This window comes from Pseudophryne corroboree, chromosome 1, assembly GCF_028390025.1.
Source record: "Pseudophryne corroboree isolate aPseCor3 chromosome 1, aPseCor3.hap2, whole genome shotgun sequence".
In the NCBI taxonomy this organism is placed as follows: Eukaryota; Metazoa; Chordata; class Amphibia; order Anura; family Myobatrachidae; genus Pseudophryne; species Pseudophryne corroboree.
The window spans coordinates 648,644,054-648,788,232 of record NC_086444.1 but is presented as its reverse complement, the minus strand read 5'-3'; the positions used below and the strand labels follow the sequence as shown (position 1 = coordinate 648,788,232).

The 144,179-nt window shown below is 46.8% G+C and overlaps 1 protein-coding gene across 1 annotated transcript; it reads left to right on the top strand.

The window, feature by feature from the left end:
* The first annotated feature begins 47,222 nt into the window (after nucleotides 1-47,222).
* On the top strand, nucleotides 47,223-138,186 carry TRIM14 (tripartite motif containing 14). Its single transcript, XM_063914633.1, has 6 exons — nucleotides 47,223-48,006; nucleotides 80,629-80,724; nucleotides 91,534-91,767; nucleotides 107,467-107,629; nucleotides 111,190-111,282; nucleotides 136,814-138,186. Exons 1-6 carry the CDS (start codon nucleotides 47,470-47,472, stop codon nucleotides 137,347-137,349), a joined length of 1,659 nt encoding a protein of 552 aa, XP_063770703.1. The 5' UTR covers nucleotides 47,223-47,469; the 3' UTR covers nucleotides 137,350-138,186.
* Nucleotides 138,187-144,179: the final 5,993 nt, after the last annotated feature.

Sequence of the window (144,179 nt, the reverse complement as noted above, 5' to 3'; positions counted from 1 at the left end):
ATACAGACCCCCGCCAGTGTTTAAAAAAAAGTAGCGGGACATAAGGCGCCATGAAGGGGGCGGGGCTTGGTCCTTCCAGCTCTACTCAGCGCCATTTTCTCTACACTGTGAGCTGCAGAGACGCTGGTCCTGGCCTCCTACACTTCTGTAACAAGTAACAGGGTGTTAAATGGGGGGGGGGGGGGGCAGGCTAAATTTGGTGTTGATTATTATTATTAATTTAAAACAGCGCTGACAGGCCTGGGGCATTATTACTTCAGACCGGGCTGGGCGCTGGGTGTGAGCTGGCAAACTCCCTCTGTGTTCTCTCTGATAGGCCTTATTGTGGGTCTGTCCCCTATAGCCGGTGTGATAGTGGTGTCTGTACGAGTGTCGACATGTCTGAGGCTGAAGGCTCTTCCCAGGAGGAGGCTGGTGTGGGGACAGAACAGTGTGGGTGAGTGAATCTGTCGGCACCGCCGACTGCTGATTGGGTAAATATGTTGAGTGCCTTGAATACAAATGTGGCTTTATTAAATAAGAGATTGGATAAATCTGAGGCTCAGAACCAAACATGGAGACAATCCATGGAAGATGCTTTATCCCAAACGCAGTCTTGCTCAGGGTCACAGAAACGTCCGTTTACCCAGATAGCAGACACAGATACTGACACGGATTTGGATTCCAGTGTCGACTATGGTGATGCCAGGTTGAATCCTAAACTGGCTAAGAGCATTCAGTACATGATTGTGGCAATAAAAAAAGTGTTACATATCACGGAAGACCCTGCTGTTCCTGAGACAAGGGTCTGTATGTTTAAAGGAAAGAAACCTCCGGTAACGTTTCCTCCCTCTCATGAACTGTACACTCTTTTTGAAAGGGCTTGGGAAAATCCTGACAAAAAGTTGCTGATTCCCATGAGAATAATTATGGCACACCCGTTCCCCTCTGTGGATAGGAATAAGTGGGAGTCAACCCCCAATGTGGACAAGGCTCTATCAAGGCTGTCCAAGAAGGTGGCGCTTCCATCCCCTGACACAGCTGCCCTAAAGGATCCTGCGGATCGTAAGCAGGAAACTACTTTGAAATCTGTTTACGCCACTATGGGTACGCTGCTCAGACCTGCAGTAGCATCGACATGGGTGAGTAGTGCAATTGAAAAGTGGGCAGATAACTTGTCATCTGACTTGGACACCCTGGATAGGGATAGCATTCTTTTGACACTGGGTCATATCAGGGACGCTGCAGTCTATCTAAGGGAGGCTGCGAGAGATATTGGTCTCTTGGGATCAAGGGCCAATGCCATGGCAATCTCGGCTAGGAGAGCATTATGGACTCATCAATGGAATGGTGATGCGGACTCTAAGAGGGCTATGGAGGCTCTGCCGTATAAAGGTGGTGTTTTGTTTGGTGAGGGCCTCGCGGACCTGGTATCTACAGCTACCTTGGGTAAGTCATCTTTTCTACCGTATGTCCCTGCACAACAAAAGAAAGCACCTCTTTATCAGATGCAGTCCTTTCGGTCTAATAAATTTAAAAAAGGACGAGGGACCTCCTTCCTTGCTGCTAGAGGTAGGGGAAGAGGAAAAAAGTCGCCGGCTGTGGCAAGCTCCCAAGAGCAGAAGTCCTCCTCGGCTGCTGCCAAATCTACAGCATGACGCTGGGGCTCCACTGCTGGAGTCCGCACCGGTGGGGGCACGTCTTCAATTCTTCAGTCAGGTCTGGGCTCGTTCGGCCCTGGATCCTTGGGTGCTAGAAAAAGTGGTCCAAGGATACAAACTGGAGTTTCAAAACGTGCCCCCTTAACAATTTTTCAAATCGGACTTACCAGCTTCTCTTCCGGAAAGGGAGGTAGTATGCGCTGCGATACAAAAGCTGTGTCTACAGCAAGTTATTGTCATGGTCCCCCCGTCACAACGGGGAGAAGGTTTTTATTCAAGCCTGTTCGTGGTCCCGAAGCCGGATGGCTCGGTCAGACCGATTCTGAACTTAAAATCCCTCAATTTCTTTCTAAAAAAAAAAAAAATTCAAGATGGAATCTCTCCGAGCAGTGATCTCCAGTCTGGAAGCGGGGGATTTTATGGCGTCAGTCGACATCAAAGATGCCTACTTACATGTCCCAATATATCCTCCACATCAAGCTTACCTGAGGTTTGCGGTTCAGGATTGTCATTACCAATTTCAGACGTTGCCGTTTGGTCTTTCCACGGCTCCGAGGATTTTCACCAAGGTAATGGCGGAAATGATGGTGCTCCAGCGCAAGCAGGGTGTCACAATTATCCCGTACTTGGACGATCTCCTGATAAAGGCGAGATCAAAGGAGCAGTTACTAAGAAACGTTGCACTCTCCCTGACACTCCTGCAACAACATGGTTGGCTCCTAAATTTGCCAAAGTCACAGCTGGTTCCGACAACACGGCTGTCATTCTTAGGCATGATCCTGGACACGGAACTGCAGAGAGTTTTTCTCCCAGTAGAAAAAGCTCTGGAAATCCAGAACATGGTCAAGGGGATTCTGAAACCGGCAAGAGTGTCGATTCACCAATGCACTCCGGTGCTGGGGAAGATGGTGGCGGCCTACGAAGCCATTCCATTTGGCAGGTTCCATGCCAGGGTGTTTCAGTGGGACCTGTTGGACAAGTGGTCCGGGTCTCACCTACACATGCACCGGAAAATAAGCCTATCTTCCAGGACCAGAGTATCTCTCCTGTGGTGGCTCTAAAGTTCTCACCTCCTAGAGGGACACAGGTTTGGGATCCAGGATTGGGTCCTGGTGACCACGGATGCAAGTCTCCGAGGCTGGGGAGCAGTCACACAGGGGGAAAATTTCCAGGGAAAATGGTCAAGCCAGGAAGCTTGTCTGCACATAAACATTCTGGAATTAAGAGCCATCTACAACGGCCTTCTGCAAGCGGAACATCTTCTTCGCGGTCTACCCATCCTGATTCAGTCGGACAACATAACAGCAGTGGCATACATAAACCGCCAGGATGGAACAAAAGGCAGAGCGGTGATGGCGGAGGCTACAAAAGTTCTCTGCTGGGCGGAAAAACATGTAAGCGCTCTGTCAGCGGTCTTCATTCCGGGTGTGGACAACTGGGAAGCAGACTTCCTCAGGAGACACGATCTCCATCCAGGTGAGTGGGGTCTTCATCAAGAGGTCTTTGCAGAAGTGACAAGTCATTGGGGAATTCCTCAAATAGACATGATGGTGTCTCGCCTCAACAAGAAGCTTCAGAGATATTGTTCCAGGTCGAGTGACCCTCAAGCCAGTGCAGTGGACGCCCTGGTGACACCGTGGGTGTTTCAGTCGGTATATGTGTTCCCTCCACTCATTCCAAAGGTGATAAGGATTGTAAGAAGAACAAGGGTTCAGGCGATACTCATTGTTCCAGATTGGCCACGGAGGGCCTGGCATCCGGATCTTCAGGAATTACTCATAGGAGATCCCTGGCCTCTTCCTCTAAGAGAGGACCTGTTACAGCAAGGGCCGTGCGTGTTCCAAGACTTACCGCGGTTGCGTTTGATGGCGTGGCAGTTGAACGCCAAATCCTAGCTCGGAAGGGTATTCCCGGTGAAGTCATCCCCACTCTGCTTGAAGCTAGGAAGGAAGTAACAGCAAAGCACTATCACCGTATTTGGAGAAAATATGTGTCTTGGTGTGAATCCAAGAAGGCTCCTACGGAAGAATTTCAGCTGGGTCGTTTTCTCCATATTTGCAAGCAGGATTGGATGCTGGCCTAAAGTTAGGCTCCATTAAAGTGCAGATTTCGGCCTTATCAATCTTCTTTCAAAAAGAATTGGCCTCCCTTCCAGAAGTTCAGACTTTCGTGAAAGGTGTGCTGCACATCCAACCTCCATTTGTGCCCCCGGTGGCACCGTGGGACCTTAACGTGGTGTTGCAGTTCCTTCAGTCATATTGGTTTGAACCTTTACAGATGGTTGAGTTGAAATTTCTCACTTAGAAAGTGGTCATGCTTTTGGCCTTGGCGTCCGCAAGGCGGGTGTCGGAATTAGCGGCTTTGTCTCACAAGAGCCCCTATTTGATCTTCCATGTGGATAGAGCGGAATTGGAAAACTCATCAGCAATTTCTGCCAAAGGTGGTTTCTTCGTCCCACATGAACCAACCTACTGTGGTGCCTGTGGCTGCTGAAGCCTTGGGTGTTCAAAGTCTCTCGATGTAGTCAGAGCAAATTTATGTAGCCAGAACGGCTCGTATTAGGAAAACGGAGGCTCTGTTTATCCTGTATGCTTCCAAGAAACTTGGGGCTCCTGCTTCTAAGCAGACTATTGCACGCTGGATCTGTAATACAATTCGGCATGCTCATTCTACGGCTGGATTGCCGTTACCGAAGTCGGTGAAGGCCCATTCTACCAGGAAGGTGGGCTCATCTTGGGCGGCTGCCCGTGGAGTTTTGCTAAGTTCTACAAGTTTGATACCCTGGCTGATGAGGACCTCATGTTTGCTCAATTGGTGCTGCAGAGTCGTCCGCACTCTCCCGCCCGGTCTGGAGCTTTGGTATAAACCCCATGGTCCTTTTGGAATCCCCAGCATCCTCTAGGACGTATGAGAAAATAGGATTTTAATACCTACAGGTAAATCCTTTTCTCTTAGTCCGTAGAGGATGCAGGGCGCCCGTCCCAGTGCGGACTCTATCTGCAGTACTTGTTAATAGTTATTGTTTATGTTACACAAAAGTGGTGTTTCGGTTAAGATCAGCCTGTTGCTGATTTTGGTTCATGCTGTTAACTAGTATTTAGTTAAGTCATGTTGTACGGTGTGTTGTGGTGTGAGCTGGTATGTATCTCACCCTTAGTTTAACGAAAATCCTTTTCCTCAAAATGTCCGTCTCCTTGGGCACAGTTCCTATAACTGAGGTCTGGAGGAGGGGCATAGAGGGAGGAGCCAGTTCACACCCATTTAAAGTCTTAAAGTGCCCATGTCTCCTGCGGATCCCGTCTATACCCCATGGTCCTTTTGGAATCCCCAGCATCCTCTACGGACTAAGAGAAAAGGATTTACCGGTAGGTATTAAAATCCTATTTTTTGACCCTGCACCAACAGACCTCGGCCACCACAGGGGGGAAAATAAATTTTACCATATTAAGCCCCACACAGTAATTCCCCTTGCACCATATTATGCCACACACTGCAATGCCTGGTTTACATTATGCCCTAGAGTAAAGCTTCTAATTACTTTTAAATTACCTGCTTGTTGACAAGGGTTTCAGGTCCTGGGTGTCATGCTCGTTGCCAGGGGTTTCATGCTCTGGGATCCATGCTTGTTACTTGGGTTTCATGCTCTGGGACGGGTGTCATGTTCATTGCCAGGGATAATGCTCATTGCCAGGGGTGTGTAATGCTGGTTGCCAGGGTTAATGCTAGATGGCAGGGGTGTGTAATGCTGTTTACCAGGGGTAATGCTCATTGTCAGGGGTGTGTACGGCCAGCCTGCCCACTTGCTCCATCTCCTCCCTTTCATAGTACTCCGCTCGGGGGCAGAGTTTTGTGAAATGGCACGTTGCGTCGTGATGCAAACGCATCATTCCATGAAACTCCGCCTACCAAGCGTAGTACTATGAAAGGGAGTAGGGGGAGCAGTCGGGCGGGGGAAAAGTGCTGTGGGTGCTCGGGCCAGGAGCACCCACAGAATCGGCGCCTATGACTCCTAGATCCCTTTCCTCCTCAGTAGTTTACAGTATAGTGCCATTAATACTATATTTAGCCTTTGGATTTTTGAGACCCAAGTGCATGATTTTGCATTTTTTGACATTAAACTGTAATTGCCATGTACTTGGCCATTCCTCTAGTCTACCTAGATAATCAATGATTTGTTTTATCCCTCCTGGTGTGTCTACCCTGTTGCATTAAAAAAAAAAAAGATATATATATATATCAGAGCGCTATAGGGAAGAAAGGGGGGGTTGGTGATACCAGTTTGTTTAAAGCTCTTTTTTGAAATGATTAGAGTTAGTGTCCGGAGTTTTTTGTATTTAAAGCAGTGTGTTTGGATTCCGTATGTATGCCTTACGAGGTATCCTCAGCAGGTAGTTATGGACTAACTTTCCCTAACTATACCTTGCTGTAGCAGTGGATTTCAACTCCCGTGGCTGGTTACCAGGCTCCTGCTCCAGTATGTGCGCTTCCGATTGTGGCTGCGTGTCACTTCTGGTCGCGGCAGTGTCGTACTTCCGGTCACAAGGTCCAACGCGTTTCGTGCCTCGGCACTTAGCCATGGATGGTGTATGCAGCATATGACGCTCTTTCAGAGCGGAAGGTAGGCAATCTTGTAAATCTCCAGGCTTGTGCCTTGCAGCCTCTGCTAGCTTACTCAAAGCCCTGTTGCATACCTTGGTGTCATCTGCAAAAAGGCATGCTTTCCCTTTAATGCCATTTGCAAGGTCACCAATAAGGATATTAAAAAGTACTGGTTCAAGTACAGATCCCTGGGGTACTCCACTGGTAACATTTCCCTCCTGTGAAAGCATTCCATTTATTAAAACTCTCTGTTTTCTATCCTGCAACCACGATCTTATCCATTCAACCATCTTAGTATCCAATCCCAAGCTTTTGAGTTTATTTAGCAGTCTGCAATGTGGGAGAGTGTCAAAAGTCTTATTAAAGTCTAGATAAGCTATATCTACGGCTCCACCTTTATTCATCACTTTAGTCACACAGTCAAAAAAGTCAATAAGGTTTGACTCAATCTTTCCCCAGTGAATCCATGCTGTTTGAGATCCTGTAAATTGCTGGATTTTAAGTGCATTTCCATCAATTTCCCTACTACTGATGTAAGACTCACTGGTCTGTAGTTGTTTGCCTCTTCCTTGCTTCCACTTCTGTGCAGTAGGACTACGTTTGCTCTTTTCCAGTCCTCTGGAATTACTCCTGTAGCTAGTGACTGGTTGAAACTAGGGGGGGGCTAGGGGGGCAGGCGACCTGGGCGCCAGATTAGAGGGGGCGCCGAGACCCCCTAACACCCGCCGCGGCACTTACTTTTAAACCCCCTTCTCCCGAGTGCCCAGCTCGGGGGGCGGGGTTTTGCGGAATGACGTCACGGCGCAAACGCGTCATTCCACGAAACCCCGCCGGAGGAGGGAGAAGGTGGAGCCCGGAGCCGCGCAGACGAGGAGGGAGAGGCGGCTGAAGAGCGGCGAGAACCGCTTCTCCCTCCTCGTCTCCTGAGAGGAGATTGTAAGCTTGCGAGCAGGGCCTTCCTACCTCTATGTCTGTCTGTTTTTACCCAGTTTTGTTCTATTACTGTTGTTCTAATTGTAAAGCGCAACGGAATATGCTGCGCTATATAAGAAACTGTTAATAAATAAATAATAAATAAATAAATGTAAGTCAGCCCCTCTCCCTTCCTCTCTCTCTCCCTCCACCACCTGCCGCAATGTGTAAAATGGGGACCTGTGCCTGCCGCTATGTGTAAAATGGGGACCTGTGCCTGCCGCTAGTTGTAAAATGGGGACCTGTGCCTGCCGCTATGTGTAAAATGGGGACACTTGCCAGCGTACTGTGTAAAATGGGGACCTGTGCCTGCCGCTATGTGTAAAATGGGGACACTTGCCAGCGTACTGTGTAAAATGGGGACCTGTGCCTGCCGCAATGTGTAAAATGGGGACACTTGCCAGCGTACTGTGTAAAATGGGGACCTGTGCCTGCCGCTATGTGTAAAATGGGGACACTTGCCAGCGTACTGTGTAAAATGGGGACCTGTGCCTGCCGCAATGTGTAAAATGGGGACACTTGCCAGCGTACTGTGTAAAATGGGGACCTGTGCCTGCCGCTATGTGTAAAATGGGGACACTTGCCAGCGTACTGTGTAAAATGGGGACCTGTGCCTGCCGCAATGTGTAAAATGGGGACCTGTGCCTGCCGCTATGTGTAAAATGGGGACACTTGCCAGCGTACTGTGTAAAATGGGGACCTGTGCCTGCCGCTATGTGTAAAATGGGGACACTTGCCAGCGTACTGTGTAAAATGGGGACCTGTGCCTGCCGCAATGTGTAAAATGGGGACACTTTTTCCTGCCGCAATGTGTAAAATGGGGACACTTTTTCCTGCCGCAATGTGTAAACTGGGGACACCTGTCTGCCGCAATGTGTAAAATGGGGAATGGGGACACTTGCCTGTCGTACTGTGTAAAATGGGGACACTTTTTCCTGGATATGAAATTTATGTTAGAAAAGGCAGTTTTTCAGGTAAAAAAGTTCTGAAAGAGAGAGATATATATATATATATATAATATTTTTATTCATTTATTCATTTATTTTTTATTTATTTTATTTTATTTTATTATTTTTATTTATTTATTGTAAAATATTATTTATTTATTTTGCGGGGGGGGGGGGGGGGTGTCAAATGACTACCTTGCCCCGGGTGACAAAGATCCTAGTTTCGGCCCTGGCACTGCAGATTGGGGTGATTTTATCACATCCCATCCGCATCTTCAGATGTGCATGGTGATAAAACTGCCCCATAGTGTTGTAGTCTATTGTTATTTTATTATACAACAATAAAACATGTAACATAAATTATTAGTATATTTGTGTCAATAACAAGTTCTGATACAATTACAACAATCTAAAAAAAATTTTTCATGCAGTGTATTATCTTGTTTAGATTATAGTAAAAATAATATATTTAGTTGTGGTTTGATTGAGAGTGGCTAATTCTTCAATCTGCATGCTAATGAAGAAAATAGGTGGTACTTGGTGCCTTCCAGACTGCACAAAATATGTCAGCCTGCCTCCTCTCAGTGCTGGAGACATTATGGTATAATAGGCTCTTTCCTCTATACGTGTTAGGCATGCCCTAAGATCCAGTAGCATATCTATAGTGGGTGCAAGCGCCCCACACCTCACACCCTGTAACTCTCTGGAGCACCCCATTAGCAAAAGAACCTTTCCACAAATCATCAGGATAATGGTTTGGCGGCCATTTTCCTGGCGTTTTTCGCATGTGCAATAAGGAAATCCCTGGGTCACAGTGGTCATACACATATAATGAATTAAACTGTGTCAATACAAGTACTGTGTATGTATGCGTGTGTGTGTGTGTGTGTGTGTGTATATATATATATATATACATATATATATATATACATACATACAGTGCATCTGGAAAGTATTCACAGCGTTTCACTTTTTCCACATTTTGTTATGTTACAGCCTTATTCCAAAGTAGAGTAAATTCATTTTTCCCCAAAATCCTACACACAATACCCCATATGACAATGTGAAAAAAGTTTTTTTGAGATTTTTTTTATGGGGTATTGTATGTAGAATTTTGAGGGGGAAAATTAATTTATTCCATTTTGAAATAAGGCTATAACATAACAAAATGTGGAAAAAGTGAAACACTGTGAATACTTTCCGGATGCACTGTATATGCTGACATCTCTTTGTATTAGGTTTCAGTCAATGCTTTTAAAATTTTGCTTGATAAATATACTCATAAGTTCATTCCCATGGGCAGTAAACGTAGGAGTATTACATTTAAACCAATGTGGCTTAATAAGAAGGTTAAGGAAGTAATGGTTAAAAAGAGGCATGCTTTCAAGGCATTGAAATCCAATGAGGAAGGCAGAGTCATTCTGGTACTTCAAGGAATGTAACAATATAATGTAAAAAAGAAATCAGAGTAGCTAAAATAAAAAATGAAAGACAAATCACTAAGGAAAGTAAAACAAACCATAAAAAGTTTTTTAAGTGGTTAAAAAAAGAGAATATAGGGCCATTGAAAGGTACGTTGGTAGTCTTGATTAATGATGACAAAGATAAAGTTGAAATATTGAACACATTTTTTTCTTTAGTGATTACTAGAGAGGACCGGATGAAGGGGGCACTGCACAGCAAGTGAAATGCTAACATCCCATTACTAAGTAATTGTTTGAGTGAGGAAATAGTATGGGAGAGACTAAGCAAAATTAAGATAAATAAATCTCCTGGTCTGCATGGACTTCATCCAATGGTTCTTATGGAGCTTAACTCAGAACTAGTAAAGCCTTTATATTTGATTTTTTATGATTCCATTACAACTGGACTGACGTACAGCAGAGGTGGTTAACACGCTTCCTGGTAACTATAGACCGGTAAGTTTGACGTCTATAGTGGAGAAAATATTGGAAGGTATAATAAGGGATAGCATACAGGAGTACTTGGAAACCTCCAAGGTTATTAATATGAACCAGCATGGTTTTGTGAGGAAAAGGTCATGTCATACTAACCTATTTAGCTTCTATGAGAAAGTGAAGCAGTGGATGTGGTCTATTTAGATTTTGCCTAAAGCCTTCGACACAGTGCCACACATGAGACTGATTTTCAAATTAAGAGAGCTCGGTCTAGGAAACACTATTTGTACTTGGGTAAGTAATTGGCTGGATAACCGGGAACAGCGAGTGGTGGTTAAGGGGATGTTTTCCAACTGGGCATCAGTAGTCAGTGGAATGCTGCAAGGGTCCGTACTCGGCCATTACTGTTCAACATACTTATTAATGACCTAGGAGCAGGTCTGGAGAACACTGTCAATTTCTGCAGATGATACTAAACTGTGTAGGGTAATTAATTCAGACGAAGATGTTGAGTCTCTACAGAAAAACTTATTTAAACTAGAAGTCTGGACAAATAATGGCCATTGCCATATCCAACCATTCTTTGCATTCTGATTCTGTATAATATTATATTGCTATGCGACTTTACAATACAGCTAGTCCTATTAAGAGATATTTAGCGGGCTGCAATTTTCTGGAAGCAAAGTTCATCGCTTGGAGTTTGTTGCTTAGAGTTGGGATCCGTGGGGACTAGCTGTATGTGCTGGAGTGTAGAAGCCGGATGGTAGACTATTCTGTTCCTCATGCAGACCACTGGTAGTAGCAGAAACTGATGCAAAATAAGGAACAGATACTGGGACTAGGTGCAGGCTATCAGGATAGCCCTTGGTGGTAGTAGTACGAATATATTGATAAATCTGGAACAGATTGCAATAATATACTGGAGCCAGGTGCAGAAGCACAACTGGAGCAAGCTGTTGGAGACAGGGTCACCTTCAGGGAGGACTGCTGGGACTGTAGTCCTGGGCCCTGACAGACAGGGGTCCTGACCCTGGCTCCTACTGTCCAGGGGTAGAACTAGTGGTGGTGCAGCCAGTGCTGTGCATTGGTGTTCACCGCAATGAAAGGGTCTGGAGCTAGTGGCATTAAAAGGTACTCATACACTACTAGTACACTGTCGTGCGTCATAATAAAGATGGATGAGGTGGGTCAGCTGGGGGAGAGGAGATGAAGGGGCCCCCCTCCTTCCCGCTCCACGTCTCACCCCCTGCTCCTCCTTACTGACCCGGTCCTGCCGTTGGTGCCGTGGATCTGATGTCACAATCTCATGATCGTCCCTGGCATGAGAGAGGAGAGGATTAGTGCCCATTTTGGTTACATTCTGAACAGGGCCTGGACGCTTAGGGCCAGCTTCTCCAGCACCCAGTATTACGCTTCCTGCCAGTGACCGATTAGCTAATCTGGCTGGATCTGACATTTGTTAAATTCAGGGTGACTGGCTCTTCCCCATGGACCAGCCAGCCTCTATGTATGCAGCTGTGGGCTGATCCGATCCTCTGTAACTGCTCCCTAGCCCATCCCCAATCCCCTCTGGATGAGCACACCGCTCACTGCACCAGGTATATTTCCAGACCCTCCAACATGACCCGCCCCACTAGGTACAAAATGCTCTGTTTCTGGACTTCCCTCTTAATTTATGATTTCCATCACCTTTGTTGAACTAGTTAAATGATAAGAAAGCTGTTTCTTCACAGGTGATCCCTCTTAATTTATTATTGACAAGTCCAGAAACAGAGCATTTTGTACCTAGTGGGGCGGGTCATGTTGGAGGGTATGTATTTCTTGGAGCACCACTCAGCTGAGTCAGCTCCATAAATCAGGCCACCTGTGTCAATGGCAGCGTCAGCAGTTGATACATCAGCTCCAGGTTACCCTTCCCTCCAAAGCAGGTATACCATATAGCATCTGAAACCTGAATCAATATAAATGTATAATACTATATATTTAGAATTTCTATGATAGTCACTGTACCTTGTCACAATACATAAGGTTGTTTATGTATATTTATATAATATAATCTATACATCTTATAAATGAAAGTCTGTTTGTAAATTTGTTTGTCTGATGGAGATAAATTCAAAAACTAATGAACTGATTGCAATGCGGTTTTCACCATTGTGCCTCACTGACAGACACACATTTCTGATAGAAAAATTTCAAAAAAGGTCAAAATGACTACATAACTTACCAGACCTGACATCAATCCTCACCAAAAGTGACTGATGCAATGATGATCTGTTTAAAGTGCATGAACAGGACTATTTTTCCTCCTATTCTGTATCTGCAGGGCTGTTTCTAGCAAATTTAGCTCCCAGTGCGAGATTTAAAAAATGCGCCCCCCCCCCCCCCCCATTGACATAACAAAAAAATGCGCCCTCCCCCCATAGATATAAAAAGAAAAAGGTATGCGCACGCCGAAGGCACGCGCGCTCCCGGCAAAGGGGACGTGGTCTCTGTAAAATGGGCGTCTGAAAAGACTACCTTACACCCCAGTTTTTGACCTTGCACCAACAGATCACGGCGAGCACAGGGAAAAAAATAAAAAAATATATATTATGCCATACACCGCAATGTCCTTGATACATTAAATCCCCATTTTACACATTACGGCAGGCAAGAGTCCCCATTTTACACATTACGGCAGGCAAGAGTCCCCATTTTACACATTACGCAGGCAAGAGTCCCCATTTTACACATTACACAGGCAAGAGTCCCCATTTTACACATTACGGCAGGCAAGTGTCCCCATTTTACACAGTACGGCAGGCAAGAGTCCCCATTTTACACATTACGGCAGGTAAGAGCCCCCATTATACACATGATGGCAGGCAAGAGCCCCCATTTTACACATGAGCGCAGGCAAGTGCCCCCATTTTACACATGATGGCAGGCACGTGTCCCCATTTTACACATGATGGCAGGCAAGAGTCCCCATTTTACACATTCCGGCGGGGGGGGGGGAGCGAGCGAGAGAGAGAGGGAGAGGCTGACTTACGCTTGAAGCGGTTCTTCCCGCTCTTCAGCAGCCTCTCCCTCGTCTTCGCCGCGCTTGGCTCCCCCTCCTGGCATCCTCCCGAGTACCCAACTTGGGGGGCAGAGTTTCGCGGAATGACGCGATTGCGTTGTGACGTCATGACCCACCTGCGTCATCCCGCAAACTCCACCCCCCGAGCTGGGTACTCAGGAGGAGGGGGAATCAAAGAGCACAAGAAGTGCCGACGCGGGCGCCCCGTGCGGTTGCATGGCTCGCCCACCGCAAGAAACGCCCCTGTGTATCTGTTTTACCCTACATCATCTCGCATAGAACTATTTCGTAAGAACAGGTGCTATTTAATAAGATTTGGGCAGAAGCTAACCTGAGCATAGGTATGCTCAGTGAAGTCACATCTATACGTCCACATCGTATCAGTAGTGTATAATTGCTGATACATCGGTACCATTGTTGCAAAACAACATGTTGTAGAGTCTGAGTGCCACTGTAGAGGCGCAGGCTGAGCTGTGGGCTCTCTAGTAGCAAGTAACATCACAGCTGCTAATTTATGCACGTCGACCATTTTACCATGTTGCCCTTTTTCACATGTCCACCTGTTGTGTGTTGACCTTTTGGCCCAACCTAGTGACTGTCGATCTTTTCCAGGTTGAATCTATGATCCATACCCCTTGTGTTGCTATACCAAGTAAATATGCTATTTGTCTATTATTTTAAGGTCTCATAAAGACACATACCAAACGCTACATTTAAAAAGAAAAATTGTGTTTTTAAAGCGATGTTTGCCTTAACTAGCTTGATCAAGATGGACAGGGAGCTGTGTGATCTATATATAAGAGATCACTGCAAAGATATAGGAGCCTATTTGTCATGCACAGCTCTTTTGTGGCGATAGGTCAAGTTGCTTTTATTGACGCTTCTTACAATGATAAAAAAAATAACCCTTAACACCACAATTTATAAAACTGTGCCTGGGGCAGCCCAGCAATAATCAGCTGCCTCAACAGTAATGGCCAGAAGTGGTAAGAGTTAACTTACCACTTTTGCCAGGCCAGCCTTTGAGATGACTTGCCATTTCTACTAAACTGGAATAAAAAATAAAGTAATAGTTGAAAAACTGTCAAAATTCATTAAAACAAAGTTAAAATAGTTAAGAACTCTTTGCAGGAAGAAAAAATGCTTTATTTAAGGAATAAAGAATATTTGAAGTGATTAAATAATTTAATCAGAGTTGCCATTGTGGTGATAGAAGTTTCACCATAATACTTCTGCAATTAACATGTTTTCACAAGAAGAAAGAAATAAGATTTCAGATGCTCTAAAGAACAAAATATTCAAATCAGAAGATTGAGCATACCTACCATCTGATACTCAATGTTGCTTCTGATTGACAGCCGGACTCCAGTAACTTCAACGTGTGAGGAGGATGAAGAGGGGTAAAGAGGGTTGCACTGTAAAAATAGGATTTTAATACCTACCAGTAAATCCTTTTCTCTTAGTCCGTAGAGGATGCTGGGGATGCTTCAAGAACCATGGGGTATAGACGGGATCCGCAGGAGACATGGGCACTTTAAGACTTTGAATGGGTGTGAACTGGCTCCTCCCTCTATGTCCCTCCTCCAGACTCCAGTTTAAGTAACTGTGCCCAGGGAGACGGACATTTCAAGGAAAGAATTTATTGTTAAACCACGGTGAGCATCTTACCAGCTCACACCTCCAGTATGCCGCAGAAAGTGGCATTCAATAGAACACCAGCCGACGGCATGAAGAATATGCAGCAATATGCTGACATAAAGCATAACACAACCTGTGTGTAAACACAACCAATAACAGCATAACGCATGCCACGGCATGAATAACGTCAGCAACAGGCTGACTTAAACGCAACACACCATGTGTGTAACCATACCCAATAACTGCAGATACAGTACGCACTGGGACGGGCGCCCAGCATCCTCTACGGACTAAGAGAAAAGGATTTACCGGTAGGAATTAAAATCCTATTTTCTCATACGTCCTAGAGCAGGGGTGGGGAACCTTTTTTCTACCGAGGGCCATTTGAATATTTATAAAATCCTTTGGGGGCCATACAAAAATTCTCAACTTAAAAAATTACCCTGCCCCCCAGTAGGTCTGCCCCTTAGAGGTACTGTGTGTGCGCGCACACGCCAAAAAAATGGGTGTGGCCAGTTAAAATGGGACGTGATACACATATGCTCCCAATAGTGCGGTGCCAGATCCACAATTGCCCCCACAGTGCCAGGTATACAAATGCCCCCACAGTGCCAGGTATACAAATGCCCCCCACAGTTCCAGGTATACAAATGCCCCTCACAGTGCCAGGTATACAGATGCCCCCACAGTGCCAGGTATACAAATGCCCCCCACAGTGCCAGGTATACAGATGACCCCACAGTGCCAGATATACAAATGCCCCCCACAGTGCCAGATATACAAATGCCCCCCACAGTGCCAGGTATACAGATGCCCCCCACAGTGCCAGGTATACAGATGACCCACAGTGCCAGGTATGCAGATGCCCCCACAGTGCCAGGTATACAGATGACACAATAGTGCCAGGTATACAGATGACCCCACAGTGCCAGGTATACAGATGACCCCACAGTGCCAGGTATACAAATGCCCCCCACAGTGCCAGGTATACAGATGCCCCCACAGTGCCAGGTATGCAGATGCCCCCACAGTGCCAGGTATACAGATGACCCCACAGTGCCAGGTATACAAATGCCCCCCACAGTGCCAGGTATACAGATGCCCCCACAGTGCCAGGTATGCAGATGCCCCCACAGTGCCAGGTATACAGATGACCCCACAGTGCCAGGTATACAAATGCCCCCCACAGTGCCAGGTATACAGATGCCCCCACAGCAGTGCCGTAACTAGGCATTTTAGCGCTGTGTGCAAGAAACGATAGTTGCGCGCCCCCCCCCCCCCAATGTAAGATAGGGGCAGTGCGCGCCGTAGGCGCGGGAAAAACATTATAGGGGCGTGGCTTAATGGGGAAGGGGCGTGGTCACAAAATAATAGCAATTCATACTACGGTGCACAGTAGTCTACATTATTCAAATTACGCTGCACAGTAGCGCCCCTTTTATACATTACAATAGACAGCGTCCCCCTTTTTACACATTACAGCAGCCAGTCCCCCTTTTTACACATTGCGGCATCCAGGCCCCCTTTTTACACATTACGGCATCCAGTCCCCCTTTTTACACATTGCGGCAGCCAGTCCCCCTTTTTACACATTGCGGCAGCCAGTCCCCCTCTTTACACATTGCGGCATCCAGTCCCCCTTTTTACACATTGCGGCAGCCAGTCCCCATTTTTACACATTGCGGCATCCACGACCCCTTTTTACACATTGCGGCAGACGGGACCCCATTTTACACATTGCGGCAGACGAGACCCCATTTTACACATTGCGGCAGACGAGACCCCATTTTACACATTGCGGCAGACAGTGTCCGAGAGAGAGAGAGAGAGAGAGAGAGAGAGAGAGAGGGGGGGGATATACTTACCTTCTCCCCGCTGACAGGCTCCTCGTGCAGCTTCCTCTCGGTGCAGGCTGTGTGAGGTGAGAAGGAGGAGGAGGGAGGGGGAGCAGCAGCAGCGCTATTTGATTGGTAGTAAGCGCCGCTGCAGCATCCCCCTCTCCTCCTGTATTGGTTGCCTGGCGCTGCTGTGGATGCTGGGGAACCGCATCCCAGCATCCTTAGCAGCGCCGGGCAGCCAATACAGGAGGAGAGGGGGATGCTGCAGCGGCGCTTACTACCAATCAAATAGCGCTGCTGCGGCTCCCTGCTCCCCCTCCCTCCTCCTCCTTCTCTCCGCTGCCCGGCGCTGGTCCTCTAATCCCTACACAGCGGGGCGCACGGCGCAGACTTCGGCGGCATGTAATGAGTCAATTTGACTCATTACATGCCGCTGGCCGTTGCGCCCTCAGGGCAACTGCGCTGTGTGCCAAGCCCCCTTGGCACACACGTAGTTACGGCCCTGCCCCACAGTGCCAGGTATACAAATGCCCCCCACAGTGCCAGGTATACAAATGCCCCCCACAGTGCCAGGTATGCAGATGCCCTCCCCCCTCCCCTCCGTGCTGCTTATCGTGAGACACGGAGGAGAGCGCGGCTGTCGGGTGGGAGCGGCGGCGCCGTGTAGTACTTCAAACCAGCCGCCGGTTCGAGAGCCTATCAGAGCTCGCGGACCGGCAGCCGCGGCTCCTGATTGGCTGCCGGTCCGCGAGCTCTGATTGGCTCACGGACCGGCGGCTGGTTTGAAGTACTACACGCCGCAGCTCCCACTCGACAGCCGCGCTCTTCTCCGTCTCCCTGTTCTGACAGCTGAGACACGCTGCCGCCGGACTGAGAGGCAGCGTGTCTCACTGACACCAGCTGGTGGGCCGGACCAAACGGCTTCGCGGGCCGTATACGGCCCGCGGGCCGGAGGTTCCCCACCCCTGTCCTAGAGGATGCTGGGGACGCTTCAAGGACCATGGGGTTTATACCAAAGCTCAAGAACGGACGGGAGAGTGCGGATGACTCTGCAGCACCTATTGACCCAACAAGAGGTCCTCATCAGCCAGGGTATCAAACTTGTAAAACTTTGCAAAAGTGTTTGAACCCGACCAAATAGCTGCTCGGCAAAGCCGTAATGCCGAGACCCCTCGGGCAGCCGCCCAGGATGCGCCCACCTTTCTGGTAGAATGGGTCTTCACCGATTTCGGTAACGGCATTCCAGCCGTAGAATGAGCCTGCTTTTGGCAGAAAATTGCTGACGAGTTCTCAACTCCGCTCTATCCGTATGGAAGATTAAATAGGGGCCCTTGTGGGACAAAGCCTCTGATTCAGACACCCGCCTTGCGGATGCCAAGACCAACAGCCTGACCACTTTCCAAGTGACGAATTACAACTCTACCTTACGTAAAGGTTCAAAGCAATGAGATTGCCAGAACTGTAACACCATGTTAAGACCCCATGGAGCTCCAGGGGGGCACAAAGGGAGGTTGGATGTGTAACACTCCTTTTACGAAAGTTCGAACTTTTGTAAAGGAGGCCAATTGTTTTTGGAATAAAACCGATAAGGCTGAATCTGAACCTTAATCGAGCCCAACTTAAGACCCGCATCCACACCATCTTGTGAAAAAAGGAGAAAACGATCCCACAGGAATCTTCCTTGTCGGAAAGATGGCAGCTTCCGACAGTTTTAGGTCGGAAGGGGTTCCGACCTATTCATTACGGCCCTATTTTTTCCGAAACTCGACTTGTCGGAATGCATGTTGATCGGCGGCTTCAGCCGCCGATCAGCGTGCATTGTTAGAAACTGGGTCAAACCCGACAGGTTTTAGCCCCGTTTCCGACAATCTCAATCCGACTTTAAAAAAAGTCGGATTGAGATATGTGATCTGATAGAAGGAGACGGGGGGGCAGTGGGGAGCAGCAGGGACCCAGCAGCAGCATCCACCCGGCTCCAGCAAGCAACGTCCCGCTTGCTGGAGCCGGGTGGACGCTGTCGTGTGCCTCCACTGCTGCAGCTGCTGCTCCCCGTCTCCTCTTCTCCTCCACCGTCTCCTCCGCTCCTCTCTCCTCCCCCCCCCCCCCCCCCCAGCGCGCAGACATCACCTCAGCTCCGGCGCCACATCCCGCTTCCCCCTCACCCCCGGCGCCGCTGACCGCTCCCCTCTACCCCCGGCGCCGCTGACAGCTCCCTCTGCTGCTGCTGTCAGCGCACCCGCAGTGCTGACAGCAGCAGCAGAACACGGGAGCGGCCAAATCCGACAGTCGGATTTGGCAGCTCTTTTGAATAGGGGTTGTCGGGTCCATCGGGGACAACTGCATGTCGGAATGGACCCAACTTTTATTGAATATACCCCACTACATACAATACACAATAAGGAATGTAGACAATCCATACATGCAATGTAAAAGAAGGGATGTAGGCATTACAAATATTCCTCCTCGGCAATGTGGCCGCCACACATGCGTGGGCAGTAGACTGTGCATGCACAGTAGTGCTGTGGTGTCCCGATAGATGGGTGAAGAGAGATTATCACATGGTTATCAGCACTTTTCTGTAAAGGTGATATGCTAGCTCTAAAGAACCTAAATAATACCATGTCATCATCATCATCATGGGAACAGTACTAGGAGGGAGATCGGGCTCTATACCATTCGGGTGATCCTGTATAAATGGAGATTAAGGAAAAGAGGACCTTGCATGCAGACCACAGCACGCACTGGCCTAGGTCACTGTGGGCAACTGTGCCCAGTGCACACCATCAGGTTGGTACCAGTCCCAGACAAAGCTCCCCTCCCCTCCCCTCTCCTGTCCGCCGGACACAACTCCTGCCTTGTTAGATTTCCCATGCCACTCCCCGCTCACCATTAAAACTTTGTCAGTGCTCTCCAGCTGGTGGATCACTTCACTCGCACCCTCCAACACTTCGGGAGGGTGTGTGTGTGTTTGTGTGTGTATGACGGGCATGTCAGGAATGAGGCTCCCCCAAATTTGCCATTTCCAGACACCACTCACTCAGATCCAGCAATGACCAGCCTTGCAAACAGGGACTGTCATGTAAGAGAGGGGTGTCAACAAACCTCTTCCTCCCAAAACAAAAAAACTATTAAAAAAAAAAGTCACCCAAGTGATAGGTGGTCCCGCACATCATATCAGCCCATTGGGAATCTTCAGACTGAGGGGACCATTTATCAAAGATCGTATTTACAGTGCGATTTGGGCAGGATATTAGTGTCCAGGATCGCATTGCAAATATTAGTGTCCAGGACCAATGATTTTCAGCCCATAGGCTACAATGGGCTGCCACTATCTGAAGATATCAGTAGACAATACCAGGAATGCTTCACAGAACAGATATTGGTAAATATGGCAGCATCGGAGCCCCCATAGAAACCTGTGGGGAATGTGGCTGTGCGGCCAGCAGCAGTGGAGGGATCGACAGGTATTGGAGATATCTGCTGCGTTCCCTCCTTGATACATCCAGGTGATACCTGATATTTGTGGCTAACCCCCGAAACACCAAATAGCTGTAAATATTGCTTGATTAATGGACTTCTAAATCTTATAGTCAATCTTGTGATGTGGGAAAAATGGAAAAGGTGGATGGATATGTGATAGCCCACTGGTATTAGGTGTGCAAAATCTGCAGTCACTGTGTATAGTGCATCACACTTACTCTGCCCGGCTTGTCATGGGTTCAGGCACGGATACCAGAGGGCGCCCTGACTAATCAGGTGTTTAATTACATGTGCATTGTGGGTGTGGACTACAGGTGTCGGTGCAGTGCATAAAGAATTGGGCGCCAGGCCATCTCAGAAAAACAGCATAAAGTTTATTTAAACATCAAACAGGGATATTGCAGGGATAACTTGTGAACACTCCTCCAGCACAAAGCATAAGTTACAGTGGATCCCATATCAGGGCACCTCCTCCAGCAGATCGCTTAGTCGCAGCGGCATATATATGGCGAACATCAGTACGTACCAGGGCATTCTGTGACCAGTAGTGCTACACATCAGGTTGCCGTCTCTCTCTCTCTCTCTTACTTAGCGAGGATTCTTTTCCTTGGGGGCGCTTACTCACGCCGCGTGGCTTTCCGACCACTTCACCCAGATACCTCTCGAGATACTTTTCCATGGGGGCGCTTACTCACGCCGCGTGGCTTCCGACCACTTCACCCAGATACCTCTTGAGACTCACACCATTAGCACACTTTTCTCCTGGCATCACCCTTTCACTGGATTCTGCATACTGCTGCTCTCACACTGCGATGTCTCCCTCTGTCAAGTGCCTTGCTGTGGCTGGCATCACTCCCCACCAAAACATGTGGGGAGCCCTCACTGGGGCTACATCTTTCTGGCTAATCCACCTCACTGTCTGCTCACTCTCCTCACTGACTGTCCTCCTAGGCTGCTGCAGGACAACCTTTTTATAACCTTGCATTCCCAGGGACACATTCTAAATCTGGGATTTCCCGCTCTCAGTTTATCTGGGATTTCCCGCTCTGAGTCTGCAAATGAGTGAGTCATGCCCTTTGCATTTTGCAGACAAATCTGTATAGCTGTGAGCTAGGCTATTAACTCCTTCTGTGCTGCAAGCTGTAGGCTGCTGGCTCTGTTCTATACAACTCCAGCAAACATTTTACTTTTTTTTAAAGTCATGCTGGCACCTGTAGTGCCACAGTTGATTTGGGCTGCAGTTTCAGGGTATCACAGATAGGCAAGAAGGTAAAGGAAAATAAAGACACACAAAATAAAGATGAGACCTACTGGGGGTTGAATGCACATAGCTAAACACAGACCATAGCGGTGATATGATGGAATCAAAGGGGATGTCGAGGACAGGAGGTGATGGTAACCAGTGGAGGGGGAAGAGCAGAGGTTAGAGGATACAGCATTGCAACAAGGAGGACTGTGCCTTCTGTAAAATAGAGTTGCCGCATGCTGCCTCTATATGGAAAAAGGCATCAAGTTGTTATGCACAGCAATGTTGTGTGTTTGGGGGGACAACTCAACTGGCATTTCAATTATTTCAGCATTGTCACCTCACTGGGATCCAGGTGGATGATCATGGAAGCCGCTTCAAGAAAACAAAATTATGAGCAATCAGCTCCTGACAGCACCCATGTTGACATCTGGAGCACATGCTACACCCCTGAATTATTGGTATGCTGCATCATATATGTTAAATGTCTAACTGAGACTTGCACATGAGGTTCTGGAGTAGCACCTATGGCTTGGTTCCTAGTTCATCTTAATCTACTACTTCTGTCCATCAGAAGTCCTCATATAGGAGGCAGATAAAGGTCAGGGATATCCACATGTTGGCTTGGTATATAAACAGTGAGATTGTTCATAAGAGTGCATCTGTTTTGACTGTAAAATTGAATATATCATTGTTTTTTTTCTATCTGGATACTGAGTTTTATTTTTAGAAATACACACATTCACACACACGTTCTAAAGGTTATGTTTACACAGTTACAGCATGTACTTATCTTGTGTTTTCTAATCAGGAGCTGTGCTGTTTAATTGGGTGTGTCTGTTTCCATACCATGAGCCTCATGTGGTATTAACCCTCTTACATTAAGAAATAATACTTTTATATAAGAATGGAATGATAAAAGCGCGTAGCTTAAGTGGCTTTGGAGAGTATTTTGTAGTTGTGTGGCTTACAGTATTTCACATTGATACACTTAATGAAGGTAAATGTCTGTGAGAAATGTTTGTTACTCTTCAGCTTGTATGAACAGAACCAAGATTACAGAAATGTATCAATAAATATTTGGAAGGAAGAAGGATTTAAATAATCTGATAATACAACCAGCAATGTGTCGTGATCCCCCCAACCCCCCTCCCCTCCTCCCCAAGGTATTAACAATTCATCTACAAAAGACAGCACCATGGAGGCAAAAAGATAAATAAACCACCCCACTCAGGGCTCTGTGGGAGCCATATAATAACTTCCAGGACTCCTTGTTCTTATTTATGCTGAAGATAGTTCTTAAAGACATTGGCTGTATGTTTTGGTTCGTTGTCCTGCTGCAGATGAAATTTGGATCCAATCAGATGCCTAACTGATGATATTGCATGATGGATAAGTACCTGCCTGTATTTCTCAGCACTGAAGCACAAAGAAACGGGATACGGTCATTAGGTCGACAGCACTTAGGTAGACAGCAGGGACGTGCAGTCAGGGGAGGCAGGTGAGGCACTGCCTCCCCTGTGATTAACGATTAAAATAATACAAAGAAGAAACTTATGACACATATTTTGTGTCCTAAGTATCTCCTTTAGCATTGATATTATTTTAATAATTTTTACCTTTAAAAAAACAGTGCTAAATGTGCTTTGGAGGCACTGCTCTAGGTGCCTCCCGCTGTCTCAGTGAAAGGGCCGGAAGCAGGGGGTGGAGCCAAGCACTGGGCAGTGAAAGCCCATTAAAAAAAAGCAGCAGAAGCGGCACTTACTAGAAGTGCCTCTTTGACAGAGGTGTACTTTCATGCTCATATGTAAGCACACCCCTGTCACTAAGACTGACATGATTGGGCAGATCCGTGGGGGGCGGTGAGCACCAAGGCATGTAACACCCCCGTCGTGTAGGACTTTATTTGTAATTATTTTTATTTACATATGCAGCCGCCCACTATCCGCTGCCCCGCCCATCCTAAAGCAGTCCGACCAGCGGGGAAAGAGGAGCCGCAATCCACACCACGTACGTTACCTACAGCTCCACTAGAGTGAGGTGACCGCAGGAGAAAGCCAGATGTTGGAGCAGCGGTCAGGAACCAGTTCGGGGGCGTGGCCTAATCACGGACCCGTCGCCACGCCCCTTTGAGGGAAAAAACCCATGTCGGTCAGCCATCCAACTACACAGCGGTGCACTGACCAGCCTGCGCAGCCCTATACACGGCAAGTGGGGCTACAAAGTGCAGGAGAGGATGAGCAGCCCTGCCACATCCAACAGGTTTGCTAATTCCTTAGTTACCCGCGGGAGCAGTAGGAAGGGGGGCGGGGGGGGGGGGTCTCAGGGCTGTACTGTTGTATGCTATACCTCCAGCAGAGTGGATCTCCCTCCTATCACCCCCTCCCTGTCACCCTCACACTGTCATCCGCTCCCAGTCACCCTCTCCCAGTCACCCTCTCCTTGTCACCCTCACACTGTCATCCGCTTCCTGTCACCCTCACCCTGTCAGCCTCTCCCTGTCATTTGCTCCCTGTCACCAGCTCCCTTTCATCACCCTCACCCTGTCACCCTCTCCCTGTCACCCTCTCCCTGTCATCCGCTCCCTGTCACCCTCACCCTGTCAGCCTCACCCTGTCACCCGCTCCCTGGCATCACCCTCACCCTGTCACCCTCTCCCTGTCATCCGCTCCCTGTCACCCTCACCCTGTCAGCCTCTCACTGACATCCGCTCCCTGTCACCCGCTACCTGGCATCACCCTCACCCTGTCACCCTCTCCCTGGCATCACCCTATCACCCTCTCCCGGTCACCAGCTCCCTGTCACCAGCTCCCTGTCACCCGCTCCCTGTCACCTGCTCCCTGGCATAACCCTCTCCCCGTCACCCGCTCCCCGTCACCCGCTCCCTGTCACCCTCTCCCTGGCATCACCCTATCACCCTCTCCCGGTCACCCGCTCCCTGGCATCACCCTCACCCTGTCACTTGCTCCCTGGCATCACCCTCACCCTGTCACCCGCTCCCTGGAATCACCCTCACCCTGTCACCCTCTCCCGGTCACCAGCTCCCTGTCATCCGCTCCCTGTCACCCGCTCCCTGGCATCACCCTCACCCTGTCACCCACTCCCTGGCATAACCCTCTCCCCGTCACCCGCTCCCTGGCATAACACTCTCCCCATCACCCGCTCCCTGTCACCCTCTCCCTGTCACCCTCTCCCTGGTGTCACCCTCTTCCTGTCACCCTCTTTTTGGTGTCACCATCTCCCTGTCACCCACAACTGGCACTGACTGCTGTCACTTTCTCCCTCTCGCCTTCTTCCTGGCATCACCCTCTCCCTAGCATTACCCACAGCTGTCAACTCCCTGTCAACCATTGCTGTTACCTTCTCTCTTTCAACCACTGCTGTCATCCTCTCCCTGTCACTCACTGCTGTCATCCTCACCCTGATGTTAACCTCTCCCTGTGACCCACTGCTATCACCCACTCACTGGCGTCACCCTCTCCCTGACATCCTCTCCATGACATCACCGCCAGCGTCTCCCTGGCATTTCTCCATCACCCACTGCCTCTCTCCATCACCCTCTCCTTAGTACCACCCTCTCCCTGATGTCACCCACTGCTGTCACCCTCTCCCTGGTATTACCACCTTCCTGTCACCCACTGCTGTCATCCTCTCCCTATCTCCCACTGCCTCTCTCCATCACCCTTTACCTGTCACCCTCTCCCTGTCACCCACTGCCTTTCTCCGACACTCTTTCCCTGTCTCCTACTGCATCTCACCTGCTTCACTGTCTCCCCATCACCAGATCTCCCCTGTCACCATTTGCCTTTCCAAGGACTCACCCTCTCCTTCACAAATGAGCACGCCCCTTGTGAGTCTACACCCTCATTTCGAGACCACACTCACTTTTCCAGGAGCACGTGTACCAACAGTGGTAGCAGGCATTGGCTTGGGGGTGGTAGCGGGTATCAGCGGAACACGGTGGACATTATGGCTACAGTGCCTCACCAGCCACTGACCTCACCGCACGCCACTGGTAGACAGGCATTAGATTGACCACTATTGGTCGACATGCATCAGGTCGACATGGTCAATAGGTCGACATGTACTAGGTCAACATGTAGTTTTTCACTTTTCTTTCCATTTTTTGAACTTTTTCATACTTTATGATCCACGTGGACTACAATTGGGAACGGTAACCTGTGCTGAGCGCAGCGGTAGCGGAGCGAGATACCTTGCCCAAAGCTCACTCGCCATGCGAGGGGAACGGTGCACTAATTGGGGTTCCCTGTCACTTTACAAAGAAAACGACACCAAAAGCAGTAAAAAAAACCTCATGTCGACCTTTCTCCACGTCGACCTAGTACATGTCGACCTACTGCATGTCGACCAATAGTGGTCGACCTAATGACTGCCGACCTAAGTGTGGTCGACCTAATGACCGATACCCCAAAGAAACAGGCAGCGTTGAGGACTGTAGACACAGTGGTCAGCCAAGGAAACTTAGTGCATCAGATGAAAGACACATCATGCTTACTTCCTTTCGAAATCGGATGATACATTAGCCTTTTATTATAAAGGAGATATTATTTATTTATATATATATATATATATATATATATATATATATATCCCTTTATTATAAAATATATAAAAATTAATACAGAGATGAATTGGTGCTAGTGCATCTATGCTGTTCTCACACAGCAATTTGTGTAGTCCAGCTCACCATTCCTTAATTGGATATTTGAAATCTCAAAAGCACTACAGTTCAAAGTAATAAGACCCGCAGCCCCCTTTCAGCAAATCCTTCTGGAATCCACAGGTCCACAAGTCTAAAAACAAAAGCAGAGGAGGCTCTCCATCAGTGGCGTAACTAGAAATTTTTCTCCCCCAAGCCAAAAAATTCGTTGGCGCCCCCCCCACCCCCACCCGCCGCATAATTGGGAGCAAGAAAGGGATAAATATGCGCGCGCCGAAGGCGCGCGCTGCAAAAAATAAGATTTTACTTACCGATAAATCTATTTCTCGTAGTCCGTAGTGGATGCTGGGGACTCCGTCAGGACCATGGGGATTAGCGGCTCCGCAGGAGACAGGGCACAAAAATAAAGCTTTAGGATCAGGTGGTGTGCACTGGCTCCTCCGCCTATGACCCTCCTCCAAGCCTCAGTTAGGATACTGTGCCCGGACGAGCGTACACAATAAGGAAGGATTTTGAATCCCGGGTAAGACTCATACCAGCCACACCAATCACACCGTACAACTTGTGATCTGAACCCAGTTAACAGTATGACAACGTAGGAGCCTCTGAACAGACGGCTCACAACAATAACAACCCGATTTTTTTGTAACAATAACTATGTACAAGTATTGCAGACAATCCGCACTTGGGATGGGCGCCCAGCATCCACTACGGACTACGAGAAATAGATTTATCGGTAAGTAAAATCTTATTTTCTCTAACGTCCTAGTGGATGCTGGGGACTCCGTCAGGACCATGGGGATTATACCAAAGCTCCCAAACGGGCGGGAGAGTGCGGATGACTCTGCAGCACCGAATGAGAGAACTCCAGGTCCTCTTTAGCCAGGGTATCAAATTTGTAGAATTTTACAAACGTGTTCTCCCCCGACCACGTAGCTGCTCGGCAGAGTTGTAATGCCGAGACCCCTCGGGCAGCCGCCCAGGATGAGCCCACCTTCCTTGTGGAATGGGCCTTGACAGATTTAGGCTGTGGCAGGCCTGCCACAGAATGTGCAAGTTGAATTGTGCTACAAATCCAACGAGCAATCGTCTGCTTAGAAGCAGGAGCACCCAGCTTGTTGGGTGCATACAGTATAAACAGCGAGTCAGATTTTCTGACTCCAGCCGTCCTTGAAATATATATTTTCAATGCCCTGACAACGTCCAGCAACTTGGAATCCTCCAAATCGCTAGTAGCCGCAGGCACCACAATAGGCTGGTTCAGGTGAAACGCTGACACCACCTTAGGCAGAAAATGAGGACGCGTCCGCAGTTCTGCCCTGTCCGAATGGAAAATCAGATATGGGCTTTTATACGATAAAGCCGCCAATTCTGACACTCTCCTGGCTGAAGCCAGGGCCAGTAGCATGGTTACTTTCCACGTAAGATATTTCAAATCCGCCGATTTGAGTGGCTCAAACCAATGGGATTTGAGAAAATCCAAAACTACATTAAGGTCCCACGGAGCCACTGGGGGCACAACCGGGGGCTGTATATGTAGTACTCCTTTTACAAAAGTCTGGACTTCAGGAACTGAAGCCAATTCTTTCTGGAAGAAAATCGACAGGGCCGAAATTTGAACCTTAATGGACCCCAACTTGAGGCCCATAGACAATCCTGTTTGCAGGAAATGTAGGAATCGACCCAATTGAAATTCCTCCGTGGGGGCCTTCCTGGCCTCACACCACGCAACATATTTTCTCCAAATGCGGTGATAATGTTGTGCAGTCACCTCCTTCCTGGCTTTTACCAGTGTAGGAATGACCTCTTCCGGAATGCCTTTTTCCCTTAGAATTCGGCGTTCAACCGCCATGCCGTCAAACGCAGCCGTGGTAAGTCTTGGAATAGACACGGTCCCTGCTGAAGCAGGTCCCGTCTTAGAGGTAGAGGCCACGGATCTTCCGTGAGCATCTTCTGAAGTTCCGGGTACCAAGTTCTTCTTGGCCAATCCGGAGCCACGAGTATCGTTCTTACTCCCCTTTGCCGTATAATTCTCAGTACTTTTGGTATGAGAGGCAGAGGAGGAAACACATACACTGACTGGAACACCCACGGCGTTACCAGAGCGTCCACAGCTATTGCCTGAGGGTCTCTTGACCTGGCGCAATACCTGTCCAGTTTTTTGTTGAGGCGAGACGCCATCATGTCCACCTTTGGTTTTTCCCAACGGTTCACAATCATGTGGAAGACTTCTGGATGAAGTCCCCACTCTCCCGGGTGTAGATCGTGTCTGCTGAGGAAGTCTGCTTCCCAGTTGTCCACTCCCGGAATGAACACTGCTGACAGTGCTATCACATGATCTTCCGCCCAGCGAAGAATCCTTGCAGCTTCTGCCATTGCTCTCCTGCTTCTTGTGCCGCCCTGTCTGTTTACGTGGGCGACTGCCGTGATGTTGTCCGACTGGATCAACACCGGCTGACCCTGAAGCAGGGGTTTTGCCAGGCTTAGAGCATTGTAAATCGCTCTTAGCTCCAGTATATTTATGTGAAGAGATATCTCCAGGTTTGACCATACTCCCTGGAAGTTTCTTCCCTGTGTGACCGCTCCCCAGCCTCTCAGACTGGCATCCGTGGTCACCAGGACCCAGTCCTGTATGCCGAATCTGCGGCCCTCTAACAGATGAGCACTCTGCAACCACCACAGAAGAGACACCCTTGTCCGTGGCGATAAGGTTATCCGCTGATGCATCTGCAGATGCGATCCGGACCATTTGTCCAGCAGATCCCACTGAAAAGTTTGTGCGTGGAATCTGCCGAATGGAATCGCTTCGTAAGAAGCCACCATCTTTCCCAGGACTCTTGTGCATTGATGCACAGACACTTTTCCTGGTTTTAGGAGGTTCCTGACAAGTTCGGATAACTCCTTGGCTTTCTCCTCCGGAAGAAACACCTTTTTCTGAACCGTGTCCAGAATCATTCCTAGGAACAGCAGACGTGTTGTCGGGGTCAACTGAGATTTTGGAAAATTCAGAATCCACCCGTGTTGTTGCAGCACTACTTGGGTTAGTGCTACTCCGTCCTCCAGCTGTTCTCTGGACCTTGCCCTTATCAGGAGATCGTCCAAGTAAGGGATAATTAATACGCCTCTTCTTCGCAGAAGAATCATCATTTCGGCCATTACCTTGGTAAAGACCCGAGGTGCCGTGGACAATCCAAACGGCAGCGTCTGAAACTGATAATGACAGTTTTGCACCACGAACCTGAGGTACCCTTGATGTGAAGGGCAAATTGGGACATGCAGGTAAGCATCTTTTATGTCCAGGGACACCATAAAGTCCCCTTCTTCCAGATTCGCTATCACTGCTCTGAGTGACTCCATCTTGAACTTGAATTTTTGTATGTACAGGTTCAAAGATTTCAGATTTAGAATAGGTCTTACCGAGCCGTCCGGCTTCGGTACCACAAATAGTGTGGAGTAATACCCCTTTCCCTGTTGTAGGAGGGGTACCTTGACTATCACCTGCTGAGAAAACAGCTTTTGAATGGCTTCCAATACCGTCGCCCTGTCTGAGGGAGACGTTGGCAAAGCAGACTTAAGGAACCGGCGAGGGGGAGACTTCTCGAATTCCAACCTGTAACCCTGAGATACTACCTGCAGGATCCAGGGGTCCACCTGTGAGCAAGCCCACTGCGCGCTGAAATTCTTGAGTCGACCCCCCACCGCTCCTGAGTCCGCTTGTAAAGCCCCAGCGTCATGCTGAGGGCTTTGCAGAACCCGGGGCTGGCTTCTGTTCCTGGGAAGGAGCTGCTTGCTGCCCTCTCTTACCCTTTCCTCTGCCTCGGGGCAGATATGACTGTCCTTTTGCCCGCTTGTTCTTATAGGACCGAAAGGACTGCGGCTGAAAAGACGGTGTCTTTTTCTGTTGGGAGGGGGTCTGAGGTAAAAAGGTGGATTTTCCGGCAGTTGCCGTGGCCACCAGATCCGATAGACCGACGCCAAATAATTCCTCCCCTTTATACGGCAATACTTCCATATGCCGTTTGGAATCCGCATCACCTGACCACTGTCGCATCCATAAACTTCTTCTGGCAGATATGGACATCGCACTTACTCTCGATGCCAGAGTGCAAATATCCCTCTGAGCATCTCGCATATAAAGAAAAGCATCCATTAATTGCTCTAAAGTCAATAAAATACTGTCCCTATCCAGGGTATCAATATTTTCAGTCAGGGAATCCGACCAGACCACCCCAGCACTGCACATCCAGGCTGAGGCAATGGCTGGTCGCAGTATAACACCAGTATGTGTGTATATACTTTTTAAGGTAGTTTCCAGCCTCCTATCAGCTGGATCCTTGAGGGCGGCCGTATCAGGAGACGGTAACGCCACTTGTTTTGATAAGCGTGTGAACGCCTTATCCACCCTAGGGGGTGTTTCCCAGCGCGCCCTAACCTCTGGCGGGAAAGGGTATAATGCCAATAACTTTTTTGAAATTAGCACTTTTCTATCTGGGTTAACCCACGCTTCATCACATACATCATTCAATTCCTCTGATTCAGGAAAAACTACAGGTAGTTTTTTCACACCCCACATAATACCCCTTTTTGTGGTACTTGCAGTATCAGAGATATGTAAAGTCTCCTTCATTGCCGTGATCATATAACGTGTGGCCCTACTGGAAAATACGTTTGTTTCTTCACCGTCGACACTAGATTCAGTGTCCGTGTCTGGGTCTGTGTCGACCGACTGAGGTAAAGGGCGTTTTACAGCCCCTGACGGTGTCTGAGACGCCTGGGCAGGTACTAACTGGTTTGCCGGCCGTCTCATGTCGTCAACTGACTTTTGTAATGTGCTGACATTATCACGTAATTCCATAAACAAAGCCATCCATTCCGGTGTCGACTCCCTGGGGGGTGACATCACCATTACCGGCAATTGCTCTGCCTCCACACCAACATCGTCCTCATACATGTCGACACACACGTACCGACACACAGCAGACACACAGGGAATGCTCTATTGAAGACAGGACCCCACTAGCCCTTTGGGGAGACAGAGGGAGAGTTTGCCAGCACACACCCAAGCGCTATAATATATATGGGAACAACCCTATATAAGTGTTGTATCCTTATAGCAGCTTAAATATAGTAATATCGCCAAAAAAGTGCCCCCCCTCTCTGTTTTACCCTGTTTCTGTAGTGCAGTGCAGGGGAGAGTCCTGGGAGCCTTCCTCACAGCGGAGCTGAGCAGGAAAATGGCGCTGTGTGCTGAGGAGAATAAGCCCCGCCCCCTATTTCGGCGGGCTCTTCTCCCGGAGTTTGTGAGATCTGGCAGGGGTTAAATACATCCATATAGCCTCAAGGGCTATATGTGATGTATTTATAGCCATAAAAAAGGTATTATACATTGCTGCCCAGGGCGCCCCCCCCAGCGCCCTGCACCCTCAGTGACCGCTGTGTGAAGTGTGCTGACAACAATGGCGCACAGCTGCAGTGCTGTGCGCTACCTCATGAAGACTGAAAAGTCTTCTGCCGCCTGTTTCTGGACCTCTTCAATCTTCGGCATCTGCAAGGGGGGTCGGCGGCGCGGCTCCGGGACCGGACTCCATGGCTGGGCCTGTGTTCGATCCCTCTGGAGCTGATGGTGTCCAGTAGCCTAAGAAGCCAATCCATCCTGCACGCAGGTGAGTTCACTTCTCTCCCCTAAGTCCCTCGATGCAGTGAGCCTGTTGCCAGCAGGACTCACTGAAAATAAAAAACCTAAAAACTTTTTCTAAGCAGCTCTTTAGGAGAGCCACCTAGATTGCACCCTGCTCGGACGGGCACAAAAACCAAACTGAGGCTTGGAGGAGGGTCATAGGGGGAGGAGCCAGTGCACACCACCTGATCCTAAAGCTTTATTTTTGTGCCCTGTCTCCTGCGGAGCCGCTAATCCCCATGGTCCTGACGGAGTCCCCAGCATCCACTAGGACGTTAGAGAAAAAGGGGCGTGGTTTTGTTGGAATGGGCGTGGTTTCTCATAAAGGGGCGTGGTATTGCAGGAAAAGACTACCTTATACCCCAGTTTTGCAACCTGCACGCCCAGACGTTAGCCACCACAGGAAAGAAAAATAATCCTGATTCATGCCCCTTACATTATTTGTCATTTTTCCTCCTTATAGTAATGCCCAGTATACATTATGCCACATACTGCAATGGCCCTTAGACATTATTCCACACACAATAATGCACATGACACATTATGCCACACACCATAATGCCCCCGACACATTATGCCACACACCGTAATGCCTGTGACACATTATGCCACACACCGTAATGCCTGTGACACATTATGCCACACACCGTAATGCCCCCGACACATTATGACAGGAATCGCAATGCCCGTTATACATTATGCTACACACTGCAATGCCCCTGATACATTATAGCACATACAATGCCTGTGACACATTATGACACACACCGCAATGACCTTGAGACATTATACCACAATGCCCGTGATATAGTATACCATACACCGTAATGCCTGTGACACATACCGCAATGCCCTGCCCGTTATACCCTATGCCACACACCGCAATGCCCGTTATGTATTATGCCACACTGCAATGACCCTGAGACATTATACCACATACCACAATGCCCGTGATATAGTATACCACACACCGTAATGCCTGACACATTATGACACACACCGCAATGTCCGTGATACATTATGCCACACACTGCAATGACCCTGAGACATTATACCACATATCACAATGCCCGCGATATAGTATACCATACACCGTAATGCCTGTGACACATTATGACACACACCGCAATGTCCGTGATACATTATGCCACACACCGTAATGCCCATTACACATTAAGTCCTACAGTAAGGCTTCTAATTACTTTTCAATTACCTTCTCGTTGTCAGGGGTTTCATGCACTGGGTGTCATGCTCGTTGCCAGGTGTTTCATGCACTGGGTGTCATGCTCGTTGTCAGGTGTTTCATGCACTGGGTGTCATGCTCGTTGCTAGGAGGTAGTCCTTGTTGCTAGGGCTGTGCTCCCAGTGCCACATATGACCCCAGTGCCAGATATTCCCCCGCGGTGCCAGGCACTCACATGCCCCCGATGCCAAATATAGCCCCCCCCCCATGTGCCAGGTACACATATACCCCCCCCCCAGTGCCACATATGCCCCCAGTGCCAGATATTCCCCCCCAGTGCCACATATGCCCCCAGTGCCAGATATTCCCCCCGTGCCAGATATGCCGCCAGTGCCATATATTCCCCCCCAGTGCCACATATGCCCCCAGTGCCAGATATCCCCCCTAGTGCCAGATATCCCCCCTAGTGCCAGACATCCCCCCCCAGTGCCAGACATCCCCCCCCCAGTGCCACATATGCCCAGTGCCAGATATTCCCCCCGTGCCAGATATGCCGCCAGTGCCATATATTCCCCCCCAGTGCCAGACATCCCCCCCCCCAGCGCCAGATATCCCCCCTAGTGCCAGACATCCCCCCCCAGTGCCAGACATCCCCCCCCAGTGCCATATATGCCCCAGTGCCAGACATCCCCCCCCCAGTGCCAGATATCCCCCCCAGTGCCAGACATATATGCCCCAGTGCCAGACATCCCCCCCCCAGTGCCAGATATCCCCCCCCAGTGCCATATATGCCCCAGTGCCAGATATTCCCCCCGTGCCAGATATGCCGCCAGTGCCATATATTCCCCCCCAGTGCCAGACACCCCCCCCCCCAGCGCCAGATATCCCCCCTAGTGCCAGACATCCCCCCCCAGTGCCAGACATCCCCCCCCCAGTGCCATATATGCCCCAGTGCCAGACATCCCCCCCCCCAGTGCCAGATATCCCCCCCAGTGCCAGACATATATGCCCCAGTGCCAGACATCCCCCCCCCAGTGCCAGATATCCCCCCCCAGTGCCATATATGCCCCAGTGCCAGATCTCCCCCCCAGTGCCATATATGCCCCAGTGCCAGACATCCCCCCCCCAGTGCCAGATATTCCCCCCAGTGCCGCCGCCGCCGCTTATTGGAGGGACACGGAGGGCACAGATCGCCTCTCCTGTGTCCCTCCTGCTGCATCATCTCCGGCGGCCGCGGGTCTAATAGGGGGAAGTGCCGTCCGTGAGCCAATTAGAGCTCACGGACGGCACTTCCCCCTATTAGACCCGCGGCCGCCGGAGATGATGCAGGAGGGACACAGGAGAGGCACACGCTGTGCCGTCCGTGTTCCTCCAACAAGCGGCGGCGGGAAGGAGAAAGCAGACTGACATGCGGGCGCTCGTCCGCATGTCAGTCTGCTGTAATCAGTGGCGCCCCCGCAGCCCCTCGCCCCCAAGCCACCGCGAGGACTGCGGGGGCAGTAGTTACGCCACTGCTCTCCATAGTGCATAAAAGTTTATTACAAAAACACAGCAAACACAGCTGTACACAGAATCTGGATAAAACCCGTACCAGGACAATCAGCACTGTGGGCTGATTACCACATGGCTTAAACATATATGACTCCCGGATATCACCTGCTCCCATCTTGGACACAGGTGTTCCCACCCCACGTTGCTGACCGGAGGCCACAGTGTGCCAGTACACGAAGGACACAGAGGCGGACAGGAGAACCCGTGAGCACAGGGGACAACGTCACTAGGCCACGCGCAGTGGGGTAGCTGACCAGGAGACGCACGTCTCAGGGACAGACTGAGGATGAAATGATTGCCTGCCCAGAGCTAAAAAGCGGGCAACAAAGATAGTAGAGGACCAGCTACACCCCAGCCACAGCATGTTTAACCTGCTTCCTTCAGGCAGGCGTACTGGGCCATCCCTGTCGGGTCCACCAGAAGCCTCAAAAGTGTCTGTCCCCAAGTGGTCCGCCTGCTGATAAAGCTGATTCTGATTCTGTTGTACAATAGCCAATAGCCTACCAATAGGCAGTTTCCAATAGGCCAAAGGCTTCACGTTCCAGAGCTTGGTAAATCTGACAGCATAGGAACCTATGGGGGCTGCTTTGCAGTCAGAAAGTGAGGGACTGCAGCAGATGTTAGAGATAACTGCTGCAGACCCTCCTTCTTAAATCCTAGGGATGACTAATATTTCTGGGATACTTGGCATGCGTCTGATATTCTGCAAATATACTTTAATAAATATACTATTAAATGTGAACGGGGTGCTATTTTTTTTTTTTTATCTACTGAGGAGTCTTTTTAGTACAGGCTTTTATCTAGCATTTTTGCAGGAAAAAGCTTTTACATTTTGTTTGTCGCAATTTATTTAAAAAAAAATGTGTGGAGAAATAACTCATTTCTCCACCTTTTCTTATCTCAAAAAACAGTGCTGCAGACACCATAGATTTTAATTAGTGATGTGCACCTGACACTTTTCAGGTTTTGTATTTTGGTTTTGGATCTGGATCTCTGTTCATGTTTTGGATCTGGATTGGTTTTGGTTTTGAATCTGGATTTAAAACCAAAACAACACAAAACAAAATATAAAAACAGCTAAAATCGCAGATTTTTTTAATTTTTTTTTGTTGCTACAGTATTAGTAACCTCAATAACATTAATTTCCACTCATTTCCAGACTATTCTGAACACCTCACAATATTGTTTTTAGGCCAAAAGATTGCATCGAGGTAGCTGGATGACTAAGCTAAGCGACACAAGTGGGTGGCACAAACACCTGGCCCATCTAGGAGTGGCACTGCAGTGGCAGACAGGATGGCAGTTTTAAAAACTAGGCCCCAAAGAGCACATCATGCAAAGAAAAAAAAGATGTGCAAGATGGAATTGTCTTGGGCCCTCCCACCCACCCTTATGTTGTTTAAACAGGACATGCACACTTTAATAAACCCATCATTTCAGCGACAGGTGGTCCCCCTGGAAAAAGATTGCTAAGTTCTCCGAATCATAGCTAACTACAAACATACCACCTCCATATATGATGAGAAGAGGCAAGAGGAAGAGGACAGTGTCAAGACGGTGATTAAAAATTAGAGAGGCACACGCAATTAGGAACAACACACAGGCTTTTACCTCCACTCCTATATTGGTGTGGAACAGAAAGGACTTTAACCAAGCAAATGTGTAATTACCACGTTACTGGACAAACTGAAAAACTTCTCCATTTTCACGGATTACCATAATCTCGGACTTAATGCTGGGATGCAAATACACAGTTTTATACCATAGGATCAAGATTGGATATTTTCCCCTCCACGGAGTCTGAGAGTTATTTTGTGAAAATCTTGTGGGTTTCTTTTTTTCCATTTTTTAATAGCATTTGTATTTACATATTTTGTGGCAGGTGCCTTATTTTCGTTTTTCACCGCTCCCAGTTACACACATGTGAGCATACCTGTGTGTCCCAGTTACACGCATGTGAGCATACCTGTGTGTCTTGTTTATTTTATTCATATTTTATTTTAAATAAAGCAGCCCCTTAGATGTTTTAGCAGCCCCTTGTGAGCCCGCACAGCAGCCCCGGATGGAGCAAGTTGAGTTCAGGTGGGTTCGGTACAGGACTGTGCAGTGATTTTTTTGTTATTGAGCCCCTGTCCTGGTGGAGCTTACTACTCTAGTCAAAACTCATTTCCTATTACAAGTAAGACTGTGGGAGGAAGCAATGCTAACCTCTGTGCCACCAGCATGCCTCAGCCTGGCAAGCCAGACAGCTTCTGTAAGCCACCATGAGACTTCATACTCTGTTTGTGCCTCACTGGAGCTCCTGGCCCATCTAGTGCTGCAGTGCAATGAAAAGCTGATGCAATGCAAGATCACTGAAACTCTGTTCTTCTAACACCGCAAGGTCTTGCAATAACCCTATGCAGTCCTTACATTGTACAATTATTAAGGAGAAAACATTTACAAAATAAAGGAAAAGAACCCTATACAACAAATGCGCATGCGTAAATAATGTAATTAATTTGAGTCCCTAACCTGAAATAATTGAGAAAAACCGCTCTCTAATGCTGGGTACACAGTACACACTAGAAGATATAGATGAGCGGGTTCAGACAGGGCACCCCTGGAATTATATGACAGACATATAGACATAGGTGTTTTTGGAAAATCTAGTTTTCTCCAGCAGTTGCCAGAGAAAATGAAGTAGATGTGGCCATGTCAAATTCCGCTGGATTATGATTCTGTCTCTTCTGAGTCTGCCTGACTTTGGCCACAAATGTGGTCTCTCCCCACTTTATTGGAAAACACTTTGTCAAACTTGGAATTTCCATTTCCACCTTTGCAGCTATATGTTTTCACAAATCTGGTTGTGATGTTGAAGCTTGTTTCATATTCTGCTCTAGGCTTAAATTTAAACCTAGGATCAAGTATAGCAGCAACCCTGGAATTATACAGCAGCGCCTCTGGACTTATACAGCAGATTGGCAACACCCCTGGACTTATACAGTATAGGCAGCACCCCTGGAGAATTACACAGCACAGCAGACAGGCAGCAGCACCCCTGGACTTAAATGGCAGTGGGGCAGCATCCCTGGACTGATAGGCCAGAGGGGCAGCACTGCATATAGGGCAGAACCCCTGGAATGATGTGGGAGACAAAGAAAAGACGTGCAAGATGGAATTGTCCTTGGGCCCTCCCATCCACCCTTATGTTGTATAAACAGGACATGCACACTTTAACAAACCAATCATTTCAGCGACAGGGTCTGCCACATGACTGTGGCTGAAATGATTGGTTTGTTTGGGCCCCCACCAAAAAAGAAGCAAATAATCTCTCCTTGCACAAACTGGCTCTACAGAGGCAAAATGTCGTCCTCATCCTCCGATTCCTTACCCCCTTCAGTGCTTACATCCTCATCCTCACAAAGAAATAATTCCACACCAAAGAGGTGGATTTTTGGGTATTTTGCCCAGGCATGACAATGGGCTTTTTCATCTCATGACCAAAAACTGTCTCCGCTGGTGCCTTATTCAAACAAACCACATCACCATCAGAATCATCATCAACTTCCTCCTCAGCGCCAGCTACACCAATATCCTCCTCATCCTGGTGTACTTTTACAGTGACATTCTCAATATCAGCAACTGGACTGGTCGTGCTCCTCCCAGGACTTGCAGAGGGCATGCAAATGGTGGTAGGAGCCTCCTCTTCCCATACAGTGTTGTGAAGGTCAGGCCTAGGCATCGTAACCGCGGACACACTTGGACTCTCCTTAGGGATTTCTGATATCTCTGAATGCACAGTTGTTTCCTGTGCTTTAACAGGCTTTATTTTTGTAATTTTTCAATAGGGAGGAGGGCTTCCATCTGCATGAGAAGCTGAACCACCAGTCATGATCAAAGGCCAAGGCCTTAGCCTTTCCTTGCCAATTTAAAGTTTCTCACCAGATAATTTATTTATTTTTTGGTTATTCATTTTTGCTTCTTGGATTTTACATGCCCTCTATAACATTGGGCATCGGCCTTAGCAGACGACGTTGATGGAATTGCATCGTCAATGTCATAACTGGTGGCAGCAGCTTCAGCACTAGTACTAGGAAGTGGTTCCTGATCTTTCACAATTTTTTCCTCCAAATTTTTGTTCTCCATTTCACAGGACAATGCCCCTTTATTATTACAGCACACAGAGGGTGTGGTATAATAGATAGATAGTGTCTAGTTAGACAGTCAATAGATAAAAACCATACATTAGACAGACAATAGGTTGACAGGGTCAAAAGGTCGACAAGGTCAAAAGGTCGACATGAAAAAGGTCGACAGGGTCAAAAGGTCAACATGAAAATGGTCGACATAAAACAGGTAGACACCATGGGGTATATTTACTAAGGTCCCGATTTTGACCGAGATTACGTTTTTTCTTCAAAGTGTCATTTCGGGAATTTACTAAGCAAAAATCTCGGCATTGATGAGGGCATTCGTAATATTTTGGAAGTCCTAGGAAAAAATCACGAATCAATACACCATCGGTCAAATACGCCTGCAATTTGGTAGAAATCGGTAATTTACTAAAAAGTGCAAATCACAAACACTGCCGACAATAGCCAAACACTGCCGTGCTGAAATACAATTCGTGAAAAAGTGCTAAAAAAAACCAGACCTGCTTTTTCCCCCCGTGTTTGGATAGGCATGCACGGATCCATGAGATCCGTGCATGTTTATCAGTGGGAAGGAGATGGGAAAGTGATATTTAAAAAAAAAAAAAATGCGTGGGGTCCCCCCTCCTAAGCAAAACCAGCCTCGGGCTCTTTGAGCCGGCCCTGGTTGAAAAAATATGGGGGAAAAAATGATAGGGGTTCCCCCATATTTAAACAACAAGCACCGGGCTCTGCGCCTGGTCCTGGTTCCAAAAATACGGGGGACAAAAAGCGTAGGGGTCCCCCGTATTTCTGAAACCAGCACCGGGCTCCACTAGCCAGATACATAATGCCACAGCCGGGGGACACTTTTATATAGGTCCCGGCGGCCCTGGCATTGCATAACCAACTAGTCACCGCTGGCCGGGGTACCCTGGAGGAGTGGGGACCCCTTCAATCAAGGGGTCCCCCCCCTCCAGCCACCCAAGGACCAGGGGTGAAGCCCGAGGCTGTCCCCCCATCCAAGGGCTGCGGATGGGAGGCTGATAGCCTTTTGACAAAAAATGAATATTGTTTTTAGTAGCAGTACTACAAGTCCCAGCAAGCCTCCCCCGCAAGCTGGTACTTGGAGAACCACAAGTACCAGCATGCGGTGGAAAACCGGGACCGCTGGTACCTGTAGTACTACTACTAAAAAAATACCCCAATAAAAACATAAGACACACACCTTGATAGTAAAACTTTAATGCATACATCCACACCTCCATATACACATACTTACCTATGTTCACACGAGGGTCGGTCCTCTTCTCCATGTAGAATCCATGGGGTACCTGTTGAAAAAATTATACTCACAAAATCCAGTGTAGATGGCTCCTCTTGTAATCCATTTGTAATCCAGGTACTTTGCAAAATAACAAAACGGACACCCGACCTCGCACTGAAAGGGGCCCCATGTTTTCACATGGGACCCCTTTCCCCTAATGCCAGAAACCCCCTCTGACTTATGTCTAAGAGGGTTCCATCAGCCAATCAGGGAGCGCCACATTGTGGCACCCTCCTGATTGGCTGTGTGCTCCTGTACTGTATGACAGGCAGCACCCGGCAGTGTTACAATGTAGCGCCTATGCGCTCCATTGTAACCAATGGTGGGAACTTTGTGGTCAGCGGTTGACCGAAAGTAACCTCACCGCTGACCGCAAAGTTCCCACCATTGGTTATAATGGAGCGCATAGGCGCTACATTGTAACACTGCCGTGTGCTGCCTGTCATACAGTACAGCAGCACACAGCCAATCAGGAGGGTGCCACAATGTGGCGCTCCCTGATTGGCTGATGGAACCCTCTTAGACATAAGTCAGAGAGGGTTTCTGGCATTCGGGGAAAGGGGTCCCATGTGAAAACATGGGGCCCCTTTCAGTGCGAGGTCGGGTGTCCGTTTTGTTATTTTGCAAAGTACCTGGATTACAAATGGATTACAAGAGGAGCCATCTACACTGGATTTTGTGAGTATAATTTTTTCAACAGGTACACCATGGATTCTACATGGAGAAGAGGACCGACCCTCGTGTGAACATAGGTAAGTATGTGTATATGGAGGTGTGGATGTATGCATTAAAGTTTTACTTTCAAGGTGTGTGTCTTATGTTTTTATTGGGGTATTTTTTAGTAGTAGTACTACAGGTACCAGCGGGCCCGGTTTTCCTCCGCATGCTGGTACTTGTGGTTCTCCAAGTACCAGCTTGCGGGGGAGGCTTGCTGGGACTTGTCGTACTGCTACTAAAAACAATATTCATTTTTGGACAAAAAGGCTATCAGCCTCCCATCCGCAGCCCTTGGATGGGGGGGACAGCCTCGGGCTTCACCCCTGGCCCTTGGGTGGCTGGAGGGAGGGGACCCCTTGATTGAAGGGGTCCCCACTCCTCCAGGGTACCCCGGCCAGGGGTGACTAGTTGGTTATGTAATGCCAGGGCCGCAGGGACCTAGATAAAAGTGTCCCCCGGCTGTGGCATTATGTATCTGGCTAGTGGAGCCCGGTGCTGGTTTCAGAAATACGGGGGACCCCTACGCTTTTTGTCCCCCGTATTTTTGGAACCAGGACCAGGCGCAGAGCCCGGTGCTGGTTGCTTAAATATGAGGGAACCCCTGACATTTTCCCCCCCATATTTTTGCAACCAGGACCGGCTCAAAGAGCCCGAGGCTGGTTTGGCTTAGAAGGGGGGACCCCACGCAATTTTTTATTTTATTTTAACACTGATTACATTTTTTTTAAAGGTGCACAATGAAGCCCGGCACGGATCTCTCAGATCCGGCCGAGATTCATTGTATTAAAGTCGGCAGTGTTTTACAAGTCACTCACGTAAAACACTGCCAAAAAAAACGAATGACATCGACATTGGTAAATCCGAAAATACAGAATACGACAGCTTAGTAAATTAGTCGTACTAAATTCAAAAAGTTGCAACTTTACACTTTCGATGTCATTCGTGATTGAACTTTGACCTCAAACGGGAAAATACGAATTTTAGTAAATATACCCCCATGTTTTTTGCATTTTTGTGGTTTGTGTGGATAGTTTTGTCATCTGGGACCCCCAATTGTAGAAAAGGATACCCTAGCGGGGCTCGCTTCGCTCGCCACGCTTTGGGCTCGGTGGCTCACCACAAGGTTTATAACCAACTCTGTGCCGACATGGATAGAGAAGGTATGAAATAGTCCAAAAACATGTTACATTTAAAAAAAAAAAAATTGGCTATCTTTTTTATGTCGACCATTTTCATGTCGACCTTTTGACCCTGTAGTCCTTTTGACCTTGTCGACCTTTTGTACTGTCTACCTTTTTTATGTCAACCTTTTGACCCTGTCTACCTAATGTCTGTCTAACATATGGTGTCTATTTATTGACTGTCTAACTAGACACTGTCTATCTCTCAACCGGATACCATTTTTACAGCATACACTACAGGGCCACAGCGCTCCTTTATTTTTACAGCACCCGACAGGGCCACAGCTTTCCATTATTTTTACAGCACCCGACAGGCCCACATCATTCCTTAATTTTTACAGCACCCCTGTATTTTTACAGCATACAGAACAGGGCCACAGCATTCCTTTATTTTTACAGCACCAGACAGGGCCACAGCATTCCTTTATTTTTACAGCACCCCTGTATTTTTACAGAAAACAAGACAGGACCATAGCGTTCCTTTATTTTTATTGCACCCGACAGGCCCACAGCATTCCTTTCTTTTTACAGCACCCCTGTATTTTTACAGCATACAGGACAGGCCACAGCATTCCTTTAGTTTTACAGCACTGGACAGGGCCATAACATTCCTTTATTTTTACAGCACCCAACAGGGCCACAGCGTTCCTTTACTTTTACAGCACCCGACAGGGCCACAGCATTCCTTTAGTTTTACAGCACCCCTATATTTTTGCAGCACAAAAGATAGTGCCCCTTTATTTTTACAGCACACAGGACAGTGCCCTTTTATTTTTACAGCACACAGGACAGCACCCCTAACAGCACAGGACAGCAGCACCCCTGCACAGCACCTCTAACAGCACAGGACACCCCAGAACAGTACCAAACACAGCACAGGACAGCACCCCTGTACAGCGCAGGACAGCACAGGACCACAACTCCCCTGTACAGCACCCCAAACAGCACAGGACACTCCAGGACAGCACCCCTAACAGCACAGGACAGCACCCCTGTACAGAACGCCTAACAGCACACAGGACAGCACTCCTAAAGAGCACACACTGACCCCACCCGACGCCACCACCCACAGAGAGACAGAGGTCTGTCTCCCTCACTCTCCAAGTCCAGAGTGAAAATGGCGGTGACACGCGGATTCTTATATGGAATCCAAAACCCGCGAGATCCGACAGTGGGATGATGACGTTGTGCCTCGTTCTGGGATCCGAGTCTGGCGGGAAGTCCTGAGCTGGACTCGGATCTGGGCTCGGATCCTGAAGTCCAGGGGGGTTTGGATCTTGGAGATCCGAACCCGCTCAACTAGTTTTAATGGGCACTGCACACAAACTGTCTTCAACCACTTGCCTGGCATGGCCATATCAGATGCAACCACACCAGCAAATGCCTTATCTGATCTATTCGCACTGATACAACCAATCCGATACACAGTGTGTGCAGCTGCAGGGAAGAGAAACTTCCCACAGCTGCTGCTCTCAGAGGAGCCGGACGGTCTGTGATCGGTCAGCAGAGCAGGACCGCTGACACGGTGGCTGCAGAGAACAGCAAGTTAAGGGGAAGTGTAAATTAACCCCCACAGTGTGTAGCTGATGGCTGCACAGCTGTGAAAATGAAAGTCATAATATTCCCGATGGTGTCTATCTGATGTTCCGATGTTTGAAAACCCGTTTTTTTACAAATATAAAAAATAAAGCATACTGTCGCTTTGCCATAAACATAATAGATAACACAAAAAATGTTTTAGCTAGCTCTAATAATAAGCCCGAGGCAATACTCATATGGCCAGGCACTGGGGATTGCCGGTTTGGGTGCTGGAGGTCCTGCGGCGTGGCACGTTCGGGTCCCAGTCACAGAGGGAGGTGGTCAGGAGTCATGCTGAGGCTGGTGGGGAGAGTGGCTGCTCTGTTGGGAGCTGGGAGCCAGCACTGAGTGACAACATGCGGGCAGGTGTCTGCAGTTCTGGGCTCCGCCATTTTGGAGACCAAGGAGGTTTTCCCATTACACCAATGACTGAGCGGCAGGAATTTACCTGACCAATCATCACCCTCCAGCTCTCTTAAAAGGGGCTGAATGGCAACGGGACTTTGCCAGTGCTATGTTACTCTTCCCTGTAGTTACTAGCTCTGTGCTCCCAGAGGTGCTTAAAGGTGCTTCCAAGGCGCTTCTTAGGTGCTCCTGTACGTCCCCCAGTTCTGCTGTGACTTCTCAGAGTGTATTTGCCCTCTCTTACCGGTGCTTGACTTGGACGTAGCTTCGCTCCTAATCCGTGTGGGATCTGCAGCCGTCAGCCGCAGCTCAGCTGCATCTTGGAGAGGGTTTCCCCGGGATTTCCAGCTCTGCTGGGTTCCTCTACCATAGGGGTGGGCAAAATATGGCCCGCGGGCCGGATGCGGCCCGCAAACCGATCCTGCCCTGCCCACTGCCTCCCACCAGCGAGCAATGACAAGCGGCCGGACCGGCTGAGCTGCTTGTCATTGCTCTGCACTGCAGTACCTCCAAGCTGCCGGCTGCGCCTCTCTCCCCTGCTGCTGCTGCGTTGTAGCAGCCTTCTCCTCCCGCCTCCAGAGTCCCCAGTGACAACGGCTGTGTTCGGGGCTACATGTCGATGAGAGGGCGGGGCTACACGGGACAAGAGCCAGACTGCTACAGATCCATCCTTCCTGCCACTGCCAGCCAGATCAGTAAGTTAATGGGAAAAGTGAAAGAAAGAAAGTGTGTGTATGTGTGTATGTGTGTGTGTGTGTGTGTGTGTGAAAGTGTGTGTGATAGTGTGCGTATATTTGTGTGTGCGGGCAGTGGCGTCAGACTGTTTTAGGTTTGGGGGAGAGATCTTTAGCTCTCACTGTACCAACCCCTCCCGTCTTCTGTCACTGTGTCACACCCCCCCCCCCCCCCCCCCCGTGTTCTATCACCGTGTCACCCCCCTGTGTTCTGTCACTGTCACCCCCCCCCGTGTTCTGTCACTGTGTCACCCCCCGTGTTCTGTCACCGTGTCACCCCCACCGTGTTCTGTCACTGTGTCACACACCTGTGTTCTGTCACTGTCACCCCCCTCCCCATGTTCTGTCACCGTGTCACACCCCCCGTGTTCTGTCACCGTGTCACCCCCCCCGTGTTCTGTCACCGTGTCACCCCCACCGTGTTCTGTCACTGTCACCCCCCCCGTGTTCTGTCACCGTGTCACCCCCCGTGTTCTGTCACCCCCACCGTGTTCTGTCACTGTGTCACCCCCACCGTGTTCTGTCACTGTGTCACCCCCACCATGTTCTGTCACCGTGTCATACCCCCCGTGTTCTGTCACCGTGTCACCCCCACCGTGTTCTGTCACCGTGTCACCCCCACCGTGTTCTGTCACCGTGTCACCCCCACCGTGTTCTGTCACCGTGTCACCCCCACCGTTTTCTGTCACCGTGTCACCCCCACCGTGTTCTGTCACCGTGTCACCCCCACTGTGTTCTGTCACCGTGTCACACCCCCCGTGTTCTGTCACCGTGTCACCCCACCGTGTTCTGTCACCCCCACCGTGTTCTGTCACCGTGTCACACCCCCCCGTGTTCTGTCACCGTGTCACCCCCACCGTGTTCTGTCACCGTGTCACACCCCCCGTGTTCTGTCACCGTGTCACACCTTTCCCCAGGGGCCATAAGACACTGGATAATTTGCTTGCTGCACAATAATTATCCTTAATAAAATGTTAATGTGTAAAAAGGCTCTCTACCTGCCGTAATGTGTATAAAAGGGGCTTTACCTGGTGTAATGTGTGTAAGTGGCGCTGTGTGGCGCAATTTGAATAATGGAGACTATTGTGCAGCCTAATATGAATCTGTATTATTTTATGCCCACACCCCTTCCACATGAAGCCACGTCCCTATATTTTTGGCAAGTGGGGGGGAGCTGCTATTTTGTATGTGGCCCTCGGATACTGACAGGAAATGTCAAGTGGCCCCTCAGCTGAAATAATTGCCCACCCCTGCTCTACCAGTACCTGGGACCAGCTGTTCCAATTTTCAGCTCACTCCAGCCACGCTCGGACCAAGGCCTGCTATCTCTGGTTACAGCTCTATTTTCATCTCATATCAGCTGCTCGGTTCCAGTGTGACTCAGCTTCCGTTTACATTGTGCTCTTGCCAGGGGTCCCCAACAAATGGGTGCCCGGGGTACAGTATGCCCTGCATTCCCCCTTAATCTGGCTATGAACACGGTTCCTCCCCATTCCAGACCACTTTATTTAACGCCTGATGATAGTGCAAAACAATTTAAACATATTAAGTAGCGGCCAAAGTAGGACCACATACCAGAAAAAACTACTGCACACACAGCAAAAACAGATTTTACAGTGTCTAACTAAAAGACCTTACTGGAAAGCTACGGTAGGCAGTGGATCACTTGCATGGGTGCTTATACAAGTGATGCACTTATACAATTTGGTGACCACAAACTATTTCAATATGTAAGTCATTTGAGAATAATCGCATAAAAACTACAACCAATATTGAAGTATATACAGGGTTGTACTGGCCCACAGAGGAACAGGGCAAACCAACGGTGGGCCCCACTGCCGCCTCCTCCTCTTCCAAACTGTGCATTTGAATTATAGATGATACGTATATTATCTTATATTGCACAGAACTATGGTGTATTCTCTACAGTGCATTTCTGTTATTAATCTGGTAAATTATAATGCATGCACTAGCAGTCCATGTACTCTTTAATGGTTAGCCAAGACTAGTTTGTCCACACCCCTAGACATGGGCCCCTACAAATGCATCCCCCCCCCCCCCCCCCAGGCCTTTAATACCCCAGTCCGACACGGTTCCGGTATGAAAGATAGATAGTGTCTAGTTAGACAGTCAATAGATAGACACCATATGTTAGATGGACATTAGGTCGACAGGGTCAAAAGGTCGACAGGTCAAAAGGTCGACAGGGTCAAAAGGTCGACATGAAAATGGTCGACATGAAAAAGGTAGACACCATGTTTTTTGCATTTTTGTGGTTTGTGGGGATAGTTTTGTCATCTGGGACGCACAATTGTAGAAAGGCATACCCTCGCGGGGCTCGCTTCACTCGCCACGCTTCGGGCACGGTGGCTCGCTGCGCTCGCCACAAGGTTTATAACCAACTCTATGCCGACATGGATAGAGAAAGTATGAAATAATCCAAAAACATGTTACATTTAAAAGAAAACATTTGTCTATCTTTTTTATGTCGACCATTTTCATGTCGACCTTTTGACCATGTCGACCTTTTCCATGTCGACCTAATGTCCATCTAACATATGGTGTCTATCTATTGACTGTCTAACTAGACACTGTCTATCTATCAAACGGATAGGGTCCGACACTGTGTATATATACCCAATTTCACAACAGTGAATGCTGATGGATCAATGCTAGTGCTATCGGCTGGTCACGTGTTAGTTGACTTTCGTTTCCTGGTGGTAGCAGTAGCACAGTGACAGTGACAGACTCGGATGATAAAGGTCCCAGCAGGGCCCGGGGTCACTCTGCACGTACAGCGCACGGAGCGGTGCTGAGATCGTCCCTCGCCCTATTTACTAAAAGGGCAGGCTAGTTTGCAAGAACACCAAGACGATTGGCATGAGAGGAGACTGGAGTACTGTAACTCAGGATATATTTGCTACAAGTATCCACGCAAATTGACAAGCCACACAGGAGGTCCAGCTCCTGCCGACGTGCGATACCCACGGGTACTCCAGGCATGTACCAGCCATCTTCAACCGACCCATGCGGTATTTGCGGCTCTGGGTGCCCAGTGCCCGTGCTATTGGTGTCCTGTGGGCACCGCTTCTGCCTCGACTGTGTGGAAAACTTCTGGCAGCGTCTTCCCAACTGTGAGAGATTGTGCCCCACATGCACCTTGCCCAGGGAGGAGCAGGCGTGCCCCAGAGCACAGGCATTGCAGTGTGACCTGTGCCCATCCCATAGCCCGTGCATTGCCCGCTGGAGTTGCCTGACTTGTGGGGAATCGTACTGCCCCGAGCACTGCCAGCCGCACATAATGGCCGAGGATGGTGAGGGCACAGCCGGTCACCAGGTATGTGATGCAGGTGGAGAGGAGGCCAGAAGGATGCAGGAGCTGAGGAGAGGGCCACGCAGGTGCCCGGAGCACAGGGAGCGGGCGGTGGAGCTCTTCTGCGGACAGTGCAGGGTGTGTGTGTGCACGCTGTGTCCCATACTGGGAGCGCACAAAGGGCACCCGGTGACACTCATACAGCAGGAGGCCGGGAACAAGAAGGTAAAAGTCATGTCATTTATTTCCACTAATAAAAAAGTTCTGAAAAAGTACCTAACAAACTGTAATACAGTAACTACTCTTACATGTTACCTGCGCCATGTATGTGATTTGCATTGTCAGTAGTACTGCAGGAGAATGACAACAGGTGCTTATGTTGTGTGTAAATATTTGTTTTAGAGGTGAAAGCCTGGTGCCATGGTGAGGAATGTACAGCATATAGTACAGTATGTTGTTAAACTCGTCTAACCCACATTTAGGGGTATATTCAATTGACGTCGAAAGCTGCCGTCTGTCGAAAAAGACGGCAGTTTTTGACTTTGTTAGGTTGGAAGGGGTTCCAACCTATTCAATATATTCCAACTTGTCGAAAAGCACGTGGATCGGCGGAATAGATGCCGATCCACGTGCTTGTGTCGAAAACGGTTTTTGCCCCCTTTTCGATCATCTCACTTCGACTTTAAAAAAAGTCGGACTGAGATGTGGGACCCAGAGAAGGAGAGGGGGTGGAGCCACAGGGAGACGGGGGGCAGCCGCGGGCATACAGGGGAGAGCAGCGCTACAGCACAGCACTGCAGCAGGATGTCTCACAGTCGCGCCGCTCACGGCAGCGTCCACCCGGCTCCAGCAAGTGAGGTCACGCTTGATGGAGCCGGGTGGACACTGCCGTGAGGTCGGGCGGCTGTGAGACGTCCTTCTGCAGCGCTACTGTAACACTGCTCTCCTCCGTCTGCCCGCTGCTGTCCCCGCTGGTCTCCCTGCGGCTCCCCCCCCCCCTCCTCCTCTGGGTCCCTCATCTCAATTTGACTTTTTAAAAGTCGAATTGAGATGAGATTGAATAGGGGTTGTCGGATCCATTCCGACAAATGCATGTCGGAATGGATCCGACCCTAATTGAATATACCCCGTAGCCTTTAGAGTCATTATTTGACCCGTGGCCTCTTCGCGAGGATCTTCTACAACAGGGGCTGTTCGCCTATAAAGACTTAAACCTAAAGTACAGGCCTACTCTACTAGGTCAGTGGATTCTTCCTGGGCAGCTGCCCGGAATGTCTCGGCTTTACTTCTCTGGCGAGCAGCTATTTGGTCGGGTTCGAACACGTTTGCTAAGTTCTACAAGTTTGATACTTTGGCCTCTGAGGACCTTCAGTTTGGTCAATCAGCTCTGCATGAACCTTAGCACTCTCCCGTCCGATTTGGGAGCTTTGGTACATTCCCATGGTACTAATGTGGACCCCAGTGTCCTCTAGGACGTAAGAGAACATAGGATTTTAATTACCTACCGGTAAATCCTTTTCTCGTAGTCCGTAGAGAATACTGGGCGCACGCCCAGTGCTTCGTGTTTCCTGCACTTTTACTTTGTTAAGTATTGTTGTTAGTTCAGCTGTTGCTTTTCCTGTTAAAGTTTGGTTAGCATGGCCTTCCTCTTGTTTGTGTGTGCTGGTTCGAATCTCACCACTGACCTGTTACATCCTTCCTCAGGAAATGTCCGTCTCCTCGGGCACAGTTTCTAGACTGAGTCTGGTAGGAGGGGCATAGAGGGAGGAGCCAGTGCACAGTATTAATTTCTTAAAGTGCCCAAGGCTCCTAGTGGACCCATCTATACCCCATGGTACTAATGTGGACCCCAGTATCCTCTACGGATTACGAGAAAAGGATTTACAGGTAGGTAATTAAAATCCTATTTTTCTTTTCCCACATAGGTGCTGATGTACAATTTTTAAATATATATTGCTTCTTATTCTTTGAAAACACCCATTTTCGCAAATATTTAGTATCACCATAATGTTTTACTAAGGGACTGTCTGCTGTGATCCCTCCATTCCGGCAGGCAGCTGCAACCCCTATAGCATTTCTCCCAACATCTGGAGCTTGCAATGCAGGACTACGTTGTGCAGCAAAGCGGGGGCGTGACCTATGGAAAAGGGGCATGGCTTTGTGGGAGTGCCACCATCATGAGCCACGCACCTGTTTTCATCACTGAGCGGGCATGCCCAGATCTCTGAGCTGCTTGCCTGCCCTCTGCACTATACCAGCAGCAAAAATCATGACAGCTGGGAGGTATGCCCATAGGTTTTTGTGGGGGATGCGATGCTGCTTGATTTACCAACTTCCGGAATGCAAAGCATTCTGGAGATTGGACCCCCCAGAGATGCGGCCATCTGAATATAGCAGTAGCCTGTGGGCTACAGATCATGCAATTAGCTGGCAGATGGTTCTTCCAGAACCCTCCCCAGTAATAGCCGCCACACATGTGCAGTCAGAGGGTTTGCCCATGCTCAGGAGTCCCAGCAGCACACTGAGCACATCGCAGAGTCCAGCTTCTTTCAGAGCCCCTGTCCTTGCCGGCGTGTAGTGATACTGTACATCCCATCGTACGAATTGCAGCCTGCAATGCAATTCTAGGCGCTAATACTACACCCAGATAACATTGCAAATCCGATTCTTGATAAATGGTCCCCCAAGCATGACATCCCAGGCGGTCAGTTGGATGGACCCTTGTGTCTTTCAGGCACTGGCGTATTTGTGATGGGTGCAGTGTGTGCGGTGCACATGGCCTTTGAGTCCAGGTGGGCCCACACCGCACCCATTTCTGCTGCGGGGTACACTGGGCTCCACAAGGATAGACATTGGGGTGTAGAGTAGGATCTTGATCCGAAGCACCAACAGGCTCAAAAGCTTTGACCTTCTTCCCAAGATGCATAGCGCCGCCTCCTATAACACCCCGCCTCCGTGCACAGGAGCTCAGTTTTGTAGTTGGTGCTTGCAGTGCAAGCATGTAACAGGAAGAGCTGCTCACAGCAGCTCTAGTAAAAGCTTTTTCTGAGGAAAAAAGAAGACTACAAGGGCTGCAGCAGAGGCACAGATTGTGTTAGATGTCAGTAGACATCACCTGCTGCAGCTCCATCTCTCCCCCAGCGGCGCTGTACACTCCCGCGCCCTGGTTGCCGGGTACCTACAGCAGGAGGCTCCGGTTTTCTTCCAAGTCAGTCACACACGGCTGGGGCTCTCCGGGATTGCGTGGCCGCACTTCGGGAGGAGGTAAGCGGGATCCGCACTTTATCGCGATCCGGCGCGGCTGGCGGTGGACACTGTGGCAGTACAGGCGATCCCACTAGATCACCAGGGCATGGGTGCAGGTCAGGTTTTCTCTCTAAACCTTTTTACTAGTAGCCCGCAGTACCCGGTGGTTTTGCCAGCAGAGGGGAAAAGGCTTAGACCTGGAGCCCCTCCCCCAGCCCCAGGGCGCCATTTCCAGTAAATGTTCCCGCCCTGGAGCTGCATATCTGTCTCTCCCTCACTCCCTGTCAGTGTTTGGGCGCCATTTCCCCAGCTACACTGTTTCTGGGACTGCTTGGGCAAATCCTCCTTTGTAAAGCCGCCTGGTTGTCAGCGCTGTGACTTTAAATGACACTTAAGTATTCTACATGTCAATTATACAGTGTTAGTTAAGAAAGAGTGCATTTAGTCAGGGTTCTCTGGTACAAGTACCCTGTGATATACATCCAGTTCTTACTGTGCAGTGTTATATCTATTGATTATAGAGCTATATATATATATATATATAACCTGGTCCAGTGCAGTATTATTGTTGGTAATAACCTCTGCATTGTATAACTGTGACTATATGTGTGTGCATTAGCTTGCTGAGTGATTTCCATTGCGTGTCTCTCACTCACCTTGCTATCCCTATATTCTATAACCTGAGGGGGCTTGGTGCGTCAAGTTTTATAATAATATAGGATATTCACAAGATATACTCTAATACGTATTTTTCTCTGTGATTTTAATCACCATATCTCTCCTGTATCTCTGCTTGTGCTGACTACACTGCGCAGGGGTTTGGGCATGAGGTATTGTGCTGCTGACAATTGTACTGTGTTACCTGACATTGCAAGTTATATCATGTCTGCTTCTGAAGGTAACGGTTCTGGGGCTGAACACACTGCCGATGTTGCTGAAGCCACAGATTCCTATGAGGAGACTATAGCAGCTGTGGGCTCTGGTTCTGGGGGCTCCTTGCCCCTCAGTGGGACTGTGGTAACGGGGGACCATAATAACCCACCGGGGCTACTTTCTCCACGCTTCTAAATATGCTAGTTACTAAACTAACACCCCCTATGGGACCTCCTATGCCGGTTCAACCGTATGTGGTCCCCGCGGCTAACCCGCCGTGGGCAGATAACTTGTCTGCTCAATTGAAGAAGTTGAACCAGTCCTTGACTACTAAAAACTCCTCGCTCGCCTAAGACCAAGGGGTCCTCTAAGCGAGCTCTTACCTCCTCACAATCCACTGCTGTCACTGACACCTCGTCTGATGAAGATGGCGCTTACACTGACCCCACAGATTCTGACACAGATACTGCTGATGGGGAGGGTAGTTCACATGTGGATGTTCCTGATCTTTTGGAGGCTATTAAGTTGATTCTACAGATTACGGATGATCCCGAGCCATCCGTCCCTCCTAAGAATCCAGATAGGTTCAAGCGTCAAAAGGCGGTTAAACAAGGTTTACCTCACTCTGACCACCTAGTGAATATACGTCAGGAACCCTGGGGAGACCCGGGAAAGAAGTTTGTGCCTCAAAAGAAGATGCTGGCTCGATTTCCCCTCGCACTAGAGCCGTCTAAAAATTGGGAAACGCCTCCTCCAGTAGACTCACATGTGGCTAGGATGGTGGTTTCCTCAGCTCTACCTGTCACTACCGTCACGTCTCTAAAAGAGCCTACGGATAAATGTGTGAAGGGTTGTCTGAAAGCGATTTACAACCTCACGGGTGCTGCACAATGGCCCACTATTGCAGCAACATGGGCTGCAGAGGCTATTGAAGTATGGGCCCTAGAGTTGGAAGTGAAATCTCTTCTGACCATGCTATACAATGCTTGTCATATATTGTCACAGCTTCTCACTATATTAAAGAGGCGGCTTCTGGTGCCGGTATTCTAGCAGCCAAGGCCTCTACTACATCAGTCCTGGCTCGCTGGATATTGTGGCTGAGATCCTGGTCTGTGGATCTGGACTCTAGAAAAACCCTGGAGGTACTCCCTTTCAAGGGAGATATTCTGTTTGGGGAGGACTTAAATAAGATAGTGGCTGACTCGGCTACTGCCAAAACTGCCTGTCTGCCAAGTACCGCTCCTTCTGTGTCGAAGGCTAAAGGTACTCCCTTTCGTCCTTCAGGTAAAGCAAAAGGTCAGGCGTACCACGAGCAGGCCCGCACTTCCAAACCTGGTAAGCCGAATCCCAAAAGAGCCTGGGCTGCCCGCCAGCCTGCTTCCAAGATGGATAAGCCTGCCGCATGACGGGGCGGACCTACCCCTGAGGGATCCCAGGGTGGGGGGGCGGCTTATAGGGTATACCCAGGAATGGTTGAAGACCACTTCAGATGCCTGGGTACGGGAAGTCGTCACTCAAGGTTACGCCATAGCCTTCAAAAACCATCCCCCTCATCGATTTTGCCTGACAGTCGTCCCGTTGGACCAGACAAAGGCAAACACTCTACATTCGGTGGTACAGACCCTCCTGGATACAGGAGTTGTAGTACAGGTGCTTCTTGCTCAGAGTGCCCGGGGGTACTATTCTCCGCTGTTTCTAGTCCCGAAACCGATTGGTTCCTCTCGGCCCATTCTCAATCTCAAGGCATTGAACAGGTTTGTGAAAGTTTCCAAGTTCTGTATGGAAACCCTTCACTCTGTAGTTCTGGCCTTGGAACCTGGGGATTATATGGTCTCCCTGGACATACAGGATGCTTACCTGCATATTCCTATAGCAGTGTCACATCAGCAATACCTGAGGTTTGCGATTGGCAATCTCCATTACCAGTTTCGGGCGTTACCTTTTGGTTTAACTACGGCTCCGTGAGTCTTCACCAAAGTTATGGCGGTGATTGAAGGTGGTACTCCGCCGTCAAGGGGTCAGGATACTGCCGTATCTGGACGACTTGTTGATCCTGGTAAATTCCCCAGAACTTCTCCTACGTCATCTGGATATGACTGTCCGGTTTCTACAAGCCCACGGGTGGCTCATCAACTGGAAGAAATCCTCCCTGGTCCCTGCTCAGAGCATGGTGCACCTGGGAGCGCTATTGGACACTCACAACTAGCGGTTGTTCTTGTCCCAGGAGAAAGTCCTGAAGCTTCAGGACAGGAGTCGTTGCTTCCTTTCTCGTCTGCAAGTGTCGATACATTCGGCGATGCAGGTGCTGGGCCTCATGGTGTCAGCATTCGACATGGTGGAGTATGCTCAATACCATTCTCGCCCTCCCCAGAGACTGATTCTAGCCAAGTGGGACGGCCTGCCTCACCGGATCAGGTCTCACATGATCTCATTGACTCCGGAGGTCCGTCTGTCGCTGAACTGGTGGCTCCAGGACCAATGATTTGTGCAGGGGCCGTCCCTTCTGGATATCCGACTGGGTCCTGTTGACGACAGATGCCAGTCTAAGAGGTTGGGGTGCGGTGCTGGAGCAACACTCCCTTCAGGGCCGTTGGATCTCCTCTCGATCAACATTCTGGAATTGCGGGTGGTCTTCAATTCGTTGAACCTGGCCCAGCATTTAATTCAGAACCGTCCTGTTCAAGTACAGTCGGACAGCGCCACCACAGTGGCTTACATAAATCATCAAGGCGGCACTCAAAGCCGTTTGGCAATGAAGGAAGTCTCACGGATTCTGAAATGGGCGGAATGCCATCTACCGGCCATATCGGCAATATTCATTCCGGGAGTCCTGAATTGGGAAGCGGACTTTCTCAGTCGTCAGGAGGTACACGCCGGAGAGTGGGGCCTCCATCCAGCAGTGTTTCAACTCCTAGTGGAAAAGTGGGGCTTTCCAGACGTAGATCTGATGGATGACTATGAAAGTTTGAAACGCGTTAAGCGTGTACTCTCCCGCTTTACTTGTGACCCCGTTTGAGTTTTACCATCTGCACTGGACGCTGAGGGACTGTGTTGGATCCTGGTTTCCGGAGCCGTTTTCCTTATTGTGCTATATCCATCTGGCCCCTTCCAGACCTTGCTTCCTGTGGCTGTATTCCTCATTGGGGATTTATCTACTTGATGTAAGTGCACTGTTTAAAAATAAACCCTTGTTTTAAAAAAAAGGATAATTGCACTATTGCAATTTCTTCTGCTCTTTATGAGGTCCAGCTGCATTTGTTTGATATCAGCGTTGGACATTGTTAGGACTGTTATCATCCAGTCCTTTGTTGCTGTACTGCCAAAGAGGATTCATTTTATATGCTACTGACCTCATCTGTTTGGTGTAAGTGCGATATTAAAATAAATTCAGGCCTTTTAAACAAAGATAATTGCACTATTGCACTTTCTTTTTGTCTTATAATTTTATGAGAATTAGATCCATCTGCCTTTAATCAACGTTGGATCTTTATTCATCTCCTGAATTACCAGTGTACGTGACTAATCGATTTTATGTATCCACTGGGTGTGTGTTTGTAAACTTGGCTTTTATGGGAGCGCTTTTAGTTTGTATCTCTCCTTTTTCCTCTCAGTAGATCTGATGGCGTCTCGACACAATCACAAGGCTCCGGTCTTCGGAGCAAGGACAAGGGATCCTCAAGCAGCATTCGTGGATGCACTGGCGGTGCCGTGGAGGTTTCGGCTGCCATACGTGTTTCCTCCGGTGTCTCTCCTACCCAGGGTAATTCGGAAGTTCAAGTAAGAAAGAGGAATTCTGCTTCTCATAGCTCCAGCGTGGCCCAGACGGCACTGGTTCTCAGACCTGCAGGGCCTATCGTCAGAGCGTCCAATTCTGCTCGGATTCACCATAGGGTCTGGCATTCTTACTTTGCTTGGTGCGCATCTAACAATTATGACGCTTCTAAGTTTAGTACAGCCAAGTTGTTGGCCTTTCTTCAGCAGGGCCTGGACTTAGGCTTGCGTCTGGCTTCCCTCAAGGTTCAAATATCTGCCTTGTCGGTGTGGTTTCAGAGCAAGATTGCGACCTTAGCTGATGTGCATACCTTTACTCAGGGTGTGTTGTGTATCCAACCTGCCTGTGGCTCCTTGGGACTTGTCGGGGTTTTTGGAGGCGTTACAAGAGTCTCCGTTTGAACCTCTTGGTTAAGCTGATCTTAAGTGGCTTTCCCTTAAGGTGGTGTTTCTGCTGGCTATTGCTTCAGCTAGAAGAGTGTCGGATTTGGGTGCCTTGTCTTGTAGTTCCCCATATCTGATATTTCACCGTGACCGGGCGGTTCTTAGGACTCGTCCTCGGATATTTACCTAAGGTGGTTTCTTTGTTCCACCTTAATCAGGAAATTGTGGTTCCGGCACTTGTCTCTCCTGATCTGTTTCCCAAAGAGCAGTCTTTGGATGTGGTACGGGCTCTCAGTATCTATGTGAAGAGAATGCTTCTATTAGGAAATCTGATTCTCTCTTTGTTCTGTTTGGATTTCACAAACGGGGCTGGCCTGCTCACAAGCAGATTTTGGCCAGATGGATTAGAATGGTGATTGCACATGCTTATGTGAAAGCTGGTCTATCAGTTCCTGCTCACATTACGGCCCATTCTGCTCGGTCCGTTGGACCTTCTTGGGCGGCCCGCTGTGGTGCGACCCTTGAACAATTGTGCAAGGCGGCTACGTGGTCCTCAGTGAACACGTTAATAAGGTTCTATGCCTTCAATACTGCCGCTTCCCAGGATGCTTCCTTTGGACGCCGGGTTCTTGTGCCTGCTACAGTGCGTCCCCTCCCACAAGGAACTGCTTTAGGACATCCCCAATATCTATCCTTGTGGAGCCCAGTGTACCCCACAGCAGAAAACGAGTTTTATGGTAAGAACTTACCTTTGTTAAAACTCTTTCTGCGAGGTACACTGGGCTCCACAAGGCGCCCACCGTGACGCACTTAGCTTCTTTGGGTTGGTATGGCATTAGCCGCTGACACTGTGGTGTTGTGGCAACTGGCAGTTGTCGTCTCTTTTACTTGCTACTGCATTGGGCTGGTTAACAAAACTGAGCTCCTGTGCAGGGAGGCGGGGTTATAGAGGAGGCGGCGCTATACATCCTGGGAAGAAGGTCAAAGCTTTTGAGCCTGTTGGTGCTTCGGATCAAGATCCTACTCTACACCCCAATGTCTATCCTTGTGGAGCCCAGTGTACCTCGCAGAAAGAGTTTTAACAAAGGTAAGTTCTTACCATAAAACTCATTTTTTTGAATACTCTCCCTTTCGGAGTCCCATGCCGATGTCAGCAGCGCTATTAAATCAGCAGATCTCCAGGAAAATGGCGCATGGCCATTTTTCCAGTGATTTCTCTACTGCACATGCGCAGAACTCCGTGAAAATGGCAACTGCGCCATTTTCATGGAGTTCTGCACATGTGCAGTAGAAAAATCACTGGGAAAATGGCCATTGCGCCTTTTTCCTGGAAATCTGCACATGCACAGTTGAGTCTGAGCCCACTGGTGCTCAGACTCTCAGAGCTGGCGGCAGAGAGGAGGAGGCCCGAACGGAGGAGGCTGCACATGGGTCTCCTCCTCTGTTAAAATGCCCCTGCTTCCAGGGACTGCATTCCTTTTAGGAGGAAAGAAGTTTGCCTTTGGGGATGTGTGCCTGACCGAATCTGAGTTGTAACCCCGTATGCAATATTCAGATTAACCTTATTGCTATTGCGTGATGTCTTGGTTCAGGAATGTAAGCTCTAGTGTACAGTATGAAAGGGTATGCTATGGAGAGTTGGGGAGTTAACTTGGGCAACATGACAGGAAGGGATAATGCAGACTTGACCAGTCAGGGAGTCCAGCAATGTAATCATGGGCAGTGATGGTACTACCATGGGTGTAGGGAGTGCATGTTCATAGTGGGTTGCCCTTTGGCCTGGTGATGCACTTATCTGCTCCTGGTGGGAATTGTATATGTATCCATTGTAAGCAAGAAAGCTGGTGAGACCACAGCCATTGAATAGGAATGAGATACTGTAGTTTGCATGAATCTATGATTTGCAAACTTTCTTTGTTCTAGGGAATAGGATGTCCACATAGTAACAGCTGGTGGTCTTGGGCAGCATGAATCCTGCTGAAATGGAAGCCCTCACAGCATATTGCAGGGACCTGCTTTCACTTGCCTAGATGCTGTAGCTGTAGCCACTGGAACAGTCTGCAGAGCAGCAGGTAAGGAAGGGGCCCCATCAGTGCTACCACCACACAGCTTCCAGGTGCTGCAACCCAGGACTCCACGGCCTCCGGCAATGCGCACAAAGCCTGCTCCTCGATACGCTTCAGGACACTTGATGCAGCTCCGTGGCCCAGCAGGTGGCTCAGAAGTGCGCAGAAGGCTGCTTTTCACTTCTGCTGCCAGGAGAGGGAGTGTCATGATTGGACATCATTATTGCACTCCCAGCAGCCCTGACTAAGAAGGAGGAGCTGCAATGCTGCCGAGCAGCATGATCCAGCTCGGCAGCACAGTTCGGAATGAATGCCGACTGCAAAGTGGTCAGGCGGTGCGGTGTAACGTCTGCCAAATTCTTAATGGTATTCCGTACCGTCATACTTGCACCGCTGATATAGACATGTATATGTATAATAATCTTGTGACTCTGGTGATACTTGCATAAACTCTGGTGACACTTTATAAACTGTATAAGCACACAGATTTAGACCAGGGGTGGCCAGACTTTTGGAGTCGGTGATCTACTTTGAAAGCTGAAAAGCTTTTGTGATCTACCTACCTAATTGCGTGCAATGCAGCACGCGCCAATAAGGGGCATGTCATAAAAAGGGGTGTGGCATAACAAAAAGGGGCATGGCCTTGCTGCACAGGGTGTAATGACTGTCTCGCACGAAATCACACATTGGCCCCCACAGGTAAAAATCTCAAACACATATGCCCCCACAGTGCCAGATACACATATGCCCCCAGTGCCAGATATGCCCCCACAGTGGCAAATATGCCCCACAGTGCCACATATGCCCTCACAGCGCCGTGTGCTCACAGTGGCAGATATGCCCCCACAGTGCCACATATGCCCCCACTTTGCCATATATGCCCCCACAGTGCCATGTGCCCACAGTGCCAGATATACTTACTTTAGCTGGCTGGATCCCCGCTGGCTGTCTCCTGCACCCGTGCCTGCTCCTGCTTCCCACCGCTGCTGCTGTCCTGCTGCCTGCCAGCGCTGACTGGATCAAACCAGACCCAGCAGGCGCACAGGCTCCTCACATCGCGTTCCCAATCGTGCATTCGTGGGTGCGCGGCTGACGTCATTACGTCACCCGTCAATGCATCATTGGGTACACTCTTGGCAGAGGCGGCAAGTCACACTTGGATCGCGATCTACCGGTAGAATATGGTGGGGGTACAGCGTACATAGGTGCTGTGTGTGTGTGTGTCCTTGTCCCTTCAGTGGTTGCCGGCGGCACCTCAGAGGTGAGGAGCAGCGTTAGATTAATGTAACTGTCAGTGGATATCAAGGATAGAAAATGCAGTCAATTTTGAATATGAAAGGTCGTTATAAATGGCAACTGCCACACCAAAAACCTACCCCCACTCTCTCCCGCCAGCACCCTCTCTCCATATTCAGCAAGTCTCAAACAGTCAGTTCAGTGTTTTAGGTAATTATCATCAGGCTGTAACAGCTCCCTGCATGATCACTTTCATTTTCATTTTGTCTGTGTGGCGTCCTCCAGTGGCCACCGGTGCACATAGGTGACAAGCAGTTAGCCTTTTATTACATAGGATTCTCTGCATTCTTCAAGTATCTGTTTTCCAGCAAGCGCTCTGCTTACATTAAGTTCCCGTTCTTCTTCAAGTGCATCATTTACACTGTGCCTTTTCTCAGCAAGGACTCTGCGTTTACTGTACAGTGCCTGTTCTCAGCAAGGACTCTGCGTTTACTGTACAATGTCTGTTCTCAGCAAGGACTCTGCGTTTACTGTACAGTGCCTGTTCTCAGCAAGGACTCTGCGTTTACTGTACAGTGCCTGTTCTCAGCAAGGACTCTGCGTTTACTGTACAGTGCCTATTCTCAGCAAGGACTCTGCGTTTACTATACAATGTCTGTTCTCAGCAAGGACTCTGCATTTACTGTACAGTGCCTGTTCTCCGCAAGGACTCTGCGTTTACTGTACAATGTCTGTTCTCAGCAAGGACTCTGCGTTTACTGTACAGTGCCTGTTCTCAGCAAGGACTCTGCGTTTACTGTACAGTGCCTGTTCTCAGCAAGGACTCTGCGTTTACTGTACAGTGCCTGTTCTCAGCAAGGACTCTGCATTTACTGTACAGTGCCTGTTCTCAGCAAGGACTCTGCGTTTACTGTACAGTGCCTGTTCTCAGCAAGGACTCTGCGTTTACTGTACAGTGCCTGTTCTCAGCAAGGACTCTGCGTTTACTGTACAGTGCCTGTTCTCAGCAAGGACTCATACTGTACCTGTACTTAGTTAGCAAGTGATCTGCTCAGCTCTGGCACCTCTACTAGTGCCACAAGTGTCCAGTTCCTCTGCTAGTATGCCATCGGTTATAGGTGACTGGTCTCTATGTTCAAGGGTATCTGGTAACTTGGGCATCATCAGCATAGTCATTGATAATTGGGGAGGTAGGTCTGATGGGCAGGTAAGGATCAGGGCCCTCATTCCGAGTTGTTCGCTCGTTAGCTGCTTTCAGCAGCATTGCACACGCTAAGCCGCCGCCTACTGGGAGTGAATCTAAGCATAGCAGAATTGCGAATAGAAATTTCTTAGCAGTTTCTGAGTAGCTCCAGACTTACTCAGCCACTGCGATCAGTTCAGTCAGTTTCGTTCCTGGTTTGAGGTCACAAACACACCCAGCGTTCGCCCAGACACTCCCCCGTTTCTCCAGACACTCCCGCGTTTTTCCCAGAAACGGCAGCGTTTTTTCGCACACACCCATAAAACAGCCAGTTTCCGCCCACTTCCTGTCAATCACACTCCGATCACCAGAACGAAGAAATTCCTTTGTTAAGCCGTGAGTAAAATACCAAACTTTTTAGCAAATTTACTTGGCGCAGGCGCACTGCGAACGTTGCGCATGCGCAGTTTGCGACTAATCGCACCGATGCGAAGAATTATAACGAGCGAACAACTCGGAATGAGGGCCCATGTGAGAAGGTCTGATGACATGGAGGAAATTTGATGAGCATGTAATTAGCATGGTAGAAGGTATAATGGCAGAGTGTGAATGTTTGTTGGGCATGTGATGGCACATGAGGGGGCCTTAGGAGCATAATGTTTAATCCTAAAACCAGTTTGTGTGCAGTCCTGCATGCACCTGTCCACAACTACTGTAGTGTTCTCGCGAGATTGTTTTAGCTGGTTGCTGCATCCTGGCTGTCTTGTAAATGTAGATTTGTACCATTTCCAGAACACAGACAGACACGCATACATTTTGAGTCTTCATATGATGACAAGATGAGCGATGATGACCTTCTTCTGAATCTTCTTCTTCTGCTTGGGTGCTCTGGGATTGCAAAGTTAACCCTTCACTGCTGACTCTGGGTCTGTGATACTTAGCCATTCTAATTGTTGTTCTGTCTGGTCGAATTTCAGAGAAGGAGCGATAAACTTTTCAGCACCTTCGTATCGTGTCGGTTACTGTCCGTTGACAGATAAAGCATTACAATGTGCTAGTCGCGATTGCTGCAGCAGTCCTTCCTTTATCTGAGTGTCCTAGGGTCAGTACTGAAGTAACTCTTTTGCGTGCATGTAGTCACTGATGTACGGAAAAATTGCCACCGCCAGAAAACGAGGAAGATGCAGCAAATGCGATAGAAAACCGCAATAATATGTTATTATTTTTTTCGTATGACACGTGCAAAGAACTTATCTCAGTGCCCTTGATGACGTCCAGATAGGATGAAACGCATTGGGCTCCCCTAAATAGACCTCCACCGTGCACTGAGATAATTTCTTTACCCTTCAGACTCAGCACTCATTGTTTTTATGTTTTAATATTTTCTATATTTATATTTGTAATCTTGCTCAGCTCCTTTATGGTATTTTATTAAATTTATATACTTGTATATTGATACAGGCTTTTAGGTTCCATTTTTAATGGTCATATAGAGTATTCACATTCAATCACATTTAGTCGCTGTACCCCTACTCTCTCTCGCTCTCTCTCTATAGATATATATATATATATATATATATATATATATATACTGCTCAAAAAAAATAAAGGGAACACTAAATAACACATCCTAGATCTGAATGAATGAAATATTCTTATTAAATACTTTGTTCTTTACATAGTTGAATGTGCTGACAACAAAATCACACAAAAATATCAATGGAAAGCAAATTTATTAACCCATGGGGGTCTGGATTTGGAGTCACACTCAAAATGAAAGTGGAAAAACACACTACAGGCTGATCCAACTTTGATGTAATGTCCTTAAAACAAGTCAAAATGAGGCTCAGTAGTGTGTGTGGCCTCCACGTGCCTGTATGACCTCCCTACAACGCCTGGGCATGCTCCTGATGAGGTGGCGGATGGTCTCCTGAGGGATCTCCTCCCAGACCTGGACTAAAGCATCCGCCAACTCCTGGACAGTCTGTGGTGCAACGTGGTGTTGGTGGATGGAGCGAGACATGATGTCCCAGATGTGCTCAATTGGATTCAGGTCTGGTGAACGGGCGAGCCAGTCCATAGCATCAATGCCTTCGTCTTGCAGGAACTGCTGACACACTCCAGCCACATGAGGTCTAGCATTGTCTTGCATTAGGAGGAACCCAGGGCCAACCGTACCAGCATATGGTCTCACAAGGGGTCTGAGGATCTCATCTCGTTACCTAATGGCAGTCAGGCTACCTCTGGCGAGCACATGGAGGGCTGTGCGGCCCCCCAAAGAAATGCCACCCCACACCATTACTGACCCACTGCCAAACCGGTCATGCTGGAGGATGTTGCAGGCAGCAGAACGTTCTCCTTGGCGTCTCCAGACTCTGTCATGTCTGTCACATCTGCTCAGTGAGAACCTGCTTTCATCTGTGAAGAGCACAGGGCGCCAGTGGCGAATTTGCCAATCTTGGTGTTCTCTGGCAAATGCCAAACGTCCTGCACGGTGTTGGGCTGTAAGCCCAACCCCCACCTGTGGACGTCAGGCCCTCATACCAGCCTCATGGAGTCTTTTTCTGATCGTTTGAGTAGACACATGCACATTTGTGGCTTGCTGGAGGTCATTTTGCAGGGCTCTGGCAGTGCTCCTCCTGTTCCTCCTTGCACAAAGGCGGAGGTAGCGGTCCTGCTGCTGGGTTGTTGCCCTCCTACGGCCTCCTCCACGTCTCCTGATGTACTGGCCTGTCTCCTGGTAGCGCCTCCATGCTCTGGACACTACGCTGACAGACACAGCAAACCTTCTTTCCACAGCTCGCATTGATGTGCCATCCTGGATGAGCTGCACGACCTGAGCCACTTGTGTGGGTTGTAGACTCCGTCTCATGCTACCACTAGAGTGAAAGCACCGTCAGCTTTCAAAAGTGACCAAAACATCAGCCAGAAAGCATAGGAGCTGAGAAGTGGTCTGTGGTCATCACCTGCAGAACAACTACTTTACTGGGGGTGTCTTGCTAATTGCCTATAATTCCCACCTGTTGTCTATTCCATTTGCACAACAGCATGTGAAATTGATTGTCAATCAGTGTTGCTTCCAAAATGGACAGTTTGATTTCACAGAAGTGTGATTGACTTGGAGTTACATTGTGTTGTTTAAGTGTTCCCTTTATTTTTTTGAGCAGTGTATATATATATATATATATATATCTCTCAATCAGTGCAATATCCAGCCCAGCGCCCTCCACCTCTCTCACCTGGGTGTCCGGAGAGTGTAGGCGCTGCTGCTGGCTTTAGTGGCCTGTTCCCTTAAATGTTGTGTTACAAGTGTGTTAAACACAATATACCTTCCCCCTAATTTAAAAGAAACCTTTCCTTATAGTAATTTAGAGTTAGTTACCCCAACCCAATAGATTACTGTATCCCAATTTCCTTGTATGTTGTTCAATAGATCTACAGTAAAAATATAGACAGTCAATAGGTCGACCCCAAATGGTCGGCATGCAAAAGGTCGACATGGACTAGGTAGACAGTAGAAAATGTTGAGAGGTACAAAAGGTCAACAGGATCAAAGGGTCGACATGAGAATGGTTGAGTTTTTTATGTCATTTTGTATGTTTCACCATATCTGAGGAAAATGAGTGGAAACGTGTTTACTCGCCAGGCTTCAGGCAAGGTGCCTCGCTTTGCTACCACTGCGCTCAGCACAGATTACTATTCCCATTCGTAGTAAGCATGGGTGAAAAAGTTAAATAAAACTTGTGTCGACCATTGGCATGTTGACCATTTGAACCTGTCGACCTTTTGACCATGTTGGCAGGTTCAAAAGGTCAACATGCTAATGGTCGAAACAAGTTTTATATAATTTCTTTCATTTTTTACAACTTTTTCATCATTTGACCTTTTGCATGTCGACCCTTTGGGGTCGACCTATTGACTATCTTTTTACTGTCGATCTAGCAACAGGATATCATTTCCTTTACCTAACATTTTTTTTTTATGGCACCCCTGGGCAAAAAGTTTTTAATTGATAAATTGTGCAAAAATGTATCATCCTTAGGTTCATATATGTGGACAGGTCTGTGAATCTGTTCTGCATATTTTATTATTGGCAGCCACCAGCTGTGATTTTGCCTATCACTTGGATCATAAATAATTTGATTTGTCCTGGACCACTAACCCATGGCACCCTGCGAATGCCCTAAAGCAACCCATGTTGCCACTGCCCCCAGATTGGGAATCACTGTTAACTCCTTTCAACCCCACATGGAGCCTACGCAATCACACTCTAAATAATTATAAAACTTTAAGTTTACGGCCAATCTTTTGTTTGTGCACTTCCAACATTGGTTTACCCAAGTTTAACTATATGGAATAATAAAAAAAAAAAGTACTTTCCTAGATGTCTCTCTGTTTTAAGTAAACTGTAAGGCTAGGGCCACACGTAGTGGCCATGCGGGTCCCGGCCGGGAGGGGGTTTTGTGTGCATGAGAGATCCTGTTCTGCGGGATGCCACAGAACAGGATCTGGCCACTGCCACACGGGATTTCAATAGAACACAGTGCGGCTGTGTGAACACATACATTGAAATGTATGTGTTCACGTTGAAATCCCACCTTCCTGTCATCCGGCCCAACCGCAGCATGCTGCAGTTTTATCCGGTGGCGGTGGGACTGCCACATATGTGTGGGCGCCTGCATAGGCACCCATGTGCAGTCTCCATCCGGCCAAGCGGGTCCCGCTTAGCCGATATGTGTTGCCCTACCCTAATACACCTTGTGTCAGGAATCTGCATTCTCCGTCGCATCACTACTGTGGAACTACAGGTTCCAGCAGTTCAGTTCTGTTCCAGTTTTCAGTCTACTGCAGCCTGGAGTACACAGTGCTTCAGCTAACTCACAGCTGATCTGAACACCTAATCCAGCAGGGTGTGTCCTCACAGAGATGGAACATCCAATCTTCACAGACCAAGGGGTATAAACTCTATTTCCTGGCTCAGTCTCATCGCCTTGGACAACACGTCACATTCTGTGAACAGGCGGCTCCTGTTTGCAGTCATCTGTCTGCAGAGATACCCCTGTGTATTGGACCTGTGGAACTACAGGTCCCAGCAGTTCCAGTTCTGTTCCAGTTTCCAGTTCCAGTCTTCAATCCTTTGTTTCCAGCAGTCTTCTATTTCTGGCATCTCCAAGTCATCTCCCTGTTCTAGTGTTCCTGTGGAACTACAAACTCCAGCCACAGCCAGCCACAATCCACCAGCAGTAAGAGACTCTCCTCAGGTTGTTTTATCATTACCATCTGTGCATCTCAGCAGTTAACATCTATTTGCTTAGAGACTGTCTCCTTCTTAAGCCTGTTAGGCTATCTGGACTTGTGCTTCATAGAGACTGTACAGTTATCAGAGTTCTGTTTTTCCAAAGTTATTTCATCCTGAGTTATACTGAGACTGTGTGCTTTTTACAATTACCGGAGTTCTGTTTGTTTCAATCATAGTTACCAGTGACTTGAATATTTATTTCCTGTTATTTCTGGTTTTGCATTCCACTGCAATTGCATTCCACTGCACCTGTTATTTAATTGCTTTGTGATCCCTGTGACATAATAAATATCAGCGCCTATGCGCAGGACTATTCTTCGGTCTCCTCGTGTATTACGTCACACCAACACTGACCCACTAGCGCTCCCGCCGGGGACAGACAAGTTACAGAATCCTGACACCTTGGGTACTATCATCAGTTGGGTATTTAGAATATATAATGTTATTCCTCATGCTCGGTTTTACCCGTATTGTACATAGTACCAGGTGCGCTAACAATAATATATACTGCAAATCTGTGTGTATCAAGCAAATAAAAGCATGGGGATTTTGTTCATATTTTGATCAGAAATATTTAAGTTTACAGCCCATGAACCCCAATTTTCATCAACTAACTACACTAGCAAAAATGTCTAGCACACCATTAATTTGCAATAAAATGCTCTTGCTTCTCAGTTATAGACAAGTACTGGCTTGTGAGCCACACCCAAATATTGGATGGAGTGGTGTAAAGCATACCACCAATGCACTCTGAAGCAGTGGAAACATCTTCTCTGGAGTGGTGACACATGCATCATCAAGTTTGAAATTGTAGGGGCAAGTTTGGGTTCGGTGGATGCCAGAGGATTGCTTCCTGCTTGAATGCATACTGTAAAGTTTATAGAATGAGGTATAATGGTTTTGCGCTATTTTTCATGGTTTAGCTGTGTCCCGTAGTGCCAGTCAAGTAAAATGTTAATAGTGACATGCTTCAGAATTGTTTGTTTCCAATTTTATGACAACAGATGAGGGGGCATAGTCTCTTTTCAGTTTCAGCATGATATTTATTCATGTGCACAAAGTGAGGTCCATCAGAAATGATTTCCCTTGCTTGATGGGGTCAATGGTTTGCGGAGTTTGATGGGTTCAATCAGAGCCTTGATTGCTCCTATTGAACTCATTTTCTGTAGTCAGGAATAATTCTCCAATATCAGTGCACAGTTTCTCTAATGATTTGTGGCTAAATAGATTCAAACCCATGTTCCAAAATTAGCTGGAAAGCATTCTCAGAATGGACGCTGTTGTAGCAGTGGACATAGTGTCAGGAATCGGCGTTCAGCAGCGTCTCACTTACCATCGTGCTGGTGTGCAGGCCTCCGGAGGTCATGGCCCCAGTCGCGGCTGCATGGATGCGCTGACCGCGAGCGTCATCTTCAGTGTCGCTAAGTACCCCTGAGTCAAGTTCCATTTGTGCCTTCCTGTGTGCCGGCGTCCGGCCTGCGTGGGCGCCGCCATGACACTTGCACTCAGCTGACCCAGGCATCCAATCCAGCGCTGTGCTTACCCTCAGAGTTCAGCAACCAATCACCGCAGAGCAAGGAGTATAAGTTCCAGTCCGTGGCTCAGTCACATCGCCTTGGACAACGAGTCACATTGGTGTGTCAAGTTCTCCTGGTTCCTGTCTCTAGTGTTCCCTGTGATTCTTCTCATCGTTTCTTTCATCACTCTGCATTTCTCCCGTTTTGCTACAGACTCCAGCTACAGCCAGCCACAGCCTGCCGTAGCTCATCAGCAGTAAGAGACTCTCCTCAGGTGTTTGTTTCATTGCTTAACCTGTGCACCTCGTTAAGAGTATACCAACTTGTGCAAGCTTGTTGTATTGGGACTGTCTCCTGCCTGGGCCTTGTGTGGTTATAAGAACTTGAGCTATACAGAGACTGTGGGGGTAATTCCAAGTTGATCGCAGCAGGAATTTAGTTAGCAATTGGGCAAAACCATGTGCACTGCAGGGGAGGCAGATATAACATGTGCAGAGAGAGTTAGATTTGGGTGGGTTATTTTATTTCTGTGCAGGGTAAATACTGGCTGCTTTATTTTTACACTGCAAATTAGATTGCAGATTGAACACACCACACCCAAATCTAACTCTCTCTGCACATGTTAAATCTGCCTCTCCTGCAGTGCACATGGTTTTGCCCAATTGCTAACTAAATTCCTGCTGCGATCAACTTGGAATTACCCCCTGTGTGCTTTTCAAGTAATACCGGAGTTCTGTTTACAAATCCATTTGCATCCAGTTACCAAGTTATTTCGCGTTTTGTTATCAGAGACTTTATTTTGCTTTATACCTTCTGCATTCAGCCATCAAGTTATCTTCAATATATATCTGTGTTGCCAGAGACTTTTGATTATAACCTTGGAATCAGTTACCGTTTATTATTTCATTTCTGCCACTACCGATGCTAAGTTCCATCTGTTACTATATCATTGCTCTGTGACCTCCTGTGTTTAATAAACATCAGCGCAGGACTTTTATTCAGCCTCCACGTTTTATACATCGTACCAACACTGGCCCACTAGTGCCCCCTCCGGGGACAGACAAAATCAGAAACCTGACAGTTTGTCTGAGGCCCATGGACCCGGACGGTGGTCAGAGTGTGGGGTCAGGGGCGCTCTAAAGTCTGGTGGCCCGACTAGATGGTCAAGAGGCTGCACAGCAGCAGATTATACAATTTTTACAAGTGATGTCTTCCCGATTGGACACTCTGCAACAGTCCTTTTCAACTCCAGTTCCTCCAGTGTCATCTCCAGTTTCTGTTCCAGTCTCCAGTTCTCCAGTTGCTCCTGCTTCAATGTCTCGTATTCATCTTCCTACACCAAGCAAATTTGATGGTAATCCTAAAATGTGTCGTGGATTCCTGAATCAATGTGAAGTCCACTTTGAATTGCTGCCACAGAACTTTCCAACACCCAGGGCAAAGGTCGCATACATTGTTTCTCTGTTGTCTGGCACTGCCCTGAATTGGGTCTCCCCGCTATGGGAGCGAGTAGATGCACTGCTTAATAACTACACAGGATTTGTTGCCGCATTCTGACGCATCTTCGATGAACCTGGGCGTACAACCTCCGCTTCTTCAGACCTCCTTCAGATCCGCCAGGGAACGCGGACTGTCGGTCAGTATGTCATCCAGTTCCAGACATTGGCATCAGAGGTGAAGTGGAACAACCAGGCGCTGGTTGCCGCCTTCTGGCATGGTCTTTCTGACCGCATAAAGGATGAGTTAGCTACTCGAGATCTCCCAGAGCAACTGGAGACTCTGATTTCCTTATGTGTTAAGTTGGATTTACGTTTACGCGAGCGAGCCAGTGAACGCTCCCGAGGTGATCTTCGCAAGCATCGAGTTATGCCTCCTGTACAGTCTTTACCCATTACTGCCAATGAACCCATGCAGGTAAATAAGTTTCGCTTAACACCTGAGGAGCCGTCAAGAAGGTTAAGGAAAAGGCTGTGTCTCTATTGTGCTGCTGCTGGTCATCTGATTGGTTCCTGTCCTGCTCGTTCGCGAAACGCCAGGTCATAACTTGTAAAGGAGGAGTCAAGTTAGGGACCTTAAACAAAGCTCCTTCATCCCAAGACCTTATATTGCCTGTTACTCTGGAAATTCAGAATGGTCTCCAGTCTCTGTCCGCCTTAGTGGATTGTGGAGCTGCTGGGAACTTTATCACGCAAGCTGCAGTGGATAGATTCCGTCTTCCAGTCTTAAAGCTGTCCCGTCCAGTTTATCTTACTGCCATGGATGGAAGTCATATTGCTGAAGGTTCCATCACTCAGCAAACCAAGCCTATATTTCTGGGAGTGGGCTTTCTTCATTCCGAGCTCATTGAATTCCTGGTCATACCAAAAGCTACCTATGAGATCATACTGGGTATGCCCTGGCTCCAATTGCACAATCCACAATTCGACTGGTCTACATTACAGTTAACAGCATGGAGCTCTTCCTGTTGTCATTCATGTCTAGTTTCAGTACATCCAATAAGATCTTCAAGTGTAAAACTTCAGTCTGGTCTTCCAGAGGCCTACCAGGAATTCGCTGACATCTTCAGTGAAAAAGCCGCTGATATCCTGCCTCCCCATCGAGAATGGGATTGCCCTATTGATTTAGTTCCAGGCAGCAAGCGCACTTATCCTCTCTCAGTTCCTGAGACTCAAGCAATGAGTGAATACATAAAGGAGAATCTACAGAAGGGGTTTATCCGTCCATCCTCCTCTCCAGCTGGTGCAGGATTCTTCTTCGTTAAGAAGAAAGATGGAGGATTACGCCCTGCATCGATTATCGGGGTTTAAATGACACCACGATTAAAAACAGCTACCCGTTGCCCCTTATTACAGAGTCAGAGGTGCCTGCATATTCACTAAATTAGATCCCCGCGGGGCTTATAATCTCATCAGGATCCGAAGTGGCGACGAGTGGAAAACCGCCTTCAATACTCGTGATGGCTACTATGAATATCTAGTGATGCCCTTCGGTTTGAGCAATGCCCCGGCTGTGTTCCAGAATTTTGTCAAGGAAGTGTTTAGAGATCTCCTGTATAAGTGTGTGGTAGTTTACCTCGATGACATCTTGATATTTTCCCGTGACTTGGTTTCCCACCGTCAGCAGGTGAAAGAGGTTCTTCGACAGAATCATCTGTACGGTAAATTATCTAAGTGTACGTTCGAAGCTTCTTCAATATCTTTTCTAGGATATATTATTTCAGGAACTGACCTTCAAATGGATCCAGCTAAATTAGAAGCTATAGAGAACTGGTCTCTTCCAACAACACTCAAGTCAGTTCAGCGTTTCATTGGCTTTGCAAGTTATTACAGAAAGTTTATTAGAGGTTTCTCTACATTAATAGCCCCAATTACCTGCCTTACTCGGAAAGGGGGCAATCCTTCCCAGTGGTCTGAAGAAGCACTGTCTGCCTTTCATAAAATTAAACAGGCTTTTATTTCAGCTCCTGTGTTACAACAGCCAGATGTCAACAAGGCCTTCGTTCTGGAAGTGGACGCCTCAACGAGTTGGCGTGGGCGCAGTCTTGTCCCAAGTGGTCACTGATGGTAAGACTCACACTTGTGGGTTTTTCTCTCGTAGAATCTTGCCCGCTGAAATGAACTACGCCATCGGAGACCAGGAGTTGTTAGCAATCAAATTGGCTCTTGAAGAATGGAGGTATTTGTTGGAGGGTGCAAGATTCCCTATTACCATCTACACGGAGCACAAGAACCTTCTCTTCTTAAAGGCAGCGCAGTGTCTGAATCCTCGGCAAGCAAGGTGGGCCTTATTTTTCCTCTCGATTTGACTTTAAGTTAATGTTTAGACCTGGCTCACAAAATGTTAAGGCAGATGCATTATCTCGCTCTATGAGCTCAAGTGAGGAATCGTCAGAACAAACTTCTCGACCAGTACTTAATCCCGTGGTATTTGCAGCTACAAGTGTGTCTCAAGATCCACCTCCAGGCAAGATGTTTGTCTCTCCTGAGCTTCGTCCAAATCTTCTGTCCTGGGCTCATACGTCCAAATTTACCGGTCACCCTGGAGTCTTAAAGACTTTTAAGTTCTTATCTCAAACCTACTGGTGGCCTCACATGAAAGCAGATATTCAAGAATTTATAGCTTCTTGTCCTAAGTGCGCTCAACACGAAGTTCCTCATGAGGCTCCCGTGGGCCAACTGCTACCAAATTCTATTCTAAGTCGTCCCTGGTCTCATCTGTCGATGGACTTTATTTCGGATCTTCCTCCCTCCAAAGGGTATGATACCATCTGGGTAGTGGTCGACAGATTTTCAAAAATGGCTCACTTTGTTCCACTGATGGGGTTGCCTTCTGCTCCAAAGCTGGCACAGTTATTTCTTCGTGAAATCTTTAGATTACATGGACTTTCAACAGAAATAATATCTGACCGAGGAGTACAGTTTGTGGCAAAGTTTTGGAGAGCTCTGTGTTCTGCGCTGCAAGTTAAATTTAAATTCTCCACGGCCTATCATCCTCAAACAAATGGTCAGACGGAGAGGGTGAATCAAGAGCTTGAGACCTACCTAAGACTTTATATTTCTTCCTCACAAGATGACTGGGTAGAATTATTGCCTTGGGCGGAGTTTGCCCATAATTTTCGTTATCATACTTCTACAGACACTACTCCTTTTTTCGCAGTTTATGGTCAACATCCTAGAGTGCCGGATTTTCAAGATTTGCTCATTATGGATGTGCCTTCCTCAGTCCTTCAACAGTTTTCTCAGATTTGGAAAAAGATTCATTTATCTCTTAAAGTATCTAATCGGTACAAAGTCTTTGCCGACCGGAAAAGACGAGCAGTTCCTAGCTTAAAACTGGGTGACAAAGTCTGGCTGTCTACCCGAAATCTCCATCTTAGAGTTCCTTCAATTAAATTTGCTCTACGGTTTATTGGGCCATTTCCAGTAGAGTGTGTTATCAATCCAGTGGCTTATAAGTTGAAACTGCCTTCTTATTTGAAAGTTCCCAACTCATTTCATATTTCTCTCCTCAGACCATTAATTCTTAATCGTTTCCAGAGAGTTCTTCCGGTGGCCCTACAGGTGCAGACTCATCGGGGTGTGGAATATGAGTTGGAAAAGATCCTGGACTCCCGGCATCATTATGGTCGTTTACAATATCTGATTGACTGGTCCGGATATGGTCCCGAGGAGAGGAGTTGGATCAATGCCACAGATGTTCATGCTCCACGGTTGGTGCAAGCTTTCCACAGACTTTTCCCTGCCAAGCCTTGAGGGTGTTCGGTGTCCACCCATAAAGGAGGAGGTACTGTCAGGAATCGGCGTTCAGCAGCGTCTCACCAGCGCACTGGTGTGCAGGACTCCGGAGGTCATAGCCCCAGTCGCGGCTGCATGGATGCGCTGACCACGAGCGTCATCTTCAGTGTCGCTAAGTACCCCTGAGTCAAGTTCCGTTTGTGCCTTGCTGTGTGCCGGCATCCGACCTGCGTGGGCGCCGCCATGACACCTGCACTCGGCTGACCTAGGCATCCAATCCAGCGCTGTGCTTACCCTCAGAGTTCAGCAACCAATCACCGTAGAGCAAGGGGTATAAGTTCCAGTCCGTGGCTCAGTCACATCGCCTTGGACAACGAGTCACATTGGTGTGTCAAGTTCTCCTGGTTCCCGTGTTGCTGTCTCCAGTGTTCCCTGTGATTCTTCTCATCGTTTCATTCATCACTCTGCATTTCTCCCGTTTTGCTACAGACTCCAGCCACAGCCTGCCGCAGCTCATCAGCAGTAAGAGACTCTCCTCAGGTGTTTGTTTCATTGCTTAACCGATGCACCTCGTAAAGAGTATACCAACTTGTGCAAGCTTGTTGTATTGGGACTGTCTCCTGCCTGGGCCTTGTGTGGTTATAAGAACTTGAGCTATACAGAGACTGTGTGCTTTTCAAGTAATACCGGAGTTCTGTTTACAAATCCATTTGCATCCAGTTACCAAGTTATTTCGTGTTTTGTTATCAGAGACTTTATTTTGCTTTATACCTTCTGCATTCAGCCATCAAGTTATCTTCAATATATATTTGTGTTGCCAGAGACTTTTGATCATCACCTTGGATTCAGTTACCGTTTATTATTTCATTTCTGCCACTACCGATGCTAAGTTCCATCTGTTACTACACTGCTCAAAAAAATAAAGGGAACACTTAAACAACACATCCTAGATCTGAATGAATGAAATATTCTTATTAAATACTTTGTTCTTTACATAGTTTAATGTGCTGACCACAAAATCACACAAAAATGATCAATGGAAATCAAATTTATTAACCCATGGAGGTCTGGATTTGGAGTCACACTCAAAATTAAAGTGGAAAAACACACTACAGGCTGATCCAACTTTGATGTAATGTCCTTTAAAACAAGTCAAAACGAGGCTCAGTAGTGTGTGTGGCCTCCACGTGCCTGTATGACCTCCCTACAACGCCTGGGCATGCTCCTGATGAGGTGGCGGATGGTCTCCTGAGGGATCTCCTCCCAGACCTGGACTAAAGCATCCGCCAACTCCTGGACAGTCTGTGGTGCAACGTGGCGTTGGTGGATGGAGCGAGACATGATGTCCCAGATGTGCTCAGTTGGATTCAGGTCTGGGGAACGGATGGGCCAGTCCATAACATCAATGCCTTCGTCTTGCAGGAACTGCTGACACACTCCAGACACATGAGGTCTAGCATTGTCTTGTATTAGGAGGAACCCAGGGCCAACCGCACCAGCATATGGTCTCACAAGGGGTCTGAGGATCTCATCTCGGTACCTAATGGCAGTCAGGCTACCTCTGGTGAGCACATGGAGGGCTGTGCGGCCCCCTAAAGAAATGCCACCCCACACCATTACTGACCCACTGCCAAACCGGTCATGCTGGAGGATGTTGCAGGCAGCAGAACGTTCTCCTTGGCGTCTCCAGACTCTGTCACGTCTGTCACATGTGCTCAGTGAAAACCTGCTTTCATCTGTGAAGAGCACAGGGCGCCAGTGGCGAATTTGCCAATCTTGGTGTTCTCTGGCAAATGCCAAACGTCCTGCACGGTGTTGGGCTGTAAGCACAACCCCCACCTGTGGACGTCGGCCCTCATACCACCCTCATGGAGTCTGTTTCTGAACGTTTGAATAGACACATGCACATTTGTGGCTTGCTGGAGGTCATTTTGCAGGGCTCTGGCAGTGCTCCTCCTGTTCCTCCTTGCACAAAGGCGGAGGTAGCGGTCCTGCTGCTGGGTTGTTGCCCTCCTACGGCCTCCTCCACGTCTCCTGATGTACTGGCCTGTCTCCTGGTAGCGCCTCCATGCTCTGGACACTACGCTGACAGACACAGCAAACCTTCTTGCCACAGCTCGCATTGATGTGCCATCCTGGATGAGCTGCACGACCTGAGCCACTTGTGTGGGTTGTAGACTCCATCTCATGCTACCACTAGAGTGAAAGCACCACCAGCTTTCAAAAGTGACCAAAACATCAGCCAGAAAGCATAGGAGCTGAAAAGTGGTCTGTGGTCACCACCTGCAGAACAATTCCTTTATTGGGGGTGTCTTGCTAATTGCCTATAATTTCCACCTGTTGTCTATTCCATTTGCACAACAGCATGTGAAATTGATTGTCAATCAGTGTTGCTTCCTAAGTGGACAGTTTGATTTCACAGAAGTGTGATTGACTTGGAGTTACATTGTGTTGTTGAAGTGTTTCCTTTATTTTTTTGAGCAGTGTATATAATTGCTCTGTGACCTCTGTGTTTAATAAACATCAGCGCATATGCGCAGGACTTTTATTCAGCCTCCACGTTTTATACATCGTACCAACACTGACCCACTAGTGCCCCCTCCGGGGACAGACAAAATCAGAAACCTGACACATAGCCTTCAAAGACAGGTCAAATGCAAATATGTAATTTGTTTTGCTTATACATGCAGTATACGCGACCATCACAGCAAATTAACTTCACAGTTACACACTATAACTTACATGATCAAGAACTCTGCATAACAATTTCTCAGTACTTGTGCTGTAGGTCTTATCCATTGGTGTTGTAGGTTTATGAATAGAATTACTTAGATGGACTCTCACTGTCAACGTTGTTACCTATTCCAGAAGTCAGCTTCAGTTTGTAGGCTGTTCTCATTACTTCACTTTCTTCCTTCCTCAGGTATAGTAATTTCTCTGCACCCTTTTATTGGCCCAGTACCTACAAGTGTTTCTCTGAAATGTTTCAACACTAGAGAACTGGTTTCCGACACATAATCCCACTAGGGGGCAGTCTTTATACATGTGTTAACCATGGTTACCTGCAAGGAGACATGTGCAGTCATCATTGCTCTTTGCACATAAAGGGCTTCACATTGGATATTGCTGCTAGTACGATTGCACCTAAATCAACCATTTATAGGATCATGAAGAACTTCAAAGATAGAGATTCAATAGTTGTGAAGAAGGCTTCAGGGCACCCAAGAACATCCAGCAAGCGCCAGGACCGTCTCCTAAAGTTGATTCAGCTGCAGGATTGGAGCACCACCAGTGCAGAGCTTGCTCAGGAATGGCAGCAGGCAGGTGTTAGTGCATCAGCACGCATAGTGAGGTGAAGACTTTTGAAGGATGGCCTGGTGTCAACTAGGGCAGCAAAGAAACCACTTCTCTTTAGGAAAAACATCAGGGACAGACTGAAGTTCTGGTAAAATTACAGGGATTGGACTGCTGAGGACTGGGGTAAAGTAATTTTCTCTGATGAATCCCCTTTCAGATTGTTTGGGGCATCTGGAAAATGCTTGTCCAGAGAAGAAAAAGGTGAGCGCTACCATCAGTCCTGTGTCATGCCAACAGTAAAGCATCCTGATGTGTGGGGCTCACTCACAATTTTGCCTAAGAACACAGCCATGAATAAAGAATGGTACCAAAACATCCTCCAAGAGCAACCTCTCTCAACCATCCAAGAACAGTTTGATAATGAAAAATGCCATTTCCAGCATGATGGAGCACCTTGGCATAAGGCAAAAGTGATAACTAAGGGCCTAATTCAGATCTGATCACAGCAGCAAATTTGTTAGCTAATGGGCAATACCATGTGCACTGCAGGGGAGGGTGCATATAACATATGCAGAGAGAGTTAAATTTGGGTGGGGTGTGTTCAAACTCAAATCTGAATTTCAGTGTAAACATAAAGCAGCCAGTATTTACCCTGCACAGAAACAATATAACCCACCATAAATCTAACTCTATCTGCAAATGTTATATCTGCCCCACCTGCAGTGCACATGGTTTTGCCCATTAGCTAACAAATTTTCTGCTGCAATCAGATCTGAATTACCCCCTAAGTGACTCGGTGAACAAAACATCAAAATATTGGGTACATGGCCAGGAAATTTCCCAGACATTAATCCCATTGAGAACTTGTGGTCAATCCTCAAGAGGTGGATGGACAAACCAAAACCCACAAATTCTGGCAAACTGCAAGCATTGATTAGGCAAGAATGGGCGGCCATCAGTCCTTATGTGGCTCAGAAGTTGATTGACAGCATGCCAGGGTGAATTGCAGAGGTCATGAAAAAAGAAGGGTCAACACTGCAAATGTTGACTCTTATGAAATTACTGTAATTTTACTTCAGTACACCATAGTAACACCTGACAAAAAGGTCTGAAAACACTGAAGCAGCAAAGTTTGTGAAAACCAATACTTGTGTCTTAAAACCTTTGGCCATGGCTGAAAATATCCAAGAAAACCTATAACTTAATAAATAAATACCAATAATAATGCTGCAAATGTAACTCTTAATAGTCTCATTTCTTACATGTGCAAACAAAATAATGTTCCCAAGGTCACAGTAGAGAATTAACTATACAAGCCCTGGTTGCCTGCTGACATCTGGTGGATCTTTTGAAATATGAAAGAAACACAGGTTTGAAAGTACTGGCACTTAAACTAAGAAAAGTATTGGCAATTTGCCTCAGTGCTCTATTATTATTTTATTTAAGGTGGTAATTAATGACTGCCACATGGTAAAAGAAAAAGGCTCCTGTTTAAAACTGCTGACAAATGTACAGCAGCATAACAAAATCCTTCATGTTAATTGGAGTATTTAAAACAGTTTTAGGAAAACTGTCTGTGTTTAAACAATTCATCTCTTTGGAAAAATGCAAGAACAGCAGTCTTCTTTATAGATAAGCTATTCTAACGTGTCCTCTCCTCTTTAGAAGTTCACAAGTTACTTTTGCATAAATAAAGTTTACTTTTTGTACGGTGCTTTGGAAATGAATGTAAAGGTGAGTACACACGGTGCCAGTGGCGGAACTAGCGAGTGGTGGGCCCAGGTGCGACAAAATGCTTTGGGCCCCCCTCATCCCATCCAAGTCCACCCCCTCACCCCTGGAGAGGATCTGGGGAGGGGGGACTGCTCAGGGCCAGAGAAATGGATACCTAGCAACAGTGCTGTAACTAGACATTTTAGCGCTGTGTGCAAGAAACGGCATCGGAGCCCCCCCCCCCTCTATGGAGAACAGGGGCAATGCGCGCCGTAGGCGTGCGCAAAAAATATAGGGCCGTGGCTTCGTGGGGAAGGGGTGTGGCCACAAAATAGTACCAATTCATATAACGGTGCACAGTAGTCTCCATTATTCAAATTACGCCACACAGTAGCACCACTACACCAGGTAGAGCCCCTTTTACACCTTACAGCGGACAGATTCCCCTTTTTACACATTATGGCAGACAGCGTCCCCTTTTTACACATTACGGCAGACAGCGTCCCCTTTTTACACATTGCAGCAGACAGCGTCCCCCTTTTTACACATTACGGCAGACAGCGTCCCCCTTTTTACACATAACGGCAGACAGCGTCCCCTTTTTACACAGAACGGCAGACCGTCCCCTTTTTACACATAACGGCAGACAGCGTCCCCTTTTTACACATAATGGCAGACAGCGTCCCCTTTTTAAACATTACGGCAGACAGTGTCCCCGTTTTACACATTAAGGCAGACAGAATATATAGATAGAAAGAAAGAAAGAATAGATTATATTTACTGTCTCCGCTCGGTGCAGCTTCTTCTGGCAGAGATCCCGGGCAGGGGAGAAGGAGGAGCAAGGAGGGGGAGGAGGGAGCTGCAGCAGCGCAATGTAATTGGTGGAGGCGCTGCTGCTGCTGTCCCTCTCCTTCACCATAGGCTGCCCTCCGCCACTGTGAATGCTGGGATGTGCTTCCCAGCATTCACAGCGGCGGAGGACAGCCTATGGTGAAGGAGAGGGACAGCAGCAGTAGCATCTCCACCAATTACACAGCGCTGCTGCGGCTCCCTCCTCCACCTCCCTCCTCCTCCTTCTCCCCCGTGGCTGCTGCACTCCTCTCCTCGGCGGGCGGCGGTGGCCTGCAGCACACAGCGGCATGTAATGAGTCAGTTTAACTCATTACATGCTGTGCTGCTTTGGGCCCCTAGACAGTGGTGGGCCCCAGTGCAAGGCACTGCTTGCATTGGCGGTAGTTCCGCCACTGCACGGTGTGATATGCACTTAACTTTTCTTATGATTTTGACTATATAATAAAATCGTAAGGAAAGTTAGTGCGTATTGCACCGTGTGTACACAGCTTGCGATGCAGATGCGCGGTTCCGCAGGATCGGCATCGCAAGCAAAAATAGACAGCAGGCAAGTCAATTTCGACTATCTCATGTAAAAAATTGTCACTTAGCCAAAATCGGTATCGCAAGCACAATCATCTTTGCTTGCGATACCAACCACAGTCCATGTCGCATAGCCCGAATCTCACCGTGTGTATGGACCTTTAGGCTCGACAATACTGATGTCACTTGAATGTAAGCATGTGTATAGCAATGATGAAAGGGCCATTTCAAAATGATGACTGAATCACTATTCAAACATTATGGGGCCTATTTAGCATTCTGATTGTATAGTATTGGAGTAATGTATAAGAGCTGTAGCACAGGAGATATCATAGATCTCTCTTGTGTTAATTAAGGACCTGCAGAACATGTGGGAGCAACAATGTGATATAATGTGCCAAGCCAAGTTTTTCAGAGCTTGATCTCGATAGTTAACGCAGCATTATTCATTGTAGCTATCAGCTCCCTTTTTTGCCAGGGATGTGCAGTAGCTGAACCTGGCAGCTTGAACTTTCAGGACACAGTTGTTGATTATTATGTGCACTAAGCTGAAATTATCTATTCTAAACATTTGTACGGCAACAAGGGTCACCAAAATTTGTCCAGGTAATTGTATGTTCTTGTGGTTTAAAAGTATATTGGCAGAGTTTAAAAAAAAAAAAAATTGGACATATTGTGGTTTATTTACGAAGAGTTGGGTTGTAAAACCCAGCGCTTGTGATCGTGCTCATGACCAAAATTTAAAAGGATAATGCCTTTACTGGCTGTGTTCTGCTAGTAAAAGCATTACTCTTTTAAATATCGGGCAAAAACACTATCAGAAGCGCCGGGTTTTATCATCTGACACTTTATAAATAAACACCATATTTAAGTGTAAAAATATTTTTTTCTCTGTCATAATGCTCAGATGGAACAAGTTTCACCTTTTGTAAGCGAATATGATCATCCTTAATGTGAACTTTTGCTCTGGATGTGTAATAAGTGACTTAAAACAACCCTGAATAGGCTATACAAATTATGGCCAGCGTCATACTGTACATTACATGTATTTGTCATATTTGGTTAAAGCTGTGAAAAAAACAGACACTGGACCCTATTCAGTAAGGATTGCAAATTCTGCTTATTAGCAGAATCTACAGTCCTTTTGTTTGCATGCTAGGGGGTGCCCATCGCAGGGCAAGGCCGCCCACATGCTACCCGCCGTCTCCCCCCCTGCGACCACACTGAAATTGCGGTTGCACCGCAATTTCAGCGTGTTCACAAAAAGTAAGGAAGCTGCAGGCGTCCCGCCACCATCTTTGTAATCGGAGCGGCTGCGCGTGACGTCACGCAGCTGCCCCGCTCACGCCCACACCACGCCGCCCGTTCGACTGCCGCTGCCCCTGTTTCCATGATGCCGCAACGCTCCGTCTCTGCCTAGGAAACAGAGCGTTGCCGCCCCCCTTCTGCATGCGTCTGCAACGTACTTTTTGCGATCCAACCTGAATGAGCTCCACTGTTGTTGGGAAAGATGGGAGCTGTAACCCAGTGATCATTTATCAGTTAGGCCTACGTGCATTTCGGAGGGCGCCACATTACTACTGAACAACTGAGCCAAACTGACTGGCTGAAAACCAGTTTGCTATGTTAATAAATTTCTTCCGGTTTCTTGCAGAATCTGACAAGCAGATGCCTGGAGCAGCTTGATCAAAAGAGAAGTGATGTACTTGGCAACATACAGCACATTGAGCAAGCTGCCACTGATCTCAAGGTATGAAGCATGTCTGAAAAGAAAGAGAACACCACAGGGTTTCATACTACAGTATAAGCAAATGCCGCACTTTCTGTATTTGTTTTGTTCTGTAAGATCATAGATTCATATCCCAGGGTTCGCAACCAAAACCCGCAAACCTTTGTCTGTTTCTGACATATTTCATAATTTGTGGTAATATATCAGAGCAACAGGCTTCAGGTTAGTAGAGCAAATGTTTTCTTTTCTCCAAGATCTTACTTACAATATATTCCACTAATGCCAAACATGCTGCATCATTACATTTTCATTTATGCACAACGTATCTTCATCATTGTTTCATTTGTAAGATGCCACAAATCTCTGCATAGCCAGACTGTCATATAAAGTACATAAAAAAACAACTAATGACAAAAAAGACCTTACACTGGCGGGTACCTTTTTCACAGCACGCATGCTACGGCATGTTGCAGCACGAGCAAAGATGTAAAAGGACACATCTGTACATCAAAATGAACTTCATTTACAAATATATATTATAGAGCTCTCAATGAAGCACTGCTATATGCACTAGTTTTCATAGGTTTGAACACTTCCCTGCAGTGATGTAGAAGGGTGCTCCCCACCCTCGATGCACGTGATATCAGAATGTCACACAACACGTGTGAGGAGCAGGAGGATGAGAGACAAAAGTTTATACATCCCTTGATATGGCCCCGATTCCCTGTACACCCATCCACAATACCAAGCTGATGCAGTCTCACCCAGAAAAATTCTCAGCAACACCCCATTTATTAGGCATTAAATATGACTTTTTGTATTTGCAATAACTACAAATTACGTAAATCCCCTTTTGCTGTTTCTCCAGTAAAGAAGTGCTGGGTGACATGAAAAATAAGAATTTACTCACCGGTAATTCTATTTCTCGTAGACCGTAGTGGATGCTGGGAACTCCGTAAGGACCATGGGGAATAGACGGGCTCCGCAGGAGACTGGGCACTCTAAAGAAAAGATTAGGTACTATCTGGTGTGCACTGGCTCCTCCCTCTATGCCCCTCCTCCAGACCTCAGTTAGGGAAACTGTGCCCGGAAGAGCTGACATTACAAGGAAAGGAAATTTGAATCCAGGGTAAGACTCATACCAGCCACACCAATCACACCGTACAACTTGTGATAACCTTACCCAGTTAACAGTATGAACAACAACTGAGCCTCACTCAACGGTTGGCTCATAACAATAACCCTTAGTTAAGCAATAACTATATACACGTATTGCAGAGAGTCCGCACTTGGGACGGGCGCCCAGCATCCACTACGGACTACGAGAAATAGAATTACCGGTGAGTAAATTCTTATTTTCTCTGACGTCCTAGTGGATGCTGGGAACTCCGTAAGGACCATGGGGATTATACCAAAGCTCCCAAACAGGCGGGAGAGTGCGGATGACTCTGCAGCACCGAATGAGCAAACACAAGGTCCTCCTCAGCCAGGGTATCAAACTTGTAGAACTTTGCAAATGTGTTTGAACCCGACCAAGTAGCAGCTCGGCAAAGCTGTAATGCCGAGACCCCTCGGGCAGCCGCCCAAGAAGAGCCCACCTTCCTTGTGGAATGGGCCTTCACCGATTTTGGATGCGGCAATCCAGCCGCAGAATGAGCCTGCTGAATCGTGCTACAGATCCAGCGAGCAATAGTTTGCTTTGAAGCAGGAGCACCCAGCTTGTTGGGTGCATGCAAGATAAACAGCGAGTCAGTCTTCCTGACTCCAGCCGTTCTGGAAACATATATTTTCAAAGCCCTGAGTACGTTCAGCAACTTGGAGTCCTCCAAGTCCCGAGTTGCCGCGGGCACCACAATAGGTTGGTTCAAATGAAACGATGACACCACCGTTGGGAGAAATTGGGGACGAGTCCTCAATTCTGCCCTGTCCATATGGAAGATCAGATATGGGCTTTTACATGACAAAGCCGCCAATTCCGACACACGCCTAGCCGATGCTAAGGCCAACGGCATGACCACTTTCCACGTGAGATACTTTAGTTCCACGGTCTTAAGTGGCTCAAACCAGTGGGATTTCAGGAAATCCAACACAACGTTAAGATCCCAGGGTGCCACTGGTGGCACAAAAGGGGGCTGAATATGCAGCACTCCCTTAACAAATGTCTGAACCTCAGGCAGTGAAGCCAGTTCTTTTTGAAAGAAAATGGATAGGGCCGAAATCTGGACCTTTATGGACCCCAATTTTAAGCCCATAGTCACCCCTGACTGTAGGAAGTGCAGGAATCGACCCAGCTGGAATTCCTCTGTAGGGGCCTTCCTGGCCTCACACCAAGCAACATACTTCCGCCATATACGGTGATAATGCTTTGCTGTCACGTCTTTCCTAGCCTTTATCAGCGTAGGAATAACTTCATCCGGAATGCCTTTTTCCGCTAGGATCCGGCGTTCAACCGCCATGCCGTCAAACGCAGCCGCGGTAAGTCTTGGAACAGACAGGGCCCTTGTTGCAGCAGGTCCTGTCTGAAAGGCAGAGGCCATGGGTCCTCTGTGCGCATTTCTTGCAGTTCCGGGTACCAAGTCCTTCTTGGCCAGTCCGGAACAATGAGTATTGTTCTTATTCCTCTCTTTCTTACTATTCTCAGTACTTTTGGTATGAGAGGAAGAGGAGGAAACACATATACCGACTGGTACACCCACGGTGTCACTAGGGCGTCCACAGCTATCGCCTGAGGGTCCCTTGACCTGGCGCAATATCTTTTTAGCTTTTTGTTGAGGCGGGACGCCATCATGTCCACCTGTGGCAGTTCCCATCGGTTTGCAATCAGTTGGAAGACTTCTTGATGAAGTCCCCACTCTCCCGGGTGGAGGTCGTGTCTGCTGAGGAAGTCTGCTTCCCAGTTGTCCACTCCCGGAATGAACACTGCTGACAGTGCTTGCACGTGATTCTCCGCCCATCGAAGAATCTTTGTGGCTTCCGCCATTGCCATCCTGCTTCTTGTGCCGCCCTGGCGGTTTACATGGGCGACCGCCGTGATGTTGTCTGACTGAATCAGCACTGGCCGGTTTCGAAGCAGGGGCTCTGCTTGACTCAGGGCGTTGTAAATGGCCCTTAGTTCCAGTATATTTATGTGTAGAGAAGTCTCCAGACTTGACCACAGCCCTTGGAAGTTTCTGCCCTGAGTGACTGCCCCCCATCCTCGGAGGCTTGCATCCGTGGTCACCAGGACCCAGTCCTGTATGCCGAACCTGCGGCCCTCGAGAAGGTGAGCACTCTGCAGCCACCACAGAAGAGACACCCTGGCCCTCGAGGACAGGGTGATCAGCCGATGCATCTGAAGATGCGATCCGCACCACTTGTCCAACAGATCCCACTGAAAGATCCTTGCATGGAACCTGCCGAAGGGAATGGCTTCGTATGAAGCCACCATCTTTCCCAGGACTCGCGTGCAGTGATGCACCGATACCTGTTTTGGTTTCAGGAGATCCCTGACCAGAGATGCTAATTCCTGGGCCTTCTCCACCGGGAGAAACACCTTCTTCTGTTCTGTGTCCAGAATCATGCCCAGGAAAAGCAGACGCGTCGTAGGAATCAGCTGCGACTTTGGAACATTCAGAATCCAGCCGTGCTGTTGCAACACTTCCTGAGAGAGTGTTACGCTGATCAACAACTGCTCCCTGGACCTCGCCTTTATGAGGAGATCGTCCAAGTACGGGATAATTATAACTCTCTTCTGCCGAAGGAGTATCATCATTTCAGCCATTACCTTGGTAAATATTCTCGGTGCCGTGGACAGGCCAAACGGCAACGTCTGGAATTGGTAATGACAGTCCTGTACCACAAATCTGAGGTACTCCTGGTGAGGTGGGTAAATGGGGACATGCAAGTAAGCATCTTTGATGTCCAGCGACACCATAAAATCCCCCTCTTCCAGGCTTGCAATAACCGCTCTGAGCGATTCCATTTTGAACTTGAATTTCTTTATATAAGTGTTCAAGGACTTTAAATTCAGAATGGGTCTCACCGAACCGTCCGGTTTCGGTACCACAAACATTGTGGAATAGTAACCCCTTCCCTGTTGAAGGAGGGGGACCCTGACAATCACTTGCTGGAGGTACAGCTTGTGAATTGCCGCCAGCACTACCTCCCTTTCCATGGGGGAAGCTGGCAAGGCTGATTTGAGGTAACGGCGGGGGGGGAGTCGCTTCGAATTCCAGCTTGTATCCCTGAGATACAATTTGTACAGCCCAGAGATCCACCTGTGAGCGAACCCACTGGTTGCTGAAGTTTCGGAGACGCGCCCCCACCGCACCTGGCTCCGCCTGTGGAGCCCCAACGTCATGCGGTGGACTTAGTGGAAGCAGGGGAGGACTTTTGTTCCTGGGAACTTGCTGCATGGTGCAGCTTCTTACCTCTACCCCTGCCTCTGGCAAGAAAGGATGCGCCCCTGACCCTCTTGCCTTTTTGGGAACGAAAGGACTGCATTTGATAATACGGTGCTTTCTTCGGCTGTGAGGAAACCTGAGGCAAGAAAGTCGACTTTCCAGCTGTCGCTGTAGACACGAGGTCCGACAGACCGTCCCCAAACAATTCCTCACCCTTATAAGGCAAAACCTCCATGTGTTTTTTAGAATCAGCATCTCCTGTCCATTGCCGAGTCCATAAGACCCTCCTGGCAGAAATGGACATAGCATTAATTCTAGAGCCCAGCAGGCAAATGTCCCTCTGAGCATCTCGCATATATAAGACGACGTCTTTGATATGGCCCAGGGTTAGCAAAACATTATCTCTGTCGAGGGAATCTATGTCGTCTAACAGGGTATCTGTCCACGCTGCTACAGCACTACACATCCAGGCTGAAGCAATAGCAGGTCTCAGTAGAGTACCAGAGTGTGTATACACTGACTTCAGGATAGCTTCCTGCTTTCTATCCGCATGCTCCTTTAGTGCTGCCGTATCCTGAGACGGCAGGGCCACCTTTTTAGATAAGCGTGTCAGCGCCATGTCCACCCTAGGGGATGTTTCCCAACGTAACCTATCCGTTGGCGGGAAAGGGTACGCCATCAGTAACCTCTTAGAAATCACTAATTTCTTATCAGGTAAACTCCACGCTGCTTCACACAATTCATTTAACTCATCAGATGGGGGAAAAGTCACTGGCTGCTTTTTCTCCCCAAACATATAAACCCTCTTGGTATTAACCGGGTTACTTTCAGAAATGTGTAATACATCTTTCATTGCAATAATCATGTATCGGATGGCCTTGGACATTTTAGACTGTAAATGTGCCTCATCATCGTCGACACTGGAGTCGGACTCCGTGTCGGCATCTGTGTCAACCATCTGAGATAGAGGGCGTTTATGAGCCCCTGATGGCTTCTGAGCTGCCTGGGCAGGCGCGGGCTGAGACCCCGGCTGTCCCAAGACTGCAGCGTCATCAAACCTTTTATGTAAGGAGTTTACATTGTCATTTAAGACCTTACACATATCCATCCAATCAGGTGTCGGCCCCGACGGGGGCGATACCACACTTATCTGCCCTTGCTCCACCTCCACGTAACCTTCCTCATCAAACATGTCGACACAGCCGTACCGACACACCGCACACACAGGGAATGCTCAGACTGAGGACAGGACCCCACAAAGTCCTTTGGGGAGACAGAGAGAGAGTATGCCAGCACACACCACAGCGCTATATAACACAGGGATTTTCACTGCTAATAAGTGATTTACCCAATAGCTGCCTTTTTGTATTGTTTTGCGCCTAAATTTATATGCCCCCCCCCTCTCTTTTTAACCCGTCTTGTACCTGGATACTGCAGGGGAGAGCCTGGGGAGCTGCTTCCAGCGGAGCTGTGAAGAGAAAATGGCGCTGGTGTGCTGAGGAAGAAGGCCCCGCCCCCTCAGTGGCGGGCTTCTGTCCCGTTTTTCATGTAAAAAATGGCGGGGTTTTTTACATATATACAGTGCTAGACTGTATATATGTATGTTTTTATGCCAAAGGTACTTCAATTGCAGCCCAGGGCGCCACCCCCCCCCCCCCCCCCCCTCAGCACCCTGCACCCTACAGTGACCGGAGTGTGTAAGTGTGCTGGGAGCAATGGCGCACAGCTGCGATGCTGTGCGCTACCTTAATGAAGACAGGAGTCTTCAGCCGCCGATTTCGTCGTCTTCAAGCTTCTGTTCTTCTGGCTCTGCAAGGGGGACGGCGGCGCGGCTCCGGGAACGGACGATCGAGGACAGGTGCCTGTGTTCGAACCCTCTGGAGCTAATGGTGTCCAGTAGCCTCAGAAGCACAAACTAGCTGCAAGCAGGTAGGTTTGCTTCTCTCCCCTTAGTCCCACGTAGCAGTGAGTCTGTTGCCAGCAGAAGCTCACTGAAAATAAAAAATCTAATAAATACTTTCTTTACTAGTAAGCTCAGGAGAGCCCACTAGGAGCACCCAGCTCTGGCCGGGCACAGATTCTAACTGAGGTCTGGAGGAGGGGCATAGAGGGAGGAGCCAGTGCACACCAGATAGTACCTAATCTTTTCTTTAGAGTGCCCAGTCTCCTGCGGAGCCCGTCTATTCCCCATGGTCCTTACGGAGTTCCCAGCATCCACTAGGACGTCAGAGAAATGTTGGTTTTATTTTGATTGTTAGGGTAAGCTGGCCTAGTTGGATGGTTGGAACGATGGCATGTGGGAACAAATGATAATTGTCCATCTGCTTCCACACGCTAGAAAGAGAAATGTGTATGTGTCATGGGCGTAGTTACCGTAAGCGCAGGGAGTGCAGCTGTTATGGGGCCCAGAGCTGACAGGGGCCCACCTTTCCAGTCAGAGTAACGTGTAAAATAAAAATTTTACCATTGGGTGGTACATACAAACTTTTTTCTTGGTGCCTTCAGTATATCTAGTTATGCCCCTGGACCTGCTTATTGTAGTGTAACCTGGAGGGCATTATAATGTTACATAATATTAACTGGAGCACTGTAATGTGGCAGAATATGAACTGGGGACACTATGTCATAATGTGAATTGAGGGCACTGTGAGGGTGATTCAGAGCTGATCGTAGATGTGCTAAAATTATCACTTCTACGATCAGATTCTCTGACATGCACGGGGACGCCTAGCACAGGGCTAGTCCGCCCCGCATGTCTCCGTGTGACGTCACGCAGCCGCCCGGCAGCCTGTCCCAGCAACGGTCCAGACACGCCTGCTTTGTTCGGACCACGCCCCCCTCCCCCCCCCCCAGCGGCGTTCTAACACCGTTCGCATGCCCCCTCCCGCCCCGCGACCGCCTCTGCCTGTCAATCACTGGGTGCACACGCTCAGGGAGCCCACTGCGCATGTGCACAAGAGAAGGAGCTTCAGGATGGGATCACTGTTGTAGCAGCGATCAGCCCTGAATCAGGCCCTGTGTTACATAATGTGCACTGGCAGCACTACAAGTGACATAATGTGAGCTAGGGCACTACTATGATTCATAAAATAAACTATGGCACTATTATAAGATGAACAACTGCTACAGAGGGTTGTCTCTCTAAAAGTACTAGGACAGTGGCCCCTACAAAATTCAACCAAAAAAGACAGGTCTATTTTCAGGTGAATTTCTCTAAAAAGCTCAATAGTGGGTTACATGATGTGGGACAGTTACCTGGAGGTGTTATATTGACGGAAAACGGGCTTTTGAACTTGCAGATGAGAGGTAAAAGTGTTTATTCCATTATTTTAAAAACTACGTACATTTTTCTTTTACCAAAAAATGCTGGAAAGACTTTCATTTGATAAAAACCCTTGCTATAATTTTTTCCCATTAATAAAAAGTGCAAAAAATCAGGCATTTGACCATTTAAAAAACGCCAATGCTTTCCTTCTATATGGTTCTGCTATCTCAGTTGTCACTTTTTGGGGGTCCAAGATGGTCTCCCTATTTTTTCATGCTTTTCCGCCAGGTTGCTTCTTGTTGAAATGTTGCGCAACCTGGCAGAGACTAACTCAAACTGGCATTTCTAATTGGATCTTGCATTTCTCAGTTGCACGCATTCATGTGATGTATACAAGTTTCATGTTACATACTCGCTTTCACAAACTCACACCTAGGGGTATATTTACTAAGCTCCCGATTTTGACCGATTTTTTTTTTTTTTTTCAAAGTGCCATCTCAGGAATTTACTAAACAGAAATCTTGGCAGTGATGAGGGCATTCGAATTTGTTTTAACGGCAGAGATCACAAATACGAATGAATACACCATCGGTCAAACACGCCTGTTATTTTATACAACTCGGTAATTTACTAAGAATTCGTATTCACAATCACTGCCTGCAAAAGCCAAACACTGCCGGTAAATCATAAAATTCGTTAAAAAAAAAAGCAGTTTTAAAATAGACCTGCTTTTTTATCCGTATTCTGATAGGCATGCTCGGATCAGTGAGATCCGTGCATGCTTATCTGTGGAAAGGGGTGTGAAAGTGTTAAAAATAGAGTAAAAAAATTGCGCGGGGTCCCCCTCCTAAGCATAACCAGCCTCGGGCTTTTTGAGCCGGTCCTGGTTGTAAAAATACAGGGGACAAAATGACTGGGGTCCCCCCATATTTAAACAACCAGCACCGGGCTCTGCGTCCGGTCCTGGTTAAAATAATACGGGGACAAAACACGTAGGGGTCCCCCGTATTTTTTAAACCAGCACCGGGCTCCACTAGCCAGAGAGATAATGCCACAACCGGGGGACACTTTTATTCTGGTCCATGCGGCCGTGGCATTAACCCCCAACTAGTCACCCCTGGCCGTGGTACCCTGGAGGAGTGGGGACCCCTTAAATCAAGGGGTTCCCCCCTCTAGCCACCCAAGGGCCAGGGGTGAAGCCCGAGGCTGTCCCCCCCCCCCCCATCCGTGGGCGGTGGATGGGAGGCTGATAGCCTTTGTGTAAAAAGAAAGAATATTGTTTTTTGTAGTAGATCAACAAGTCCCAGCAAGCCTCCCCCGCAAGCTGGTACTTGGAGAACCACAAGTACCAGCATGCGGGGAAATAACGGGCCCGCTGGTGCCTGTAGTTCTAATACAAAAAAAATACCCAACAAAATACACAACACACACACACCGTGATAGTATAACTTTAATTGACATACATGCACACTTACACACACACATGCTTTCCTATGTTGACATGGAGCACCTCGGTCCCCTTGTCCACGTAGAATCCACGGGGTACCTGTAAATAAAAATGAAACTTACAAACAATCCGGTGTCGTTCTGTCCTCTTCTTTAACTTTGTAATCCACGTCCTTGTTTAAAATAATAAACCGACAACCCGAACCTCGCAACTAAAGGGGTTCCATGTTTTCACATGGAACCCCTTACTCTGACTGGCGGGACCCCCCCATGACTTCTGTCAGTGAAGGTCCTGCCAGCCAATCAGGGAGCGCCACGTCATGGCATTTTCCCCCCTGTATTTTTACAACCAGGACCGGCTCAAAGAGGCCGAGACTGGTTATGCTTAGGAGGAGGGACCCCACGCAATTTTTTTTTCTATTTTTAACACTTTCCACACTTCATATAACGTACACAATGAAGCCCTGCACGGATCTCACGGATCCGGCCGGGATTCATTGTGTTAAGTCCGGCAGTGTTTTACTAATCACTCCCGTAAAACACTGCCCGACAATACGAATCACATCGACATCGGAAAATACGAAAGAAGACAACTTGGCAGCTTAGTAAATTACATGCAATTTATTCAAAAAGTTGCAAAAAAACACAACCGATACAATTTGAGATGAAACGCCCACCATATCGACACAAATACGATTCTTAGTAAATATACCCCCCAGTTGGATTGACCCCTTAGATTGCTGCAAATGAAGCATATGTTTAGAAATAGGATGGGTCACTAGAGAGATGTTTAATAGGAAGAGCCATAAGTGCCATGTGTTCCCTGCATCCAATTAGATTCCTGAACAATACCCCTCTCCAAGGCTCCCTGGACAAACACGAGCAGCTTTTTGTATTTACTGCAAGGCATGTGTATAATCCTAGTTAGATGCATAGACATAAGTTCTTTAAACACTGAGCTGACATAAACATACTGTAGAACACTGAATATTACCTTTGCATGTTAATCATGAATAAAATTCCAGAGAAATAAATTATATATTGTTATTGGGTATTATATGCAGCTGTAAAATAAGTACAGAAATGTTTCTCTTAATTAACAACTTCAAAACGCAGTACATACATTGTATAGGCCAAATGAAAAATATGAGACTGTTTGAAAATGCTGAATGCCCCTAAATGTAGCAGAGATTGGAGCAGATGTATTTAAGCCTGGAGAAGTGATAAAGCAGTGGTAAGTGCAAGGTGATAACACACCAGCCAATCAGCTCCTAACTGTCAATTTACATATTGGAGCTGATTGGCTGGTGCATTATCACCTTGCACTTATCACTGCTTCATCACTTCTCCAGCTTTAATACATCTGCTCCAATGATACTAAACTTTGGTGGTTCTGGCGCAAAAAACCTTGCTGACACTGTGTCAGACAAGGTTTTTAATGACATCCGAGTTCAGCAGCCATGCGGGATGCCGGCCGAACTCGGACGTTTTATTAAAGGGACAATCACTTACCAGGCATGGTTTTGTCTTGTAAGTGATTGCCTCGGCATCTCGCACGGCCACTGGACTCGGGTGGCATTACATTCGGCCCATATTTTGTATTTATTTATTTGCTTGTAAAAACCTGTACAGAACAAGCCAGTTCAAGTGCTTAACCAGCCTGTTACTTGTAGCTAAATCATGATATGCTTGACTTTACCACTAACAATTTACTGATACTCCCTTCTGTGTTTCTAGACCCATACTTTAGCAAGCAAAGATTGGCTGACAGGAAAATTTGCAGAGCTAAGACTACTGCTGGATGAAGAAGAAAAGATTGCAAAGAAATTTATTGAGGACAAGGCTAAGATGACCCTATGGGCCTATGATGGTCAAGTAGAGTTATGTCAAGAGCAAATAAGTGCCATTGACAAATTTTCTGCCCACATTAGAAGTATACATCAACAACCGGACGCTGTACAACTCATTCAGGTAATTTAATTTTACTTGTCACACTGACACATAAACATACAAGGATAGGATCGTTGAAAGCCAGAAAGTAGCAATGTCATACACATGGGGACTGATTCCAGAGTGGACGCAGATGCAGCCATGATTTGGTCTTTGTGCTAATGCTGCAGCCGATAGGTGTCCTACTGAGATGCCCATCAGCTGAATCGCTAACATGCAGCTGCGCATAGAATGACACACCATCATCACACAATCGGACATTGCACAAGCCCTGTGGAGGCGCAGACTGTCCGTCGGAACATGGCCACCGATTCCAGTGCAACTGTGACAAAAGATGCAGTTGCTGGCCACAACACAGCCATATCTGGCTAGCTACTCCCCTGTTACCTCCCAGGAATGCCCACTGAAATTACCTCTCTCTGCATCTAAATTTGTTCTGCGTCTCCTGACGATAACCCTCAGGATGCATGCACAGTGCAGCTCAGATGCATGCGCAGACTTAAAATATTTGCTACTTGCATCTAACAACGACACTGCATCCATGTAATGTGTTTACAATTCCGGACATTTCCAGTGATTGGAATTCCTATGTACTGAGTTGAACATGTCTATGCGACAGCACTGCTCACTGCCTATCACGAGAACAGTGTCATCACTAGTAACTACACATGCTTGGGGCAGAAGATGCAACTGAAAATGGTGTGCAGCTCTGATGACATGCCCAGGGGGCACTTCTCTTAGGTTTTAAAGCCCCTTTGCCAACCAGTAAAGCCCATTCAGCCTTTGTTCAGAAAATGGCTGAGATGCAGCTGACTCAGAATCGCTCATAACTACTCTAAATTGTGTACATAATTTCAGAATGCTTTAGGTATAGTGCTCCAGATAACTTAAAACCTTTATTCCAAAGCATAGAAAATATCTGTATTTCTATTGTTATACTGGCTTTATAAAGTTTACATTATTATTTACATAATAGCAGAACAATCACCATATTATGTTATTATTCATTAAAGAGATTCTCCACTTTCTAAAGCGGCTACACACCAGGCTGGCGGCTGTGCAGTAGAGCCGATGCGATATGTCTGCGAATGATGTCATTCACAGATATATCAGGGGTACACACCCACAGAAGGGGCTTGCGATATATCGGCCGTTCAATTGAACAGTTGATATATTGCTCAGTGTGTACCCAGCTTCAGTGGAAAGCTAGCATGGCATAGGCTTGTCATTGCTGTTATACAATCAGGTCATCTTCCATCACTCTGAAATACCCTTCAGGCTAACCACTGACATGTGGAGCAGTTTTGTTTTACACAGCTATGGTGGACAAAGCATTTGTCCTAAGCACAAATAGATCACTCATGTAGACATCCTCCTTTACATCAAGCCTCAATAAACTGCTACTGCCCACATCCCATGACTTTAGTCGTTTCCATCACATGACCACTTAGTGCTGTCTGCTTCATGAGTACATGAAGAGAATGTATGTATCCTTGAACATAATAGACTTTCAACCCCATGAAGACGTGGATATATTACCTTTTCCTGATTTCTGATAACTGACTTTGAACATTAACTGTACAATTCCATTATGCACATGTAAGAAGCTTGGTGTGTGTGGGACATTACACTGCTACTATGCAAGTTTATCCACTGTTGCAGTTTGTTAAGAAATGGGTTTAAGGATGGAAGTGGAGGAGAACAATGCAGCATCATAGCAAAGACATTGTAATTTGGTATACCTTTTTCTTTTTGTCAACATACACTTTGACAAAGCACTGGGGTAGTTATTGATTGGAGGTATACACCGTAGGTTTATAACTTCTGTCTGGTAATCATCCAGTTAATGAGCAGCCTTGATTATCAGATGACCTGTGAGGCCTGCTGAGATACTGCTATTGCTATATGTAAGTGCAGTATTTAGGTTCTATTTTGTGTAAGTTGGCATTAGGTCCTTCCACACTTAGGGGCCCATCTATCAAACACCTCTTTTCAGGGGTTAGCTGCAAATATTAAGTACACCCCAAATGTATGAAGGAGGGACCACTCAGATATCTCTGATACCTGCTGCAATCCCTCCATTGCCACCCACAGCTGCATCCCCCACAAGTTTCTATGTAGGATTCAATACTGCATGATTTTCCAATAGCTGTAATGCGAGGCAATGGTCTCTGCAGCTACCGCTATCTTCAGATAGCAGTAGCCCTTCGTAGCCTATGGGCTACAGATAGGGGATCTAGTTCCGGCAGGGTTCCCCTAGGAACCCTCCACTGGAAATGGCCACTGTGCATTGCAGTCAGGTTGACCATGCATGCGTAGAAGCCCCAGCACCACACTCGGCACATCGCAGGGAAGATGCGCCTGTCCCTGCCTGTGTCAGGTGATACATTCACCCGATATCCTCACATTCTGCAATGCGATCCTTGGCTCTAATATCCCGCTCAGGATTGCATTGCAAATGTGATCAGCAATCATTGATAAATGGACCCCTTAGAATGGGAAATCTGTGTTTAGTTTTTGCTGGACAGACCATGATTTATTTTTATGTTTTGTCTATTTTGTGCTGCTCAATAAACATATAAATATTAAGTGCAACAAATTACTCATTTGATGCGATTGGTCCCACTACAGGTTTGTGTCCATTATTAGAACCAGTGACATAAAATTATTAAAAAAACATAGACATTGTATAAAAGTGACAGAGAACAAATATTAAAATAACACAGAGATAGATTGTTGGGAGGGGCTGGCAAAGACCCGGCGGTCTTGGTGCACGTTGGCACCAATGACAAAGTTAGCGGAAGGTGGGATGTCCTTAAGAAAGACTATAGGGACTTAGGAAAGAAACTGAAGGCAAGGACATCTAAGGTAATATTCTCGGAATTATTACCCGTTCCACGCGCTAGTCCAGGGAGGCAGAGGGAGATTAGGGAGGTAAATGTGTGGTTTAGGGATTGGTGCAGGAAAGAGGGGTTTGTGTTCCTGGAACACTGGGCGGACTTCTCAGTCAGGCGCCATCTCTTTTGTCGTGACGGATTGCACCTGACTGAGGAGGGGGCAGCGGTGATGGGGGGAAGGATGGTTAGAAGGTTTAGCTAGAAACTACGGGTCATGCAGTGAGAATAGTGGGGATGGCGGTAGTAAACGAAATGGGGTAGAAGTTGGGGGGAGGGTAAGAGCAGGCAGTAAGGTTACTAACATGGGTACTAAAAGGGATTTTACCAAAGCACTAACCAATGACGATTACAGGTCATCCTTGCCACATAAGGTGAAAGATGTCCCTAACGCAAGGGAAAATACTTATCTTAGTTGTATGTATGTAAACGCCAGAAGCATTACTGGTAAAAAGGGTGAACTAGAAATACTTGCAGCAAGCAAACAGTATGATATTATAGGCATTACTGAAACTTGGTGGGATGAATCTCATGATTGGACAGTCAATCTAGAGGGCTATACACTGTTTAGGAGAGACAGACTAAATAAAAAGGGTGGAGGGGTGTGTCTGTACGTAAAGCCGTTTCTAAAACCTAATATATTGGAAGATATTCAGGAGGGGACTGTAGGCACTGTTGAGACATTATGGGTAGAAATTGCATGCGGGGAAAAAGGAACAAAAAAGTTAGTATTGGGTGTATGCTATAGGCCGCCTGGTATCAACGCATCTGATGATGAATTGTTACTAAAGCAAATTGAAAAAGCAGCAGGAGTAGGAGACATAGTAGTGATGGGAGATTTTAACTATCCAGAGATAAACTGGAAAAACGATTCATGTGATACTGCTAGGGGCAGTATGTTTTTAAACACACTAAATGATAACTACCTAGTCCAACTAATTGAGGAACCAACTAGGTACAATGCAATCTTAGACCTGGTATTAACAAACAATCAGGATTTGGTATCGGGTATTATAGTAGGGGAACCCATAGGAAACAGCGACCACAATATGGTCACATTCAATATCAGTTTCTACAAACAGCCCTATACTGGCTCAACTAGGACTTTAAACTTTAGCAAAGCAAATTTTGAAAAGATGAGGGTATTTTTCAGGGATATTGAATGGGAAGGTTTGTTTTTAGGAAAAAATACTACGGAGAAATGGGAGGTACTAAAATTCCTGCTAGCTAAAAATACACTCAAATATATTCCTATGAGTAGCAAAAAAGGGAATAAAAATCATAAACCGATGTGGCTTAACAAAAAGATTAAGGAACTTATGGGCAAGAAAAGGCGAGCATTTAAAAAATACAAATCTGACGGGGAAGCAGTCATTTCAGCACTATAAGGAATGTAACAAAAATTGCAAAAAGGAAATAAGAGCGGCTAAAGTAGAAACTGAAAAACTAGTAGCAAAGGAAAGCAAAGCGAATCCCAAAAAATTCTTTAAATACATTAATAGCAAGAGATTAAAAAAGGAGAGTATAGGCCCTTTGAAAGACAAGTTGGGAGTCTTAAGCAAAAATGATAATGACATAGCGGACACACTAAATGAGTTTTTTTTCAACAGTATTCACTAGAGAGGACCCAATTCAGGGACTGACACACAATCTCAATAATGACAATATCACACTGATAGGTACTTATTTAAGCGAGGAAGTAGTCTGTGACCGATTAAAACATTTAAAGATTAATAAATCACCAGGGCCCGATGGTATTCATCCAAGGGTTCTAATGGAGCTTCACTCTGAACTGGCAAAACCGCTATCTTTGATCTTTGAGGATTCAGTTATATCAGGTATGGTTCCCAAAGACTGGCGTATAGCGGAAGTAGTGCCTATATTCAAAAAGGGAAGTAAAGCTGAACCAGGTAATTATAGACCAGTTAGTCTTACATCTATAGTGGGGAAAGTATTGGAAGGTATTCTAAGAGATAGTATTCAGAAGTTCCTTGAAACCAATAAGGTCATTAAAAGGAATCAACATGGGTTTATGAAGGACAGATCCTGTCAAACCAACTTACTTGGCTTTTATGAAACAGTAAGCGCAAACCTAGATCAGGGTAAAGACGTGGATGTAATCTTTTTAGACTTTGCCAAAGCGTTCGATACTGTACCACACATGAGACTTATATACAAGCTACAAGAATCAGGGCTAGGAAGCACAATATGCACTTGGGTCAAAAACTGGTTAGATAATAGGAAGCAGCGCGTTGTGGTTAATGGATCTTTTTCAACTTGGACTGAAGTGCTAAGTGGTGTGCCGCAAGGCTCAGTATTAGGACCGCTATTGTTCAATATTTTCATTAACGACCTAACAGAAGGTCTAGAGAGCATGGTGTAAATTTTTGCAGATGATACCAAATTGTGTAAGGCTATAAATACAGAGGAGGATGCCGAGTCTCTTCAGAACGACTTAGTTAAATTAGAAGCATGGGCAGCCAAATGGAGAATGCGCTTCAACACAGACAAGTGTAAGGTAATGCACTGTGGTAACAAGAACAAAAATTACACCTACCTACTAAATGGGGTAAAATTAGGGGATTCTGTACTGGAAAAGGACTTAGGTGTCCTCATAGATAGCAAGCTAAGCAGTAGTACCCAAAGTAGGACTGCAGCAAAGAAGGCTAATAAGATATTAGCATGCATAAAACGGGGTATTGATGCTAGGGACGAGAGTATTATACTCCCGTTATATAAATCACTAGTGAGGCCACACCTTGAATACTGTGTACAGTTCTGGGCACCGTACTACGAAAAGGATATCCTGGAGCTTGAAAAGGTACAGAGGATGGCGACCAAACTAATTAAGGGCATGGAGACGATGGAATACAAGGAAAGGCTTGAAAGACTAGGCATGTTTACATTGGAAAAGCGGAGACTAAGAGGGGATATGATCAACATCTACAAATATATAAGGGGACAATACACAGAGCTTGCGCGGGACCTGTTTTTGGTTAGATCAACACAGAGGACTCGTGGACACTCGCTCAGGTTAGAGGAAAGGAGATTCCGCACAATACGGCGTAAAGGCTTTTTCACGGTAAGGACAATACGTGTTTGGAATTCCCTGCCCGAGGGAGTTGTAATGGCGGAATCTGTCAACACCTTTAAGAATGGGTTAGATAAATTCCTATTGGATAAGGATATCCAGGGGTATGGTGCATAGTCATGCATTATAGTTACTATAAATAGGGATAAAATGCAATGGCTGACAGCAGCATCAGTCAGAAATTTTAGTCAAATCATCATGCATAGGACACCACAAATAGGTTGAACTCGATGGACAATTGTCTTTTTTCAACCTCAGATACTATGTTACTATGTATGTTACACCACAACACAACACACACCAGCTTGGTTAGAAGAAATGGACCATATTGGTATCTTGCAATAATATAACACTCAAGACCAAAGAAGGGCAACTAAAATGGTGCATGGCCTACATCACAAAACTTACCTGGAAGACTAAAAGCTCTTACCATGTATAGTTTGGAGTTGATGAACGGAAAGGGGGATCATGATAGAAACTTTCAAATATACCAAGGGTTTAAACACGGTACAGGAGGGAAACATTCTTCAAAAGAAGAGAAGTATTAGAACTCGAGGACATACACTGAAACTGAAGGGAGAAACTTGAGGATAATTACTTCACAGAAAGGGTAGTAGACAAGTTGAATAGCCTCCCAGCAGAGGTGGTAGAGGCTAAGACAGTAGAGCAATTTATATATGCATGGGATAGACATAAGGATATCCTTACAAAGAAATAAGGATCAAGTAAGGTTTGAGGTAACAATATGGTTAAAAAAGGGGCAGACTAGATGGCTCAAGTGGTTCTTATCTGCCGTCAAATTCTATGTTTCTCTGTTAAGAGTTTCCACATAGCATAAATTAATATAACAAGGTAGAAAAACATTTGTGGACACCCACCTCAGACATCATGTCTTGGGTTTTAATCTAGGCGATAATCACCTTCTTGCATCCTTGTATGTGGAATCCCTCTACACCAATACAATATCTGTCACAAGGTAAGGATTAATGCTGTAAGATATTTTCTTAATATGGAGGGATCAACTGACTTTCAAGACTTTCTGATAAAACTACTGGAGTATATTTTACATACAGTAGCAGCTATTTCACATTGTTATAAATTTTACCTACAGAGCAGGGGCAGAGCAAAAGGTGCGGCCTTTCTATGCAAACTTCTTTCTTTGCTGGTGGAAGCGAGAACAGGTCTTTTGAGAGAAGAGCATAGAATTTGCACAACATGTCCTGTAGACTGTAATCTTTCACAAGCAGGGCCCTTATCCCTCATGTGCTTTTCCTTCCCTTAGTTACTTATACCATTTCCAACCCACTGCCTTCAATGGCACCTAACCCTTGGGTTTTGCCACCCTTCTGCTTATTTGAGTATTATGACTGCAGCATTGTTTAAAAATCATGTCCATGTCCTGCAGTGTTCTGTACTGTTTGTGTTTCTGTACTTTGTAAAGTGCTGCAGATCCCTTGTGGCACCATATAAATAAAGGATAATAATAATATGTGCTCAAATGGCTCTGCTACATCTCTACATGGAATAAAATAAAGTCCCTGGTAGGCATCTGTTTGTTCGGGCTAATTTTGAGAACCACTGAACGGATTTTGCTGCGATTTTCACAACTCTATAGAGCATTTGTCGAGGGAAGGTTTAGGTGTATGTAACATTAATCTATGGCAAAAGGGAACTGAGCAGTGATGATTTTAGTAATAAGAGTAAATTTGCTGGTGGTAAACTGAAAAACACATTTTAACCACTAGAGAGCAGTGTTGGATTATTAAATTTTACTGACAAAAGCACAATTCTAAATAGCATACAAAATCCATGTTACAGAAAAAGCCACCAACAAAATGAAACTACACTGTGATTTCTTCATCTCTACATATTAAGTATCCTAGGAATATATGATAGTGGGACAGCAGCAGATATCTCCGATACATGTTGCGATCCCTCCATTCGCACCGGCATGAGTTTCTATGGGAGATGCAATGCTGCCAGATTTACCATTTTCCAGAATGCAAAGCATTCCAGAAATTGACCCCTGCAGCTACTACCATGTAAAGATGGTGGTAGCCTGCTGTAGCCTATGGGCTGCACACCGCAATCCCCTGGAGCTCTCTCCGGAAATCGCTGCTGTGCATGTGTGATCAGCGGAACCACGCATGTGCAGAAGCCCCGGCAGGCCTCGCAGCACAGCACTGGGATGGGCTCCTTTTGGACCCCATGTCCCTGCGGGTGCGTTTTAATACAATTACCCAAAGTGATCACATATTGCAATGCAGTCCTGGGTGCTAATATCACATCCAGATTGCACTTCATATGTAATCAACAATAAATGAGCCCCAAAGTCCCCAGTAGGCGCCTGTCTGTTTGTTCTGGCTAATGTCGAGAACCACTGAATAGATTTTGATGTAGTTTTCACAGTTCTATAAAGCATTTGTTGAGGAAGGTTTAGGTGTATTAAACATTAATCTCTGGAAAAAGGAAGCCGAGCAGTGACACTTTAGTGAATCAAGTCAAAGAAAAAATGTACATCCAAACGATTTCTTGATTATGCTGCCTAAACCGTTAAAGATCTGTTACACCGATGGACTGTGTAGAGATTGATACGTATTATCCGGTTTCCCCAGAAAAAAATTATGTAAGCACTGTTTACCCATACAAAATGTCAGTTTTTCCCTTTTTTTCTGTTCCTATTTCATTTATGTGAAAACAATTATTTTTCCTCAAAGTAATCTTAAAAGACCCCTATCACCGTAAATTAAAAATTGCTACTGGGTGGGCTGCTAGTATATTATATGTTTCTAATATGGAGCAGGAGCAGGGAACAGTCTTAAACATAACTAGTACTGCTTTTACACCAAATACTGAGGGTCGCAGCCAGGAGCATGACATGGATGCTACCCGGCTGCGACCGGCTTCAGCCCCCTTTCCCACTGCTGTCTCCAACCCAGCATATTGCTGGGTTGGTGACGTTCCCGATGATGCGGTGGGGGCGGCGCTTCCAGATCACATGATCTCCAAGCGCCTCCTGTTCATTCACTGTGAACGGGAAGCCGGGTCAATGGGACAATGGGACCCGGCTCCCGTTTACACAGCACAGTTTGCCGGGTTGAACCCATGTTCAACCCTGCAAACTACCCGAGTTAGAATACTGGGTCATTATTCCAACTCGACCCTTTTAAACCAGCAACACGGGTTATGCATGTTCATGTGCAATAACCTGTATTATATGCTGGCAGTGTAAAAGGAGTAAAACTTAACCTCAGACTTACATGCGAGATCATGTGAGATCAGCAAGGAGACCATTGCCTTTGTAGATTGTTAACACAATGGAAGAAACCATGTGACTTAACAGCGACTAATAGACTCAATACCAACCAGCTTGTTTAGGGTTAGTGGACTAAATAGATATCCTGCAAGATTATCAGCAATCAACAGAGTTTCCACAGAGCATGTATCTAATAATTATCCCTTGTTCCCCTGTGTCTCCCACTGCGTGCAAAGATGGAGCAGAATAGTATAGCCAATAAGATTCTCTCCAGGACCAGGAAGGCAGATGTCCGTGGGCAGGGTGATACGCGGTGGCCCAGCAGCTGACCAGTAAAACATAAATAAAAATTAAATAGTAAATATATAATACTTGGAATCCAGTTGAAATAACATTTTTTGTCGCGATGGATTGCACCTGAATGAGGAGGGGGCAGCGATGCTGGGGGGGAAGGATGGTTAGAAGGTTTGAGATTTTAAACCAGGTGCCTGAGGGGAGGGATTAGAAAGAATTGGTGGGACAACAAGAGAGCGGAGAATAGTGGTATGGATAAAGTATAATGGGGGTGGAGAGGGGGGAAGGAGAAAAATAGTCAGCGATGGTAATTTAAGGGAAACCCAGGTTCCTAAGGAAACGTTATCTACAACAAAACTTGCGGATCAGGGAATTATCAAACTTAAGTGTATGATTGCAAATGCGAGAAGCCTAACAAGTAAAATGGGGGAATTAAAGACAATTGCACTTAATGACCAATATGACATAATAGGCATTACTGAGACATGGTGGGACGATTCTCACGACTGGGCGGCAAACATTGAGGGATACACTTCTTCAGGAGAGATAGGTCGAATAAAAAGGGAGGGGGTGTTTGTCTTTATGTTAAACCATTCTTAAAACCATATTTAAAGGAGGTAATTTAGAAGGGGACTGGAGAGTCATTATAGGTTGAGATTTCGAGTGGGGGTAAAGATACAAAAAAACTTCTAATAGAGACATGCTATACACCACCAGATATTAGTGTGTCTGACGAATTACAACTCTTGCAGCAAATTGAAAAAGCTGCAGGTATGGGGGACGTCATTATTGTTGGGGACTTTAATTACCCGGACATAAACTGGTACACCGAAACAGTAAATACAGCTAGTGGTAACAGGTTCTTAAACATGCTAAAAGATCATTACTTGTCCCAGGTAATCAAGGAACCAACTAGGCAAAGGGCTATACTGGACCTAGTACTAACTAATAATGAGAAAGTAATAACAAATACTAATGTAGGGGAGACCCTAGGAAATAGCGATCGCAATATGATCACATTCGATATCAGCTTCCAAAAACAACAATATAAGGGTTTAACTAAGACTTTTAACTTTAGGAAAGCTAATTTCATATTGCTGAAACAAGCAATGAAGGACATCAATTGGGAAATTGTATTTCATGGTAAGAATACTGATGAAATGTGGGCCGTTTTTACAACTGCGCTCAATAAGTACACTTATTTATATATTCCCAAAGTCAACAATAACAGAAGTAGAAAATTCAAACCGATGTGACTTAATAAGAAGGTCAAGAAATAAATGGATAAAAAGAGGCGTGCTTTCAAAGCATTTAAGTCTGACTGAACGGTGGAATCATTTTAGTTCTACAAGGAATGTAACAAAAAATGCAAAAGAGCAGCTAAAATAGAAAATGAAAAACAAATCGCAAAGGAGAGTAAAACAAACCCCAAAAAGTTCTTTAAGTATATAAACGGTAAAAGATTAAAAAGGGAGATGTCTTGGATGTCTTGATTAATGATGATAGGGAAAAAGTGGATTTATTTAATAAATTCTTTTCATCAGTATTCACGAAAGAGGACAGGTTGACGAGGGTAGAGCATAACATAAACTATAAAAATGACCCGTTGCTTGGTACTTGATTAAACAAGGGAGTAGTCCAGGAGAGACTAAGTAAAATTAAGATAAATAAATCTCCTGGGCCGGACGTATTCCACCCCAGCGTTCTTATGGAACTCAATGTAAGTATAAGTATATCGAAACCTCTCTATTTGATTTTCAGCTAGTCCGTTAGATCAGGAATGACACTCAAATCTATCTTTCCTCTCCAGACCTCTCCCCTGCTCTCCTCACTCGTATCTCCAACTGCTACCTCTTCCTGGATGTCCCAGCACTTTCTTAAACTTAACATGTCTAAGACCGAGATGATCATCTTCCCTCCCTTCCGCATAACCTCACCTCCTACAATCTCATTATCTATTGATGGCACTACTATCTTTTCTAGAACCCAAGTGCGCTGTCTTGGAGTAATCCTTGACTCCTCCCTCTCCTTCAAACCACACATTCAGCACCTCTCACAAACCTGCCGTTTTCATCTAAAAAATATTTCCAGGATCAGACCCTTTCTGACCCAGGATGCTACTAAGACTCTTATCCACTCACTGGTCATCTCCAGACTGGACTACTGTAATCTCCTCCTGACTGGCATTCCTGACAAATACCTCTCTCCACTCCAATCTATCCTCAATGCTGCTGCCCGGCTCATCTTCCTCACCGAACGCACTACGTCCACCTCTCCTCTCTTACTAGACCTTCACTGGCTCCCCTTCCCTTTCAGAATCCATTTCAAGCTTCTCACACTTGCTTACAAAGCCCTCACCCATTCCTCTCCCATCTACATTTCTGACCTTATCTCCCTTTACATTCCCACCCGTCCTCTTCGCTCTGCTAATGCACGCCGACTCTCCTGCCTACGTATTACTTCCTCCCACTCCTACCTCCAAGATTTTTCACGTGCTGCACCACTTCTCTGGAATTCCCTACCTCTCCCCCTCAGACTCTCTACCTCTCTATAAAATTTCAAACGGGCTCTCAAGACCCACTTCTTCACCAAACCCAGCCAAATCTCATCCTAAACCTCTGTTCCCCGCTCTCTATGTACCCCATCTGTCTCACCCGTGTCTGTCTACCCCTCCCCTTTAGAATGTAAGCTCTCACGAGCAGGGCTCTCTTCCCTCATGTGCTTATCCTTTTCTTACTTTAATAATATTCAACTGCACCAAATCCAGCATTCTTCTGCCACCTGATACTTATTCCAGTGTCATCTGCTGATGTAGCTATGTTTATTTACCCTGTACTTGTCCTATATTGTCGTCAACTGTAAGTTGCTGTTTTCCTGCTTGATTATTTGTTCATGTACTCTGTAATTGGGCGCTGCAGATCCCTTGTGGCGCCATATAAATAAAGGATAATAATAATAATACCAAAGGACTGGCGTATAGCAGAGGTAGTCCCAGTATTTAAAAAGGGTATTAAAACGTTCTCCGGGAACTATAGACCGGTAAGTTTGACATCTATAGTGGGGAAAATACTAGAATGATTTATTCATAAAGTACTTTATAGATAAAATATGACGTTAAGTTTTTCACAACATAACATAAGAGCAATTGTAATAAAAACTATGGACACGAGTCCTATGACTCAAGACTTGCTACTATTAACACACAGTGCTGGTTAAATGTATAAGAGTTTGCATGCATATGTTAGAAATTAGTAGCCACTGGTTAGTATTAGTACATTGAGCTCAATGGGATGTTAATAGAAACAATTACAATTGCTCTTATGTTATGTTGTGAAAAACTTAAAGTCATATTTGATCTATAAAGTACTTTATGAATAAACCGTTGTGTTTACAAAACCAGCAGCTGTTACTATAATAATTTTCAGAGCGCCTACATTATTTTTATATATAGTTGTGCACACTTTTATTGGCGGATAACCAGATCCTCCATTTGTGGGCTGCCAGAAAATTATTGATTTAAACGAAATTCTAGTGTTTTAGAGTTTTTCATTCTAAATAGCGCCCACTTTTTCTATTTTTTTAAAATACTAGAAGGTATATTAAGGGATAGCTTACTAGAGTTCTTGGATACCTCCAAGGTTATTACTAGGAATCAGCATGGTTTTGTGAAGGACAGGTCATGTCAAACTAACTTAATAAGCTTCTACGAGAAAGTGAGCGATAATATTGATCAGGGTCAAGCAGTGGATGTGATCTTTTTGGACTTCACTAAGGCCTTTGACAAAGTTCCACACCGGAGACTAATTCTCAAACTAAGAGCGCATGGGGTAGGAAACACTATTTGTACTTAGGTGAGTAATTGGTTGTTTAATAGGGAACAGCGAGTGGGGAGTAATGGGATGTACTCTGAATGGGCTTCAGTACTCAGTGGAATACCGCAGGGTTCAGTACTCGGGCCATTGCTGTTTAGCATATTCATTAATGACCTAGTAGAGGGACTGGAAAGCACAGTGTCAATTTTCGCAGATGATACTAGACTATGTAGAGTAATTAATTCACACAAGGATGTTGAGTCTCTACAGAATGACTTATCTAGACTTGAGGTCTGGGCGGATAAATGGAGAATGAGGTTCAATATAGACAAATGTAAAGTTATGCACTTTGGGACTAAGAACAGTCAGGCAGTCTATAATCTAAATGGGGAAAATGTAGGGATAACGGTAGTTGAAAAAGATTTGGGAGTACTCATCGATAATAAACTTGGTAGCAGTACGCAATGTCAGAATGCAGCAACAAAAGCAAATAAGGTGTAGCATGCATAAAACGGGGTATGGAGACAAGGGATGAGAGTGTAATCCTGCCTCTGTATAAATCATTGGTGCGGCCACACCTGGAATATTGTGTACAGTTTTGGGCACCATACTATAAAAAAGATATCATGGAACTCGAAAGGGTTCAGAGGCGAGCCACTAAACTGGTTAAGGGGTTAGAGGCACTGGATTATGAGGAAAGACTTAAAAGGTTAGATATGTTCACACTGGAAAAGAGGCGACTAAGAGGGGACATTATGAATATTTATAAATATATTAAGGGACAATACAAGGATTAATCAAACGATTTGTTTACCAAAAAAACACTGCGTAGGACACGAGGACACCCCCTGAGGTTAGAAGAAAATAAATTCCATAGTCAACGGAGAAAAGTGTTCTTCACAGTAAGAGCAGTAAGGATTTGGAATTCTCTGCCAGAGAAGGTAGTAATGGTGGACTCAATCAATAAGTTTAAAAATGGATTAGATAAATTCCTAGCGCAAAATAATATCCAGGGATACAGCATTTAATTAACATAAAAAATTATAATATAGATTGAACTCGATGGACATTTGTCTTTTTTTCAACCTCAACAACTATGTAACTATGTAACTGTGTAGCAGCGATATATAGCAACCCTTTGAAGATAAAGGAGGATTATCCTAATTGGTATACCTTAGACGGCATCCCGAACCTCCGGAAAACTCAGACCCTATTACATATACTCCCCAGGTGTCAGTCTGAAGCAAAAGTAAATTGAGAGATCTAGTAATTAATAATACAATAAGAACATTTTCTGCAATGTCCTAAAGATTGTGCCATGTAAATGTTTCCTTAGAAATCTACCATGTAAGTCTCAGGTTAACTTTATTATTGTTTAGGACTCCTATAAAGTAAGGGATCTGTTCCCTATTCCAGCTCCATAATAGACTGATATCATCCATAGCATAGCCATGTAAATGTCCTTCCCTCAAATATATTGTCGCGCTCTCGCCAGCTAACAGAGTTTTGCATAGGTCAATGTACAGGCTGCACCCATGGCTGTCTCTGGTCTATAGGTAGAAATTATTACTGAAATAGTTCCTATGTAAGATGAAATCCAATAGTTCGATCAGAAAGTCATGAAAGTTACTTAATCCTCCCATGTTTAGAAAATATTTTGCAGCATTAGTTCCTTCTATGTTACGGATACCGGTAATGAGGGATTTCACATACAAGGATGCAAGGTGGTTATTACCTAGTCTATTAAAAAAAAAAAACAGAACAGAGGTGTCCTTTAGATAAGAGGGCAGATTCAAGGCATGCTGTCTGAGGTGTGTATCCAAAACTGCCCTATCCTGTGATTGCTATAAACCTATTTAGTCTATTAACCCTAACCAAAAATGTTTGGAGTTGTAGTGTGTTTATTTGTGTTTTTGTCACTTTTATACACTGTATTCATATCCATGTTCTTGGATAATTTTGTCATCACTAGTTCCACTTATAGACACCCAAACCTGTATTGTCTATAAACATGTATTGTCTATAAACATATGTTTCTACAAATGTCATGTTATTTACCTCACTTAATGTCATGTTATTTACCTCACTTAAACTGTATTTGTTTATTAATGTCCTATTTGAGCAACCCCTTATGCAGAACCTTTGTGGCACCATATACATAAAAATAAATAAATAATAATAATAATAATAATAATAATAATAATAATAATATACTGTAGTTCCTGAACTCCTCAGTATTTTATAATGTCACAGGACTCATCAACAACTGGAAATATCCTTATTTACAGTAGGAATGAATTATCCAATTTTTAACCATCACTACTGAAAGCATTGTCCACAATATATTACTAAAATGATATGTGATTTGTACAGGATTATACCTCAGTGGAGAGGGAAATGCGGAGTCAGATGGCTCCAGCCGAGCAGTGGCATCCAGTGCCAGTTACCTTTGAACATGTAGAGAAATACTACATCTCACTCATAGATGCCATCAAATCTTCATTTAAGGAACCACTTTCAAGCCGCCTACAAAAAGGTAATTACAGCAGTTATTATTATTAAGGATATTATACCATATATATCACATATATTACATACCTCCCAACATTGAAGATTTGGGAATAGGGACTTTTATGCGGCAAACGTGGGCCCTAACTCGAAAAGGAGTGTGCCCTATGGAAAAGGGGGCATGACTTGGTGGAAGTGCCCACTATCGCGGGCCCCCCCTCCTTTTCATCACTGAGGGGGCATGCCCTCTGTCTCCAGTGAGCAGAGCAGTGAGTGACAGAAGCATCCCAACTGCCCCCACCACCGTGGGACACTGCGGTCCGCAGGTGGGACAGCAGGACAGTCCCAAAAAAAGGGGAATATTCCGCGTAAATCAGGACAGTTGGGAGGTATGATATTAACAACAATAAAATGTCTACCAGAATGTTCTAAGCTACAAAGAAAGATATGAGAAAGAAAATTTACTAAATGCAATTTGGGATTTTGCATATGAGTGATGCCATCTTTCTTGCTAAGGCTTAAGCTGGTCACACAAGAATGAGCAATAAGATTTTGGCTACACATGTATATGCAAGGTACAGTGCTTCTACATTGCTTGCACAGGGTGCATTATGGCCTGTTAAAATAGTCGGTGGATAACTGTATACGCATGTTATTATTGCATACCTTTCCACATTGAGACAGCAAACAACTGGAAACGATAAGCACTGCCCCACTCATCTGAAACCATGGCCTGAATTCTGCCCAAAACACTCACTATTGGATTAAACTGTCCATTTTCTTGTAACTCTGCTTCTTTTCAGGTCTGTGATTCAGGACTGCATTGCTGTTCCCAATATGATTAGATTATAATCAGGCAGTGGCGTAAGTTTGTCACAGTTGCCCGGAGGCAAGAAAAATATTGGCGCCCCCTATATATATATGTAAAAAAAATATTTTTTTATTTTTTTGCTCCTGCATAGCAAGCCTGCCGATTCTAACTATATGAAGCTGCTACAAAACTGTTGCAACTAGGCGGAACTATGTAGGGGTCCAACCACACACTACATAGATCTGCTCAGTCACTCACAATGCTGATTATTTCTCTGACAATTAATTTGCAAGTGTCATATCCAGGATTAGAACCCACAACCTATTACACTGGAAGCATGCACCTTACTGGTGGAGATATCTGCTCTTGCATAGGAAGTATGAGAATTCTAACTATATGAAGTTACTTGTAATTGTCAGAGAAATAACTTCATATAGTTAGAATTCTCATGCTTCCTTTATAGGGGCAAATAGCTTCATCAGTAAGGTGTCTGCTTCCAGTGTATCTATAATAAAGAGGGTGTGATTTGTAAGGTGCAGTGACTAGTGGGGAAGTCGGCTACGGAAGAGATACCGGCTGCTGTCAATTAACTTAATTGATTAATGTCACTGAACACACGGAACAGGAGGAGAGGTGCCCCCCTTCAAAGCAGGAGCCCGGCGGCAGCTGACTCCGTTGCCTCCCAGAGTTCTGCCTCTAATCAGGGTTGTTTTGGGTCTCTGCTATTGATTTAGTTGTCCTATATTACTGCAGATCTGAGTGTAGCTGGGAATTACTTTGTGCTTTACTACATTCTACAAAGAAAAAAATAATTTTTTAAACACTAGTTTCCTACCACCTCAGTGTCAAACATGGTGCTTGGATTCAAATTCATGTATTTTTTATATTCGATGGAAGAGTATGCGATCTATAAATTCTGCAAAATGGAGAATGTGACATTTTCAAGAGCAATCCTGAATCCTGTAAGCAACCATCGATGGTCTGATCGTGATCGTGAGTGTATTTTTTTTTATACCATTGATGAGTTCCCAGTGATGATGAACATTGGTAGGGAGCTCTCAATGGTTAGTGCCAGCTGCAGGCTCCATCTGTGGAGGCATAGAACTAAATCATTGATGCCTTAACCACTGATGGTTGGTTTTATACGATACTTAAAAACCATCAACCAACAATGGCAGAGCCGCCGATGGTAATCCTTAATAAAGATTAAGAGCAGGAATCAGAGCCACACACCATGCCGATGTTCACGTAGTTGAGCGATTTTCTTTTCCACGGGGCGTATTTGAAAATTCCTAAATTACTGTGGCGCATATGTTACTCAGAGTGTACTCACAAAGGCACTTTTGCAATCAATATGCACAGTATCAACAGTGATGGGTGGTTAGTGGGAGGTGGATTATTGCAAACACTGAGATAGTCTGTCTTATGGGCGTGTTATGGCAGTGTCACAGACATGTCAGTGAAAGTGGCTGCATATACAGATGCTCAACCTCTCACATAGGAGGCAATACATGGATGGAGAACTTGCACCTGCCATAGTACTTATGCAAGTTTCGATCAGTAGCAGATCTTGCCACGGGCAAGCAGGACTTTTGCCTGGGGCGCCGCCTTCCGGAGGGCGCCGCACCATGGCAAGATCCGCTGCTGCTGTGGTGCCCCCCGCTGCCGCTGCCCACTGTGAAGGGAAACTAGACGCTACGCGTCTAGTTTCCCTTCGTGGGCTGCCCGCTGTGAAGGGACCCTAGACGCTACGCGTCTAATTTCCCTTCCTGGAGAGGACCTTCACTGTAATGATGTGTGGTGCGCGTTGACGTCATCGCGCACTGCACAGCAAAGGTCCTCTTCACGAAGGGAACTAGACGCTTAGCGTCTAGTTTACCTTCGTGGAGAGGACCTTTGCTGTGCGGTGCGCGATGACGTCATCGCGCACCGCACATCCTACAACAGTACAGGGGGCGTAACTGACCACGCCCCCTGTATGAAGCCACGGCCCCTAATGCCGCCCGGGGCGCCAGAAGCCCCGGAACCGGCCCTGGTTTCGATGGTGGGACTGATGCTATGTCTAACGTTACTTCAGTTCCTACTGACGCCAACATTGGCCATTTCAGTCCTTGCACAATTGTATGCACGGATGTACACAAGGGAAGGGCTTTGTAGCAGCATTTGCTTATAGTCGCAGATGTGTGACCACCAATAGATGCAGCCACCTCTGAATCAGCCCTTAAGACTCCAAGTAGCAATGAATAGCGCACTCAGGAAAACTGGCTAAATAGAGCCCTTCCATTGATTTCATGTCTGGACCAATCAGTACAGTTGTTACTACTCTTAGCAACCCCTGGTCAAATCAGTACAGCTCTTGCTCAGGCCAAAGCAAAGTCCTCCAAAAACTACTTGCATGTCACAGGACTCCCTGTAGTGTATATGGAGGTGCATTTAAACAATATCGTTTAGTATTGTGGGAGAATGGGGAGAAATATCAGAAATGTTTGTTTTGGATATATGACATTACTTTTTTCTTATGTGATAGCTTAAACAACCTATGCTCCTTAAGCTGTTGTTGAACTACAACTCCATCTATTATCTGCCAGAGTTCATAATTCAACAGTAACTGGACAAACACTGTGCTTTGATTAATGGCACAATTGGTCTATCTATCATATATGTATGTATGTATGTATGTATGTATGTATGTATATTTGTTTAGAACCATAGTGAAATCAAAATATTATATACCATATTATTTCTGATTTTTCTGTATTTATTTATTTTGAATTTAGATGCAATTAGTGGCCCCAGCGGGCGATCATCCGAAGAACCAGGAACCCTAATTAAAACAAAATCATTTGTGAATAGGCAATTATTCTTAAAACGTAAGTTTTGTTGCTACAGTATATATGTATATGTAACCTAATGGTTTCACAGTTACAGCAGTCTACCCGGGGGCAGTTTAACAGAGGCGGGGACCCGCGTGCAGCCTCTGTCGTGGGCCCCCTCCTCTCCGGGAGCCAAGTAGACTCTGGCATAATGCATGCGCAGGTCTCTGGGATCATGGCGCCCGCTCCTTGTTCCAAGGGACATCTCCAGTGCGCATGCGCGACTCACTCAGAAATGGCCATGGCGGCCATTTTATGAGTGATTTATGCCCACACTCATGGTAAGTATAATATATGGGTGCAGTGTGTGCGGTGTCGGTCCCCCTGGACATACCACACATACTGCACCCATTATAGAAATGCCTGAGTCTACCATACTCTTCAAGCATATTGATTTCCTTGCAAATGTTATATACAAGCAGCATTTAGACACTAGAGGTCAGCATTGGTCAGCAAATGTTTTTTTACTAAAGATTCCTAAATAAGAATTTGTTGCTAAACAAGAAAAACATATTTTAGTTTTAGTGCAGATACTAGAGCCATTCAGTAGCTAATGGGTCTTTAAAGAAAATAAGGGTTTTTTTTGGTTCACATTGCACCTACTTTCAGCGTGTCAAGTATGTTGTGTGAATGCAGCTCTGCAGTTATTCATGCATATGATCAGATACTGCGGGGTTTATTTACTAAGCAAGCAGACGCTTAAACACGCCATAAGCAAATTGCAGATTAATTAGTAAACAAACCCCTGTGAATCCACTGTTCTGAAAATAAGGGGGGTTGTGCAGTTTTCCATTCATAATTATTAAAAATACATTTATTTATGTATTAATCTTTATTTATTTATGTAGTGCCAGCATAACCAACGGCACTTTACAATTGGGAACACACACAGTAGTAAAACAAGACTGAGCATTAACATAAGTTCAATGCAAACGGAAAATGTTTCTGGAAAAAAAAGTTGCATTTTGCTACCTAACCTGAGGTGGCCACAGATGCAAACTGCGACCAACTCTGTATAGGTAATGAATGTGACTCCCACCCCATGCATGTAACAGAAGCGTATGCGCCAGGAATATGACAGGGGGTGTGGCTTCACTGTACTTTGGCTCACGCACTAAAAAAAAAGCACATTGCGGACGTAAAACCGCACTACTGGTTTTTACGTTCAAGCAGGGCATCGAGAGCCGGGTTGGGCCCAGGTACTTTTCAAGGGGCGTGGTCTAATCACAGGAGGTGTGGTCATGTACTTTTAGAAAAAAATACTGACAAAAACTGTATTTTAAGCACCTCCATGGCCACACTGCAGCCCAGTACACAGCAGAGTGTGCTGGGCTGAGGAGAAGAGCTGCAGCTGCTGCCAGGTAAGGGGGAGTGGGCCTGGGCTCCTACTGGACCCTCACTGGGCCCCTCCATCAGACCTGGTACCAGGTAATTTGTACCCTCACCCCCCCTCTCTCGGCACCACTGGGTCCAAGTATAAATAAGGTCCAGAGAGAGAATTACATCTAAACCCAGAAAAAGAACTGTGGTGTTGTGCAACAGTCTGTGCATATAAAATAAGACCATATTTGTCCCTAGGCAAGACATTTTTTTTGCTTCCTAAAGAACTGGTCATGCCAAAATACCTACAGTATACATCATGCCACTTTATTTGCAGTACTTACACATGTCCAACAATAATTTTCCTTTTTCTGTACAGTGTTCAACATTATTAAGGCTATATACATTTAATCATCTAGACCACTAGCATTGAGCACACTCATGCCCCCACATAGAACAGAGTCCCAGGCTGTGCTCTTCCAACCCATATATTCAATGTCACATACAGATATAATAAGGAGTAGCCAAACCTCAAGGTCCAATGCAACCTCCAGTTTGGTGCTACATGCTTCCGTAGAGCTTTGTCCAGGGTCTTATAACCACATTTTACTCTTTGCTACTTAAAGATGACCAACCTGATAATTAACTGCACAAGTGTCGTTTGGGTGCAGACATTGGGGACACGCTTGAACCAGAAATCTAACCTCAAATCAGGGAAGAGGTAGCGAAGAGCTTGATATTCATTATTATTATTATTATTATTACATTTTATTTATAGGGCACTACAAGTGTTTCGCAGCGCCGTACAAAGGACAGTACAGGGAGACAAAACTTAGCATTACAGTAAATAAATAACAAAAATAGAGTACAGGTAACAAAGAGCACCACAATTCTCAAAACATAATACAGCTAAGATGTAAGTAGCGAGGGAGTAATCATCGTACTACTTGGGGATGGTGGCCATAGATAGAGAAGAGACTTTACCAGCAGGAGAAAAAGCGGGTAAAGATGGTCGCTGAGTAGGAGAGAGCTGCGAGTGAAATGTGTCGAGAAGAGGCCTTTGACAACAAGAGGAAAGAAGGCCCTGCTCTGAAGAGCTAACAATCTATATTCATCTATATTATAAGCTCTTGTTTCAGGGGTGTCTTGACTGGCACCAGTTACTTGCCATTTACCCTTCTTCCCCTGACCTTTGCTGGCAGAATTGTGGCTCGCAAGGCACTCTGTCCCACATCTGGTCGAGTTAGCGTTGCCACCTGTACAGTTTACAGCAGGGTTGTTTTTGGTGGGGCTACCCACTGTGGTGCTGACACCCGCAACTGCCGCCTGGCTGCTTTACTGGTACCACTTGCGCCGCAAGTCTTTCTGTGACTACCTGACAAAGAACCTGTCCAGGGGAAGGAGAGGTCTGTGGACATTGGCTGGCATGCTGTATGGTAAGTGGATTTTACAGCGACTGTAACGTAAAGGACCCCCGCATCTGCTGGAATCTGCCTCCCTTCCCTGCCTCTCACACTCTCTACCTTCTGCCTTGCTGCATGTTGCCTGGACAGTCTCCTCAGTGTCATAGTAGGTTTGGAGACACCTTATGCTATAGTTACTTCCACACTGCCAAAGCAATCTCCCTTCAACTGGCAAGCATGTGGAAATCTAACTGTCTTCAGTGCTGATTTCTGTAATACCCTTTGTGAAAGTTGCTGCTTTGTGATTTTGTACTGAAGTTGGCTGATAAATCACAGCCATTATTCTGTCTTTGTGTTTGACCTCCCTCTAGTGGGTAGGAGGGATTGGCCAGCCCTGGTATTTTTTAAAGGTGGCAACCCAAGGTGGAGATGTCCAAAGATGCAATTGTTCTGTTGTTATGTTCTGGACTTAAAGGTTAATTCAGAGTTAATCGCAGCAGCAGATTTGGGTGGGTTATATTCAGGGCCGGTTCCGGGGCTTCTGGCGACCCGGGCGGCATTAGGGTGCGTGGCTTCATACAGGGGGCGTGGTCAGTTACGCCCCCTGTACTGTTGTAGGATGTGTGGTGCGCGATGACGTCATCGCGCACCGCACAGCAAAGGTCCTCTCCATGAAGGTAAACTAGACGCGAAGCATCTAGTTCCCTTCGTGGAGAGGACCTTTGCTGTGCGGTGCGCAATGACGTCAACGCGCACCGCACATCATTACAGTGAAGGTCCTCTCCAGGAAGGGAAATTAGACGCGTAGCGTCTAGTTTCCCTTCACAGCGGGCAGCCCACGAAGGGAAACTAGACGCGTAGCCTCTAGTTTCCCTTCACAAAGGACAGTGGGCCACGGCAGCGGGGGGCACCACAGCAGCAGCGGATCTTGCCATGGTGCGGCGCCCCGGGGAAAAGTCCTGCTTGCCCGTGGCAAGATCCGCTACTGGTTATATTGTTTCTGTGCAGGGTAAATACTGGCTGCTTTATTTTTACACTGCAATTTAGATTTCAGTTTGAACACACCCCACCCAAATCTAACTCTCTCTGTACATGTTATATCTGCCCCCCTGCAGTGCACATGGTTTTGCCCAACTGCTAACAAATTTGCTGCTGCAATCAACTCTGAATTAGGCCCTAAATACTTGCTGTTACGTAAGTCTTCTTTCCCACCAATCTCTCCCATGTTTTGCTGTCATATCCACTTTCCCCAAATATACTCAGAAACTCATAATCACTGCATCTGTATGTTTCATTGCCCTTAACAGGAAGCTAGCAGACCTACCCTCAATTTCCACTTTACTAAAATCTGGCAAATTTCTTTGTGCGGGATGTATTAAAATACATCGCCGCCCCTCGCAGCAATGCTGGGGGTGGAGGAGTTTCGGTTCTGGGACCATGGGCTGCCTGCACACAAGTATGCCGGGGGGTCGGCACGCGGGGCAGCGGAGGCAGGATGTGGTAAGAATCCCATAGGCTTCTATAGGGTTTCGCCATAAAAAGATGGCGATACCCTCTGCATCGTTAAGCAGGTGGTAAAACCCCCGAAAACTCGGGTTCTAATGCATTTTTTCTTTAGCAAATTCAACCCTACATGTGAACATATCATTTACATCTTCCATGACCGTTCAACTCAGTTTGCTCATACTTGGCTTTTTAATTCAGCAGCCCTACTGGTAGCTAATGTATCCAGACCTTTCCTGCTTTGTTTATTGTGCAGTTGTAAATCCTTTATCTCCTCTTCCCTTTCCTGCTCCTACCCTGTACTAACAGTCCCAATTGTCCTCCCTATCCTTCTTAGGCTAAGCCTTTCTCCTTTCTGTCCAGTCAACAGTGAATATCAATTTTGGCAGTTTTCACTCTTCTTGTTATTTACGTGGTTTTATGTTATATGTTTGTCACATTCCGGGGCTCATTGCCCCGATATTTACCCCAGAGCTATCCCTCCCTTTTTGCACTGGAGCCCACTGGTTCCTGCTGCCACCTCCAGTATGCTGTGCCAGCAGTCTCCTTCAGTGAATTTCCACCGACAGCAGTGCATGGGTGCATTTTGTAAATGATTGCATGTACGCCAGTAGGAATGTACTTTGCACTCAGCTACCCTGGCAGCCAATCAAGGATCAGAAGACCCTATTTAAACACTTCCTTAACAACTGCCCAGTTGCCAGTACAATGTCTATTCTACAGACGCCCTCCTGGTCCAACAGAATCCTGTATATACAAGTGCGGTGTCTCTGCTAAGCATTACCAGTTCCAGCCAGGTTACCTGATACGCTGTACAAGTCCCAGCCCAGTTCCTGCTATGCATTACCAGATCCAGTCCGGTTACCTTATTAACCTTACCTGCCCAGTTACCTGTTACTTATTTTACCAGTTCATGCCAGTGTACCAGTTACATTTATCTTCGGATCCACCTGTTCCCACTTTTCGGTTATCATTTGGACTATATCCGTTTATTCAGTCCTAATACTAGTTCCTAAAAGTTCCCCCTCACATGCACACCATGCATTTAGTTATGTGCAGCGACACATGCGGGGGGGAGGGGGGGGGAGGGTTTGTGAGTACCCAGAAACCCCTCTGATGGATCCGTTTTTTTACACGGAAACTTCTTTACTTAGTGAATTGGAGCTACCGTGCATGCGCAGCAGCTCCTCAGGAAGCTCTGATTGTCGCACAGATCTCTCTGGGTACCGCATGCAGGAAGGTGGCCTGTGCATGTCTATTTGAAGCAGATCCTCCCATGCACTTGCGGAGCATCCAGTCTTCTCCTCACTCTCATTCAGCAGGTTCGGGTAGTGCTGATGGTGAGTCACACTGTCATTGATGTTGGATAGTGTCTGTGTGTGTGTGGGGGAGACAGTGTGCAGTCCGTGTGTGTGGAGCAGAGGTGGATTTAGACCTCACGGGGCCCTAAGCAAGATACCGATTTAGGGCCCCCCTTCCTCAAACAATAAATAGAACTATATTTTAATTCCTTATTAATGCCTTTTACCTTATTTATTATTCCTCCTTATATTCTATTACAAAATATTACTTCCCCCTTCACTGATTGCACCATGTCCCCTCACCTACAGTATAACTTCTATTATTACAACACTCAGTTACTGCCTTTTAGATCTGTGCTCCCCTCACTGAATGTAGCAGGTCCCCATACCCCATTATTACACCTGGTTGCGAGCAGGGTTGAACTCGGGTTCTACCCGGCTCACTGTGCAGTGTGAACGGGAGCTGGGTCGATGCGACCCGTTTCCCGTTCACTGTGTGTGTACAGGCGGCGTTTGGAGATCATGTGATCTCCAAGCACCGCTCCTGCCACGTCACCATTGTGGTCAACAACCCGGCAATATGCCGGGTTGCAGACAGCGGCAACAGGGCGCACACTGGGAGTTCCCGTGTCAGGCTCCCGTGTGCCACCCACTCATGCGGTCTGAAAGGGGTATAAATAAGAAGTAGAATCTGATTGGTTGCTATGGGCAACATCCCATCTTACATAGAACTCCCATCTTAGTAAATTTACCCCACTGACTGCATTGTATATGAGTGATCAAGGCTTACAACACTGCAGGCATGGAGACACAGGCATGTGCTGGAGCCGGCATCCAACAGCTGTCTAATCACTGATAGCTGAATACCATTGACCACCAGCATTGTAACCACTCGGATCCATCTCTGGCACCAATTGGACTAATTGCTTCTTGTGGAACTCTACTAAAGGTACCTTTTTTGGGGCCCGGATCGCTCCACTGTTGTCATCTGGATCTCCGCTTGCAACTGAGATACCCTAGGGACTGAATGTAAAAGATCGGGTAATACCTATAAACAACAAACTAATTGCTATACTGAGGATTGAGGAATGAGTCCTAGCCAGAAGTTGTGAACCATTTACAAATGAGTGAGAAAAAAGTGGTAATTGTACCTGATTTTTTTAACTTTTAAATTTAATTCTGGTAGAGAGACGTTACACCTTTCTCTCTTTTAATGAATGTAATCAGTTTTTTTTTTATATGAAAAATTATTTTATATAAACGTTCCATTGTCTCTTATTGGATTTACAGCCGGTGCCAGTATATTTCTATATAACCCTGTCTAATCACTGCATACCTCCCAACATGACCCTCTCCAGGAGGGACACAATGCTCTGCTTCTGGACTTTTCTCTTAATTTATGATTGCCGGCACCTGTGTTGAACAGGTTCATGGATAAGAAAGGTGTTTCACCACAGGTGATGGCAATCATACATTAAGAGGGAAGTGCAGGAGCAGAACATTCTGTCCCTCCTGGAGAGGGTCATGTTGGGAGGTATGTCACTGACTGCCTGCTGGGAGTGTTCAGCCAGCTCAGTGCTCCGAAATTTTTGACGGCTGTCGTGTTCTTCCGGAAATGCCCTCCATACAGCCTGTTTGGCGGGCCCCCTGAGACCCACAGAGCCCTAAGCAGCCGCCTTGGTTGCCTTGTGGTAAATCCTCCTCTGGTGTGGAGGGGGGAGCCGAGATGGTCTTCAGTGTGTGTGATGTGTTGGGGGAAGGGGGGGTTGGGGTGCGGGGGCAGTCTGCAATACAAGTGAATGTGTGTGTTTGGGCGGATGAAGGAGGGAGGTCTGAGTGTCTGTATGTATGTGTGTGTGTGGGGGCGATCTGTAGTCCGATGTATGTTTCATATATATGTAAATATATATACTGTATAATATATCCTGATGAGGTTAACTGGTAAAGCCTCGAAGTGTCGATTTAAACTGCTGTCATGTGTCTGTGTTTGGAAATCCCGTGAGCCGCCTGTATGACTGATATGTGGATCCTGCTGAGGAGACCTAGGAGAGGCACCGGGCAAAGTACACTTTTTAAAATTGGATGTGCCGCTCATATATTGGCTATATACTGTATAATATGTATGTATGTGCATATATATATATACATATACATACATATACATAAAGTGTATGAGTATATGCAGAAAGCCCCCATCCCCCATTACGAATCCTGTGTTTGCACCTGATGTGAGAGTGAAATGGTGGGCCTGGGGAGTATGATGAAGAGTCATAAAAAAAAGTATGATGGCCCAACAGCAAAATCAGAGTCAGATAATAATAATAATCCTTCACTTATAACTAATATATATCCTTATGTGGAGAACCATCATGAAGAACAGCAATGGGGAAGTGTGTATGGGGTGTCTTTTAGTCCACTTTAAGGTGGGAGCGGTTTTAAAACAACCAGAATAGGGCCCATGGACATCTCCTCCCAGGTTCTGGGGCTTTGCATCACCCACTCTGAATGCTGAATTATTTTCATTATTATTATTAGATTTTATTTATAAGCTGTGACAACAACATTGCAGAGTAACAGAGCAAAAGTACAATACACAGCAGCTATCTATAGTGTAAGTACATAGAATAAGTACATACTGGGTAGGAGAAATCATAAATGAAAACTATATACATACTGAATATGAGGGCAGTTAATGACATTGGGGTCTATTCATGAAGCAGTAAAAAGAGTGGAGAAGTGAGCCAGTGGAGAAGTTGCAGATGGAAACCAATCAGCTGCTCCGTACAATTGTATATTATACAAATTATAAATGTTACTTCAATGCTGATTGGTTGCCATGGGCAACTTCTCCACTGGCTCACTTCTCCATGCTTTTCACTGCGTCATGAATAGACCCCTTTATTAGAAGTAATTATACAATAAATAGGATTTTAATACCTACCGGTAAATCCTTTTCTCTTAGTCCGTAGAGGATGCTGGGGTCACATCAAGAACCATGGGGTATAGACGGGATCCACAGGAGACATGGGCACTTTAAGACTTTCAAAGGGGTGTGAACTGGCTCCTCCCTCTATGCCCCTCCTCCAGACTGCAGTTATAGGAACTGTGCCCAGGGAGACGGACATTTCGAGGAAAAGGATTTATTGTTAAACTAAGGTGAGATACATACCAGCTCACACCTCAAGCACGCCATACAACATGGTATTTAACACAACGCAAGTCAACGGCATGAACATTATCAGCAACAGGCTGACTATAAACGTAACACAACATGTGTGTAACCACAACTAATAACTACAGATACAGTACGCACTGGGACGGGCGCCCAGCATCCTCTACGGCAGGGGCGGGGAACCTCCGGCCTGCGGGCCGTATACGGCCCGCGAAGCCGTTTGGTCCGGCCCACCAGCTTGTGTCAGTGAGACACGCTGCCGCTCAGTCCGGCGGCAGCGTGTCTCAGCTGTCAGAACAGGGAGACGGAGGAGAGCGCGGCTGTCGAGTGGGAGCGGCGGCGTGTAGTACTTCAAACCAGCCGCCGGTCCGTGAGCCAATCAGAGCTCGCGGACCGGCAGCCAATCAGGAGCCGCGGCTGCCGGTCCGCGAGCTCTCATTGGCTCTCGAACCGGCGGCTGATTTGAAGTACTACACGCCGCCGCTTTCACCCGACAGCCACTGAGCCGCGCTCTCCTCTGTCCACGGTAAGCAGCACGGAGGGGAGGGGGGAGGGCATTTGTATACCTGGCACTGTGGGGGAATCTGTATACCTGTTACTGTGGGGGCATTTGTATACCTGGCACTGTGGGGGAATCTGTATACCTGGCACTGTGGGAGGCATTTGTATACCTGGCACTGTGGGGGAATCTGTATACCTGTCACTGTGGGGGCATTTGTATACCTGGCACTGTGGGGGAATCTGTATACCTGGCACTGTGGGGGAATCTGTATACCTGGCACTGTGGGGGCATCTGTATACCTGGCACTGTGGGGGAATCTGTATACCTGGCACTGTGGGGGAATCTGTATACCTGGCACTGTGGGGACATTTGTATACCTGGCACTGTGGGGGAATCTGTATACCATGGCACTGTGGGGGCATCTGTATACCTGGCACTGTGGGGGCATTTGTATACCTGGCACTGTGGGGGAATCTATTCTGTATACCTGGCACTGTGGGGACATCTGTATACCTGGCACTGTGGGGACATCTGTATACCTGGCACTGTGGGGGGCATTTGTATACCTGGCACTGTGGGGGGCATTTGTATACCTGGCACTGTGGGGGGCATTTGTATACCTGGCACTGTGGGGGCATTTGTATACCTGGCACTGTGGGGGCAATTGTGGATCTGGCACCGCACTATTGGGGGCATATGTGTATCACGTCCCATTTTAACTGGCCACACCCATTTTTAGGGGCAGACCTACTGGGGGGCAGGGTAATTTTTTAAGTTGAAATTTTTTGTATGGCCCCCGAAGGATTTTATAAATATCCAAATGGCCCTCGGTAGAAAAAAGGTTCCCCACCCCTGCTCTACGGACTAAGGGGGTCATTCCGAGTTGTTCGCTCGTTGACGATTTTCACAACGGAGCGATTAAGGCAAAAATGCACATGCGCATGGAACGCAGCGCGCATGCGCTAAGTATTTTAGCACAAAACTTAGTAGATTTACTCAGGTCCAAACGAAGAATTTTCATCGTTGAAGTGATCGGAGTGTGATTGACAGGAAGTGGGAGTTTCTGGGCGGAAACTGACCGTTTTCTTGGAGTGTGCGGAAAAACGCAGGCGTGCCAGGATAAAACGCGGGAGTGTCTGGAGAAACGGGGGAGTGGCTGGCCGAACGCAGGGCGTGTTTGTGACGTCAAACCAGGAACAAAATGGGCTGAGCTGATCGCAGTGTATGAGTAAGTCTCGAGCTACTCAGAAACTGCTAAGAATTTTCTATTCGCAATTCTGCTAATCTTTCGTTCGCAATTCTGCTAAGCTAAGATACACTCCCAGAGGCCGGCGGCCTAGCGTGTGCAATGCTGCTAAAATCTGCTAGCGAGCGAACAACTCGGAATGAGGGCCTGAGAGAAAAGGATTTACCGGTAGGTATTAAAATCCTATTTTCTCATACGTCCTAGAGGATGCTGGGGTCACATCAAGAACCATGGGGTTATACCAAAGCTCTAGAATGGGCGGGAGAGTGCGGATCACCCTGCAGCACCGATTGACCAAACATGAGGTCCTCACTAGCCAGGGTATCAAACTTGTAGAACTTACCAAAGGTGTTTGAACCTGACCAAGTAGCCGCTCGGCAAAATTGTAATGCCGAGAACCCCCGGGCAGCCGCCCAGGACGAGCCCACCTTTCTGGTAGAATGGGCCTTCACCGATTTCGGTAACGGCAATCCAGCCGTAGAATGAGCCTGCTGAATTGTATGACAGATCCAGCGCGCAATAGTCTGCTTGGAAGCAGGAGCCCCAATTTTATTGTGAGCATACAGGACAAACAGAGCCTCTGTTTTCCTAAACTGAGCCGTTCTGGCGACATAAATTTTCAAAGCTCTTACTACATCGAGAAACTTCGATTCCAGCAAGGCGTCAGTAGCCACTGGCACCACAATAGGTTGGTTCAAGTGGAACGACGAAACCACTTTTGGCAGAAACTGCTGACGAGTCCTCAACTCTGCTCTATCTTCATGGAAGATCAAATAAGGGCTCTTGTGAGACAAAGCCGCCAATTCAGACACCCGCCTTGCGGATGCCAAGGCCAACAGCATGACCACTTTCCAAGTAAGGAATTTCAACTCTACCTTCTGTAAAGGTTCAAACCAATGAGATTGAAGGAATTGCAACACTACGTTAAGATCCCATGGTGCCACAGGGGGCACAAAGGGAGGATGGATGTGCAACATGCCTTTCACTAAGGTCTGAACTTCTGGAAGGGAGGCCAATTGTTTTGGGGGGGACGATAAAGCTGAAATTTGAACTTTAATTGAGCCCAACTTTAGGCCTGCATCCACGCCGGCTTGTAGAAAATGGAGAAAATGTCCTAACTGAAATTCTTCCGTAGGAGCCTTCTTGGATCCACACCAAGACACGTATTTTCTCCAAATACGGTGGTAATGTGTAGACGTTACTCCTTTCCTGGTCTGAATAAGAGTGGGGATGACTTCCTTGGGAATACCCTTTCGGGCTAGGATCCGACGTTCAAACTCCAAGCCGTCAAACGAAGTTGCGGTAAGTCTTGGAACACGCACGGCCCCTGCTGTAACAGATCCTCCCTCAGAGGAAGAGGCCAGGGATCTCCTATGAGTAATTCCTGCAGATCTGGATACCAAGCCCTTCTTGACCAGTCTGAAACAATGAGGATCGCTTGAACCTTTGTTCTTCTTATGATCTTTATCACTTTTGTAATGAGTGGAAGCGGAGGAAACACGTACACTGACTGAAACACCCACGGTGTCACCAGAGCGTCCACTGCTATTGCTTGAGGGTCTCTCGACCTGGAACAATATCTCTGAAGTTTCTTGTTGAGGCGAGATGCCATCATGTCTATTTGAGGAATTCCCCAAAGACTTGTCACTTCTGCAAAGACCTCTTGATGAAGACCCCACTCTCCTGGATGGAGATCATGTCTGCTGAGGAAGCCTGCTTCCCAGTTGTCCACTCCTGGAATTAAGATCGCTGACAGAGCGCTTGTATAGCTTTCCGCCCAACGGAGCACCTTTGTGGCGTCTGCCATCGCCGCTCTGCTCTTTGTTCCGCCCTGGCGGTTTATGTACGCTACTGCTGTTATGTTGTCCGACTAAATCAAGACGTGCCGATTGCGAAGAAGATGTTCCGCTTGCAGAAGGCCGTTGTGAATAGCCCTTAACTCCAGAACATTTATTTGTAGACACATCTCCTGGCTTGACCATCTTCCCTGGAAGCTTTCCCCCTGTGGGACTGCTCCCCGGCCTCGGAGACTCGCATCCGTGGTCACTAAGATCCAGTCCTGGATCCCGAACCTGCGTCCCTCTAGGAGGTGAGAGCTGTGCAGCCACCAGAGGAATGAGATTCTGGTCTTGGAAGACAAGGTTATCCTTCGGTGCATGTGCAGATGGGACCCGGACCACTTGTCCAACAGGTCCCACTGAAACACTCTGGCATGGAATCTGCCAAACTGAATGGCCCCGTAGGCTGCCACCATCTTCCCCAGCAACCGAGTGCATTGATGGATCGATACTCTTGTTGGTTTCAGCATTTGTTTGACCAGGTTCTGAATTTCCAGAGCCTTTTCCTCTGGAAGAAAAACTCTCTGTAATTATGTGTCCAGAATCATTCCTAAAAACGACAGCCGTCTCGTCGGAATCAACTGTGATTTTGGCAAGTTAGGAGCCAACCATGTTGCTGCAGAATTGTCATGGAGAGTGTAATATTTTGCATCAATTGGTCCCTGGATCTCGCCTTTATCAGGAGATCGTCCAAGTATGGGATAATCGTGACTCCTTGTTTGCGAAGGAGAACCATCATTTCGGCCATTACTTTGGTGAAAATCCTCGGAGCCATGGACAGACCAAACGGCAACGTCTGAAATTGGTAATGACAATCCCGAACTGCAAAGCTGAGGTAAGCCTGATGTGGGGGATAAATTGGAACGTGCAAGTAGGCATCCTTTATGTCTACCGACACCATAAAATCCCCCTCCTCCAGACTGGAGATCACCGCCCGGAGAGATTCCATCTTGAATTTGAATATTTTAAGGTAGAAATTGAGGGATTTGAGGTTCAGGATTGGTCTGACTGAGCCGTCTGGCTTCGGGACCACGAACAGGCTTGAATAAAAACCTTCTCCCTGTTGTGACAGGGGAACCCTGACAATGACTTGATTGTGACACAATTTTTGTATTGCGGCGCATACCACCTCCCTGTCTGGAAGAGAAGCTGGTATGGCTGATTTGAAAAATCGGTGAGGGGGGGCGTCTTGAAACTCCAGTTTGTACCCTTGGGACACTATTTCTAAAACCCATGGGTCCAGGGCCGAACGAGCCCAGAACTGACTGAAGAGCCTGAGACGTGCCTCCACCGGTGCGGACTCCCACAGAGGAGCCCCAGCATCATGTGGTGGACTTGGCAGAAGCCGGGGAGGACTTCTGCTCCTGGGAACCGGCCACGGCCGGTGCTCGTTTACCTTTTCCCTTTCCTCTCGTAGCAAGGAAGGAAGACCCTCGGCCCCTTCTGTATTTATTAGGCCGAAAGGACTGCATCTGATAGTGGTGTCCTTTTTTTTGTGGTGCAGGCACATAAGGTAAAAATGATGACTTACCCGCGGTAGCCGTAGATACCAAATCAGCGAGGCCGTCACCAAACAACACACCACCCTTATACGGTAGAGACTCCATAGCTTTCTTGGAGTCAGCATCAGCATTTCATTGATGAATCCACAATGCTTTCCTAGCTGAGACTGCCATGGCATTGGCCCGTGATCCCAAGAGGCCAATATCTCTTGCAGCTTCCTTTAGGTAGACTGCAGCGTCCCTGATATGACCTAGTGTCAAAAGAATGCTATCCCTATCTAGGGTATCCATTTCAGATGACAAGTTATCTGCCCATTTTTTGATAGCACTACTCACCCACGCAGACGCAATGGCTTGTCTGAGTAGCGTACCTGTGGTGACATAAATGGATTTCAATGTATTTTCCTGCCTACGATCCGCAGGTTCCTTTAGGGCTGCCGTGTCAGGGGACGGAAGAGGTACCTTTTTGGACAGCCGTGACAGAGCTTTGTCCACAATGGGGGGTGACTCCCATTTTTCCCTATCCCCAGAGGGAAACTGATACGCCACTACAATCCTTTTGGGAATCTGAAACTTTTTCTCAGGACTTTCCAAACCTTTTCACAAAGCGTGTTCAGTTCATGAGAGGGAGGAAACGTTACCTCAGGTTTCTTTCCTTTATACATACAGACCCTAGTATCAGGAACAGTAGGGTCCTCCGTGATATGTAATACATCTTTATAGCCACAATCATGTATTGAATGCTCTTTGCCAGTTTTGGATCTAATCTTGCATCACTATAGTCGACACTTGAGTCAGTGTCCATGTCGGTATCCGTGTCTGTCAGCTGGGCAAATGAACGTTTTTGTGACCCCGAGGGGGTCTGGACTTGAAACAACACATCCTCTACGGATTTCTTCCAAGCCTGGTTCTGAGACTCAAATTTATCCAATCTTTTATTTATCAGAGCCACATTTGCATTCAAAGCACTCAAAACATTCACCCTATCAGGTGTCGGCGATGCCGACAGTGTCACTCCCACAGCCATTTGTGTCCCTAACATAGTCTCCTCCTGGGAAGAGCACTCCGCCTCAGACATGCCGACACACGTGCACCCACCACACGCAGATACACTGGGCCTATAGGGGACAGACCCACAGTAAAGCCTGTCAGAGAGACACAGAGGGAGATATTGCCAGCTCACACCCCAGCGCCCAAACCCGGTCTGAACACTACAGAAAATGTCCCAGACCTGCAGCGCTTTTATAAATTACATACAATGCACCAAAATCACTGTGCCCCCCCCCCCCAGTTTTGCACCCTGTTACTTGTACAGCAGTGTGAGGAATGACCAGCGTCTCTGCAGCCTGTGTAGAGAAAATGGCGCTGGGCTGTGTGCTGTGAGGGCTAAGCCCCGCCCCCATAATGGCGCGCTTCAGAACCGCTCTTTTAAAAAATATATATATATACTGGCGGGGGTCCGGACAGTGCCCTGGCACTATGTCCGCTCTTGCCAGTCAGTTATTTTGAGGTTAAAATGCTGCCTAGGGCGCCCCCCCTCCGCGCCCTGCACCCTGTAGTGCCTCTGAGTGTGGGAGCATGGCGCGCAGCGCGGACGCTGTGCGGTACCTCAAAGCCGTCACTGAAGTCTTCTGATCTTCTTCTACTAACCTGACTTCTGGCTCTGAAAGGGAGGTGACGGCAGGCTCTGGGAACGAGCATCTAGGCGTACCTAGCGATCAGACCCTCAGGAGCTAATGGTGTCCTGTAGCCAAAGAAGCAGAGCCTTTAAACTCACAGAAGTAGGTCTGACTTCTCTCCCCTAAGTCCCACGAAGCAGGGAGACTGTTGCCAGCAGTGCTCACTGAAAATAAAAAACCTAACATAGTCTTTTCAGAGAAACTCAGTAGAGCTCCTCAGTGTGCATCCAGTCTGCCTGGGCACAGATTCTAAACTGGAGTCTGGAATAGGGGCATAGAGGGAGGAGCCAGTTCACACCCCTTTGAAAGTCTTAAAGTGCCCATGTCTCCTGTGGATCCCGTGACCCCATGGTTCTTGATGTGACCCCAGCATCCTCTAGGACGTATGAGAAATAGTGTTATGCAACAATGGGGGTAATTCTGAGTTGATCGCAGCAGGAACTTTGTTAGCAGTTGGGCAAAACCATGTGCACTGCAGGGGAGGCAGATATAACATGTGCAGAGAGAGTTAGATTTGGGTGGGTTATTTTGTTTCTGTGCAGGGTAATACTGGCTGCTTTATTTTTACACTGCAATTTAGATTGCAGATTGAACACCCCACACCCAAATCTAACTCTCTCTGCACATGTTATATCTGCCTCCCCTGCAGTGCACATGGGGGGTAATTCCAAGTTGATCGCAGCAGGAAATTTTTTAGCAGTTGGGCAAAACCATGTGCACTGCAGGGGGGCCGATATAACATGTGCAGAGAGAGATATATTTGGGTGTGGTGTGTTCAATCTGCAATCTAAATTGCAGTGTAAAAATAAAGCAGCCAGTATTTACCCTGCACAGAAACAAAATAACCCACCCAAATCTAACTCTCTCTGCAAATGTGCAAATGTTATATCTGCCCCCCCCCCCCTGCAGTGCACATGGTTTTGCCCAACTGCTAAAAAAATATCCTGCTGCGATCAACTTGGAATTACCTCCATGGTTTTGCCCAACTGCTAACAAAATTCCTGCTGTGATCAACTCAGAATTACCCCCAATGGATAGAATTACCAATAGACGTTTAAGGAGGGTTGGATTGAGAAAGTAGTAGCATGCAGTGGGTGCACACTTGTACAGTATTTGAAAGTGGGCCAAAGTCCAGTCCACATCCATTTCAAAATCCAGGGAAAACGCTTCATGCTTGAAATGATAGCACCCTGGTGAACAGTGCTGCTAATTCAGCAATCAGTCAGTGTTCTACATAGGCAGCACACCACATGGCTGCACCTGAGAAGCAGAACGACGATGATGCCTGGCTGCTCTGATTGTGGCTTAAGTGGCCTGGCAGGATCATCTGCCTGCCCCTTGGCTGCAAGGCACATCTATTTAGTATGCTACTAGGGGCCGTCTGGGTTTCTGTATCTGCCAGGAGGTGGCCCGTCTAACCCTGCTCAATTTCTTGCACCTTGATATCTAGGCACTGCTCACATTAAGGGAGGGCCTTCATTATTAAAGTAGATATAAAGAAAATAAATATATTAGTATCTTCCAGGTCCTGGTGGGCTGCCAAAGTGTCTAGTATGTGCTAAGGCCCAATACATATGTAAAATAAAGTAAGAGGCAATAGCTATACATACAGGGTTAAGGGCAGATGTAACAAGCCTTGGAAAGAGAAAAAGTGGAGAAGTTGCCCAAAGCAACCGATCACCTTCTGAATTTCAAAAACTGTGCTAGATAAATGACAATTAGGAGTTGTTTGGTTGCTTTGGGCAACTTCTCCACTTTCCGCTCCCGGTCAGTGTTAGACACAGTTACCGCAACGGCATCACTGTCTGAGCTGCTTGGTAAAAACAAACAAACATCGCTTGGCAGCCAGGGGGGGTCTAGGCACTCGGAACCCCCCCCCCCCCTTCCTCCCCCTGCATGCGGTTATGGCCGGAATGTGGCTCTCCCCATGCTGGAAATGGGTACCTGTTCAGACGACCTGGGTAACCTGTTTACACTGCAGCTCACCCAGTACCTTCCCGTGTAAAACCCTGCTAGGTACATGGGCAGGATTCCCAAGTGACTGGACGAACCCTGGTGGAGCCGTTTCCACTGGCAAATATCCCAGGTTCACATGCAATAACCTGGGATTTTCATGTCAGTGGAAAAGGGGTATGACAGTCCAGATTTCAGTGGATTCAGTATGATATACTGGCAGCCGCCAGTATGCCGGCAGCGGGGTGAGCGCTAGTAAGGCCTTTGCAGGCTTGCCACAGATTATTCTCCACCCGCTGAGGGAGAATAGCCTGTGTTGCCGTTATTCTGGCATGTCACCGTTTGTCGAGATTCCGGCATCTGTATTGTGATCGCCGGGATCCCAACTGGCGGTATGCTAACCGCTTCCCGTTTCAGTGATATCCATGCTTGAGCACGCATTGTTAGATCAAAATAACTGAGGTACGGATTAAGTCACCTGTGCTCATGTATAGCTATCCTTAAAACCTGGATTCTTAGAGGTGATTCAATTGTTTCCCCTGCTGCAACCACTAGGGGAGCGCTCAACTGAGCAATTTAGAGGTTACTTCATTTAGACGCCCGTTAGCCACAGGGGTGAGAAGAAATGTGCCCTAAGTCGGCACTTGGGTGTCTAAATGGGAGCTTGGACACCCAAAAACAATTAAATATTGACTGTTGTTTGGGCTTCTAAATATTACATTTAGACTGGAAAAATAGATGGGCAAAAACAATTGAATTGATCCCTTAGTGTGCCTTAAGGACTGTGGTTGGGAACCTCTGCTCTAGGGGGTATATTTAGGCTTGTTTAGCATTGATTCCTATTGCTGTTTTAAATCAAAGCTGCCAATTAAATACAGGTTGAGTATCCCTTATCCAAAATGCTTGGGACCAGAGGTATTTTGGATATCGGATTTTTCCGTATTTTGGAATAATTAGATAACATAATGAGCTATCATGGTGATGGGACCTAAATCTAAGCACAGAATGCATTTATGTTACATATACACCTTATACAAACAGCCTAAAGGTAATTTTAGCCAACGTTTTTTATAACTTTGCGCATTAAACAAAGTGTGTCTACATTCACACAATTAATTTATGTTTCATATACACCTTATATACACAGCCTGAAGGTAATTTAATACAATAATAAGAATTTACTTACCGATAATTCTATTTCTCGGAGTCCGTAGTGGATGCTGGGGTTCCTGAAAGGACCATGGGGAATAGCGGCTCCGCAGGAGACAGGGCAGAAAAAGTAAAGCTTTATGATCAGGTGTGTACTGGCTCCTCCCCCTATGACCCTCCTCCAAGCCTCAGTTAGGATACTGTGCCCGGACGAGCGTACACAATAAGGAAGGATTTATGAATCCCGGGTAAGACTCATACCAGCCACACCAATCACACCTGTGATCTAAACCCAGTTAACAGTATGATAACAGAGGAGCCTCTGAAAGATGGCTCCCTACAACAATAACCCGATTTAGGTAACAATAACTATGTACAATTATTGCAGATAATCCGCACTTGGGATGGGCGCCCAGCATCCACTACGGACTCCGAGAAATAGAATTATCGGTAAGTAAATTCTTATTTTCTCTATCGTCCTAGTGGATGCTGGGGTTCCTGAAAGGACCATGGGGATTATACCAAAGCTCCCAAACGGGCGGGAGAGTGCGGATGACTCTGCAGCACCGAATGAGAGAACTCCAGGTCCTCCTTAGCCAGGGTATCAAATTTGTAGAATTTTACAAACGTGTTCTCCCCCGACCACGTAGCCGCTCGGCAGAGTTGTAATGCCGAGACCCCTCGGGCAGCCGCCCAAGAAGAACCCACCTTCCTTGTGGAGTGGGCATTTACCGATTTTGGCTGTGGCAGGCCTGCCACAGAATGTGCAAGCTGAATCGTACTACAAATCCAGCGCGCAATAGTCTGCTTAGACGCAGGAGCGCCCAACTTGTTGGGAGCATATAGTATAAACAGTGAGTCAGATTTCCTGACTCCAGCTGTCCTTGAAATGTATATTTTTAAAGCTCTGACAACGTCCAACAACTTGGAGTCCTCCAAGTCGCTTGTAGCCGCAGGCACTACAATAGGCTGGTTCAGATGAAATGCTGACACCACCTTAGGGAGAAAATGCGGACGAGTCCGCAGTTCTGCCCTGTCCGAATGGAAAATCAGATATGGGCTTTTGTAAGATAAAGCTGCCAGTTCTGACACTCTCCTGGCCGAAGCCAGGGCTAGTAGCATGGTCACTTTCCATGTGAGATATTTCAAATCCACATTTTTTAGTGGTTCAAACCAATGAGATTTGAGAAAGTCCAAAACAACATTGAGATCCCACGGTGCCACTGGAGGCACCACAGGGGGCTGTATATGCAGTACTCCCTTAACAAAGGTCTGGACTTCAGGAACTGAAGCCAATTCTTTCTGGAAGAAAATCGACAGGGCCGAAATTTGAACCTTAATAGATCCCAATTTGAGACCCATAGACAATCCTGATTGCAGGAAATGTAGGAATCGACCCAGTTGAAATTCCTCCGTCGGAGCACTCCGATCCTCGCACCACGCAACATATTTTCGCCAAATGCGGTGATAATGTTGCGCGGTTACTTCCTTCCTTGCTTTAATCAAGGTAGGAATGACTTCTTCCGGAATGCCTTTTCCCTTTAGGATCCGGCGTTCAACCGCCATGCCGTCAAACGCAGCCGCGGTAAGTCTTGAAACAGACAGGGACCCTGCTGAAGCAGGTCCCTTCTCAGAGGTAGAGGCCACGGATCCTCCGTGATCATCTCTTGAAGTTCCGGGTACCAAGTCCTTCTTGGCCAATCCGGAGCCACTAGTATCGTTCTTACGCCTCTTTGCCGTATAATTCTCAATACTTTTGGTATGAGAGGCAGAGGAGGAAACACATACACCGACTGGTACACCCAAGGCGTTACCAGCGCGTCCACAGCTATTGCCTGCGGATCTCTTGACCTGGCGCAATACCTGTCCAGTTTTTTGTTGAGGCGAGACGCCATCATGTCCACCATTGGTCTTTCCCAACGGGTTACAAGCATGTGGAAAACTTCTGGATGAAGTCCCCACTCTCCCGGGTGAAGGTCGTGTCTGCTGAGGAAGTCTGCTTCCCAGTTGTCCACTCCCGGGATGAACACTGCTGACAGTGCTATCACATGATTCTCCGCCCAGCGAAGAATCCTTGCAGCTTCTGCCATTGCACTCCTGCTTCTTGTGCCGCCCTGTCTGTTTACATGGGCGACTGCCGTGATGTTGTCCGACTGGATCAACACCGGTTTTCCTTGAAGCAGAGGTTCTGCCTGGCTTAGAGCGTTGTAGATTGCTCTTAGTTCCAGAATGTTTATGTGAAGAGACGTTTCCAGGCTCGACCACACGCCCTGGAAGTTTCTTCCTTGTGTGACTGCTCCCCAGCCTCTCAGGCTGGCGTCCGTGGTCACCAGGATCCAATCCTGTATGCCGAATCTGCGGCCCTCCAATAGATGAGCACTCTGCAACCACCACAGAAGAGATACCCTTGTCCTTGGAGACAGGGTTATCCGCTGGTGCATCTGAAGATGCGACCCTGACCATTTGTCCAGCAGATCCCTCTGGAAAACTCTTGCGTGGAATCTGCCGAATGGAATTGCTTCGTAAGAAGCCACCATTTTTCCCAGGACTCTTGTGCATTGATGTACAGACACCTTTCCTGGTTTTAGGAGGTTCCTGACAAGTTCGGATAACTCCTTGGCTTTTTCCTCCGGGAGAAAAACCTTTTTCTGAACCGTGTCCAGAATCATCCCTAAGAACAGCAGACGTGTTGTCGGAATTAACAGGGATTTTGGAATATTCAGAATCCACCCGTGCTGCTTTAGCACTTCTTGAGACAGTGCTAGTCCCATCTCTAGCTGTTCTCTGGACCTTGCCCTTATTAGGAGATCGTCCAAGTATGGGATAATTAATACGCCTTTTCTTCGAAGAAGAATCATCATCTCGGCCATTACCTTGGTAAAGACCCGAGGTGCCGTGGACAATCCAAACGACAGCGTCTGAAACTCATAGTGACAGTTCTGTACGACGAACCTGAGGTACCCCTGGTGTGAGGGGTAAATTGGAACGTGGAGATACGCATCCTTGATGTCCAAGGATACCATAAAGTCCCCTTCTTCCAGGTTCGCTATCACCGCTCTGAGTGACTCCATCTTGAACTTGAACTTTTTTATGTACAGGTTCAAGGATTTCAGATTTAGAATAGGTCTTACCGAGCCATCCGGCTTCGGTACCACAAATAGAGTGGAATAATACCCCTTTCCTTGTTGTAAAAGGGGTACCTTGACTATCACCTGCTGAGAGTACAGCTTGTGAATGGCTTCCAAGACCGTCACCCTGTCGGAGGGGGACGTTGGTAAAGCAGACTTCAGGAAACGGCGAGGTGGAGACGTCTCTAGTTCCAACCTGTAACCCTGAGATATTATCTGCAGGATCCAGGGATCCACCTGCGAGTGAGCCCACTGCGCGCTGAAATTCTTGAGACGACCCCCCACCGCCCCCGAGTCCGCTTGAGAAGCCCCAGCGTCATGCTGAGGCTTTTGTAGAAGCGGGGGAGGGCTTCTGTTCCTGGGAAGGAGCTGCCTGTTGCAGTCTCTTCCCCTTTCCTCTGCCTCGTGGCAGATATGAATATCCCTTTGCTCTCTTGTTTTTAAAGGAACGAAAGGGCTGCGGCTGAAAAGTCGGTGTCTTTTTCTGTTGGGGAGTGACTTGAGGTAAAAACGTGGATTTCCCGGCTGTAGCCGTGGCCACCAAATCCGATAGACCAACACCAAATAACTCCTCCCCTTTATACGGCAAAACTTCCATATGCCGTTTTGAGTCCGCATCACCTGACCACTGTCGCGTCCATAAACTTCTTCTGGCCGAAATGGACATAGCACTTACCCGTGATGCCAGTGTGCAAATATCCCTCTGTGCATCACGCATATAAAGAAACGCATCCTTTATTTGCTCTAAAGACAGTAAAACATTGTCCCTATCCAGGGTATCAATATTTTCAATCAGGGACTCTGACCAAGCTACCCCAGCACTGCACATCCAGGCTGTCGCTATAGCTGGTCGTAGTATAACACCTGTATGTGTGTATATACTTTTTTGGATATTTTCCATCCTCCTATCTGCTGGATCTTTAAGTGCGGCCGTCTCAGGAGAGGGTAACGCCACTTGTTTTGATAAGCGTGTGAGCGCCTTGTCCACCCTAGGAGGTGTTTCCCAGCGCGCCCTAACCTCTGGCGGGAAAGGGTATAAAGCCAATAACTTCTTTGAAATTAGCAGTTTTTTATCGGGGGCAACCCACGCTTCATCACACACCTCATTTAATTCATCTGATTCAGGAAAAACTATAGGTAGTTTTTTCACACCCCACATAATACCCTGTTTTGTGGTACCTGTAGTATCAGCAATATGTAACGCCTCCTTCATTGCCAAAATCATATAACGTGTGGCCCTACTGGAAAATACGGTTGATTCGTCACCGTCGCCACTGGAATCAGTGCCTGTGTCTGGGTCCGTGTCGACCGACTGAGGTAACGGGCGTTTTACAGCCCCTGACGGTGTTTGAGGCACCTGGACAGGTGCTGATTGATTGTCCGGCCGTCTCATGTCGTCAAACGACTGCTTTAGCGTGTTGACACTATCCCGTAATTCCATAAATAAAGCCATCCATTCTGGTGTCGACTCCCTAGGGGGTGACATCCCCATATTTGGCAATTGCTCCGCCTCCACACCAATATCGTCCTCATACATGTCGACACACACGTACCGACACACAGCAGACACACAGGGAATGCTCTTAAAGAAGACAGGACCCCACTAGCCCTTTGGGGAGACAGAGGGAGAGTTTGCCAGCACACACCAAAAGCGCTATATATGACAGGGATAGCCTTATAATAAGTGCTCCCTATATAGCTGCTTTAATATATATATAATTTTGCCACAATTTTGCCCCCCCTCTCTTGTTTTACCCTGTTTCTGTAGTGCAGTGCAGGGGAGAGCCTGGGAGCCTTCCTGACCAGCGGAGCTGTGTGAGGAAAATGGCGCTGTGTGCTGAGGAGATAGGCCCCGCCCCTTTTTCGGCGGGCTCGTCTCCCGCTCTTTAACGGATTCTGGCAGGGGTTAAATATCTCCATATAGCCCCCGGAGGCTATATGTGAGGTATTTTATGCCAAAAAATAGGTTTACATTGCTTCCCAGGGCGCCCCCCCCCCAGCGCCCTGCACCCTCAGTGACTGCCGTGTGAAGTGTGCTGAGAGCAATGGCGCACAGCTGCAGTGCTGTGCGCTACCTTAAGAAGACTGAGGAGTCTTCTGCCGCCGATTCTGGACCTTCTTCTCTTTTCAGCATCTGCAAGGGGGGCGGCGGCGAGGCTCCGGTGACCATCCAGGCTGTACCTGTGATCGTCCCTCTGGAGCTAATGTCCAGTAGCCAAAGAAGCCAATCCATCCTGCACGCAGGTGAGTTCACTTCTTCTCCCCTAAGTCCCTCGTTGCAGTGATCCTGTTGCCAGCAGGACTCACTGTAAAATAAAAAACCTAAGCTAAACTTTTCTAAGCAGCTCTTTAGGAGAGCCACCTAGATTGCACCCTTCTCGGACGGGCACAAAAACCTAACTGAGGCTTGGAGGAGGGTCATAGGGGGAGGAGCCAGTACACACCACCTGATCATAAAGCTTTACTTTTTGTGCCCTGTCTCCTGCGGAGCCGCTATTCCCCATGGTCCTTTCAGGAACCCCAGCATCCACTAGGACGATAGAGAAATTATTAATAACTTTGTGTATTAAACAAAGTTTGTGTACATTGAGCCATCAAAAAACAAAGATTTCACTATCTCACTCAAAAAAGTCTGTATTTCGGAATATTCCGTATTTCGGAATATTCCGTATTTCGGAATATTTGGATATGGGATACTCAACCTGTATTAAATATACCCCCTGGTCATAACTCCTGATAATAAAATAAATCAGGGTGTCTATACATCAAGGGTCATAACTTGTTTTGTTAGCACCTTACCGTGGACTATTTTTACTTTTTGTAGCATTGGAGGGAAAATATTGCTTGCTATTGGATATATCACATCAATAGTGGGCAGTTAATTTTTGCATTGAAATTTAGAGTTGGAATAGGACGCTACTGCCCTTCCAACTTAAAGTTGTTTTGCTATGGTGCAAGAAAGCACATTCTAGCTGCAGTCCCTTCTAAATCTAAATGAGGCCTACTTAATGGAAAGCATCTGAAAGTAGCTGATAGAATAGCCAGCAAATTCCAATTGCCACTGTCTGTCATGACTATGTGAACCTGACTTATATTACAAAATCTTGTCCCAGCAAGTAATGCATGCAAGCATTGGCATAATTAAAGAAAAGGGCAGTATACTAATTATAAGCCACCTTTCCACCCCAATCCATCGATCATCCAGTGCCAAAATAACTCATTTGCAAAACAGCAGTTTAAAACTCCAGTAAGTACAGCACTCAGAGCAGCAGTGGTGTAATGTCATATCAAGCTTTACTGCTGAGCTGTTAAGCAGCTGATGTGCTGTTATCTTATAATAAATATACAAGTGCCCCCCAGTGCAATTTATTAACAAATTATGATAAAATTCTTTATATTGAAACACATTTATTGGCTTTCATAATTCCTGCCTACTATGAGGTGTTCTAGTCCACATTACAGCTGCCTGGGATTTCATCCATATTTGAAGCCTTTATTTCCCAGGCCTCATCTGGTTCTGTAATACAGAGCTGGCTAATTAATTGTGTTACCGATCTTTAAATTGGTGTAGGAATGAAAAATTTGACCTGGAGGACCAATTACATGTGATTGGTCCTTCTGCTCACACCTTCCATCTATTTCGGTCAGGGCTGTGTGAGGAAGAAAAGGAAAATCTCAGGAAGAATGAGCTGGACAGAGCAGCCCTTAGTACTCTTGCTAGGAGTTGGGAGCACTTTAGGAATGATGTTTCCAATGTGTAATGCAATATTAACATAAGGCTTTAAAACGTACACTATGTTCCTGTTCTAATTTGCTTTATGTGTCTTCACAGATACCAGAAGTCCAACCTTAGACCCTGACACAATGCACCCTAAGTTAAGGCTTTCAGAAGACCGTCTTACAGTACACTGTGCTTGGTTAGGGAAGTTTAACTCTAGTCATCCTCAGAGGTTTGATAAACTCATGCAAATACTAAGCAGAGACTCATACTACTCTGGTAGTCATTACTGGGAGGTAGATGTCCTCCAAGCAGGAAACGGATGGTGGATTGGTGCCACTTACCCAACTATACAAAGGAAAGGGGACTCTGAGTTAAGTCGTCTTGGTTGGACCAATGGATCATGGTGCATTAAAAGATATGATTGCGAATACTGGGCATTCCACAGAGCAGAGAGAAAATCGATACAGCTTAACAAACCTCCAGAAAAAGTTGGTGTTTTCCTGGACTATGAATCTGGAGTCCTATCCTTCTTTGATGTCACATCTGGAATGAAACACTTGCACACTTTTCGCTGTAAATTTATTGAACCTCTGTATCCAGCTCTACGGTTATGGGATGGATCAATCACAATTAGTAGACTGACCTAAAAATGCAAGCTCCTGTGGCTCACTGTAATGAAGGAAGAGTATCTGTGCTAGCTGGTTCATATAGTTCTATAGTGTACAGCAAATGGTACACCTTACAATTAATTTAACATTTTCCAGATGAATATTATAAAAGCAGATGAGTGAATTAAATCTATACTACCCACTGTATCCCCCACCACATGCAGCTGTGTTTCCAGGGGCTCCATTATCAGTCATTTGTGTGGGAGCTATGTAACACCATGGAGAAAGCTATGCAGCTCCCACACATGGCAGACCAATAAGGTAATTACAGCCTTCTTTTGGCCCTCCTGCTCACACCCATCTCAGTGCTCACCTCAATGAGGTGAATGATCAAGCCTTGTTGGTACTGACACTATACAATGGAAACAAAGAGAGAGACGATTTTCCCCACTAAGGAGAAGTTACAGGTCTTTGAAATTGTAGCAATTAATGCTGGGTGCTGCTTTATGGTTTTGAAGCAGAAGGAAGTTAGTAGTGATGTAATTATATACCATTAATGATACAAGATTCATGTGAGATGCTGGTAGTCATATGGTGGAAATACAGTATGTTACAAATCTATATAGAAGTACCCAACATAAAATACTACACTTCTTCCAGTAACCAATAGCTTTTCACCAAGGATTTTTGAATCCATGTATAAAGCAATGCTGCTCTAGTTTCCATGCATTTCTGTCATGCGTTTGTGTTATGAGAAAACGCTTATTCTTTTCATCCCGAGGATCCTGATCCTGATACACATGGGGCGAGAGAGGAAGCAAACGCTATTGAAATGTCTATATAATATATTGTCTCATTAAATTAATTTAAAGTGTTTCCAATAGTGGTCTTCTCTTGATGGACACCCAGTCATCATTAGTGATATCTGTAACGACATTAGGTAATTTGCTCATTATTGCGTGTGGGTGCCCCATCAACAATCAATTGTGGCAAGTTTTGCAGATGATTGTATGAATAAATCTGCAATGTATGGGGTTCACAGATTGCAAATTCCAACCAAAATGTGATTGGTAAATCAGGCTATCCAACATGTTTGATTTCACAGATCAATTGAGGCTGAAGTTTGTTAGTGTATGGTTAACAATCAGCAGATTTGCAGACCATTTCTAGTAAACTGATGAGCCTTTCAAGATTGGCAGATCTGTAATGTATTGGGCATAGATTGGTGGATTGGGGAATCTTTAAATCTGGGAAAAAATCTCAAAATCGGAAAATTATTTTGTGTGATTGCTGATGCATAGGGTCCTTTCCAAAGACAACCCCAATAACAGTCTGATTGGAAAATATTTGAAATGTTGGTAAATGTGATTTGAAGATTATCACATATAGGATCTATATAGGACTTTTCTCCGGCAGGGTCCACAGGTTATCCACAGGATAACAATTGGATATGATGAAGCGACAGCGGATTTGCACCAATCGGTCAAAGCTTTTCCAGCCTCCCAGCATGCAACGGGCCCATCCATATATCCCCGCCTCCTTGCTCAGGCAAATCAGTTTTTTGTTTGATGCGGCAGGAGCCGGACCATGGTCAGAGGGTTGCTGGTTTTTAGCAGCCTTAAGCTTTCTTATTTTATTTTTATAGTCTTACTATTTTTCTGAGTGATCTTTCTAAACAGCTTCTTATACGTACCTTAGAGTTGCTCCAACAACTTTCCGCCGGGTCGCGACAATTCTTACCCACGAGTACAGTGCTGTTTCCGCGGGCGTCTGTGTCGAATATACTAGCAGGACCAGCAGACGTTACCAGGCTGTGGCTGGAGCACGGGGAGAAGGTAAGGCATCGGTTCCGCTTAGAAGGGGAATACGGACACAACCGCACTGTTTTGGGAGGAGACCACCAAACAGTTGCTGACGCGGCTGCCACCTCGGGTTCACCAGCGCTAGGCCTTAGGGATCAGAGGCTCCAGGAATAGTAGGAGGCCGCGATCCCTAGGGTTGATGTCAGCAGTGGGGAGTCAGACGCTCTCCTGGTCACCCCTCCCCCCGGTTCATGACCAGTTTCCTCCAAGTCTCCCACCATGAACTGTTTCCCGCTTCCGTCTCAGACACTGTACATGAAGGGGACCCAGTCGCAGCATAGGCGGCTCTGTGACTGGTGTATCCGGGTTCACTAAGCGTCTGTGTTCACTATACTGTAGGTTCATGGAGTGGCAGTGTACACTAGTAGCGTCTGGATGCACTCAGCATTCGCTAACGTATTGATTGGTCCGGGAAGCGAGGCGAGTCTCCCTGTATCCCACTCTACTGAGTACGGATTATACAGCACTAAGTCTCTATCTACCCTTTGAGTACGAATAGTTAGTTAAGTGCCTGTTGCATATGAGTCTGTATACATTTACTGTGGTTTCTTTTGCATTGCGTCTGAATTCGTTAGATCTGTTTAAACATGATGCGGTAATATGTTCTCCTACATACTTAAAATGTAGTTGTAGTTGATGATGTGCTCATATTGCTTATTATACTAATGTATAACATGTGACTGACTGCTAGTGTGATTGCTGACTTTACTATATTTCTGTCAGTTTGGTTATGCCGATCCTCAATGCTGGTGCATGGATAGGGTCGGATTGTATCTCACTTTAAGAAATTTAAAGTGATTACAGTCACAAATTGTGTAGTACACTGTGGAAGTGTTGATTATTTATCATGTCGTAAGGGCCCCATACACTACAACGATCTCATGTCGGAGGTGATCACCTGCAACCTCCCGGGGAGCAGGATCGGCCAAGATACATCGGATGCTGCCCATTTGCATACAATATATCTTGGCGATCCTGGGCGAGCCCAAGCCATGACCCCAGTTCGGACCAGATTGAATGTGCAGCACATTCAATCTGGAGGATCCGATCTGATGCTCACGGGAACGCGCATCGGATCGGTTCGGGAACACCTCTAAAATGCCCGATTTCAGCCGTTATATCGGGCCGAAACCCCGAATTGGGCTGAAATCGGGCATTATCGCTCTAGTGTATGGGGCCCTTAAGAGCGGTAAAGGTGAGGAAGGTACACTCACAGCAACACCAACAGCTGTGTTATCCTCTCAGGATCTGGTTCAGGATGGTTTGTGTGCAAATTGCTTTCACCAGGGGTTAATGGAAAATACAAGGCAGATTCAGGTGCAGATGGATCCACCTTGGCCTATATTTGCACAAACTTTATCCAGTATAGCTGAACACATAATTTCTCCAACTCCTGTAGCAGGGATAGGTTACACTATTAACCCTTACACTTATGGTGTATCACTTCCAGCAGCAGCTTCTCAAAAGAAACAAGCTGATAAGCCGGTGGTAAGTAAATATTCACCCTCACAGGCTACACATGATGCAGATGAGGATTCATCGGAAAATGGAAGCTCAATTCTACTTCGCATACGAAGAGGAGGAGGAAAGTCTCAGCTCAGTGGATATAGCTTATAGTTAATTAAAGCAATGAAAGCCATTCTATCCTTAGAGGATTCAGCAGAGCTTGTGTTAAAAACCAAGGCACCTATGTTTTTTAACATCCCAAAACAGTTAAGACTGAGTTTCCAGGGTCAGATCAGCCCAATAAGAAGTTTAGAATTCCTAGGAAATGGAATTCCAATTATCCTCTTCCAGCTGGGGATTGTTTAAAAAGAGGGAGGTGGCTCCTAAAGTAGATACGCATGTAATTCGATTAGTGCGAAAATCTACATTACTTTTGCCTTTAACATCATTAAATGTCACGGATAGGAGAGTGGATGGTTTAAAAAAACAAAAACATTTTTTCCCTGTCTGGGGCAGTTATAAGGCCAGCCATGGCTTCAGCTTGGATGGCAAAGACAGTGGCTGCCTAGGCTGATGCATTGCAGGGGGATTTTTCTATAGCTTCTAGAGAGCAAAAATCCCATATGGCTCATATAAAACAGGCTGCAATGTTCCTGGAAGAAGCAGCATTGGATATGGGTACTATTGCCTCCAGGGCATCATCTTCAACAATAGCTGCTCGCAGAGCAGTTTGGCTACGTACGTAGAAAGCGGATTCAAAATCTAAGCAGGTTTTGGAATCTTTGCCTTTTTCTAGAGATATTCTTTTTGGTAAAGAATTGACAGATATTCTGGAGTCAGAAACAGATTCCAAGAAGGTCAAATTTTCTTCCACATACAATTTCAAACCTAAAGTTCCGGCTTTTCGGCCCTCTCGGTCTCAAGGAAAAAGTGATGGCAAGCAGCCCCAATACAAAAAGTCTGGAAAGACAAAAAAAAGCATTGGGCTACCAGAGGACTAGTTGGGAAAATAATAAAACCATCAACCTGATGGTGCGGGCCTCCACCTGGGGGACCCCAGGGAAGGGGGGGGGGGGGGGGGGGGAGTAGACTTCTTCAGTTTGCACAGATCTGGCAGCAGTCTAAAAAAGAGATGTGGGTGCAGGAAGCGGTATCTTTAGGTTATGTTTTTGCCTCCAAGAAACACCCTCCTCGAAGGTTTTTTTGTACCAGCCTATCTCGGGTAGAGACGAAGGCCAGGGATTTGTTAGAAGCAGTTCAGAAATTGCTTCAGTCAGGAGTAGTCATTCCAGTTCTTCCTGCACGATGATGACAGGGTTTTTACTCCAACCTGTTTTTAGTACAGAAGCCAAATGGGTAATTTCAGCCCATTCTCAAAGTACTGAACAGATTGGGTACCTTGGTTTCACATGGAGACGTTACGTTTCATCATTTGGGCCATGGAGCCAGGGGATTATATGGTATCCCTGGATATACAGGATGCTTACCTACATGTTCCTATAGCACTGTCCCATCAGTGCTATCTCAGGTTCGCTATCCTCCAACAGCATTTTCAATTCCAGGCCCAGAGTATTTATCAAGATTATGGTGGTAATGGCATCTTATCTCCGCCAGCAGGGGATAAGAATTTTTCCATACCTTGACGATCTTTTAATCCTGGCACAGACACAGGAATTGCTCTTATGTCATCTGCAACAGACAATAACGTGTCTGCAGAAAGACGGGTGGCTCATAAATTGGGCAAAATCGTCTCTGGTTCCGTCACAATGGATGACTCACTTGGGGGCTGTACTGGATTCAAGTCTTCAGAGAGTAATTTTACCTCTGAACAAGATATCCAAGGTCCAATCAAGGATTCAGGACTTGTTACACAGTCAAAAAGTATCCATTCACGCAGCAATGCGCGTGATGGGTTTGATGGTGTCAACATTCGACATGGTGGAGTATGCACAGTTCCACTCGAGGCCTCTGCAGCATCTGATTCTTGCCAAATGGAATGGGTTGCATCAGACGATAAAAACACAGACTATGTCTCTTACGATAATAAGTAAGAAAGTCATTAGCCTGGTGGCTACAGACATCCCATCTGGACAAGGGTATCAGATTGGAAAATTCTGACGACCGATGCCAGTCTCCAGGGCTGGGGAGCAGTGTCAGGAAGGCTGTGTTTAAGAGGCAATGGACCAAGGAAGAAAGTTGCCTGCCAATAAACATATTGGAACTTCGGGCCATATACATGGCACTGATTCAGGCAAAGGACATTCTTCTGGGAAAACCAGTCCAGATCCGCTCGGACAATGCGACGGCAGTAGCGTACCTCAACCATCAGGGAGGAATTTGCAGCCGAAAAGCGATGAAGGTAAGTCGCATACTAAAGTGGGCAGAACTTCATCACCCAGCCTTGTCTGCAGTGTTCGTTCCGGGAGTCCTAAACTAGGAAGCGGACTTTCTCAGTCAACACGCCATTCAGACAAGCGAATGGGCTCTACACCCGGAGGTCTTCCAGACTCTAGTAGACAAGTCGGGGTTGTCAGAAAGAGATCTCATGGCGTCCCGTCTGAACAACAAAGTGCTCACATACGGGTCAAGAACAAAGGATCCCAGAGCGATCTTTGTGGATGTCCTGTCAGTGAGATGGGATTTTCATCTGCTTATGTGTTTCCTCCAATCACCCTATTACCCTGGGTGGTGAGAAAGATAAAGGTGCCATGATACTAATAGCTCCGGCTTGGCCCAGAAGACATTGGTACACAGATCTGCAGAGGATGCCGCTGGGCAGTGCCGGCGCTAACCGCTCAGCAAAGGGATGCAGTGCAGGGAGGCGCCAGGAAGGAGAGGCGCTCTTCCTGCTCTGCATCTCTGCTTTTGGGGATTCGGTGAAACCCGGACTTTGTACATGACTTGCTGCCCACTGCTGCTGTGCCTCCTATCATACAGGCAGCGGCGCCGGCAGATGTGCGGCATACTGTATACTTTAACCAAATTAATCGTGGTCACCTCCCCGCGAGACGTTACAGAACAGCAGTAACACCCTCATCGAGATATCAGCAAGCTCCACGCTGTCTTACTCCGCAGCGTCTCATCTTGCTGCTGCGGCCGGCTGCCAGGAAGCCCCCAGAATCCACACAGCTGCGCTCTCCCGGTCCTCAGCTATACAAGGCAGCCGATGTGAGCACAGGCAGCGCCGGAGCAAGATACGCGGCATCCCGAGCGGGTGGTCGTGGCTCCGAGTGCTGCACAGCAGGTTAGATCTCTGGGCAGAGGGTGGTCATTTGTATTTAGGGAGGTGAGGACGCAGGGGACTCTTTGGTAATTGTGAGGGGAGCTGGTCCCTGGCCCTCTTCTTACTGTGTAACCCCCCCCTTCCTCTCTGTGTTCTGTCCCAGCCTTGTCTCTCTCGCCCCCCCCCAGTGTTCTGTCAAAGTCACTGTGTCACCCTCCCTGTGTCACCCTCCCTGTGTCCTGTCGCTGTCTCCCCCCAGTGTCCACTGTGTCACCCCCCGTGTCCTGTCACTGTGTCACCCTTCCGTGTCCTGTACCTGTCACTCCCCCCCGTGTCCT

Excerpts from the sequence above, each read along its gene's own strand:
- TRIM14 (XM_063914633.1), top strand. The coding sequence starts at position 47,470 with ATGTACCAGCCATCTTCAACCGACCCATGCGGTATTTGCGGCTCTGGG. Across the intron at positions 80,725-91,533 it reads AAGCTGCCACTGATCTCAAG|ACCCATACTTTAGCAAGCAA; the intron begins GTATGAAGCATG and ends CTGTGTTTCTAG. Across the intron at positions 107,630-111,189 it reads TTCAAGCCGCCTACAAAAAG|ATGCAATTAGTGGCCCCAGC; the intron begins GTAATTACAGCA and ends TTTTGAATTTAG.